The sequence below is a fragment of the Acipenser ruthenus genome, chromosome 6, assembly GCF_902713425.1.
Source record: "Acipenser ruthenus chromosome 6, fAciRut3.2 maternal haplotype, whole genome shotgun sequence".
NCBI lineage: Eukaryota > Metazoa > Chordata > Actinopteri > Acipenseriformes > Acipenseridae > Acipenser > Acipenser ruthenus.
The window spans coordinates 14363333-14507511 of NC_081194.1; the positions used below are offsets into that span (position 1 = coordinate 14363333).

Here is a 144179-nt window from a genome sequence, read left to right on the forward strand (position 1 = left end):
GAAAGTGTTAACTGGGGAATAAGGTAAGTGTAAATTAAACTGCAATTAAGTACGGTAAAGGGGTTGGATAAAAAATGGAAACAGCTGCAAGATGTACAGTTGTATAAATCACACTTTTGACTAATTACTGATGGTATACAATTGATTATTCTTTTAGCCTTTTTTTCTGAACAGTTCACCAAAGATTTGTACCCCAAGCTTGAATCGGTGCCGTCCTCGCTGCCTAAAATGTTGACATTGGAATGACTGATCTACTTTTTTGTCCAACCCCTGTATATTAATATATAGTGACAAAAAACACTGGGTTTCAAATACTGTGGATAGGACTGATCCCGTTAATGTGGTGTTATTATTTTAAAAAGTGCACAGACAACACAAAAGTGACTTCTAATCTTTATTAACACAAAGCAAAAGAAACGCAATACAGCAACTCTGCAACATCAGTGTATTAGTCAGGTGACTTTTCTTTAGACAACAGTGTGCTGTTGTGGATAATAACTGTTCAGTATTCAGTATCTATTAATCCACAAATACATTTCAGACTTTTTACTAATGAAGTTGCAGCTTTCAAACTTAAATATTAAAGCAAGAGTCATTTTTCACCAAAGCCACAATAGGTAGGATCATTGAAGCGCCTCAGCTTCTAAACGTCAGTGATGCTTATTTTCATCACTGCACTTTTTATCATAACAGGTAACACTAGTAGGTAACACTACTGAAGCATTACAAATCCCTTGCCTTTCTAAATGACGAGTCCAAACAATCAGGGTACAGTAATATACCTCTTTAGTGGAAAATGACAAGTTAAATAGCTTCAATTGTTTCTAAACTCATGCTATAAACTCATTTTACTGCCACTCTCTTTTGTAGTGTACATAGTTTTTCTTATTTACTTCCTAGTTTGCCTTCCCGTTTTGGGGGGCTGAGGTTGCTTTGCTGCTGGCTTTTGTACTGGAGGTGGAGCAGGTTTAGGCATTTGGCCAAGTTTGGGTGCTGGCAGATCATCTCCATATTTGTACACACTTACAGTGACATTAACAGTCTCCCCACCATACTTGTTCCTGACGTTGATGCCATATTTTCCTGAATCCTCTGTCGAGACACCATTGATGGTGAGGCTGGCGTATTTCCCCTGTTCCAGGGTCACTTTGAAGTGATCACCCAGTTCAATTTCCTTTTCATTCGCGTACCAGACCACCTCAGGAGTCGGATCGCCAAACACAGTACAAGTCAGGCTAAGAGTCTAAATAGGATAAGAGGGAAAATTCATAACATCTGCTTTTTTTTGTCTTTGACAGCCTTACGTTTGTGTTCAAGACACAACAGCAAGGTAATTACAATATTCTGAAAAATGTGACCATATGGCCTTCTCTGTTCTGTCAGACCACATTAGTTCAACTAGTTAGAAAATAGTTAATAAGTATTCAGATTTATTTTAATAATATAGCAGCATGGAATTTGTTGGTTCTGCACAGGACTTGTTCTTTTCAAAACTCAAAGAATAAATGTAGTTTATTCCTAGAGCTATACACTTGATATATATATATATAAAAAAAAAGAAAAAAACAACAACAAATCATTCGTCACTTCAGCTCACTAGAAAATATTTAGGATTCTCAATTTAGTGAGACATATATGGTTGGTTAACATGCCTCACGTTCTTTTAATGAAATAGAATATGTCAGAACTGTATGTGCTACAGATTTTACATTGACAAGTGGCCATTTTGCATATTTTATAATATATTCATTTGCTGGAAAAACTGTATACCCTGAATAGTAAAATAACAACAAAATGGGACAGTCACACTATGATCTCTTTTTATGTTGAATTATTACGTATTAACATGGTTCAGAGTGAATGTACCAGTATTTCCTCCTCTATGGGGAAAATCCTTGTTACTGGATATGTGTTGAAGATAGCATTCTTATGTCTGACAGAGGGAAATTAAACTACATTAGTAAATTACTAAATTACTTTGTGTGTGTTCGTGTGTGTTTGGGGGAAGTGTTTGTGTGTGTGTGTTCATGTGTGTGAACACTATAGGCACTTAGACTAAATGTAGTGTCCTGACCACCAGAGGCCCATTAAGTGAGAGGCCACGATTCCTTCACTAAATTACTTCCTACCTCTGAGTGATCTGCTCTGTCAGAAAAATAACACTCCACACTAAAAGGAGTACAATCTGTCCAAATAATTTATTAGAGGGGGGCATTGTTTCATGTATAAAAAAATAAGATGGCAGCTGCTTTTTCATTGTTACTCTTCATTGTCACAGTTTTACTTTAGACTAACATAAGATTCAATTAGATTAGAAGTGGCTGATAAAAACAATATGTTAAAAAACTACATTAAGCAAAGAAAATATATGATAATCTCTTGTGACTGGTTTGAATCCTTTGAGATCTCAATTTTTAATAATGCATAGTTAAATAAGAATAATTCATATCAAGCCACATGATGCAAACTATATAATATAAAAAAGCCCTGTATCAGGGTCCAGTATAATAGAGAAACACATTTATAATACACAGTATAAATATTTACCTTGTTTTCCATGATAGTTACCACATCAGGCAGACCACCAATAACTTTGCCACGATCTACAGATTAAAGTATTAAGTTATTAAATATTCTGCTTTTAGTAACATGAGCAGTTTGTTTTTAAAGGAAAACATTTTAAATACATTACTGCAAGCGTGTTATTTATGTACTACTTACTCTTTTCAGCAAAGGCAGCTTGCCTAAAAGAGAAAAACAATATGACAATTTTATTTAAAAACATAGGAGATATTCTTTATATACCGCAGTCAGTGAGAAATTGTGTTGCAATACTGGTACAGAATTTGTTTTAATTTAATTTCTATATGCATTGGTAATGAGAAGTTTAAATATGTATTCAATATTCATTAAATATATTAATAGCAGTGGAATCAGTGTGTTGAATTGTTGTTTTCTTTAAGAGAACTATGCTGAGCCATAACTACTGTGCATGCTGCAAAACAAAAGCACTTTACAACGATTCATATTCGGTTTTCTTACTTGAGTCTCTGGAACTCTGCATATGCGTCGGTATAAGCTGAAATATAAATATAAAATTATTTCTGGTTAGACATGGTTTAACTAATAATAGAGTAATTAATTGTATTTTTTATTTGACATTTGCTAAACAGTATGCATATTCATTATTCAGTAGGTGAATACTGTAGTTGATAAAAAAAAAAAAAAGGAAAACCAAGGTAAATGATCTGAATTATTAAAGCCCTTTATTAGAATGTTGAATGGTTACCTCGTACACTACTTTTAAAAACAAACTACCACCTGATTGCAGATGGGTAAGTGATGTAAAGGTTTGTGTTACAAACAGGATGTCCTGCATGGCTGATAGTTTACCTTGACCAGAGAGATCAATGGTACGATGGTATGACTGCTTGGCATCCAGAATCTCGATAGTGTATTTGCCTTTGTCCTTATCAGTTGGTTCACAGATCTGCAGCCAGATCTGTTCAGAAGTACCACCAATTCTCATCTTCTCAGATGAGGAAATCTTTGTATCTCTGAAACACACAATTTAATCATATTAGCCAAATAACGTGAGCAAAATACATATCCCCTGCCAAGGATAATAAAACACCACATTACAGGTGTCAGTATCAATGATTTAATGTACATTCAGAGCTTTTACATAACAGAATGTCAGAACAAATTCATGAAAAACAGCTCAGCTTATCTGTAACACAGAAATGTATATACAGGCCCCTCCACGATATCCCTGATGCCTGGGATATGCTTATAATAACTGGTATCACCATGGTTTTAAAAGGCTTATTCAGTACCATATTTATTTATTTATTCGTCCTAGATTTTTAACAAATATTTCCTTATCCAAATATGTGTATTGGGAAAACATACAGATGTTGTCACCTACAGTCCAGATTAGGGAAACAATTACATCAATAATTTAGATCCCAATTCATAAAACACTATAGCGAATTGTGTGTGAATCATACAGTACATGATAGCCTTGAGAGCATCACTGCTACAATTACTTAGATGATGATGTATTATATTCAATCAGTCTCTTGGGTAATGGTTTAATTTATATTTATTTTTATTCATTGCTGTTTTTATTATAACTTTAAACAGTAAAAGAGTGTCAATGATTGCAAGAGATATATCATTTACACTTCTCTGGATCACTTCCAGTTATCTGAACCTGAACGAGCAACAAAATATCAGCCTCCAACGTGAGTTTTGCACATTTATAAATGCATTACAGTCATCTTCATGAAGTTAAATCAGATTCCTAATTTAGAGACAGATGAATGGATGTTATTGGAATAAGACAGAATGTGACGGAATATGAGAAGAGCAAAAAATAAAGATGAGTGCAAGATGTGTACAGCTATAGGCTGGACTAGAAGAGGCTGAGTTCAGCTGTACAATTCAGTGTGATGATTCGCGGGGGAAAAAAAAGTACCCAAGTTATATACTTAAAGGATTTGCCTTTTTCATTTATTTTAAGCGAAAATTGTAAATGTAAAAACAAATTAAATGTAAAAGTAGTGTTGGTGTTAGTGTGAAAGTATTTAGTTTAGCCTCAAGGTTTCAGATTATTGTGATTCATGTTGAGTTTGGAATAGTACTTCTGTCTTAATGATTTAAGGGCAGACGTCACACGCCGTGGTCTATAGACCGGCGTGTGTTTGTGCGTATTTACTGATGCTAGAATTAAAAACAATGCTTGCATACAGAGCATGGGTACTGCAATAATAATATCAATGAAATTATTGTTTTGGAAAAGCTGCATACTTGTGAGACCAGACTGTTCTCATTTCTTCTGTGTAGTACTTCATGTGGCACTGAAGCCTAATTCCTTCTGGGGTGCACTGAATCTTCAGTTCAGAGGCAGAGGATCCTAAAACAAAACAGTTACCTTTTATTCAGTTTCTGAATCTGTGCATGTTTTTTTTTTCATGGTTTATCTGGAGTTCCATACTTAGGCCAAATAGGCAATTGCAGGTTTATTCCTATGATGCTAAATAAAACGATACATCATGGACCACCTTTAAGGAATGTGTCATTATGTCATTTTTAGAGTTTGCATATATAGCTATGGCCAAAAGTTTTGCATCACCTAGAATTCTAGGATTTAAACATAATTAAGAAAATAAAAAAGCTGTATGAACATAACCTATATTTTTTATTTAATTGAAGATTAATTGAAGAAACTACAAAATGATATAGCAAAAGTCTACCGGAAGCCATAATAGTAGTACAGTATTTCGAAATGCCACATTTTTCAATTTTTGTCAGTTTTTTGTTAAGTATATGGAAAACTACAAAGCGGAATATAATTCCATATGTTAACGTAACATTATTCAGCAGGTTTCATTTGACTTGAAGCAAAATTAGTTAATTGTATCGCGTGGTGCAAAACTTTTGGTCATAGTTTTAGTACTCACCTGGGTCACTACACAACAGAAAATTGTTGGTAAATTGCCCACTCTATTGTTTATGTATTACATGGACAATTTTTCCACAGTGGAAAATCTGCCCCAGTGTGGAGTAAAATCAATAATTAAACAAATAAAAGTTAAGAAAACTACTTTTGAGACCTGTACACCTGTCTAGTGTAATATATTAAAGAAATGTCAGGAATGAAAAACACTTACCAGCTATTCTGCTAATGCCGTTTATGATATCATCAAACACTAAAACAAAACAGAAATAATGTTATAGGCAATAATAAATGTATTTCATTAGTTTTGAGGGTGCTTAAAAAGTCATTGGAAGGAAAGCATAAGAGGCAAGCTCATTTGGAAATTGCCTGTTCTAGACTCGACATGTTTCCAATTGTTAATAATTAAAAAAAAAACGAATTCATACAACATTTTTAAATATTGAGAAGCCCGGTAAAAAGTAACCAGACTAATGAGAGATGTCAGCAGTCTGGTTATACCTTTTCCATTATAATTGGCCCACACAGAAAGTAGTAAGGTCACTTTTCCAGACTGAAAAGTACTGCATGCGCCTTAGCTTTGCAAGTTTTATTAGGATCAACCTGGTTAATAGACTTCTGAATACTCAACTGTGTACTGTAATGTATTTCTGTGAATGCAGGGTATGTTATTACATGTGCTGTATCATTACCTTTGCCAGCTACTTCAAATAAGGACACATCCTGCCCTCTGTCATCGGTTAGGGTTGCTTTAAAAACACCCTGGTCTTTCTTGGAGAACTGAAAGTACAGAAATGATTGTGCACTGTTAACTGCGGTTCAGTGTGGCTTCTGTTTTGTTTTCTGATTTCTTTTATTTGAAATATCCTTTGGGCGTAGTGTTTTCAGGGACACATTACCTGAGGAATTGGCAACTTGCATATTCCAGACATTACATTATCTGGTTCTTCAGGTATAATCTCGACTTCATCCTTGTACCAGTGGAACACAGTCTCTTTCTTGACGTTGGCCACCTGTTCCAATAAATAAGACATGTCAACTCATGGCAGATACACATCAAATTATGGTTGCATTATGAATAAAAAGCCATGTTTATTATGATTTTATGATGACACTTTTATTATGTCAGGCGCCTCGGTTTATATTATGTATGTTTCCTAGAATCATTATTAATAAATACAATTTTATAGATATAATTACCTTGCAGATCAACATAACAGTGCAATCCTCTTCTACATGCCAATAAAGATATTCCAGGAAATGGGGACCTAGTATTAGAAAAATATTATATAATTCATGTAATATAGTAGACACGAAGAAAGAAAACTGAACATGCCATCTACCCAGCTGTGGTGTGTTCCTTTGAAGATGCAGAATTATTTTGATCAGTTGTTTGTAGTTGAAATGTCGCCTCACCTCTGAAATGAATTTATTGATCTTTTCATACCTGTGGATGTTCTCTAGCAGCTGAACCCTTGAGGCGAGGGCAGCACATTTAAATGGCCTTATGACTTTTTCATTGCGAGTTTGTGGACATGAAGATGCTTAACATGGTAGCAGAATATATTTGGACTCAGTTACAGTCCGTGTCCAATTGTCTTTTTACAATACTCATTTCTTATAGTACATGTACAACAACAACATTTTGTGCATATGACATGACATTTACTGTATATGACATGACATTTATGTTCTGCATCTATCAATTCAACAATGTGGTTTGCTGATGCCTGGCCACCAGTGTTAACAAAATAATTAATTGACTGTAAATTGGATTCCCTGTTTAGATTATTTATATTAATGTGCATTAAAAAAATGACAAAGTACAGTATTAGTCAAACTATTGTTTTAATAAATAACTCCCTAAATGTTGATTGACTAATACCGATATGAACTGGTTTCCTGAATTGTATCTGGCTAAATAGTGGGAGTAAGGTGCTCTATTTTTTGTAGCTTTTGTATTGATTGACTGCATGGCTGTAGCTGTAGATTAGATTGATTTGCAATCTCTTCCCACTTCTTAGATCAATGAAATACCTTGCTTCCTGAGATACTCTTTCCTCTGGAACTCAGCCTCTTCTAGGGCAGCCTTGAAAACTAAACATAACAGAGTGACAATATTATAAAAACCATGAATACACCTATGTAGCTAATTATTACAGCTGCTCTACATGCTACTTAGACAACATATGCAGCTAGCCTTACCATCTCCAATAAGAACCAGTGAGGACTGGTTTTTGGCCTTTCCGTCTTGCATTTGAACTGTGTAGGTACCTTCACTGTGTGCTGTGAACTTATCCATTACCATCTCAATAATGCCAGTGGAGGAGTCACATTTAATCTTATGTGTCTGAGGATATAGAACACATGAAGTTATTTTACTACAGTAAAATTTAGACTGTAGTCTTACTATTTGTATGATGCTGGCTATTTATGGATATGCTTCCTTTCCTCCATCTATCTGTTTTTCCAAAAATGTTGGGAAAAGTCTCCTTCTTATGTCTCTTCAGTGGTCATACCCAGGCAGTATCATACCACCACAGTCGAGGGTAATTTCTTAAGGCTATTGTAGCAATGAGAGGAATCAGAGGAACACTTACTAAATTATTCCTTTCTGTGATTGGGTTGTTTCAGTGTCCTTCACGAATGGAGCACATGTGGGATGGTTTCAGCGATATAGGCCGCAGAACATATGACAGTCAAGGGGACTGAGTTAGTGCTGACTGAGTGACTGGCAATGCAACCTGCTGGGGAAGACTAGGGAACCAGGTGTATTTTGCTGTGTTCTGTTATAAAGGTACCCAGTGTAAGAAGCTCCAGGACTGAGACGGGACATCCTAGGCTGGACATTAGGGTCAGTAACAATCTTGATTTATATTTTCCTATATCTAGTGTTGGGGGGTGCAGTTGATCTACATTCAGAAATAAAAAAAGAAAAATACCTCACTATTTGTGACTTCTTGGTCATTAACAATAAATCTGTAATTGACCGCAGAGGACAGCTTCTCGGCTTGCAGCCAGAAACGAACTTGTCCTCTCTCAAAGATCTCATAAGACAGTTCAGTCTTCAGAGGGATCACTGAAAAGGCAAGGAAAGAAGAATGCTTCAGGGGGAATGTTGTTTTACACACCACTCTTTGAATTATTACAACGATTAATATATAATACTTATTACTACTGTATATTTAGAAAACTACGTTTTCAACAGTTTTCTGTACTGACATGGAGATTGAAGTATTGCTGCCTCTTGGTTATTCACAATTAGATGAGTTAGATTAGAGGAGTTTGGATAATACAATTGTTACTATCAAGTCAGGTTCACAAGGGAAAACATGGCTTTATATATTGTTTTGTACTTACTTGGGTTCCTTATTTCATGACTGAGAGCCATCAGTTTTTCCAGTTCTAATGCATAATTAAAAAAAAATAAAAAAATAAAATGAATATACAAAATTGTAAATTAAATATATATTAAATTTTAAAAAATCACATTAACGGTTGTTCAGCACATGGTCCTGCGTGAATAATGCTTCATTGATTCAGGCCAATCAAATGTAGTTTAAAGCTTACTGTACTATTAGCCTTAAGTAACTGTGACAAGACGTTAACACAAAATACCTGAGCAGGTCATTCTGACCTCGACCGGCCCCTGTTATGTGTATTTTCAACCACAGGGGCTGCTTCCGAAAAGACTTTGGACTAATTGCTTTTATTTTAGAGACTATGTATGTAAGGGACCATAACTTAAATAATTAGTATAGTGTGCAAATGTTTCAAATGAGTCACAGGCAGCCTACCTTTGTCTTCTAGCACATAGCTTGCAGAGACACCTTCGGTGTCTGTGACAGACACAGAGTATGTTCCCAGATCTTCTTTATCAGGGTTTTTGAAGACAATTTTAGAGCTGAAAGACATTTTTTTTTTAATTCTCAAAATAATCAAAGGGGCATAGCAATTGAAATCACCATTGCTTTTTTATTTTGGTTATAGTTCAAGAGCAGAACATATTTATTGGTAGGTGTCATAGGTGTCTAAGGCAGAACCTGCTATGACACTTATAAAAACAACACAAAGAAGATCCTGTATGCGTGCAATCATCTCAGTTGCAAGTTCTTTCTTTATATCATTCTTATGCTTTCAAGGTATATCTTTAAATAATAGATATTTTAAACCATAGATCTCTTTTAATTGTGGGTATTTCAAGCCATGCTTAATGTGCTACTCACTGATCTCCTTCTGTTTCAATGCTGACCCTGTCGAACTCAGTGATTTCTTCATAGGATTTGCACCAAACAAACTGAGAAATGTCTGTCATTTCATTGCATTTGTAGCTCATATAAATGTTGCCTTCTTCATCCACACCAGAAGCAATTTCCAATGTTTCTATAATAGAATTTGTTAATGATTTTTATGTACTCAACAGACAGCTTAATACCTTGGTATCTCACTTATACTGCCCAATGCTTTCAATTGGATTAAAAAGGTTCAAACTGGAATAAGATACTATAGTTTGATTTGTATCCATTACGTTTGCATTTAAAGGTGGCCAACAGGCATTGCAACCGTGCAGGCAGGCTGTGCAAATATTACCATTATTTCTATAGGAACAAAGGTAAAATTTATATTTCAGATAAATGAAACATGCACAGGGTCATTTGTCATAATTTTGCTCATGGCGAAAACATATTCTAAATGACACAATGTAAATGTAGAAGTTGAGACCAAAATCAGCAACAATCGCTCCCGGTATGTATAGAAAGCAGACTTGGCCTCAGGTTTTTATTTAAGTAAAGCTATTATAAAACTACAGTGACGTGAGACTTCTACACTTTAATGTCCATACCATATTACTAAATAGAAATATTAGACTGAAAAAGTCTTTGATGATTTATTTTGTGTTAACATTGACAAAGGTATGGACGAACTGCCTACAGTGTCACAAGTTCTACTCGTATGCATTTCATTATCAGGTCACTATGCATTTCATTATCAGGTCTTTGGTACAGTTGAAATCAAGAGACAGAAAAAGTGAAAAACTAAACTAAACTGTACATATCAGTTTGCAAACTGATTAAACCTACTTCCCGCTGGTTTATTTGGTACTATTTCACTTCATAGTTCAACTGACATTGGCCACAAAAACATGTCTTTAAAATTAAATGAAGGTGTCTTAACTAAGCACTTTTGAACCCCAAAAGCAGATAGGAACAAATGGCCTGTGCCTAGAATTCTGCTTAATCAAGAAATTATTTTGGGATAAAAACTACTGCAATTTACCAGGTAAGTTAGTGAAGTGTTTAATTTGAAAGTAACTCAGTGTACCTTTCCCGTCATTAATTGTTTAGCCACAAGCCAAAAATGTGCAGTTTAATTTAGTCTATTTTGTCAGAGATCACTGGAATGCTTCAAACAGAATAACTGCAATATTGTCACTGCCTTTTCAATTAGTGTCATGATTTAAATTGAGGATGAGCCTCAAGTACCTTTGGGGACACCAGCCTGGGTTTCACAAAATGTACTAAATGAAAGCGAATTTATACAAATCTAATGAGAATACTCCATTTCTTACTTTACCCCACTGTCTCTCTCTTTCTCTTAATGTGCCATTCATGGTAAGGGAGAACTGCAGTACTGCATTCTGTCTCAGTGGGGTGCTGGTGGTGCCAATCTACTTTCAAACACGTGCTGTGGCACCAAGCAGTATATATGATACACTGTAGCAGGTATTCCCAGACATACACATGGATCTTATTCACATGGCCGTCAGGGATCAAACTTACCATGAAACCCCATAGGATCCCAATCTAAAGACATGCTATCAATAAACTGCTTAAGTTTTTGCTGCATTCTGTTTTATGTGGGAATTGCAATGTCCTTTAAAGTACTTTAAGGTTGCATCTTCTTTATAAAGGACTAAAACTTGTTCCATGTTATTGTACTGTACCTGGTCTAGCCTGGACAAACACAGGTTCAGAAACATCCGATGGCTTTCCCACACCAGCTGCATTGACTGCACGAACTCTGAAAACATATGACTTGGCTTCCTCCAGATCTGAAACCTGAAAGTTTGTAGAATAATATTTTTTACACAGAAGCAATATTTTAATAAACACATGAAGCAATTGTTTAAGTGCATGGCCAATGGCACAATAAATGGGTGTGTGCACAAAATCCCATATAACGCAATACACTTGCTTGCACAAATTTATTTAAAAGGCAAACCACACGTGTCATTCTAAACAAATATTTCTTGCACACATTTTTACAACCAAATATGCAAACAAGTTTTGTGAACTTTTTTTTCTAAGTTTTGTGAATCGGTATTCTAAGAAAGCAAATAAAAAATATCTATCTATATATTGTGGTGTCTTATTTTTTATTGTGGTGTACCTTCAGGTAACGATGATTTATTGTCTTCTCATTCACAGTTTTCCACTCCTCTGAACCCATTTCACAAATATCCACATGGTATCCTGTCACTGCGCTTGACCCAGTGTATATAGGAGCCCTCCACTGAATCACCAGAGAAGTATTTCTAACCTCACAGAATGTCAGATCATAGGATGGTCCTAAATATTTTAAGAGAGACATTACAACAGTACAAACACATCTTTCTTACAAGTTATATCAACCTTAAAAGGGTGTTCCCCCCAAAAAAAGATCCTCACACTCATTGTTCAGTTTGTAAGTGTCACTTAAATGTGTGTTTGGGAAACACAAATCATCACGTCAGCGCGATGCACGCGTGTCCGCATATGCGCTACAAACTGTAAAATTAGAAAGAATGTTGCATTTTGTTTTTAACCACGCCTTCAAAATTGTCTACTTGGAAATAAATGCTGAAATAACACACTGTACCTGGTTCTGGCATCGCCCAGGTTTCACACTTGAAGTGGTCACTTGCATCAGAAGAAAGCCCCACACCAGCCAGGTTGGCAGCTTGAATTCTGAACTCATAAAATGAGCCCTCTTTCAGGTTTTCGACCTGAATTAAGGGAAAAAAAAAAAAGTGGTCAGTTGAAAATTTTAGAGGCCTGTATACAATTCTTTGAAAACCAGGCCTTATGTCAATTACTGTTGATAATGAATACTCAAAAAAATACTTTTCCTGTTCAAATTAGCTCAATATGTCTGTATACTGTAAATACGGCATGACTACAGGGCACATTGACTGTACGAGGAGATAACAGTCGAGGATTTTAAAACTGGAAGGGAGACGGTTGTCTACAACTACACCAGCTGTATCTTCTAGATGGAGCTATAAGATGACTTTGGTCTTTCCTTTTTTAAGGTACTGAATTTGAATTAGACACGGTCTGTTGAGTACTGTTTCCACTCAAAGTCAGAATTCAACTGAATCAGTGACAGGCTGTTATATGTCGCTAAGAAGCCGTTGTGATGTCCCTCTGTATATAAAGTGAACAGTATCATGAAATCAGGACCAAATAGATTAAAAAAAAAACAAAAAAAAAAGATCATATACACATTACATTACAAAAAAACACAAATAAGAGATAAAAAAAAAAAAACCTTTACGGATTCTTGGTAACCACCTTGTAAATTCTTTCTTTGATGGGGGGCACGTTAGTCTCCTTCCAGTGCAGGTCAGCCACATCACGCTGATCTATGTAGTAAGCAGTGATTTTAGAACCACCAGAATATCGTGGGTGCTTCCAGCCCAGGGTCATGGAGTGGCCATCACAGGCAAGGAGAGTGATGCCATAAGGAGGAGAAGGGCTTGCTGCAATGTAATACAAAACAGTTACTACAGGAAAAATGCGTAGAGACGCGTTCTGCATTCATGGTATTATTGAATGCTCACATGAGTACCTTTCCTGGAATAATCAGTTAAATGTGTCCATACAGGGCTCATTGAGGGTACAAAGAGAAAGACTTCTGAGTGGACATTATACAAGACAAAGATGTTACACTGGTAAGGAAGACTGCTGTCTTCTCATTCAGTCAGTGAGGAGACTAATTAAACCAGGAAAGGTCTTTCTTTCTTTCTTTCTTTCTTTCTTTCTTTCTTTCTTTGTCAAGTCAATTCATCATATTATCAAATGCATACAGGAGTACTTTTACTTATCTAGTTAGTTCACTGTGTCCAAATAATTATGCAATAACTACATGGCTCACTAAGGATACAAAGAGCTAAACGTATTCAGAGTCATTAAAATATCTGCATAGAGCAATACAATATATTCAACAGAAGAAAAGGGAGGCCAGTGATTATATTGGTAGCACACATAAGGAAATAAGATTTGTTTACTGTTAGACTTTTCTATGCAGTCTCCTGTCCACTAGGGGGCACACCATAACAGTGAACATGCTGTGAAAGTTACAAACATATTACTGTGGTAGTTCAATGTTTATACCACTAGATGGCACTGTGTCTGTTATAACAGTGAAACACATTCAAAACACTTTATGTGATTATGTATTCATGTCAAAGTGTCCAAAAATAGAAAAAGTGTTTTGGTAAGAAAAGATATACAACAGTTATACAAACACGAGTTCTATAAAGTACATACCATGTGGCACTCCTCCTCCTAGACAGTGCAATCAAATAACAATATATATATCTTTACATTTATCAAGATGCAATCTATACAAACGTATATAGGTTTTATAACATATATATATATATATATATATATATATATATATGTGTGTGTGTGTGTGTGTGACATAAAAATGTATTTTTGTAACACAGCACAAGACTGGAGGGGAGTTATCAATGGCATTTCAAATTGCAAAAGTTCCATTAAAATATTTCTAGATATTGACTAATTGAATAATAAAATGTAAACATAAGCTCACATAACATATCCAAGCCAATAGCATAATGTATGTGCATTAACTTATGTTTTTAATTTATTGTATGAATGGTAATATAGGAGGCTGTGTGGTCCAGTGGTTAGAGAAACAGGCTTGTAACTAGGAGGTTCCCGGTTCAAATCCTGGCTTAATCACTTAACCTCCTTGTGCTCCGTCTTTTGGGCGAGACGTTGTTGTAAGTGACTCTGCAGCTGATGCTTAATTCACACACCCTAGTCTCTGTAAGTTGCTTTGGATAAAAGTGTCTGCTAAATAAACAAATAATAAATTGCTTGGAAGTTTGTGTGTCTGGTGTATGTGAGCAGCCTTAATAAAGTTCTCAAGCACCTAAAAAACGAATGACTCCCATTCTTGACTGTTACTGCACACCCAACATTTTACAGTATGAAAGACAGTCAACAAATGATCTTGTTAATCGATTGAAGGCAGATTTACTACACTTTTTTTCAATAAGAAATAAACAAATGAATCAGTGTTATAGATTGTTCTCCAAAGCCTCTTGTCACTGTCACTGTGAATTAAACAAGCATGCTCTACCTGCATCAGCATGAGCTTTGAATATCAACTACAAGCTTGACTGCTGCTTGGGGAAGCAGAACAAATGTGCAGAAAATAATTTCCCAGTACTTACTAAGAGCAGCGTGCACATTGATGGGAGATGATTCCTGCGATTCCTCACTGAAGCCCACATCATTTACAGCCTTCACACGGAAGATATACTTCTCTCCAGTGGTCAGGCCATGAACCACAAACCTACAAATATTATTATTATTATTATTATTATTATTATTATTATTATTATTATTATTATTATTAATAAACATGTATAGGACTGTTTATCTTTATCCATACATTTAAAGCAGTTGCTGTAGATTCATTAACCACACTGCAGCTTCATTGTTCCTACATACAACAACATTTTACGAATAAGGAAACTATGTAATATACGTTCTCAATGTATGGAGTTCATCCTCACAATTACATAACCGGGTGCTAAGTAGAAAAGTACAGTAAATGCAGTTTGAAGAGTTTCTGGTTATTCAGCTTGCCTGGTGTGTTTCACTGGTTTGTTGTTGCATGTTTTCCACTGTTTTGATCCCACTATGCTGGAGTCAATGTAATAGCCAATAAGTCCGCCAGCTTGTTTTGGGGGATCCCACTGCACAACAACTGAGGTTTTTGTATTTCTTGTAGCCAGAATGCGACCAGGAGCAGAAGGAATACCTGTGTGTAATACATTTCATTAGTAAATGTGCACATATATTGTATATATTAAATACAAAAGACACACACACACACACACACATATATATAGCAACACTACATATTTCATATATGCAAAAGGATGTAAAATTATACATTTACTGAAACCCAATAGACTAATTAAATGGTTTTCCAGAATTACAGTCGCAAAGATTTATTTTTCATTTGCAAAGCCGTGGTCGTAAAACAGGACATTAATAATGAAAATAGAAACGGTTGATAAAGAGTTTATGCAGGACTTCTCACATCAGTTTTGTCTTTCACTTCCATAAGTGCATATTGATAAGCATGTATTTATTTATTTATTTATTTATTTATACTCATAGAATAATTTAATTAAATTAAACTGTAATATCTTGTCAAATGTACACAAGCACTTGTTTAGAGAAATAGTTATTTAACAGTGCATTTAACTGTGAAAATGTAGGAGCATTTTGTATTTGTGTAAAGTCAACACTTTCATGCTTTCACAGTTAAGAGTGGCAACACTATGTAGTCAACAGTGTGATGTAATTTTCTACTGAATTAACAGGTAGTGTAAGTGTTCATACAATAATGTGAATTAGAACTGGAAAACATTTCATAATATTCATATCAGTTTAGTACGTGTGCAAAATAATTAAAAGTGTTCTGGCAAGGAAGATCATCTTTAAAGTTAAATTGTTATGAAAGGATTCTTTAAAATGACATACCATACGGCACTCCTACTCCTAGGCAGAACAACCAAATAACAACAATTATTTAGACTCATAGAGCTTTAAGCTCTTCACATTATATATTGTTTTGTACCACATGAAATGTAAATTTCAGTTTAAATAATACAACCACATAGTATATACATATTTCAGTGACAAATGAAACAAACAAATAACATGGCTATTCAAAATAAAATGCAACACATTGAGCAGAAAACAATATCAACATGAATATTACCATAGAGTTCATGAACTTGAATAGGTACAGTAGGCTCAGAAGCATCACTGGTACCAAACTTATTAACAGCAAGCACACGGAAAAGGTATTGCTTTCCCTCTGCCAAGTCAAATACAGCATATCGAGGAGATCTCACTGGAATCTGAGTGTTAACTCTTTGCCAGGTTCCACTGCCAACCATAGACTGAAAGAAACGATTACAGGGTGATTCAGAGTTGCAATAACACCTCCCTCCTCTCCTAGATGTAGAATAAGGAAATAGTATGTTGTATACATACAATTCAGTTCAAATTCAAAGGGATGAACACTTGAGGTAACATCATTAGCAGTTAATAGGGTTTAAGCAGGTTTTCTATGATGCCTTTATAATATTACAATAATTTCCCAGCGCTAATTAATGCGTGGGATTTTTTTTTATTACTACATTACTAGTGAAAATATTCATTTTAAACTTGTGTGTTATTCAGGGGGGCTCCTCCCCATACTTCCTTCTTACCAGTAACAACTGCTAAACTCCTATTTAAACCCCAGGCCTTGTATTTGCTCTCTGTCTTGAGTTTTAGTTTTCCACCATCCTCCCCTCCTCCCCCACTATGCTTTCTTCTTCTATTCAGCTACTCCACCTCTGTAAAGGTCTCCCTCTTGGGGTATAACTGAAGCTCACTTCCCAACCTTAGAAGCCCAGCCGCTGCGAGTCAAGGGGGACCCCCAGCCAAATTTAACTATCACTGTCATCTTCCCATTTCTCTTCTCCAGATCTGCCTTGGGGGAAGTATCGATTTGCTTCCCCAGCCTTGGAGACCGAACGGTTCAGTCTCACCTCTGCAAGGGCGGCTTTCCACGAGTCAAGAGGAATCACCTTACTCTTCTCTAAGTTATAAGCACATGTCTTCTATTATAAAATAGTTATGAAATAGTGATGATGAGTTTTATAATTAGTTGCACTTGTTATGTATTTCTGTATTATCATTATTGTTATTTTTTTTTTACATCTTTTTTAAATAAAACATTTATAAATGCATGATTTTTAACAAATCAAACAATTCATTTGCCATTATTAAACACACTGTCAGATGTATATGCATGTAGAATATCATTTCACATTTCAGATGCACCAGTTAATTAAATAAAATATTAATAAAAGCACAATATTACTCCATTGTTTTTGTATTGAGTGTATTTCATTTTTATAATGATTTATTACTTATTATTCATGTGTGTACGTTTTTTTTTTTTTCTTCACATTAACCCAGTTTGATATTGACAAATCTGTTTCTGCAGCGTTGAACAGTAGAAGCATTTTTAAAAATGAAATTCCAATCTACTTTTCAGCTGCTGTGCTGAAGTGGTTCATTATGAAACTTAGAGGAAAGGGTTCAATACCTTCTCAATGTAGTACATCAATGATTCCCTGCCGCGGGGAGCAGGTGGTTCCCAGCTGAGCACAACATATATTTTGCTTGTCTCTGAAGCATGTACATTGGTGGGGGGTCCGGGGATCTTAACATCACCTACAGGATTAATATATCACTGTATTAATAAGAGGTTTGGTCTGGATCAGTAATTCCTTGGCAGATTCATACTCTGATCTGTGTGTTTCAATACCACATAAACGTTTTCTTGGATACACTTCAAAGTGTATAAGGATATTAACTACATGTATTTGCAGTTCATTAATATTTAAAACATGCATTTGTCACCCAATTAGAGTATATGATTGTATGTACTGTATTGTACATATATTTCATAGTGTTGCATGCATTTACTTCTTAGTACATAACTTAAATGTATTCGGTAAATGTATACATAGTGTTGTTGATTCTATTAAAATGCATATTAAGGTAAACAATATGAAACACAAATTACCTTCCAGTTCATCTTGACAGATCACAATTTGTTTTCCTCTTTCCAGATGAATGACTGTTCAAGTAAAAGCAAAGTACATTTATAGTATAAGTGCTGGAAGCTGCAAAATTGCTGTGCAAATTTAATGTTATTAGGTAGCTGGATAGCAACTTGGTTACAATTCGGTACCCATACCAAAATACAGGGACAATAACCCCTGTCGTAATGCTGACTGATGTTGAAAACATTATTTATAAAGTTTATTAAACAAACCCAGAGTCTCCAAATAGCAGGTGAGCTCTGCACTTGCTACTTGACATTGATATATACCTTACAAACACTATTGTTTAGAAATGCTAAAAGAAACGTAGTATATTCAATGACAGATTTTTTAACTACAAGTCTTATTGGGTGTTTTATATACAGTAGGGATGGAATATTCTCCCTGTATGTTCTTACCTTGCAGTCTAGCCAAGTCAGCAGGATCAAGGGCTGCTACAGCTTCAGAGACTCTGGAAGGCCTGCTGATGCCTTTATTGTTCACTGCCCTCACCCGGTACATATACGAGCGCCCTTCAAACAAACCATGAACTGGGTATTTACAGATTTTAATGGGAGAGTCATTGCACTGAATCCAATTTTCAGTTCCAACTTCACACCTGCAAAACATAATTGAAAAAATACAAATAACTAGAAGCAAAACTGTATTTAGTTAGTGTGTAGCTGTTGTCTATCAGTTCAGCAGTGACTCAATGTATCTTATCTTGAATTAATATAGCTGGTCTGAAAATGTTTCATGTTTTGAAAATTGATTTAAAAAATATGCTGATACTTTCTATTGTGATCATACTTTGAAGCTTTGAAATGCAATAGATATTTCATATTTAAAATTGTATTCTGTAATTACCTATCAACAAAGTATCCAATGACTGGGCTGTCACTAGTGATGTTTGGTGGTTTCCAGGATACAATGACATAATCTTTGTTAGCATCATGAATTTTAATATCCATGGGGGCTCCGGGGGCTCCAACTACTGTTGATTCAGCATCTGTAATATAAAAAAAAAACATGACTTGCAGTATACATGTTAAACTACTGGGGTATTCCCAACAGAACAGCCAACAGACCTGTCTGGATGACGAAAGGGATAGTGAGCTTGTATCAATGTGATTCAAAAACTTCCTATATTCTCTGGATTTCAGTTAAAAGAATATTTATTTCTGTCTTCATATTCATATGTATTTAGTTCTTGCATATTTTAGTAATGTCAAATAGCTATAATAACAACAGCAACACTACTAGTACTAGTGCTACTACTACAACTACTACTATGACTATTACTACTACTAATAATAATTATTATTATTATTATTATTATTATTATTATTATTATTATTATTATTATTATTATTATTATTATTATTTAATTTAATAAAACATTATACAATAGAAGTAGATGTAACAATATAACAGAAACTTTTTCATACCTCTTACAAATATATAGGCGCAGTGCTGAGAACTTCCACCCTTGGTAACCATGCGTAATGTGTACAGGCCCTCATCATCCTTATTAAGATGAGTCAGAGTTAATCTAGCAACACCAGCTCCGAACTTCATTTCAGCCCATTTTGATTCCTTAATACGAACATCTGAAAAAAAAAAAAACACTGTTGCTGTAGCTTTACTGCACACCCAAACAAACAAAAGACACGGTAAATACTAATGTTCTACATAACACAGTCCTTGCTATGATAGAACTGTGTCATGCACAGTACAAGGTAGACTGTTACAAACAGATGTTGGGGATATGAAACAATAAAACCTGTTAACATTAGTTAGTCCAAGATTAGTGCTAGTCGAAGTCTGTGAAATCTGATTGACGCATAATTTATTTACACAAATTTGTGTTGCTTTATACCCCTATATTTTAATGTTTTACAATCACTCCTGACTGACAGAATCTACTGTATCCAAACAGGCATTTGGCAGAACCGGTCTCTATTACAATTGGCACGGTTTGCAGGTTTGGAAATTGTGTTAATTGATGTTTTATGCAATTCATGGCTCTTGACAAGACAGCACGTGTAAGGAAGGGATCACCGGCGTAAATTTAGCTAGGGACGGTAGGGACATGTCCCTACCAATGTCAAGGGACCGTTGAATTGACAAAGGGTTAACTCTCTCAAGATCCCCTCGTTGCTCCTCCCGCCTCCAAAAGAAAAGACGAATTTGATTGGCTTAGGCCCTAGGTTTTCAACTGGGGGGGCACGTGAAACCTTCCAGGGGGGCCGGTGAACGTTTGAATAATAACGTACTAGTAATAATAACAGTGACGTGCCAAACGATACTCCCGATTTCGCCCTTTGAGTGCAGCGAGTTATTAGAAAGAAAAAGAGATACCGGTAGCTTTAAAAAGAATGGCACCCTGGGATTTGTTGGCGTTTGGTGGGGTTTTGGGGTGCAATCAGCAGACAAGAAAACTACAAATTCCATAATGCATCACTGTAACACGGACTCAGTGCGCGGCTTACATCAGGGACCAAGCAGAGTCTGTAGTGTTTTCATTGAGGCGCGAAAGTGCACTAGAACTCGGGCGTGAAAGGTAATTCTCCGGGTTTAAAATAAAAAAAATTCTAGTAATTCTTAAACGGTGTATATTGTGTTACAATTTTCACATTTACTTAAAAAATAAGAATAAATATAATTCAGTTTAATTCGATTTTTATTTTGTGTTTGTTGGTTAATGCGTTGTCACATTATTTCTATTCTCCTTCCTCCCTTTGTAACTAACTTACTCCTTGCTTGATATTTTTGTATCGTGTGTGTAAAAAGAGAATACGAACATATGCATTTGATTGAATGGACAGTGTGACTATCCAGTAGGCTAAATAAACACACTATATAGGCAGTAATAAAAAAGATATAGTAAAAAGTTAATTTAAAAAGGGGGGGGGGGGGGGAGGGGGGGCAGATATAAAAATCAATTTCAGTGGCGCGTGAGTATAAAAAAAGGTAGGTTGAGAACCGCTGGCTTAGGCTGGACTCTGGAAAGACGCTCATCTGAAGTTGCCGCTTGCCGGTCAGGCTGATATATGAGTGTGAGCCACTGACTGAATGAAAGCCAGGTAGGTAGGTAGGTTTATTACGTTAGCGAACCATTGCTAGCAGTGCAACCTGGTAAAAGTAGTACAGAGGCAGGTGGAGCAACAGGGTCGCAGGTGAGGTCTGTAATGGCTTAGTGATTGTAACAGTGAAAGTGTTAGACTCAGTTTTCAGATATATTATTGTTTGAGGCACATTGTGATATGGTAGTAGGCTAATGCTATATAGTATACTTAGCCAATAAAGTTAGCATAGCCATATATTTTCTCTTTATATGGCATGCATCAGTTTATTATTTTATCAGGTGAATGAAGCAATGCACCCAGGTACGAGCAGCAGCACAGACACAGGAGAGGCAGGCAGAGCACGTGAGCGTGCATGTGCTCATGCTTGTGGCAGCAAGTGTATTGGTAATTACAGTAAGGCTGGGATAGGTTATAATTGAGGTTATTAGTAATTCTATAGCAGGGATGTCAAACCAGGAGGGCCACTTTATCATAGTGTTTTGAGTGTATACCAGCCAACTTCATGTCAATCAAATTGTCCTCGATTCATGTCCAGCATTCATTTCAAGCTACCAGAAGTGACCATTTAACAGCTGTCTCCTAAAAATGTTCTTCCTGGGGGGGCATGCCCCCGGACCCCCCTAGCGACCGCGACTCCGCCCTAAAAAATTGTGTCCCCACCAATGTTCAAACCAAACCTACGCCCTTGGAAGGGATTAATATGGACTGAAGTTAACAGAGGGTCTACAAGAGAGTTGCTTTGCTGGATTTAATGAATTAAAGACCCAGGAGTATTATTGGACATGGAGTAAGAACATTAAATAAGCTCTAGAGCTATTATAGTCAAAGGACTTGTGAGGCCTGTTTTTTGTATTCTTTATTTAAGAAAATGTTTTATCTGGCTTAAATGCTGACAGTGTGTGTTTAATTGATAAAGAGGTCATTGGGTTACTTGACTAATTAGCAGGTATTTGTACTCTTAACTACAGTTCTTTTTCTGGCTTAAAATACCAATTATCTGTAGGCAATCCTAAAGCAATTAAAGACTTGCTTAAATGAGCTTTTGTCTTCTTCAGCAGGGAAAGAACCAGTAGGGCAATAACAGCACTAAATTAGTGCCTGGCTGCATGAAAGATGGTGAGAGGGAATTATCCCCAGGGGAAGGACTGTTGTTAGATGAAAAGGGGGGTTTGACAGGTGAATGAATATGCATAAGAAGCATATTTTGTCTCTAGAAAACTTTAAATTCTTATTTCCACAACAGTTCAGTCATTAAAAACCAAATGACATCCTAAAGTAAAGGTGTACTTTGTAGTTATGTCCCCTTTTTTTTCTTCAGAACTTTCAATGATATTGATTTGTCAATGCTTCCTTACCATCTCTGTACCACTGAGCTTCAGGCTGGAGATTGGCCATATCAGGTACAATCATCATTTTGCAGACCAGGGTAAGAGTTTCTCCTTCAGTGCCGAAGGTCACCTCAAACTTCTCCAGAAACATGATATCAATTTTAGTGTAAGTTATTTCGGGCAGCATAGGAACTAAAGGGGAAAGAATGATAATGTGCTCATTTACATGTCAACAGCTTGCTTACAATTACTTAAAAAGTAAGTACCAACTGTTAGCTGGGTAATCAAAAAGATTATTGTATTAAAACTAGTTTGAACTAATTTTGTAATTTTGTACCAAGAATGAAGTACCTGTATAACATTGGATGGTGCCCTCTCATATAATAAAATGGGGGGCGGTCCAACCAATAACTATATATACACAGATTCAGTTCAATATGTCTTTGTTAAACTATGTGATCTTGATTTTATAGCAATCAGACTGACTGTAAGTCTTTACTTACTCTGCATAGGCAGCAACACTGAGTGGTAAGGCTCTTCTTCACCTCTGTACCCTATAAAGCAGTAAGAGCTTTCTCATTAACAAGGAAGGTAGATATACATAGATATGGAACAAATATCTCAATTAATCATGTTTAATTTACAAAGAGCAAGAAAGACCTACTTTTGACAATCACTGAAGCATTAGTAGATGTCTGTCCATGGACATTAGTTGCAACTGCAGTGTACTGAGCCGTATCACGGACTTCACATCTGAGATTAAACAAATAACACATATAGTTTATTGTTACATTATAGTGTAACATAGTACAGTTTATTAGTACAGGATGCCCGACAATATTTCCTAGTTTGCAATCAGTTTTCAGTAAGGAAAAATACTAGAAGGGAAATAAGTTTGAATCTAGTAACTCTTAAGTTTTACTGGTAACTGTCGACATTTACCAAATAAGGTGGTAAATGTCCTGATTTATGAAGAAATAGATTGCTTTTCAGACATTTACCGGTTAATCTTATGATTTACCAAAGCTTATTGGTAAATGTCCGAAATTATGAAGAAATATGTTGCTTTTTGGAAATTTACCGAAGCTTATTGGGAAAGGCACTTGGTTATTCTTGAGATTTACCGGTACATGTCCGAAGTAAAGTGTTATCATGTTTATTTCGGACATTTACCACTTTACTTTGTAAATGTTGACATAAGGAGCCTAAAGGTGATTGCTAAAGTGATATGGATTTAATACAACTATACATTTATCATAAAAAAATGTAAAGGTCACCCTGGGTGCAAAATAGCAACACAAAGCCTTGACATCTTATACAGTGCTATCAGTTTTCCTCAGTATTTTTGGTAGAACTTCCCAGATCAAAGGACACTTTAATTTACATGTCACTCAAACCTGAGTCTGCTGAAACTATACCAAATATAGACACGTTTTAACAGTGATATATTAAAACGTTTGTCATTATTTTAATTTTAGAATGTCGTTGTTAACTTTAAAGTATCTAAACACCTAAAGAAAAAAAAAGGTCTTGAAATAGTTTTCAATTCATTTCCCTTTTAAGAAGTTGCTTTGTGCTTCAAGTGGAACATGGTATTTTTAAACGCGTGTCTCGTACCATATCAAGGCCGAAGGGATAAGATTAAGAGTGGAAACGTTGCAGCTGATTTTAGTTCTGGTTTCACAGCTGACCTACTGACTAGTTGACAGCCAAGACATTCCAAGCTGTGTTTGGAAAGCATGGATCAGATGACACGTAGCTCAGCATTTTGGTATGAGCAGCTGGAGACTCTTGAAGAGGCAAGTTCCTTTGCACCATTAGAAACATCTTATAATTCTTGTTTTATTATACTGAATGAACGGTGTCTTTAAAGTCACAGTCATATTGTCATTTTATGACCAATATAAACACTATACAAGTCCTGGTGTTTAAAAATGTCAGCAAACTTTATGAAAACACAATTTTTATGGGCTGTCTATGCAAAGTTGTCTTTTGGGCACATACAGTATTCCGCACTGCAGTTGAAAGATTGTGGGTACCAGTTCTGGGTTACATTTGAGTAAATTATTATTATTTATTTCTTAGCAGACACCCTTATCCAGGGCAACTTACAATTGTTAGAAGATATCACATTATTTTCACATACAATTACATTATTTTATACACATTATTTTTACATACAATTACCCATTTATACAGTTGGGTTTTTATTGGAGCAATCTAGAGAAAGTACCTTGCTCAAGGGTACAGCAGCAGTGCCCCCCACCTGGGATTGAACCCACGACCCTCCGGTCAAGAGTCCAGAGCCCTAACCACTACTGCACACTGCTGCCCTGTGCAGGTTGCTTGTCGTCTGGGTTTTTGGGAGTAGTGGAAATAAGTAGTGTGATAAAGCAGGGAGGACACATCCCCAGGGAAGAGGGAGTCAAGCTAAACTAGATATACAGCTACCTAATTACAATTGTCACCTGGGTTAAAACAGCACTACATCAGTGTCTTTTTGCACTTGCTGCAATCATTTTTAATTTACCTAGCCCAACTGAATGAGTTTGGGAATGAGTTTTTGCCACTGATCAACACAAATAGTCCATAATGTCAAAATGAAAAATAAAATCTACAAATTGTTCTAAATTAATTACAAATATAAAACAGAAAATAATTGATTGCATAAGTATTCACCCCCTTTGCTATGATACACTTAAATAAGCTCTGGTGCAACCAATTGTCTTTAGAAGTCACATAATTAGTTGAACGGAGTCCACCTGTGTGCAATTAAGGTGTTTCACATGATTTCAGGTTAAATACACCTGTCTCTGGGAGGTCCCACAGTTCGTTAGTACATTTCCTAACAAAAACTACATCTTGAAGACGAAGGAACATTCAAAGCAAATCCAGGATAAGGTTCTTCAAAAGCACCAATCAGGGGTAGGGTATAAGAACATTTCCAAGGCATTGAATATCCCCCAGAGCACAGTAAAGTCCATTATTAAGAAATGGAGAGAACATGGCACAACTATGAATCTGTCTAGAACAGGCCGTCCTCAAAAACTGAGTATCCGGGCGAGAAGGGCACTAGTCAGGGAGGCCACCAAGAGGCCTATGGCAACTCTAAAGGAGTTACAGTCTTCCACGGCTGAGCTGGGAGACTGTGCATACGGCAACAATAGCCCGGGTGCTTCACAAAACTGGTCTTTATGGGAGAGTGGCAAAAAGAAAGCCATTGTTGAAAAAAACTCACATCAAATCTTGGCTAGAGTTTGCAGAAGGCATGTGGAAGACTCTGAGACCAAGTGGAAGAAGATTCTATGGTCTGATGAGACCAAAATAGAGCTTTTTGGCCTCAACGCTAAGCGCTATGTTTGGTGCAAGCCTAACACCGCACATCATCCTGAGAACACCATCCCTAACGTGAAGCATGGTGGTGGCAGCATCATGATATGGGGATGCTTCTCTGCATCAGGGCCTGGAAAGCTTGTAAAGATAGAGGGCAAAATGTATGCAGCAAAGTACAGAGAAATCCTGGAGGAAAACCTGCTGAAGTCTGCAAGAGACCTGGGACTTGGGAGAAGATTCATCTTCCAGCAGGACAATGACCCCAAACATACAGCCAAAGCCACACTGGAGTGGCTTAAAAACAAAAAGGTCAATGTCCTGGAGTGGCCCAGTCAAAGCCCAGACCTCAATCCAATTGAGAATATGTGGAAAGAGTTGAAAATTGGTGTTCACCAAAGGTCCCCATCCAACTTGACGGAGCTTGAGCAATTTTGCAAAGAAGAATGGGCAAAAATTGCAGTGTCCAGATGTGCAAAGCTGGTAGAGACTTATCTAAATATACTCATGGCTGTAATTGCTGCCAAAGGTGCCTCTACCAAATATTGACTCAAGGGGGTGAATACTTACGCAATGAATTATTTTCTGTTTTGTATTTGTAATTAATTTAGAACAATTTGTAGATTTTATTTTTCACTTTGACATTATGGACTTTTTTTGTGTTGATCAGTGGCAAAAACTCATAATTAAATCAATATATATATATATATATATATATATATATATATATATATATATATATATATATATAAAACAATGCAATGTTGCAGAGCCAAATAAAATCACTCACCTGTGAATTTCCAGACTGTGCACTCCATATTTACTATCAATTCTGTACCTTCCTGGTTCACTTGCTGTATCAATTATAACATTGTCTTTAAACCTGCAAAATATTTGTAAAAGTAAAATAATATTGTGGAGACCATTGACAGCAAAGGTAAAACACATTAAAACATTAGAAGTGGATTTCAATACTCAACTAGGATTTCAATACTCAACTAGGACAGGGCAATTGAATAACATCCAAGCATTGACCATTGTGTATAAATATGGCTAATTCAGAATCAGATTTCATAAGCAAACACATACTTATACTCTATATCAACACTCTCTTTTAGCTAGAATTATATAAATAGAATCTGCTTACCATTTAACAATAGGGTTAGGGTATCCTTCAACAGTGCAGAAGAGTTTCACTGGTGACTTTTCCCAAACAGTGTGGGTCCTCAGTCTTACAAGGAATTCAGGGGCACGGATCATGCATTCCTCACGAACATGCCTCTCAAAAGCCATCTTTTCTTCAACCTGATTGGTAATGGGAAAATAAAAAACAGATTCTACAAAGTGAACACCCCTGGGTATAGAGTTGTTAGTTAAGTAAGGCTGGAGTAATGGGGGTTTGTGAAAATAAATTAATCTGTGGCATTCTGTGGTATTCTGAATGTATGCATGTATGACACTGCATGTGCAGGTTGTGTACACTGCTGTAGCTTATTTAAACTATTTTCTTTTCAAACGGTGTACTGTGTGTCTTACATTTTAGGGTTTCCGATAAATAAAATGCTAAATTTGGCAAATGATTCCTAGTTCACCAAGTCACCCCTCTAGTAAAAAGATCAGCGAATAACACCATTTGGCTGAAAAATAATAATAACTAAATACATAAAATGCAAATGACATAAAACGACCTGTTTGTTAACTGATATTAACACCTATCTAAACGTGATAGTTACCACTCTTTGAATAGCAAGTTTGTCCACTTGGCGTCTCGTGGCCTCCCTGGCACTATGGACTTCACTCTCCAAACTTGACAACTCATTGCCAAAATGCACCACCCTCCGTTTATATTCATCTTGTTCTGCTACACTTCTGCATGCATAAACAAAGAGCAAAGAGTATAATCAGAGAAACAGAGCAGTCTTCTTACAACAGTCACTCATGATACAAAACAGCCCCTCACATTTTTAATTGTGTATTTTTTATGGGTTTATGGTTTTATCTAACACTGCTAATATGAGCTAACTATTAAAAATCAACAATATCTATATGTATCTTCCTTGTGTAAACATTTAAAAGAACTATCAAATGCCAGTGTTAATTTGCTTATCCAGTCTATTTATAGGATATCTCCTCTCAACAGTACTGTACTACATTTTGACTGCCTTTTTCAGTTCCAGAGCTTTGTTATCAGAGATACTATACAGTACGTTAACAAACTATACAAACCAGATCCAAAGGACCTGATCCATAACAATTAGCGACTGCAGGTGATCCATAAAACAACACCTTGCTTTTTATACAAGTGGGAATAAAGATATTTGGCAAGAACTGTAAAATGTGAAGAATTTACAAAAGTAATGCCCGGTTAAAAACTTATTAACGTGAAGGTGGTGTAACAGTCAGTGTGGCTACATGCACAAAATAATTCTTTTTTTTTTTTTTTTTTTTTTTTTTTTTAGGTAGTAAAATGTTATGAGTAGAACAAAAAAAAACATATAAATATAGAAAAAAAGGATAATTAATTATGTTTAATCATTTACAGTAAAGCATTTTATTTGTGCCATTGGAATTATAAGCCCAGAACATATGTGATTGGCAAAGGTGATATGGACATATTTGAAAAGCAACCTGACATTTCAGAGAGGTCATTCTAGAGGTGTATCTCGAGTTACCAAATTCTGACCAGGTCAGACATGGTTTTACTTTCAAAAGTTATGGATCATTCTGTCAACAGGTTGTAGGTAAGGCAACCTTCACATGATTGGCATTTCAGGGGGCTGTATCACGTCGACATCAGTCTACTAAATATTATACATTAATAGGGAAACAATATAACATGATAGGGCTGTACACCCACTAAGTATAAATTTTGTAGACCAAACCTGGTACGAAAAAGGGGCACAGCATATTCCACTATTTCTTCATCAGCAGTAGAACGAAGCCTCTTGGAATGGGGTCCAACCTTTATAGATTCGGATCCCAAGGCTTGAGCTGAAACATTTGATTGCGATGTTCTGGATTTTGAAGAAGAAGCTCTAAATTTGAAATAAGGGGCATTAAACCAATAACTACCAGAAAGTAGACTTACAGTTTAAAACGTTAAAAGAATGCTGTTATTTATTATTTTTAGATATAAAACAAATATAGAACAAATCCCTTTGAATGGAATCCCTTTGAATGGAATCTGTAAAAAATATATCACTGTAGTGTACTTTTAAATGAATGTTGTAAATGTTTTAATGAAAATGTGCTGTTTAATAATGACCTTGGATGAATTTTCATGTGTGTTCAAAAAGCTTTGTCACATATAGGGAGACTTTTGATATACAGATGAAGTATTACATTCAAGGCTCTTAGTGGATTTGAAAAGACTACAAATCCTTGGTAGAAGCAAGTGCTGTATAGTCAAACTCCAAATAAATTGATGCTAAAAGAAGAAGTTGAAGAATGTTTACTGTGTGTGTAATAATGTGTGTGTCATGAAACATGCCTCAGTTGCTTCAGCCTTACCTTGATGATGATGCAGAGTACTCATGGATCAGATATTTTGTCTGAGTGCTACGGTAATCTTGATCATAGTGCTTATGCCTCCGCTGATAAAATGGCACTGCCTTACTCGCCATAGCTGTCACACTTCAGCAAACCTGCAAATAAGACAGATTAAACTGTTTAATCTCACGGCATCTCTACAGTTTATAGTCAATTAATTTTTAATCTATTTGTTATTAAATGGGTAACACTTATGGGTAATATTAATTGTACGGAATACTTATTTCCAAAATGTATTAGGTATTAGGTCCTATATAAAATATCTGTAAACATATACACATTTTGAAAACAGTGAATTAGTGAAGAGTCCTTATACAGTAAAATATACAGAAAGACTTGTACAATTTACTGTCAACATGAACTAACAGTGAATTAACCAAATATTCAGGGAACAGTGGAATATAATACCAAAAACATGTATCATCATACTCATAATGACAGTTTCTGGCATACATACTGCTCTTTCTTGTTTAATAAGGCTGCATTGTCTAATACTCATTGTGTAATAATCAGTGCAAACTGAAATAACTGTGGTACTGTAGGTGCACCAGTTTCTAAAAATATCTAGTTGTATTACATATTGCAATAGGTATTACACCTTGTAATTCTTATTATAGAGTACATTTCCTTAAATGGTCTACCTGCTTTAAATAAATAAATACAATTTAAGTTTGGGTTTCCGTAATAAAGTTCAATTTGTAATTTACAAAATATCTATATTTGTATTTGCTACCAATGCTTCAGGAAAATCACTTTTTATTCAAAGCATTTGTAAGCTTATATTTCCTTGATGACCACCATTCCAAGCTTACTTGAGATTCATCCTCGTGAATAATCATTTAGAGCGGCTGGCTAGCAAGGAAGGGGTATTGCTACTGAGCAGTGGTATGAAAAGGTTTAATGCATAACCGGGCTTCAGAATATGAATTATTGGCCAGATAAATATTAGGTTACAGTAACAAAATGCCACTTCATACAGTACAATAGGCTAAACCTGTAAATGCACATCCTTAATTTTACCATAGGGCTATCCCCTTATACAATTATTGTTTATTTAACAAGTATGTCCTTGTCTATAATATAACCAATGTGTTACATGTATTTTAATGCTATAATATAATCCAGTATGCTGGCACCATATTCTTTGTTTGTCCAAAGAAACATAAGGGATCTAAACTGAGGCCAGGGAAGACTGGAAGATCAATCCCTGCCCCAAGTCAAGAGGGTAAATCAAGCTGTGAATATCACTTTCACTGAGAATGTGACCCCTGTTGCCAAGGACAGACACTTTCAGCAAGGAGACCAACAAGGAGACATTGAAGCCTGGTTCTCACACTTAAAGTATGCAGCTTTCTGAGGCTGGGGTGATATGAAGCGAATGAATTTATTCCAACATGAAATCTGCTTGCAAAACTAAACTGCACCAAGGTGGAAGGCTGATGTTGGTATTCACAAAACTTTAATCCCTACCACACGTCCCTGGTACAAAACAATACGAAATTATGTACACGTAGGAAACTGTTCTTCAGCTGTGTCGATCCTCAGTTTACCAGCCACAAGACTTGTCTTGAGCAACATAAATGACAGCCAATTAACATTTCCGTCACCATACCGCTGCATTGCAGACCTCTCAAGTCCCGCCAGGCTGCCTCATGTAGGCACAGACACAGGAACAGGATCCTAACATTTCTATTTACAGTATGAATAATAATACATGCAGACTTTACTCCACTGTGTTTGTTTTAACTGTTTAATTATGTTCACTTGTTCTGTACCCTCTCCACTTGCAATCATTGTCGATCTCTAACGCTCATCAAATTTGCATAGGATACCTGGACATTCATGTTAATTATGTTCTGCCTAATTTACAAAGTGTAGAAATCGTGAAATTACTGTAGTCCAGCACACGAGTGGTGTATGTGGAGAGTGGGGGTTACAGGAGGGAGATTATAAAGCAGTTTTATATATATATATATATATATATATATATATATATATATATATATATAGATAGATAGATAGATAGATAGATAGATAGATAGATAGATAGATAGATAGTTTAACAAACACAAGAACAATACAATTGAAAGACACAAATGATGCCGTAAAACCTACAACTCCATCTTAACAATATACTTAAAATATTGAAAAATCTAACTTTTGTATTTCATATAGATAGATAGATAGATAGATAGATAGATAGATAGATAGATAGATAGATAGATAGATTAGGTTGTTAAACTGTATCAGCTATTTTAAATATAATATTTACTAATGACCCGGTGCATATTTTGAATAAGTATGAAAAAATATATCGCGTTCATTTTATAATCTATAAATACTAGATACACGAAGTCATCAAACCGACTCTTGCTACATTGTGACTTTGCCAATTCAACAAATAATGTCAATTTCTATTTTAAAAAAATGTGTAATATTGAACAATGGAACCGTCACCTGGAGGATATATTTAAGTGAAAGTGAGTATATTTAAGAAAGTGAAAACAGACTTACCTAGTACGAATTGAAGATCGCAAAGCAGAGAACAAGCTCAGCCTTACCCCGTTAGGAACCACTTGCTGATGAAAACAAAAATATTACCCCTCAGTGGAGGAATGCTGCTCCCCATCCATCCCATTTATGGATAGGCACGGAACTATATATAGCATTTACATCAATGTTCTCCCTGTTTTGGGATTTTAAAGTCAATTGTGTCAAGAGAAGCTATATATTAATAAAATGCTTTCATTCAAGATTTTTTTCCCAATGTACATTATTTAGATAATTAGCTTTACATGCGATTCATAGCAGGTACTGAATACACGGAAAATTAGAAAGTGAGTAATTTTTTTATAAGAATATGAATAGTAATTCTTCGGAAACGTACACAATTTTGCACTGTAAAATTACCACATTGCACTGTAAAATTATCTTTCTTTGGATGTCATTTATGTGAGATATAACAAGTATTTTTCTTATAGATTTTGCTGATAAAATGTAGCCTATAAACAAATCTATTGAGGATTAATAAATATATGTTTACATAAAGTTGAATTAGTGCACACTTAAGTTCCCTTTTATTATGTCCCTATATGTTTTTAAAGCGATTCCTTGGCTGAAACCTTTTTAGGCTTCTTAAGACAGCAGGGCAACCAGTCAGAGTTAACGCCAAATTCTATTTTTAACGTAGAGATTAGGATTTCAGATTCCGTCACTGGCTTAGTGCATTATTTGCTTGCAAATATGAATGTGGCAAGGGGGTGTTTCTTGATGTCACTGATGCTAGAACCTTTAGTTCCATCGAAAGTTTCATATATAGATCCCTTGATTTTTAAATTCGTTTCATAATTCTGGCTTTAGGTGTGTTGCTGGTCAGTTTACTATAAATCTGAGGAGACTACATTACATACAGCAACGTTTACATGTATATATATATCATGTTACATGGGCTTAATGTCAAGATAGTTTGCCAAGTAACCCCAGAAAACCTGAAAAAAGAAAAATTGGCTACTGCTATTTGTAATTAAGTCACTTTCAGATAACTAATTAAATAAACTATGTGATATGTATCAGACAAGAAATAATGTGTGAAGAATATAAAAACAAATACTGTATACATTTTAAATATCACCCATGTATTTGATTTACACATGCACTACAGGTCAAAAGAGCTCCTAAACATTTTGGCAAGAGGAACTGCATTTATATTTTTGGTAACCGATCATGCTAGGCTACATGTATATGATATCTTTGTAAGATAGTTGATCCTCTTAAGTAGAGTACATTACTTAAACAGCTAATGGTGCAATCCTCTTTCTAAATGTTTTAATTCAGGGTTGGCCAAAGCTGGCCCTTCCACGCCTGCTCTAAATTGTTTAATTGAACCAATTAAACCTCAGACACCACACTCCTCTGCATCCACCACCTTACAATTTCAGTCCCCAGTAGTTCTGACTTCACATATAGACCACATGTTGTTTTCTAGTCCTTGGGTGTGAAAGACAAGGTGACAGAGAGTGGTCCTTCATTTTTTGGACGCCTGCTATCATGCCCCTTGTAATCTTTTGTGGTCAACTAATAAAACGCATAATAATGGAATGTGATTAAAGATTGATTTGCTTTACTTCACTTACTTCATGTGTACCTCTATTCAGTTCTTTGTTTTTTATTGCTTTCTTTAATGTAGTTGGATAAAAAAAAAAAGATAAGCACTTTTAAGAGAAGAATATTTACCCTTATCTCATATGGCCCATGACTTGCCCTAACAACAGTGTTTAAGACAGATAAGTCCATAGAATTCACATAATGAAATCCAAATCCTTTGTCAAATACCTTAGGTCCACATCATGGCTCTTAAATAACATTCCATGTCATTTAGAACCAGTAGTGAGTGTAATGGCTAGAATACCTCCTTAGTTTGCGGATGTATTTTATATTAACCCTTTGCTGCCTATGCGGAATTACCACATTTGGTCATGAATATGAGCACTTTGTGTTTAAGTGCTTCTAGTTTTGGAACCTTAAATCAGAAATTAAACCCCAATACATCTACAGAAAGGCATTAAGATCTTACCAGTGATATCATTTATTTTTGTTGTGGGATCTATTATATTTTTTCCATATGAGCTACACCTCCCAAAACATTATCGAAAAATGTAAAATAATAAAAAATATTTTTAAAAACTGCAGATTTCAACCTCTTTCCAAGTTTTCTATATAAAAAAAAAAACCTTAGCGCATATAGTAGCTGCACAATCTTCCAATGATTTCAAATCTGAAATCAAAATATCTTGGGGAGTTGCAGAGCTGCATAAGGTTTTACAATGCATAGCATTTTAGAAAAATCAACCTCCGAAATGGCAAATGCAGACCAGGCCTAAGACTTTCCAAAAACTGAGATTGGAGACATTACTATGTTTAAGATAGTAATGATAAAGAAATAATAAAGAAACAACACACAAGATATTAATATATATATATATATATATATATATATATATATATATATATATATATATATATATATATATATATATATATATATTTAAAAAATAAGCAAATTACAAATATTGATATGAAACAAAGACAAAACTTTGAGATGAATATTTTGGTTTTCAAAACTAGAAAAATAATAATAATCTTTATTTTTATATAGCGCCTTTCATAGTGGACCACCATCACAAAGCGCTTTACAAGATACAAGACTAGGGTGTGTGAACTATGCATCAGTTGCAGAGTCACTTACAACAATGTCTCACCCGAAAGACAGAGCACAAGGAGGTTAAGTGACATGCTCAGGGTCACACAATGAGTCAGAGGCTGAGCTGGGATTTGAACCGGGGACCTCCTGGTTACAAGCATGTTTCTTTAACCACTAAAATATAAAAGAATAAATACAATCAGACTGAAAACCTTTTCTTGCAAAACATTTATATTTTATAACACAACAAATAGTGTTTTATACATTTTATAACATTTTATACAAGATAATGATCAGTAAACTATTTACAGTAAATTGTCTTTACAGCAAGATGAAACAGAGAAAACATGCAATAAGAAAACAGTGAGACATTAGGTACATGCAGTAACAGAGGAAACAAAAGGTATAGAAGGTACAGAGAGAGGCATGCAGTGACGATGTTTCTTCATGAAAGGATACGCAGGTGCAGGAACTGTAAAAGAGAAGATAACCACCAAAAAATAAGTCATTAGTAAGAAGTGTGTCCAGAGGTCAGGTACGTGCAATAAGTAGGAGGGAACAGGAACAGCTGTAAAGGGATATTGGGGGAAAGAAAAACACATGAAGAACAGGATACCGATGTGTACTGTCGTGTCATATACTTACCCTGCAGTTGAAGTGCTGGGCTGGGGCTACTCCTCCTCCTCCTCCTCCTCCTGCAGCAGCAACAGCTGTTCATCAGGGAGGTCCTCCTCCATGATGTCCATGCCTTCGTGGTTCTCCACAAGGAGGATCCCGGTCTCCTCAGTCAGGGCCCTCCTCCTCTTCAGTGACTGAATCAGATGTTGGAACTGATTCTTGTCTCCATCCATATCCTGGCGTACACACAAAAAACTTTAAAATAATTACCAATTATTATTATTAATAATAATAATAATAATAATAATAATAATAATAATAATAATAATAATTGTCTATCCATTTTCACACAGACACAAAGAAAAAGTAAATTAAAAATAATAATACAAAAAAACTAAAAGTTTAACTAACGATAAAATACATAGCTGAATAATAATATTGGCTAAAGCTAAATAATGATCTGACAGTGTTGTGGCTTGGCTTGTAAGGACTGCACGAACGTCACTGAGACTAGATCTGAGACTCTCTTAAGAAATGACTGTGGGTCTGATGATGAGTCTGATGATAATTTCCTTCCAGGTTCAATGTAAATATGTATATGTTCATTTTGTTTATTGTTCTATTTTGTTTTTTTATGTTTTGTTGCATTGCACTAATTGTTAAAAATTAAAATATTTAATTTTTGTGCACCAACATGAGCCTCCAGGCCATCCATAAGCACCACTAATTGCACCATTCCACATCAGTTATTTAAATTTATTCATATTATGTACTCTGACACTCCTAATTATTGGCTGAAGCGCCATCCCTGAAAGATAATAAAATTTGCCCTGACTGGCTCCTGGGGCAATTTCAGTGGCGCCCTCTTCAGTCTGCAGGAAAGTGATAGGTACAGTAATTGCATCCACATAGAGTATCTGTGATATAGTTTCCATGTACCAAATACTTTAAATACTAGCTGAGTTATGTAACTATAAAATATGACAAAATTAATCATTTTTAGCAAAAAATGTATTTTTCACGTTTCTATATAATTGTGTCTAGTGGGTCTACTGACTTGATAATTACAGGATGTGTAGTTTACCAAATTCCAGCCCTGGGAACCAAAAACCTTGTGAGATAGTGGAGACCAAACCAGGAAGCACCAAAAAGGCACTTTTTCACCCTGCCATGAATACTTTGACCTTGTCGTGACAAAAAACTGGTACGAATCTGAAGTAGAACTTTTGACACAAGCTCAGGCATAATATTGACTATCCAAAAAAGTATAGAAAACTTAGACCTCAGACCGTTGCAACGAAACTAATTTTCTAAGCATATTTTCTGGCCTCAGATCATGGCCTATACACAAAGAACATATATAAATAAAACTAACTATAAGAAAAAAAATGATGCTGTTACAGTAGTTACTCATCTCTACAGTTAGCCCTGTTTAGCAAGCACACACAACACAGCGAGAAAAAAACACTGCACATTAAAAAAATAAAAAAGAATATAAAGTACATACTGTTTATATGATGTGTTGATTAGCACTCTTGCAATTGTAGAACCAGAGATACAGATCTTCCAATCCGGTGTGCACTCATGTCATACTAAAATACTCTCAGATCATCCCAGGGGGCGCTAGCCCCACCTCTTCAGCTGTAAGCCACACACCTTAGTCCCACCCCCTCATCATAAATCATTTTGAGGGCGTGTTCTCACCTGAAATTAAAAAAGAATGAGCTTGGATACAGATAACTTTCTTTGTCAATGCCTTAAGTACATTTTTCCATTTAGTATTTAATAAGCAGTTTAATCTAATTTAATTTAATCTAAGGCAACGTATTTTCATCTTTATCTTTGAAAAAATAAACTAAACCAGTCTGGTTTAATTTATAATACAATAGAGCTCCTTTAAAAATCCATCTTACTGTTTTCCATCATAAATAAAATGTTTATACATTTATGAAAAACAAATAAAGGAAAAAATTATATTTCTATCGCCAAAACTCAGTCTGAGGTTGTATACTATAGATTGCAAGGCTCTGAAAACTTTATTTTACATGTCAATGTTTACATTTACAATAGTCAGTAATGGTCTTTATAAAAAGTGTAGGGCCCCGGGGGCTGTATTACCACGACGGGGCCTCGGGGGCTCTATTACCACGACGGGGCCCATGGCCTCTATTACCACTATGGGGCCTGGGGGCTCTATTATCACTACAGGGCTGCCAACCTTGCAAGGACGCATTACTCGCATTTGCGGGTTCAATGCAAAAGAGACTGAAGTCTCCATGCAGTGACTATTTATTACCTCGGGAGGGGGACCAAGGAGGGGCCTATCGGCAGCTTTGATATAAAATGCTCAGTAAATACCTGACAAGTAGGCATATCCTAAAAGTATTGTTGGCGGCCATCTTCTCTTTCAGGGAATCGTTTTTACTAGAAGACTGCATATTTCTGAAAGACAAGTTACAACAGTGTTTTCTTTGTGAGTTTCTTGCAGTAGTTGTAGTTTTTAATGCTAACCATGGAAAATAAACATATTATTTAAAAAATAACTGCATAAAGCAGTGTATTTTTATGGACAGAAACAACATTAATGTTTGTTTGTTTTTCACTTATAAAAATCAATTATCTGTAAAGCTTACAATTATGCCCACCACTAAATCAAGCTAAATGCCTCAAATTCACTTTCAATAAACAGGGATTTATAGAACTAACTTTATAGAACGTCACATAATGAGAAACCAATTACCCTAAATGTAGGGTACTGTAGGTTTTTATTTGTTGGTTGTTTTTATATTACTGTTTGTTGAAATCAGTACAAGTCGGTGATGTTTTAAGATTTAAGTGTGTAATATTTACATCTTCTTCTTTATTATACTAGAGGGTTTAAGGGTTAACAGCTCTGCCGTAGCATCATAAAATGCAGTTCTTCCCTAAAATCCAGATTTTCCTTTAAACAGATTGATTTTCCTTTGCACGCCACGCAGAACAACAAACATTTCGTACTAGCTAAGAAAAGCTGGTAAAAAAAAAAATAACGAATTAAATAAGAAAAATGTCTTTCTTGTTTCTTTGTTTTCCTTTAAAAAAATACTAGCAGTTAAAACGTAGAAACCCTCAATATATATGTTCTTCTTTTGAATGTGCATGCATGGCATATTTTGACATTTGAGGAATAACATGTTCCCTTTTTTGGACTGATGTAGTGTTGATTATCAAAATGATTTCCATACTAGTTAAATGGCGACATTGCACATTTTTATGCAATATATTGAGGTCAGCAATTTCAGTTCACTAAATAACTAAATAACTGCTGGAATGAAAACAATGCATGTAAGAATCATTCAACTGAACTTGAACCACGCGAGTAAGTCATCTTTCACATTTTCTAAGGAAGTACTGTGGTTTGTTCACAGCAAAGTTCAGCAGGTTTCTGAACACACACCCAGACAATAGATAATTCAACTATGTTATTGCAAACACTTCGTGACTGCTTATTTTATTACAGTGCAACGGGCATTGTTGTGTGATACACTGCCGTTACAGATCCTGCCCTGTGTCAGTGAGATCGGGTGTGGTGACATGAGATGACGTTAAAAGCTCTAAAATCTGTATGCTTAAAAAAACAATTCAAAATAATAATACAAAATGTCAGATGAAGGACTGGGACTACTATCAGCATCAACATTATTACCAAATGACTCCGTAGTATAAATCTGTTTTCCAGAGCTAGGAAGCCGTGCGAGCCTTGGTTGGGCTGGCGTGATTACAATCCGCCCCCATACAGGTTACCATTCACCTAGTGCAAATAGATGCGCACTAGGGTCGACAAATTCGCAGGACTGCGCATGTGTTCTAACAAAAATGAGACACTTTTCTTCCGGTGACACTATTTGGCACAACACCTGGAACTGATCGTTTGCTTCAATCGCTCCCATGTACGTGGGTGAAAAGTGAAGCAGCGCACAGCGTTTGCTCGCACGCCTAAACAACTTCTAAAAACTTCCGCTTAGAAAGCAGGAAATTGCCCATTCAAAGCTGGCATATAATGCTGTTTTCGGTCTTTTTCATCTTTTTAAAATTGAATTTAGCATATTTTTCCACCATTTAGAAAACAGTATGCGAATATTTATCATATGCAACACGTTATGGATCTTGTACTTTTTTTTTTTTTTTTTAACTTCGGCACGTCTCATTTTGTCTTGTTCGTGTGATTTTCTTTTTCTTTTTACGGAAATGGGTGTCTGTTTCCAGTTTAAGTTTATAATTAATGGTTTGCAAACAAATAATGTATAATTACTGGTAAATGTACCTCTGTTTGACAATAGGAAAACACATCACATCGCAATTGATTGCTCCTGTACCAGAATATCACCGCGTACTACTTTCAAAACTGTCCAGTTTTGGTACGCGTACCACTATGGCTGGGACCAAATCAAAACTTTGACAACCCGCTAATCGCACTTAACAAAACTGTATTGAATAGCGTTTCCTTTTTCTACCAGTAGAATAAATAAGATACAAAAAAATATAACGCTTTAAATAGTTTTGTTAAATGCGATTAGAGGGTTGTGAAAGATTTGATTTGGTCCCAGCCTACGTGCCACTTCCTTACACGGGCAAGTTTTAAACAGCAATGTTTTACCGCACTGTCCCTTTAACTCAAGGGGCAGCGGGGAGGTTTATCATGTGATCATGCAATTTGTTTCCCTCACGTGACTCAGTTAGGCACAGGCTCCTTGTTATGGTAGGATGCTGAAAACAATGTTGTGTTAAATGCAATTCGCAAGAACAGTCAAGGGATTTACAGAAAATGAGTGAGAAAGGGGACACTTTCAAGTGTGCACATAACTAGCAGCACCTTAACTCAGCAAGTGCAAGCGAGTGAGCTTTTCGTTTTAATAACTGATCAAATGTATTGTAATGGTGTACAAATTCCACCAATAGGCTAATCGCAGTCACTCTCTTTTTTTTCTATCAAAACAAATTAAGAACGAGTACATGCCGGTACATGCACATCCACCACAAGCAGCTCGGGTGACAGCAAACTCAACACATGAACAACTGGTTGAAATTTGGATCTGGTAAAGTTGAAAATACTCAGGTGTAGTATCTTTAACTTTTGTTATTATTTTTAATTTGAACGGTTTTATACACGTGAATATAAAACATTGTGTTTTTATAAGGTGAGCCATGTGTCCCATTTTTTTGTTTGTTTTGTTTTACTTTTTATTTTTAAATCACTAAAAGAACAGTCCATTGAAAAACACCTTATCGTACCTAGGCTACTAGGACTACTTAGTAGGGTTTACATGGTTTTGTCCGTTTTGTACTTGTTATGCATTAGTCGTTTCAGCAAACTAGTCGAGTCGAGTGATTGAGAAAGTGGTAGTTCTCAATGGATATGAAAACACGGAGGACAGGACCTGTACCAACATTTTCTTCCAAGTGCCCTAACTGCTTAATTTGTACAGAATGGTGCCGGGGCGCAAGCAATGACAATGCCGTTCTAAGAACCGCACATTCACAATCATACGTTTATTTAAAATGGTATTGTACATACTAGTGTCATTTGTTTACAGTCACTTATTCTACATCATGTACAAAGTTAAAAAAATAATTAAAAGCAACCGCAAAAAAAAAAAAAAAAAAAAAGCTTGATTACGGGAGGGGAACCAGACCATTATTTTTGTTTTCCAATAGGGGAAGTTAACTGGGTAGTGTGCCTGCGGGGGGTGGGGAGGGCATTAACGCGTTTAAATTCAACACCAACACTAAACGGTTGTTACTGAAGCAGTAGTAATAATCTGAAGCAGTTGCATTTCAAAATAACAGAAGCCTTTTTACTTTAGTGAAGTAGGCTACACTGTCTTTTCATTAAAAACCGTCGTTTTTATTGAAATTAATGTTCAGCTTTCATATAACATACATTGTTGTGTACAACTTATTCAATCAAACCAAGTAGTGTAAGAATTTGCTTGTATCGTTCAAGATGATTTTTCAAAACAAGTAAGCTTGTTTGTGTATACACGTAGCTGAAATGATAAAATAATTAGGAAAGTCCCTGGCAGGGACTGTCTCTCTTTAGCGCACGCAAGAACGTGCAGAATCGATAAAACTAAAACACATTTGAAAGCAAAAACAACAAAAAAAAAGGTATTAGATTTTTTTACTTTCACAACTGCACACAGACTCGTCAAAACAATTACGCACTGTAAATAACCTCCATCATAGAGCTTGGTAGGCTTTTGGTTCGTGTCGAATTAACTGCAAATTAAAGTAAGGTGATGTTTGGTATTGAAAAATAAAATACTGTACTGTTCCCTTCAAATCGGTTACTTTTAAATTGTTTGTAATATTGGATATTATTCAAACAATGTATTAAACTTTTATAATTTAAAAAAAAACCTCACATGCTCTGTATATAACATTGTTCGATGTAACGATATTTGCGTCTCTGTGTGTCGTTTTCACAATCACGTTTGCATTGTATTCAATAGATGCCCAAGGTTATATTTGCATAGAAAGGCCTTAATTCTGCAGGAACATCAGTCAGACGCAATTGTAACACATTAAAGTGCAGTTTACCTCACAAGATACAGCACAGTGATAAGTCTTTGCAAAAACAGAACAGCAGTATGTGGTTTCTGAGTTAATTGAGTACACTGGCAAATACTGTGAAAAACAGTGCATCACGTGATATGTAATGTTAAATAACTTCCCTAAATATGTGTGCTATGTATGCCTGTCTATCAGAAAATAACATTATTGTCCATTTTATTATCACTTCATAAAAAATGAAGTTGTTTAAAGTGTTTCATATTTTTTTGTGAATTTTGTAGTGTTTCGATGATAGAGGATAGTAAATAAAAATCAATTGTATTTCAAAGGTTACTGACTAAGTAAGCAAATAACCTGTAATTTAACTTTTTTGTATTAATTCTTTTTTTCTTATTTATTTGTTTTAAATGTACAGGGAATCTCTATTTGGACTAAAATGGCATCCTTAAACGTGGTGACATTATTACTGTGTCTTGGCCTTGTTGTCTTGGTTAATTCTTACCCATTGTTATACAAGTAAGTTCCTTTCTTTAATGTTTCATAAACAGCCGCTCCTGAGATGTAACTAGAAAGGATGAGTCATGGTTAGCAGCTTGCTATTTAGCCTGAACTGTAAAAACAGCCATCATATATTCTCCAATATTATTGTGCACTACAAAATGTATATACTGTGAACTCTCTTGCATTTCTTCTACTGTAAAAATGGCTTTCTAAGAATAGTACTTTTTTTTTTTTTTTGTAGACATGAAAATCAGTGGACAAAGCTGATTTTGACTCACCTCTGGCCTAAGACTTTGTGTACAGTAAGTGTGTTTTGTAACTAATTGCTGGAGCAGCAAAAACTAGTGCTCTTTTTCGGGTTCTATTGCTTAATTGTTCTCTATATAGGAAGTGAAACCGTAAACCATACCACAGCAAAAAAAATGACTATGTTGTTTGAGGATCCCCCTGGCTATTAAATGGTGAGTCCTGTCAGTAGAATTTGTGAGCCCAGCTAACAAATTATAAAAATTAAAAACCATACACAATAATCTGAATGGGGTATGGTTTAGCTAGGATGACTTTCCATTTTGGTTGGGTGACTTGTGTCAGTAATTTTGTTCCTTGTGGTGGTCTAATAAATTATGTTATTTTTTCCAAGATGGAAGAAGTTAGTTGCCAAACTGCAGATAAGTTTAACTACTGGACTTTACATGGGCTCTGGTAAGAGTTTTCTTAACACACAGTACAGTATTTATGTTACAGAACACTTTGAGCCATGTTTTGATCACACAAACGGTAATACCAGCAATTCAATAGGACCCAGAATAATAGTCACATCACAGTAAGCAGGAAAACTACTGTTTGTGTTGAGGTGTATTAAAGGCAGAGACCTTCATGGTCCCTGCACCCGCATCATCATTTAACGTAGTTTATATTTCATTACACTTTTTTATTACTACTGTTAATACCTATATTTAAAATGTATTTCCACAAGTCTTGGATTTTGTTGAAAACCTGTAGAATAATCTCCAGTTCAAGCAGTAATATATGAGTGCTAGTCTCATTTAATTACTGAGTTTTACTTTAAATCACCCCCTTACTTTCTCCATGTAGTGTTTTTCTAAAAAAATAAATACATTTTTTTTTTTTTATTATTATTATTTTTTTATTATTATTATTTTTTTTTCTCGAATGATTTAAGAACAGGTATGAATTTGCATTGCACTATACATGCTTTAAATATATTGTGTAATATTAATGAAGAATTATTTAGGGTTTGGCTGAATCAAATTACACCACTGAGACACAACAATAAGTACCCAATTTATAGTGTTATTCATATGATATAACATTATCAGAATACTGCAGGTGCACAGAACTCTGTGTTCATTATAGGAGTAAATGTTGTGTAAAAAAAACTTATGCAATACATTGCAAGCCTTTATACATTGTATGTATATGTATTGCAAACTCAGCTGTTTCCAAACTTGGTTAAATGTACTGTATTTACTTTGCAGTATAATTTTAAAGCAGTATAATAAAAAAAAAAGTTTATTAAAAGCTTTCCTGTATTTTGACAGGCCTGATAAAGGACAAAGCTGCAATAGGTCCTGGCACTTCAATGTGAATGACATTAAGGTATCAGTCTGCTTTCATATCAATTTTAATTGCCACTTCTATTTGCATCAAACACAGTGTGATTAATACCACGTCATAAAAAATAGAGAACTTAATTAATATTGCTGGATTATCAAATGCTGAATTTTGCTGGATAGAGTTTCACTGAACTACCGGTAATTGTTAGGTAACCTAGTGGATGATTTTAAAAAAGGGCCATAGTTACCATGCCAAGTCTATACCTTTGTGTAAGGCACATAAATATGTATACAGCAGACACCAATGTTTACTTGGGAACCTTTTGTTAACTGAAATTTGTTATACCGTGTACTTGTATTACTGAGTTGAGCAATATAACTTGTAATTGTTTTAAATGCAAGTTGTTGTTTCTAATGGTTGTCTCTTTCCTAATTTTTTTTCTCAAATTATGTACACATGTTTTCTCACAGGATCTACTTCCTGAAATGGAAAACTGGTGGCCTGATCTGTTGCATCCAGGAAGTAATCAGTTCTGGTACATCATCTCAAATTATACCTTATTTGGTTAGGCTTCAATTGTTACAATTGTTAAAGTGACATGCACGTGTCCTGTGGCACCTGTCATGTTTTACACATTTATACTGTATTTTGTATACATTTGTTTTAATGTACCTGTATTTCTGAAATGTAAATATTCTTACTACGTAAATAGATTATGCTTTCAAAAGTATACATGTAGAAACAGATAACAGTATTACCACTTACCTCATTTAAAAAAAAAAAAAAAAAGTTTTGTACATTGTCACATTTTTTTCTTTCAGGAAACATGAATGGGAAAAGCATGGGACCTGTGCAGCTGTCGCAGAATCATTAAACTCTGAGAATAAATACTTTGCTAAAGCACTGGACCTTTACAAAAACGTAGGCCTTGATAGGTAAGGAAATGTTGTTGTTACAGTTACTAACTGATCAGAGAAAAACATGGAATGGCCAAAGATGCTACTGAATGCTTATCTGCAACAGTCCTGAAAGGAGATATGCTGCTTGTACACAAAGTGACTTAAAACAAGTCACTATAATAATAAAATACATGTGTTAACATGTGGTATGTTAGTTATAAGCAGTGTGGAGTAGTGGTTAGGGCTCTGGACTCTTGACCGGAGGGTTGTGGGTTCAATCCCCAGTGGGGGACACTGCTGTTGTACCCTTGAGCAAGGTACCTTACCTAGATTGCTCCAGTAAAAACCCAACTGTATAAATGGATAATTGTATGTGAAATAATGTATAATGTGATATCTTGTAACAATTGTAAGTCGCCCTGGATAAGGGCGTCTGCTAAGAAATAAATATTATTATTATTATTATAAATATTATTATTATTATAAACAGCTAGATAACTAAAACAGGTTACTGGAAACAAAAGTTTTTCTAAAACTTTAGAAAATTGTTTGAATTTTCTTTTATCCATTATTCTTTTTCAGTATTCTTAAGAAGTTTAACATTGTGCCATCTTCAAAATACTACAGAGTGAGTAATCTTTTAAATTCTGTTATGTTTCATTTATTTGTACTGCATACTGTACTGTGTTTGTTTCAGAAGCTGACTTTTGTATTTTATATTTCAGCTGGATGATATCAGGAATTCTATTGGCAGTTTTTACAAAGTAAAACCAAAGATCCAGTGTGTTTCTCCTTCACAGGTATTTTTTTTTATAGCATATCTTGTATTACAAATGTCTTTGGTTTGCCCTTTGTAAAGTAATTTAGGGAAGTTCTTCCATTTATAGAGAAGTGTACAAGCACAATGATTCAAAACCAACACATCAAAGCAGCTCTGTAAGGGACCAGTACTTCACTTTTGTTTTTACTTCAGTTCTTCTGTTGGTACAAAGTCTTTTGACTATTGATTTGACTGAACCATGACGTGTGAAACATACTTGGGAATCATTTTAAATTGCAGAAAAGATAATGCGGATAGTTAGTAGGAAGAAAGGAAAACAAACAAACACCCCCGTTTAAATAATATTTGTTCAGCAGTAATGTAATGTAATTCCACGTTCAACTACAAGAACCTAGCCTCATTAATCTTCTGTGGTTTGAAGGTTGTGTACTTATATTAACTGACAACTTACTCACAATTTAGGACTTACAATTGTGTGAATAGGGCCCCTTGTACATGACATTGTTGCTCTGAATTTTTTTAAAGGATGGAAAAATAGCCAGGCACATTGGGTATCCTAAATATCTCATTTTATCTCCAGGGAGAGGAAGTACAAACACTGGGTCAAATTGAAATCTGCTTTGACAAAGAATATCAACTGATCGACTGTGTGGAATACGAAGAAGAGCTGTTTAACAGTACTGATGACTTTGCCTTTGAATCTGCTGTGCCCTCAGACTTTTCCGTCTGTGATGAGTCAATGCCGGTATATTATCCTCCAGTACATGATGAATACTAGCAGTTGTTGTAGACACTGGGGTAGAGTTATTAAGCTTTTGCTTAAATATTCCCTTTTTGCTGAAACAAATATAAAATAATTAACAAACCCGCACATAATGATAATGTCTGTTGCACTTGGATTTTACTAGTTTGGTAACACTAACTAAACTTTTTTTTTTTTTAAACAATATAGGATGAACTAGCAACATCTAAGAAAATGTGTGTTCTTAATTGAGTACCCTGTATACTGGGCGAATTTTAACAAAGGGTTAAATATATTGGTCTGCAATTTATCTTTGTCGGATGTCTTGCTGCCACAAAGCTTTTGAAATCTGACGACCAGGCTCCAGTGTGTTGTTGTAATAATCTAGTACATGACTTGCAAGTCTGGGTGTACATTTAGTGAGTCAAGACAATAAGTGCTGCAGAATATCTTTTATTTAATCTATTTTGAGGTTGTGACGTTGGGGCAAGAGAATAGCATGCAGTGTTTAATACCAGCAGTAACAGTGGTAGTACATTGTGGGACAACAAATCTGCTGTATTATCCTCCAAAATAATTCCCTAAACCATGCTAGCCAAAACCACCACAGTCATTCTTTTGTCATAACTCTTAATTGCTACACCCTGACTTGCCTGAGATATGGATTATTTCAAATTGCAGTTGTTCAGAGCACTGTCAATTGAATAAGTGATACTTATAAGACATAGTACTGTACCAAAATAGAGCATTAACAGTTTCAGAACTTAAGGCATTTTCTTGTAAGTAATGAGATTACACTAACCTGATTACGTACATGTTTAGGCAACGAATACTAACACTGATCACGTTGTCTTTAACACTGAACTGTATATTTGTAGAGTTGGGGGACATTGCTAAATAATTATATTTAATTTATTTGGTTTTGATTAAAAAAAAAAAAAAAAAAAATGTAAGCAATCGGTGATTAGAATTTTAATGGGGGTGGGGTCTTGTCTTATTTTTCCTCTGTGGTTCAAAATCCTGTCATTGTTCAAAATTGTTTGTAAAACATGATCCTGTTAAAGCATTTTATATTTGTTGTGTGGAAGTTCATATCCATGGTACTTTATACTGGTGCTTTATTTTCTATTTTTTATACATTTCAACACATTAAATGTTTTTGTTTACTATTAAAACATTTCAAAGTGTCTGTGTTTGTTTATTGTTATACCTTTACAACTGTACTACTGTACACATTGCTTTTTATGGGGTATTTGATACTGTAAAACTACTGGTGGGTGACTGTTGACTCATATTCATTCGCTGTCTGTCACAAGCTCCCTCCTGACCTGTGAGGGCACAGTATAACAGGAACAGTGTGCCCCGGACTGGATGGTTTGACAATTCATTCCAGGGTCAGTCGGAAGTCGGCCATCCAAAAAGGGGGCAAAGCCACAATACTAGAAGTCAGCGCCTTACTGCGGTAGGTGATGTGTCAGTCATGGATTGGAGGAGACGTAATTGCACTCTCTACCAAAGGGGGTGTGGCTAAAGGTATATCTGTGTGTGGCCAAGTGATCTGTTCCTTTGTTATGCTTGAGAAAAGACCTGTAAAGGAAGGACTAAAGAAAAGTAACCGTAAGTGTTTTTGTGCTTGTTTGTTTATTGTACTAATAGTGTCTGTTTTATAATTATTAGACGGCTAACACCGGGAGCATTAAAACCCGTAGTACAAAACACCACACCAGTCACTGTGGCGTGGAGCCGTGCCTGCATTTTTTATTGTTTCGGGACTAACTCATATTATTGAGCTGTGCAAATACACATTGTTGTGTAGTTGCCAGCAGTATTATTTAACGGTGTCAAACAGTGCCCACAAGAATTAAAGAGCTTGCTTGGACCGTGAACTGTGTTTGTCCTATTATTATAATCATTGCACCACCACTACACCTGCTCGTTGCAAGCCACTTTGCCACAGTGACCAAGCATACTTACAAAACGTTATGCAGGAGACTCCCTTAGAAGTAAGTCTGAGATAGCTCTGTATAGTGTAGTCATAAACACATGAAATGTTTGTTTCAAATACCTATATACCAATAAAAATGTCAATAATCTGTAGCTGGGATATGTAGATAATTTGTATGGGGACGGTATCATGCTATAATATTCCTGCAGTTGAGGTTGAAAGGTAGTGCTGTTAGGTCATATTTATACAGTATTGTAGAAATACATGCATATAAAGATTTTAAAGTGTCAATACCTTTTGTGAATATTCATATAAAGTATATTTAAGAAGAGGTATGACACATATAACCTGATATTTTAATGTCTTTCTTTACAGATGACGCCACCAGGTGTCAGCAAAACTAAACAGATGAAAAGTGACAACAATTTAAGGTAACAAATATGTTCAACTGTATTTAAAACTAGACATAAAAACAACCTCACAATTCATGTAAACATCTTCAGATGCTTTTGCTACATCAAAACTGAAAGGGTGCAAAGCCTTAAGCAACCGCATTTTGAAACTTAACATGACCTATCAATAATATAACTCTTTAAATATGATTCATATACCAGTATTTTAAAGTTGGAACATTGTTTCGAAGATGCAGTGATTTTTATCCTGCTTGTATTTTACACCTATAAATCCATGTACTTGTAAGGTAAACATCTTGTTAAATATTAAAAGAGTAGAACTATGCCAAGCAGTCACCAAACACTAGAAATACTGATTTCATGTTTTATTTCCAAAAAGAAGGACAATTCCAGATCAAAGCAAACACATTGTGGCCATAGGCCTTCTTCAGTGTGTCACAGACCAAGCCATAGCTGGATCATTAAATATAATTAACACAGATTATTCAATTATTATTAATGTTAATTGATCTGTTAGTAGCAGTAATAAAATCATATTAAGTAAAGTAATTAGTTGCAGCTACTTGGATAATCACTACAAATAAAATGATGTATTCATAACATTGTATCCACAAGCTCAACGCACGTACACCTGAGAGTACAACATTGTGTTGTTGTTCATTAAAGCGTTTTGCTTCTGGTGATTTTTATGTCCTTTTTTCTTGTGTTCCCCTGTGCGAATTTTAAGTTTCTTGATTGTCTTACCAACATAGCAAAGACTACAAGGACATTTCAATAATACACTGCAAACTTTGACACATATGTAATCACCTCTCTCTCTGTTTAATTGTCTTATTAGTTTTAGGATGTGTAATTGTATCACTTTTATTCATAGCATTACAACACGCACAGCTGTAACAAGGAAAGTTACATTTTATTTTAACATTAAGGTTAAATTATATATATATATATATATATATATATATATATATATATATATATATATATATATATATATATATATATATATATATATCAAAGGCTTAGATAATGGTAGATTTCCAAAAAGATAGTTGAGAAAGATAGCTGCTCACATTAGTTTTCAAGTTCAGACTGGCACAACCAACTGTTACAAATTGAGAAGAACAAAATAAACATTACAAACAAGTGTCCCGAGTTGGTTCCCAATGATTCCGCAGAAAGTCATACCTTGAGTGTTGGTCTTCGCCTTAATGTTGGAACCAGAATTTAAGTATCACAGTATTTTTATATGCAGTCTCACCTGTACATTACATCCAACCTCATCATGAACTCCCTTGTAATCTATACTTTTGACTATATACTGTATGATCAGTTAGTTCTAAACAAACAAGAAGGTTCCAAATGAATTGGAATTCGATCTGTTGCAACAATTTATTTAAATGGACAACCGTATTAAGCTACCCAGAAATGACCGATTTTATTATTTATTATTGTACTGCAAAGCTGGTGTGTCCCACAGTAGTGCACAATTGTATGCTAAAATATGATTCCTCAAGTCACAGCCGACCGTAACCGGGGGTTCCTAGGGGGCGGTGCACAATTGGCCGAGCGCACCCGGGTTGGGAGGGTTTAGGTCGTCAGGGGAATCCACGGTTCACCGTGCATCAGCGAGGATACAGGTAATAATTGGGTAGAAAAACCGTGGTAAAAACTTGAAGACGACTAAATTAAAAAAAAAAAAAAAATCTGTAATGACGAAATTATTCCGTTGCTTTCTCATTTGTGCATCTAAAATAAATATTGTATTATCTTTGAGAACACAGGCATAATTTATGTCCACATTAACTATTCAGTGATGAAGTTCCTAATTTGAAATAAACAGGCACTCTATTTTCTAGTAACTGGCTTTTATTTCTTTAAATTCCTTTTGTCAGTAGTAAAACAGTTAAAAAGATTTAAAATAAGCATGCAGCGATTGTTTTCATAGAGCTAGCTGTGGTGGTACCATGTTTAAAATTATAAAGGTACATATTTGCTGGCTGAGAAATACACACCTATCAAAACTAGCTGTGAATTTTATCCTGGTGCACTGACGTAGACTTAATCTGAAGCTCTCCGTACTGTGTTACAAGTGGCATATTAAATACAATCTGCCACTTTCTTAATCCACAAGGAACAATGAGGACATGATTTGTCTGGTGACGTGCTGCAATAAACTCGTTGCCCAGAGTACTGGAGAATATGAAACGTGTTAGTCCTTTTTTAATAAATTTGGCCAAAGTGATGAAACTGCATCACAGGAAACTGAAAAGAATATTATCGAAGGTAGGATTTTATTTGTATTACTCAAACTACACACAGACTATATTATAACCTTATTAGAAAGTAAAAAAAAAAAAAAAAAAAAAAAAAATTAAACAATGTTTGTTTGTAACATTGTATTTAGCACCCAAGTCTGGACAGATTCACAATGTTATACTTTTATACTGTACTGTAGTTCGAATCCATTTTTTAACATCAGACGATTATTAGGAGGAAAAGTTATGAAAAGCATAATGACAACATGTAGCCAGTACTACTGGTTGTATTGTAACAAGAGCTTTTGTTATATATATATATATATATATATATATATATATATATATATATATATATATATATATATATATATATATGTTTCAAACATGTGCAAGTGTTTTTGGGTTTTTTTTTTTTTTATGTATTCCACAACAAATATCTACAGGGCATGATTAGAGTGAATCAAATGTCTCTCTACCTGACAAAAAGCTTCCACATTTCATGCTTTTTTAAAAAATGTTATAAACTATAATAAACTAATAACTTGGTACCTATACATAAACTAATAACCTAATAATCATTGAGGCTATTTTCTTGGGGTGCTTGTATCTAGGGTCCCATTGTTTATTAAGCATCTGTTTGTTTATAGGAATCTTTTTGTAGGACATACTGTGGTAATACTGTGGATAATAAAACAATTATTAGCTGCCACTACAGTAGTTTGAAATATTAGCAAAGGATAGATGGGTAAAACATGCACAACAGTAAGAATAATATAAGGAAGGCTAGAATGTTAACAGTAAAGACCTTCCTAAGAATTTTCGTTTAACATGAGTTGCCTTCAGAGCAGTCACATGACCCCACCTTCCACATAGAAACATGCTGACACCTACATATTGTGTGTGTGTGCATCTGTGTCAAGGGGTTGTATTGCATCTCCCAGCAACCAGATTAACCCTTACAGAGCACAAATGTAAGTATTGAGTTGGGCCCCATATAGTAAGACATTCGTTTGTCCTCTATCAAAGATGTGGTATTTTGAGGGTAGGGGTCCACTATATGGTATTTTCATCTTTTTCTATGCTCCGTGATCTCCCTGCTGGATGCAATGAATGTAGTTAGAGGCAATGCACTGTTTTAATCACAAAGATGGGGGGTGGGTACGCCCATGCATCTGAGAGAAATGTGTACTTTTTTCTCCTTAGGGAGATCTGTACTAAATCTAATGAGATTTGTACAGCTAATCAGAGTGCTGTGAATTCAGGCTGATTTGTGTGCGACATGAAAATTCCTTGGCTTGCAGCCATTGAAAGTCCACAAAGCCTGTGCTGTTTTTTTCTGGGTCCAAGGATATTTGGGTCTCTTGAAAGCTTCTTTTTCCTTTAATGCCAGTAATACACCTCATGACCTCTTGAAGATATATGTTTCCTAGTTAACAGCAGTCAAGGCCTTCTAATGTTTCTGGAAGGGACTTTCCATTTGTGGAAGTTAACATGTCTGCCTTTAAGCCTGTGGATTGATGGAATCGTGTCCCAGAGATAATGGTTATTGCTGAAAGCTATTCGGCCTACTCTACTCAACCGTTTCATGGTTTTATGAATTAAGCAGCTGCTTAATTCATTTTTCATTGTCAAAATTCGTGGGGAAAGTTAAATATGAGTCATATATATTCACTGAATGACACAAAAAAAGAATGAGCAGATAAGCTGGGAGATGCTGTGTCTGGGTATGGAAGCATTCTGTAGACAATGCATTTGCCTCCCTACTAGACAACAAGGGACTTGAATCACCCCGTGAGCTTCCTAACTCAACACTGGTCAGTACGCTGTTTTTTTTTGTTTTTTTTCTTTTAAATCCTTGATATACCTGGGAGTCCTGTCTGTTTAGCAGCAGGTATTTACTGTTTACTGGAGGTTAAGTACAAAGCCATCCTTTCTGTAGTGCTGATAAACAACAACTCAGGCAGTGCATCTGATTATGATGGTTTGCTTTTTATTTCAAATAATGACCCCTGGTGAAATGTTGCAATGTATGAAGGTTAACAGCAGAATGTCAGTGCCTGAGATCATTATCCTGCAATGGCAGAACACAGTGACACATTCTCTTTGTTCTGGTGGGCAGTCTACTTTCGTTGTGACGTCACTTTCTTGCTTGTGTCATTCAATCGTTCAAATTATTAATTCGCATTTATCAGAAAGTACAACTGTCTGAAATGGATGGCATTGAAAAGGAGGGCAGACAGACAAGGGAGAAGACTATCCTGAAGGACACAGTCCTGATGAATTTCACTAGGAATGATTTACAGCAGCCCTGCATCAACCAAGATAACTGAGGAGCTTGCACAGCACTCCTAATAAGTAGCTAACGCATGTGGTGGGTGGACAACAGGATGAAATAAATTATTGGTTTACCACCTATTTCACTCTATTCAGTATGTTTTTCTCTTTTTCTCTTTACCACTGCACATCATCATGGTTTGGTGAAGTATGCAAAAGAAAAGGCATTAGGAAAATAACTTTCATTTAAATTAAACACTTACAGACCAATACAGACCAGAATTACATTTAGAGCAAAAAGTATTTTCGTCACACTTTAACAGCTACTTGATGCAACAAACTATTAGGCTTTTCTGCAATGCAATTATTGCCAATTTGTAACCATGGAATATGAGAAAAACACTTCAGTGCCGTGATTCATACACTCATGTAAATCATTGTAATTTCAATCAAATTGCGCTCTCCATTGATGATCAGTTTAAAAAAAAAAGCAATTATGCTTTTAAGCACAATCTATTTTTAGGGCCATTGTGGTGGGAGTTTTTCAACAGTTGGTGATTGATTTTAAAAGGAAACGTTATATCATCTACATTTTCCTAATGCTTAATTTCTTACCTTTTAATATTCTCTTCTGCTTAGATCAATGCTTGCCACTAACCATCCCATATTGTGACATCTTCTAAGGACACTGAACAGCCTCCCTCATTCCATTCAAATCAAGTGACAATGTGACATTTCAACTTCACTGCCAGCCCCAGCAACTATACATGTTTATATTATACAAAAATACAACTAAAAATGTATATATTAAGTGGGGCTGGCAAGTTGAGAACCAATTTCATAGCAAGGTAAAGGCAGATCTAGAGGAAAATGACAAATACGCAAAACTGGAGGAACCCCAACCCTATCCCAAAATGACTCAGGATGACTTAAAACATAAAATCGTAATGAAAATCGTAATGAAAATGTTTACAAAAAAAAAAAAAAAGCAATACAAATGTTATGCTACTTACTGTAAAATACTGTACATATTATTTCATGATATGTAAATGGTGCAAACTGTTTAGAAAATGAGTACCCTAATAACATATATTTTGTAAATTATTCTCAGAAGACAATATTAATTTGAATGGAATCTACTTCAATGTAGTTAGAACTAGTAGCCAGAATCCTTATCACTCCCTTCAGTATGTTTGCTGGTCTAATCACTTCCTCTGCATAAAGAACAAACTCTAATTTTGTAGTATAATGTCTGAGGCACAGCATTGTAAAGTATGTTGTACTGCATGCTATCGCTAATACCATATTCAGCCTAAATAATGCATGATGATCAACCTAATTGTTGAAAGTGTGATTGTGAATGGCAGTCGTGCGGTTTCAATGACAGTTGTGCCTATTTGCTTGCTGCTGGCCAAGGTTTCCCCAATTGTTTCTTCTAACTTAGCTTGTGTTTTTTATACAAGTTAGAAGAAACAATTGGGGAAACCTTGGCCCCCATCGGTTTTACAGTTGTGCCTATTTGCTTTGTGCTGGGCAAGGTTGTCCCAATGGTTTCTTGAAACATGGCTTGTGTTTTTGATATCTCTACTTTAAATGGCTGGGCACATTTGATAACTTGGCGTTTTTTCATATTTCAATATGTTTTTGTTTCAGGTATCACTTCTTTTTTCACTTTATAACACACACACACACACACACACACACACACACACACACACACATTACGGGAATAGCAACCATATTGAGGCAATGTATTGCTGTTTGAATAGGGTAAATGTAAACACAGTGCTCCCTCGGTTATAACATGCCTTGAATATAACGCTCCTACAGCATGTCCCTCAATTTCCTATACTAGTGATTCATGCAATATTTCTACAGTAAATGCAGTACCGGTGTTGTTCAAACCCAGTCTAACTTCCGTTTCTGTCTCTTCCATTTGATACAGTATCTGTCACTTCGAACTGAACTCCCGACCACTGGTATTCTTTTGCTGGTGTTACTGTGCAGTCTCTCACAGGCGGCAGCGCAGCGTGCTCTCACTGGCAGTGTGGGTCACTTTCTCTTGGGCGGCGCGGGACACTTTCTCCCAGGTGGCGGTGGTCACTCTCTCTCAGAAGGCAGTTGTGGAGCGGAGCTCTCTGGCAGGAGCTGCGGTGCGTGGTTGTCTTTCTCAGGCGGTAGCACTGGGCACTCTGGCGATGCTGGTCTCTCTCTCTCTGGGTCTGGCGCTGGCAGCATAGGGCGCTCCGTCTTTAGCGGCACGGGGTACTCTCCCACCTGCAACGCGGGACTCTCTGGCAGTGGCTGTGGTCTCTCTGGCAACGACTCGACAACGACCTGGATGACCTCATCCCACTCCCTCTCTGAGCGCCGCAGCTTCTCCTGGCTCCACACCCCCAGCTGTGCTCTCTCCCACTCATCCGGTGCGGAGCTCTCTGATTCGGCGGGTGGTAGGAAGACAAATGAAAGAAAGAGCCGCCAAATTTAAAGGCATATCTCCCTGTCTGTGCTTTTGGTCTCCATTTTGTCATGTATGTGTTTTTAAACTTTTATTTATGTATTTTTTTGTGAGCCCCGTCTCTATGCAGGTATTGAGCCGCACTGCCCTTTAGTTTTAAATTGTAATTGTGTGTTTAGTTATTATTTTAATTAATGGGCAGTGCAAACCAATTGCCGTGACTGTGTATTCTGACATGCTCTGAAAGTCGGTAAGGAAGCCAAACAAGTTATGCACAGTAACATACGCTTTTGATCAGTGCAAGCAATCTGTTGAAAGAGTATCCAGAATCTTTAGGAACATATGGACACAAAATCTGTCTCTGCCCTGTAGTAAAACTTTAGTTCCACTGGGGCAATCATGATCCTGCAGAGCACTGGGTGGTCATCGTCTCGATATTTCTTCAGCACTGCAGTTTCCATTGCACGGTTTTCAAAATCATCAAAATGATCACGAATATCATCCAGAAATGTGTTCAGAGATTCAAATAATTCAACTACCACTGACAGTTCGATGTTGTGTGCCTGAATGGATTTACTCGTTTTGTCGAATCTCTTCAGAATGTTATTCAACAAGTCTGTGGGTTAAAGCGAAAGGCAGATTGAAGTTACTTTGATCCTTAATTGGCGATGTGGGCAGACTGGGTCCGACTCCTTGTTCTGTAGGCCTAACACAAAAAGTGAAGGGTGTTGTTTAGAAAATAAAAGCTGTACCGATATACATAGAAACCACACGGAATATCTGAAATTAAACTATGTTATATGTAATTAAATATTAACTTACCTGATTGTCAGACAAACTGAACAGACAGCAATCCTGCAACAAAGCAATTGTTCGGGTCGTTACAATATATTTTTAAATATATGAAAGCATGACGACCTTTATGTACAAAAATCTTCACTAATATACAATTGAAAAACAAATGTTAAATATTTATTTTCATTTCATACAGTATTAAATGGCAGTGTTTATATGATAGTGAAAATAAACAAATACTAGCCTAAACAAATCAGCCGATATGCATGCCAGTGTTGACACACTGTCGCTGGAGGTGAAAAGCTCTCAGTGCCTCAGAGTGCTGGTGTATAACACCTGTAACATGTTAAACCAGCGCTCAGCCAGCAGCCAATTGCAAGCTAGCAAGCCAATATAGAAAGTGTCACATGACAATTGTTCGTGTGGTGTTTTAGCTTGCTGAACTCATCTTCTTTAGAAACTTTATTTTTATTTTTGATGGCGCACATTGTAAGTGATATTCTTTTCTTTTATTTATTCAGTTCATTTCATATGTTGATGCACGTGCCTCATGACAAGTATAGGTGCGGTGCTGCATGCCTAAACAACTTCCGCTAAGAAAGCAGGGAAACGATCATTTCAATCTGGTATGTTATGTTGTTTTCGGTCTTTGACATCTTTTTTAATGGAATTTATATTTTCCAGTCTTTTACATCGTTTTTTAATGTAAGTTATTATATTTTTCCACCATTAAGAAAATAGTATGCAAATATTTATCATATGCAATATGTCTGGTCTTGTAATTTGTTTACTTGTGCAACTTTGCAGTGACTTCTCATTTTGTCTTGTTCGTCGTGAATTGTTTTTTTCCTTTAAGAGAAATTGGTTGTCTGTTTCCAGTTTAATAAAAAAAAAAAAAACAATGTATAATTAATGGTAAATATACCTCCTTTTGACAATAGCAAAACACCCATCAGGTCGCAATTGATTGCATCTGTACCAAAATCTGACAGCGTACCACTTTCAGTTTGACAGCATACCACTTTTTTGTATGTGTACCACATTCTGACGAAGTACCACTTTCTAACACTACACTGGTAATACATATTTATTGATTCATATTGTGTCTGGTGGCTAAGTCTGTCTTAGTGAACACTTTGTCTCTAAGAACACTTTGCTTGCTTCCCGAGGGGTGTTCTGTTAGTGGAGACTACTGTATACAAACCACACATTTTTAATGGCCACTACTTCAATACCACTTTGTCCCTTGAACAGTCATTATACAATGACTTTTATACCTTGTGACCTGTAAAAACAACATTGAATTCCTAACGTAATTCCTGTACTCACTATATCATTATATAAAGACTAGATTCACAAAAAAATTCCAGAGGCTTCACAAAACATTCTAGAGGCCTTTTTTTTATATAATTATCATCATTACATAAGCAGTGTTTTCAACAAAAAGTATTTTCCCCCTACTGTGGGGGATTGTACAAACATTTTTGTATCAAAATAATTAGGCCACTAATTTAATTAACTGTGGAGATCCTAAAAAATGGAATTTGTTTTGATAATAGATTGCTTATAATTAGGGCCAATGTTTTTCGGGTTTTATTAATTGTATTTTTCGGTGCTCATTTTGAGCTATTTTCGAGTTCTATGTAAATCATTTTTATTTCGGGGCTTTCGTTTTTGATATACTGTATAAAATTAGTGTTTTTGGTTACTTTCCAAAATGCTTGAGCGGTTTTTTTTTTTCTGTCAAAATAGTAGTAACTCGACTTGCACACTTAAATTGTACCTTCTTTCCTTTGATGTCTTCCACAATGAAATCCCTATGGTCACGGGCACATTCTTCTGGGGGTTTTGTGTGTAGGCATTTTTGTACATTTCGCCACAATTCTGTTTTAAATCCTCTGTGTGTTAACTGTAACTATAATGGTTTATTTAGATTTCCAGAAAGCTTTTGACAAAGTCCTGCATAAAAGATTAATTCTCAAACTGAACGCAGTAGGGATTCAAGGAAATGCATGCCCATGGATTAGGGAGTGGTTAACATGTAGAAAACAGAAAGTACTGATTAGAGGAGAAACCTCAAAATGGAGCGAGGTAACCATTGGAGTACCACAGGGATCAGTATTAGGTCCTCTGCTATTCCTAATCTACATTAATGAGTTAGATTCTGGTATAGTAAGCAAACTTGTTAAATTTGCAGACGACACAAAAATAGGAGGATTCAGAACTGGGCAGACACTTGGTAAATGACACTTAATAGAGAAAAGTGTAAAAGTACTGCACGCAGGCAATAAAAATGTGCATTATAAATATCATATGGGAGATACTGAAATTGAAGAAGGAATCTATGAAAAAGACCTAGGAGTTTATGTTGACTCAGAAATGTCTTCATCTAGACAATGTGGGGAAGCTATAAAAAAGGCCAACAAGATGCTCAGATATATTGTGAGAAGTGTTGAATTTAAATCAAAGGAAGTAATGTTCAAACTTTACAATGCATTAGTAAGACCTCACCTAGAATATTGTGTTCAGTTCTGGTCACCTCGTTACAAAAAGGATATTGCTGCTCTAAAAAGAGTGCAAAGAAGAGCAACCAGAATTATCCCGGGTTTAAAAGGCATGTCGTATACAGACAGGCTAAAAGAATTGAATCTATTCAGTCTTGAATAAAGAAGACTAAGCAGGGATCTGATTCAAGCATTCAAAATCCTAAAAGGTATAGACAATTTCGACCCTGGGCACTTTTTTGACCTGAAAAAAGAAACAAGGACCAGGGGTCACAAATGGAGATTAGATAAAGGGCATTCAGAACAGAAAATAAGAGGCACTTTTTTACACAGAGAATTGTGAGGGTCTGGAACCAACTCCCCAGTAATGTTGTTGAAGCTGACACCCTGGGATCCTTCAAGAAGCTGCTTGATGAGATTCTGGGATCAATAAGCTACTAACAACCAAACAAGCAAGATGGGCTGAATGGCCTCCTGTCATTTATAAACTTTCTTATGTTCTTAATACAGCTTGAAATCCTCCTAATAAGCCTCCATCCTGATTGTAATCTTGTTTTAAATCTCACAAGCGGAGTCTCCAATAGAAATGTAGGAATGTGCTGTCTTTCAGTAGTTGGGGCGGGTTTAAAGTATTGAGAACGAATCAATGATAGATGCAAGTCAGGAAGGCGGGACATTGCCCAGCAGCACTTGGAAATGTATTTATTATTATTTTTGTAGTAGGTTTTATTTTTTAATGGGAATATGGTAAAGTCAACATGAATTGATTAACCATTTCCACAGTTTTTCCGGTGTTTATTGGCTATCCAACGGTTTCATTTTTCTGTTGTATCGGGGGTGTTTTATCAGGTTTTATCTGTTAAAACCAAAAATCAGAACCCCTACTTATAATCTTGTGTCAGTGTTTGACACAGTCACAGAAAATGTGTTAACGGAGTCCCTTACCTACTAGTTGATGCTGGATCAATCTAAATGAATTATTCTAGTGTTTCCACTTTTTTAACGAGGTAAACTGTAAGCACGGTTATATTTTCTATACTAGCACAGCGCCGGTTTGAAAGTGAACTGAGCTGTAATGCACAGCATACTCCTATTGCAAAACAAGTGTTTGAAAAAGCTAAGATAGCTGGGAACTTAGCTACACTTACTGTACAGGTATATGTTTATTATTTTAAAGTAGTACAGCAATCATGTCAATCACTAAGCGAGTGCTATTCTGCAACAAACCTTGGTGAATTACACTGACTAGCCCAAAGAATCTTCTCGTCTGCAAAGGTATTTTAAAGTTTTACTGCTCTTGGTCGTAATCGCTCTCAAACATAATTATTTACTGTATTTTTTATTTTCTCTCATTTGAATTTGGTCTTACTTATGACTAATTTTATTGTATTTTATAACTGCTCTTGTCTGTAATGTGATATTGTGTATTGTGATATTTTGTAATGTGATACTTAGAAATAAATAATAATAATTATAATAAAACTTATGTGGGCACAAGACATGTCACTAGACCTATTTAAACTGTAGGAACTCCAGTATACACAGGGTTGGCTGGTGAACTCCTTCTGTGGCCACTGACAAGATTATGGAACATTAATAGCCTAATAAGGGTGAGTTTGGGCCATGCTGGCAGAGGGAGTGTATCCAATTAACATACCTTGCCCTGTATGAGCTCCAGCTCTTTATTGTATATGAATTGTATTCATTATCTTGATAATCAGGGCAATTTAGAAAACAATCAATTTAGACCATGCTTATTTTGAAAAACATCTGTACTTAAAGTGTAGTAGGTGTAAAAAATACTATTTATTTCCTTGCCTTGCAGTTTCCTACTGTAAATACTTATTTTCCTATTCATTGTTAAAGAATAATAGTTAATATCATCTGCATCAGAAGACCGTAATTGTATACATTACCTTAATCAGTTATGCTGGAATCTGAGCTTACAGAAGATCTCTGCATTCTAATTATAAATCATAGGGTCCAGCTGCCCTTGGACTGAAAAAAGGGCTTAGCGTTTGTCTCTCATATAGGATGAAGCCAGAATAAGCTTTGCATCACAGAGCCATGCGTTCACTGTCGACATTGAAGTGGGAATTAATGGGCAAATTGCAGCTGGAAAGAGTGGTTGAAAGAGATAACAAATTAGTTGTTGAATTCCAGGTATCAGGTGTATGCATTTATCTATATTACCCATGAAAAAAAGGCTTGTTTTGGTCTAAACTGCAATTCAAGCAAGCTGTAGCAGTACTGCTGCATTTTGTATACTCTATGTTGAACTGCAGAAAAAGGTAAGATTGAAAGCTGATTTTATTATTTTTTCACTTCATCTGCAAGGGTCCAGTTTCTAGCGTTTCCATTCCCTGTACAAAATACTTCCCAAATCTTAAAGAAATGAATGCATTGCTTGTAAATTGCATTCCGAGTCGAATGAGCTCCTGTGCTGGGGACTCTCTTGACCCCTCCTCTTTCCCTTAGTCTCATTAGTTTTGAAATATTTAAAAATCAGTTTGAACCCAGCAGCAGCAGATGCTCACATTCATATGTCTCCCAAGAACCCCTGTGTCTTAAGAGGCTTTTTTTTAACTCTCCGTATTGACAACTCAGCCTAATTAAAGCTCCCTGCTGCTGAGATACAGTAGCAATGTGCATGGGGAGACCTTTGTGTCCCACAAGTCCCCTGATGCAAAACCCTGGGAAGGTGCAAGAAGAAGAGAGACATCTATAATACATGTAGGCTTGTCAAAAGTGCTGCTGGCTGGGAGGTGGGAGCTTTCATCTTCTTAGGTCTGATTGGGTGGAGCAGAACCTCAGGCAAAGGGAGGGAGCGGGGAAGCAGTTTAGATTGCAGCACTGCATCGTATCAACTGAAAGCAGAGAGAGAGAGAGAGTGGTAGGTGCTGAGGACAGCAACAACACTCCAGTTAGCTTTGATGGCATTTCCAGTTAGCAGCAGCTCTGTTTCATTTTGCCAGTATTAATGACTTGCTCAGTCGATTTAATTTCTCCTTATTCTACGTTATGGATTACCTGTTGGTGACAGGGATGCAGTAAATCCCTTTGCTTCAGCTGCACAGATTTTTATTTAATTTTTGAATGAACAAAGACAAGTTGTGACCATAAGAAAAAGACAATGGACATGAACATGAGGAAATTTACAGTGAGGAGGTTCTTCTCAGTCTATCTCCGGAAGAAATCCCGCTCCAAGAGCTCCAGTCTAAGTAAATTAGAGGTCTGTAATTTTTTTTCCCCAGATGTATAATTGCTTCTTGCTATTTTTACTGATTGCCTTGATGAAGTAATTTAAAGCCAAGTAGTTTAGTCACTTTCTATTAATTGCGTCTTGTTTACCAGGAAGTTCTTTTCCTTGCCTATGCTATCAGCAGGGATTCAGCCAATCATACGGTGCTGTTGGAACTGATGTTTGCCAAAGGTCATTTATTTTTTACCCAAAGCACTTTGCTACACTTTTTTAATCACTGAATTTAGCATCCTGTCTTATCACAGAGGAACACAGTGCAGCATATTTTGTTGATGCTATTTTAGTTGGGTTTCCCATATATTAAAACGGAAAGTTTTTGTGTTGTTACAGTTTTATTCACAAAAAGGTAAGTAGTTACATATTCATGTGCTTTGACAGCTAGCAACACAGTATATTGTGCGGTAGGTTAAGATAATTAAACAAATCTGCTGTTTTTTATATATGTATATAAAATATTAACTTACACACTATGCTTACTGATTAAATATTCATACAATATCCACTGCATTGTCACTGGAACTTCAAGGAATTTAATAGTAATTACAGAAGGAGTATGCGACTACGAAAAAGTGACCTTTCAGTTGAACGGATCATAAGGCTGATTTTGGTACATTGCTATTTGAGTTGCATAAATGTTAGGCATGTTTGATTTGTGTCTTCTGAGGTTTGAAACCACCAGGCTTATTCTTTTTTTAAACCTTTTAAATTAATTATACAAACACATTCCAACTAAAGAGAAATGTTGCGAATAGGGTAGTGTGTATTTATTATTTATTTAATTCATTCAATGTATTTAAATGCCTCTACTGTTAGCTTCTCCCTCTGTAGTTTTTCACACAAATAGGTAACAAGATTCTGAACCCACTTGGAAACTGTCTACATACATAAAAAAGTTGATGATAATACATTAAAGGTGCTAATGATATACACAGCAATACAAGTTAAATTAGCACAGTAATGGAACATTGTTGGTGCCAGTTACAGTATACAGGTCCCTCTGTCATTCATTTTGTATTGAATAAAAAAAGCTGTTCTTGCAATTACTGGCCGATAAGAGCAGGTGACTGCTTGGTTCAAGTGGTTGTTAGGGCAGGTTATAAGAAAAAAATAATCTCAACAGTGTTATTTGTCTTTTCCAGAATACCAGTACTTTGTCACACTACAGGTGGACTGTTTCTCAGCAGGGCTTAACTGAGTGTGTGTTATTTCTATGCTGTCTATAGATAGTTATTTCTAACTATATATAGACAGCAGGTAAACTTTATTCATACTGTAAGCGCTAAACATGTACTGACTTTTTGCATCAATTAGGTTAGACAGCATATCGGACAGACCACATTACTAGCTAGGTACTAAGTGAAGATGTCAATAATGACAGTAATTGCCAGTTATTTTTAAATTACAGTTATCTCTGTGTACTGAATTATGTGGCTACAAGTGAATGTATTCTAAACCTGGAAAGAGACATCCATTTCAAATCATGCTATTTGTTTAGCAGTCATTAAAAGCAAATATATGTCATCAAGATTAGACTTTTCAAACAGGTGTGGTTTCCTACCACTGCACATATTTAATCTTCTTGCACCTGAAGGTTTTTACTGTACATTAGTAAATACCGTACTGGGTACACATTTCAAGAGCTAAATAAATGGTATTGGTTGAGTCAATATCAGATATTACATAAAATAGTTAATGTGGTATTTTGGTGGTACATTAATTCATTATTTGTAATAAAATACAAAATTCTGTTACGCATTGTATAACGCTGAATTAATTTGTCATGTGTCAATCTGACCTAGTTTGATCGTGGAAAGAGATGAGAAATTGGCATACATGGAAACAATAAAACTTTTAATTGTCTGAAAATAAATACTTGTCTAATTTTAAAATTATGCCATTTATGAAATACATCAATCCATCTATTTATTTTTAAAATATCAGTGCAGTACTGTATAAGCATTTATAAAAACTGTTGGCTCACAGATTTCACATATCACCTTTATGGCTGCTTCAAAGAAGTACTGTACTTCTTTTCAAACTGTCTCTTTTCATTGGTCTAGTTTTAATCCTTTTTTTGCCCAAGTTTGACAGTGTTAACTTTTACTTTCACTATAATGTTTTTTTTATTGTTTTTACAACCATTTCTTAAAAAAATAGCTTATTAAATGTGTATGAAAGATCAAAAGCAATCATGACAAATAAATTATTGCAAATGTCACAATGGAAAATGTTACATTTGAAGGTGGATCTACACGATAGCCTGGGGAAATAGCATTAATTATTTAAATATTAAGATAATACCTAAATATGTCCTTTGACAGCATTGGCAGTGGTGCCTTAAACAGGCCTATCACAATAGGTACTCAACAACATACAGGATTCTTTGTCTCACTGTGATCACACTAAACCAATCCATATTAATGTCGCTCCGTTTTTCTATGACACATTGAGCTTTTAATCATTGATCTCTATTATACTAGTTATTGACTTTCCAGATGCTTTCGTCTTAGAGGAGATAAGGTTACAGGATCAGTGAGTGACAGATGCTCATTGGAAATTAATGGATTTAAATGGAGTATGTAGAGAGTGAAGCGTGTGTTGCTTTTTGGAATTTAAAAGTTTTCAATCTAGGATCATGTGGCTAACTTTCTGCTGCAGCTTGTTTTCCATCTGCAAACAGGAAATTAATGGTATATGAAATTACTTGGTCTCTAGGCATGAACCCCAATGTATACTTCTGCTAAATTGTATTTATCAAGCGCCTAAATATCTACAACCTGACCTTTCATTAACATTCAGTGGTAACATTGATCTATGGTACATTAAAATGCATAGGTGTAAAGGATTAACATCTGCAGAACTGTGTGTTGGGTGACTGGTGTTAATCTCCCTCTGTATGCTCTCATGAAAACGACAGAAGGACTAACATACTGTGTTAAAATGTTGTGCACCTTGTTGTTCTCATCTTTTTATTAATGAAGCAATTGTGATACATTATGTACATTATCTGTTTTGTTATACAGCACACCCCTTTCAATATAGGAACTTCATAGGAACAGCTTGTATTAGATGGCATTCTACAGTATATGAAATGCTGATTCATTCTCACAAAGTTGGCAGCGGAGTTTGTTTTCTGCTAGCTGCTGATTTAAATTAATGTCATGTGAAGTAATTTTCCAGCAGTTCAGTAGTTCATCAGTGTACTGAAGTTTGTCTGAAAAATATACTGTATCACAGAGTTAGAATAAATATTTTAAATCAAAGATGCAGTCCTAAGAAAGCAGTGTTTTTTTTTTGTTTACTAGGTTATGACCTAATATGTCGCACTCCGATTGTTTGAAGCAGTTTTCAGTGTTCCATGAGAAGGCAGAGTGCAAAATAGGTGCAGTTTAACCTTTCTAGAATGACCTGTCTTCATATAGTACATCATAAATTCTGAAAAGGTAAACTAAGTTGATTTATCTGTGTTACAAAGTGAAATATAATATAAACAATACATTTGTGTGGAAAGACATACTGTAACCAATACCTATGTGGTTTTGTTCTTTGTTACTCATTGATCATTTTTGCATTACCCACTTAAAACCATTACACAGCCTCTACAGAAATTAAACTTTTATGTTAATAAGAGACTGTAAACATTTCTTTGCTCATCAATTAGACATAGTTAAGTGTCCCCTTCAAGTGGTAATGATATTTACTGTTTAAGTAATCCCTGTGTGACACTAAAATGTTTTTTTACCTCAGTATTTTACCTGTATCAGGTATGACTCATACTTGGATGCTGCAAATGTATACACTGAAGACAGTTATTGCATTTTCCAGTTTCCTTCACTCTAATTAAACTCTCTAAAGAAATTCTGCAGCTGGTGTGATTTGCAATTCATACAGTACAGTGACACCATCTGCCCAAGAACATGAAGATATTTATTTATCAGAACACATGTTTTTTTGTTCAATCCAAGTAAAACAAATGGACCATACTCAAGTAAAATAGTAAAAATCTCAGTCCCTATAACTGCCTGGGGCCAGACTGTGTGATCAATTGATGTTATTTTAATGCTACACAATTATTATGCTCCTCGTGTCACTATGTTTTGTTTTGAATTCTTAACTTTCAACAATGGTATAGAACACACAAGAATGCACTTGTCAGTACAGAGCTGTTTTGCTCTGTACTGACAAGATTTTAATCTTATCATTTATCTCAGTGATAAGATTAAAATCCAATTCCATTGGCATCAATTAAAATGTGTCTGTTCATAATTCATAATTATATGGCAACATAAACTCTAGCATGACACATGTTTTTAATTGGAAGGTTATATCATTTTCAGACATAACATTAAATTAATATGAAATTCATGAAGTTCAATAATTCAGGTCAGCGGGCTGAGTTAACACTGTTGTTGAACCAATGTGGGCAGATCGCATTGCTCACTCTTTATGAGAGAATGTGGTGATTCAGTAGGTGAAGGCCGATACCATGGTTACTACACATTACGGCTTCAAATGTTATTCTTGACTGGAACCAAATAACAAGTTGAAAGTTTCTGTTGAATTTTGCCAGAAACAACTGAGTGAAAGAACTGATTGAAGAACCAATTGAAAATGTGATTATCTTGTGCAGGGTCACAGTCCAGTATCAAGGGCAGCCTTCCATCCTTGAATACAATGAAAAAATGTAAGAAAAAAAGCAGGGGTTCCATAAATATATAGCATTACACATCCCCACATATTGCTACAACTGTTTAAATAATATACCTGTAATTTTTCATTGTTAACATCCTGACAACGTTTTACACTTTATACCTTTAAAGTCTGTTTCAAAGCTCTTTTCAAAAGTGCACTGATAGTGTAAGGATTATTGCCCACATTGTCAAACAGTTAACACAGCAATAACGATCCATGATGTGGTATGGAAAAGAAAAGCCAGAGCATTTATGATTTAGAGGACAGATCTCAAACCCCAGTGCACTAGAGCGCCCATTTTGGAAGAGTAGAGAAAACCATAGGAAAAACTTTTTTTTTTTTTTACTATTCCTTTATTCCATTTTCCATTTCAAAACCAAATATATAGATAATTTTTCAAGAGCAGTTAAGCATTAGGTTTGCCATCACATTTTAAACACTCATGAGCAGATCAAAGCTCTGCAACTGCTGCAAACAGCTCTGATCCTAAAACTAAAATCAATGATGCTTTCAGAAAAATCCCCAAACTGCTATGTCAAGAACACTTGAAACATCAATTATGCAGATACCTACAGTACAAGTTATATGTCAATTATAGTTATCCGTTCTCTACAATTAAAATCAGCTCATTGTAATGTGTGTGGGATCAGCAAGTTGGTGAATAAAGAGAAACAGTTGAATGGTGGTCAGCTCATTTCAAAAATAGAATAAAAAAAGACACCACCCTTCCTAAGCACCTAATGTCATGTTATCAATATGCTAGACATCATGTCATTATTATTATTACACCGTGTAACAAATTTTTTATTTTTTTTTGGTTCCTGGGTAGTAAGTGTTATTTCCTAATTGCTTATGCCTCAAAAGTATAGAAAATGGCTATTATTCCCCACAAACTTTGCTTTTGTGACCAGGACAGTGATATTTTGAAATTTACCTATTTTCCAGAACATTCCAGATAGATTCAGTGCTGAGTAAACTTGGAGTAACTTCTAGAACTTTCTAGAACTTTCCAGTAATATAAATAGTATTATTATTATTATTATTATTATTATTATTATTATTTATTTCTTAGCAGACGCCCTTATCCAGGGCGACTTACAATTGTTACAAGATATCACATTATTTTTTACATACAATTACCCATTTATACAGTTGGGTTTTTACTGGAGCAATCTAGGTAAAGTACCTTGCTCAAGGGTACAGCAGCAGTGTCCCCTACCAGGAATTGAACCCACAACCCTCCGGTCAAGAGTCCAGAGCCCTAACCACTACTCCACACTGTAGTATAAATACAGGGGCCTTAAGCCCACCAGTTCAGTTTAGTTTCAGCTGCCTAAGTGGATACATATCTGCATTTTTCTGAGATGGCATCAAGAGGCTGCAAGCATCCGGCAGACGCATTTTGCTATGTCTGCGGCCAATTTATCAAGACAAGAGCGAAAAAGTACTCAGTGGAAGCAAGATGTGTGAGGCCTACAAGGCATATTTCGGCATGCCTGTTGGGGATCAAGACAAACCCTGGGCACCTCATTTCACCTGCGAGCACTGCAAAAAAATCTCTGGAAGGTAAGATGGACAAATGTTGCTCAGAATTTTATGTTCTAAAATTTGTTAAAATTTTTAAAATTGTAAAAGTTTTTAATTTTAAAATGTTTTACAATTTTCAATGTTATTGAAAAAATATATCATATATGAAAAATGTTGCGAGAATCTTTTACACATTAGTCATGGGTGAAATAAATGTATTTTTGTAGGATGGTACAGAGGGGAAAAGAGAGCCATGAAGTTCGCTATCCCAAGAATTTGGCGGGAACCCACTGACCACTCAAGCAACTGCTACTTCTGCATGGTGGACCCTTCCAAACGTCGGACTGGCAAGAATGCACCTGCTATCACGTATCTGGACCTTCCTTCATCCATCGATCCGGTGCCACACTGCCATGAGCTCCCCGTACCCACTCCTCCGGAGAGAGAGCAGCCGTCTTTAGAAGAGAGCAGCAAGTCAGAGAGTGAGGAAGACGTTGTAGATCCAGATGACAATTTCAGAGGTGGAGCTGAGGAGAGAAACCCATACTACCCCAACCAAAAAGACCTCAACGACTTGATTAGAGATCTTGGTCTCACCAAGTCCAATGCCGAGCTTTTGACATCTAGGCTCAAGCAGTGGAACTTGTTGGATGAAAGTGTGCAAGTCGCAGATCAGAGGAAGCGCCACCAACCTTTTTCCAGCTTCTTCACCCGTCAAAATGGGCTCTGCTTCTGCCACAATGTCACCAGTCTGTTCGAGGCAATCGGAATCGCCTGTAACCAGAATGAGTGGCGCCTCTTCATTGACAGCTCATCCAGGAGCCTCAAAGCCGTGCTGCTCCATAATGGTAACAAGTACCCGTCTCTTCCCCTGGCTCACTCGGTGCACCTCAAAGAGGATTACAACAGCATCAAGACCTTGCTGAGACTTCAAAATGGTGGCATTCCTGATGGGTCTCCAAGGCGGTTTTACCAAGTTTCCCTGCTATCTTTGCCTTTGGGACAGCAGGGACACCAAGGCGCACTACCACGGGCGGGACTGGCCACAGCGGACCGAGTTCTCTGTGGGGAGGAACAACGTCAAGTGGGAGCCACTGGTGGACCCCCGGAAGGTGCTGATGCCACCACTGCACATCAAATTGGGCCTTATGAAACAATTTGTCAGAGCTCTAGATAAGGAGTCGACAACCTTCAAGTACATTCAAGACTTCTTCCCTAAAGGTCAAAGCCGGTGTCTTCATTGGACCACAGATAAAGAAGATCCTGGAGTGCAATGAATTCCCCAAGAAGCTCACTAGTAAGGAGAAAGCGGCTTGGAACAGCTTTGTCGCAGTGGTTCGGGGCTTCCTGGGCAATCACAAGGCCGAAAACTATGTGGAGCTGGTTGAGACTCTGGTGAAGAACTACGGCACAATGGGCTGTAGGATGTCCCTCAAAGTCCATATCCTTGATGCTCATCTTGATAAATTCAAGGAGAACATGGAGCGTACTCGGAGGAGCAAGGCGAGCGCTTCCACCAGGATATACTGGACTTTGAACGCCGCTACCAAGGACAGTATAACGAGAACATGATGGGAGACTACATTTGGGGGCTGATTCGTGAAAGTGATTTACAGTATAATCGTAAATCCCGAAAAACTACTCACTTCTAAATCTTTTGTAGTCATTTTTGTATTACTTTAGTATAAATACATGTTAATTTGGATTCATATGTTGTTTTTTTCGGACTTTATGTGAACGAAAAGACACAAATTCGCCCGTTTTCTCATTGGAAATAGGTAAATTTCAAAATATCACTGTCCTGGTCACAAAAGCAAAGTTTGTGGGGAATAATAGCCATTTTCTGTACTTTTGAGGCATAAGCAATTAGGAAATAACACTTACTACCCAGGAACAAAAACTGTGTTACATAGTGTTATTTGTTTATTTAGCAGACGCCTTTATCCAAGGCGACTTACAGAGACTAGGGTGTGTGAACTATGCGTCAGCTGCAGAGTCACTTACAACTACATCTCACCTGAAAGATGGAGCACAAGGAGGTTAAATGACTTGCTCAGGGTCACCCAATGAGTCAGTGGCTGAGGTGGGATTTGAACCGGGGACCGCCTGGTTACAAACCCTTTTCTTTTCTTTAACCACTGGACCACACAGCCTCCTTTAATGAAGTTTAATTGTTTGTTTAATTATAGACGTGTTTTTATGTTTACTATAAACTAGAAAATCCTTAAACCGGAAATTAATAATAGAGCTTTCTATAACATCTTAAGAGCATGGACTGCTGTTGTGCTTCACAATGTTAAGTTTTTATAAAAATGTATTTTTAATTCTTCTTCTGTTTGTGCTTGATGAGTATGATTTATACACAGAACATGATATTGCAGTACATCAGCTGCCAGTGAAATTCATAGGGGTTAGACCAGACAAACTAATGTGACGTAAGAGCACAACTGTAACAATTCTGATTAGGGACACACGAAAGTAGTAGATAGGGTTGATATAACCAAAAAAAAATGCATATATATATATATATATATATATATATATATATATATATATATATATATATATATTCTGAGGTTTGTGTTCTTATTGTCTTTAGAGCAGGTTAATTAATACATTAAATCTGCATGTTTAATACATATACTTCATTTGAATTCCAGATACATAGACTGTAATTCATAGAATAGAAAAAAGTTCAACTTTAGCAATAACCTGGAATGCAATCACCAAGCATACTTATATACACACTGCGTGTGTATATATATATATATATATATATATATATATATATATATATATATATATATATATATATGACACCAATTCAAAGTGAATTCCCATGGAAAACCTGAAATTCATATGGCTTTGAAGGCAAATGCATCCAATTTAGGGTATATGAGTCTATGCACAAGGCAAAGTCTATAGAGAAATCAGGGGTTATGATCAGCCTGCAGCTGAGCAAACATAGTCACAGTAATTACAAGAGTATTGTGTGTTGTGAAAGAGTGATACCGGTATTTCCATGGATATATAATTAAACAATATGAGGGTGTCAACTGGTTTTGTATGGTAATGACTGGTGTGGCCTTATTGCTTTTATACTTCAGTTGTATATCATATTTCAGTCACTTTCTTCTTTTACATTGTCTTTTTTTTCTCCGTATGTCTGTGATCTAGTGCCCCTCGTGATCAATGTGGTAGAACCATAGTGTATATCACTGTTGGAGTCTCTTTAATGCCAGGATCAGGTGCAGCAAATCAACCATGAGAAGTCAACCCTACGAAACACAAGTTAGGTTGCCAGCACTATGAGTCAAATTATCACAAAAAACTGCATTGTATTACAGACAAATATTGGACCAGCACACTTATTTGGCAAAAAAAAAAACAATGAGCCTCTGACCTTTTAAGAATACAAACATTAGTTATTCAAAAACAAACAAAAAGTCGAACTCCTCTTGGAACTCTAAACTTGAGATTACTTTTGTCTCTACACCATCTATTATTAATGTAGGGAAGGCTAGTCTGAATTCACAGCCATGGGGGGAGGATGAGTGACATAGACACACTTGTTAATATCTACAACACAATACTAAATCTAAAATGACTCATTGTGAGTGTGAGCATTCAATCACTAACCCTATAAGCAGGTATTAATCAGTGGGTATTTGAGATTGATTCTCTTATCAGTGTGTATACTTGGGAGGTATATACTTTATCTTAAACAACAGCTGGTGACCTAGATAAAAAAAAATACATGGACAATGGAACATGGTTTGATTCACTGGTTCTCTTAAGAACTTCATAGGCATTGCATTTATTTGAAAATAAATACATAAAAATACTTCAACTGATTGAGTTTTATTTAGATTCACTGATTTAAACATTAGATAGATTACAGTTAACAAGTAATTTAGTCATTCAGTTTTTTTTAGCCAGTGCAGTTTATAAAGATCCATGACTTGTGGGTTTCCATGTTCCCATCACAGCAGTGTGATGTGTGCAATTTTCAATTCAATAACATCTAGGCATTGTACAAATTCAACTTATTTCTGTTGATTAGGTGTTTAGCTTGGTATTGACAGTATATTAATAAAAGGTACACCATATTCTTTTGACAAGTACAGAAAATAGTGCACTCAAACACTGGCTCTGAGTGACTGCAGGCACTTTACATCCTGATACAGGCTCTTAGGAATTGTTGCATAATACTAATGCACATGTCGGAACACAGATAGAATTGAGATAGAGGGGGATAAATACTATAGGAAAGACTTTTATATGTGAGACAGAATTCCAAGAGCTTCTGGGCTACATACTAGTATATGCTTTGAAAAATGTGTTATTCTAAATAATTAATCATTATATTATTATTTATTTATTAGCAGACGTCCTTATCCAGGGCAACTTACAATTGTTACAAAATATCACAGTACAAAGTATCACATTACAAAATATCACATTGTAAAGTATCACATTACAAAATATCACATTGTAAAGTATCACATTTCAGAATATCACATTACAGATAAGAACAGTTGTAAAGTATAATAAAATCAGTAGCAAAAGATTGAATTCAAATAAGAGCAAAAAAGAGAATGCAGTAAATAATTGCATGTAAGAGCAGGTTTGACTAAGAGCAGTTAACTTATATTAAAAATATTTGTTTATCCGAATAAAGTCCAGTATGAGCACGTAGTAAGTACAATGAATGGATGAGAATGATTTCAAATAAGAGCAATTACAAAAAAAAAAAGAATATGGGTACCAATAAGAGTAAAGTCAAATACAAGATACAATAAGTAGTTATAGTTAAGAGCAGTAGTAGAATACAGCAAGGTATGGAGCAGTTCAGTGCAAGTACAAGCTGATGCAAGTACTGGTACAATTGGGTGCCATATAGTCAAGTATAGTCAAGAGTTGTGAGGTTTACAGATGCTGTCTGAACAGGTGTGTCTTGAGGAGGCACCGGAAAGTGGTCAGGGACTGAGCAGTCCTGATATCCATGGGTAGGTCGTTTCACCACTGAGAAGCAAGTGTGGAGAAGGAGCGGGATCTGGAAGCGGGGGAGTGGAGAGGGATATTAATTTTACAATATGGTTATATGGGTAGCGCTTTTGATTACAGGGCATACATAACTATGTAATAACATAGTAATAACTATTATAACCATGTGTTCTTAAATAACTACTGGTTGATAATACATGCTGTGACCATGTAAATATATTAGGCAACAAAATGTTGTTCATAAGGCAAAATAATTACCAAGTAAGACCATAAGTCATTGGTAATTACCCAGTTATCACAATGTAATTACATGGCTATTCATTCAAGCACTACCGTTATATTTTATTTTGCAGAAATATTGTAATAAGTCTCCATATGTAAAATGCAGTCAAACCTTCAGTGAAATATACTTCACTTACAGAAAGCCTGTGTTTTTGCAATTCTTCTGTTCTTGCATTTATTAGTCATCTTGTACTGACAAAAAATATATAGTTTTTCCCCTATGGTCTAGGGAACTCAAATGTTTGAAAAGCCATCTTCATAGCAAAATTAAGCAATTAAATATTCACTTGCTATTTCTAGAATAGTTTGATAATGTACCAATAGCAGTAAATGTTTGCATAACATTGCATGTAGACAGATAAACCAGTTCATTGATGCTAAGTGTAAAAAAAAAGTTGCTGTAGAAATACATTTCATAAGTTCAGCTGCAGGATGTAAAAATATTGGAGTTGTATGTCCTGTGGGTTCAAAAAGCACCCTTAGATTAATCAATTTTCATTCTGTTTCCATACTTATTTGGTCCATCACATGCTACAGCAATCAGCTAATGTGAGGCAACTTTTAATGTGACCTTGGTATCTTCACACATGTATCTTATTTTAGATATGCCAATTATTATAGTCCGTAAAGATTCACCAAAAAAAATCAAGTCCAATATTTGTCTGTAATACAATGCAGTTTTGTGTGATATTTTGACCCACAGTACTGGCAATCATACTGTATTTAGGATTCTTCACACGCTAACTTGACTTCTTATGGTTGACTTGCTGCACCTGATCCACATATTGGCAGTAATATTAGATATGCTTCGTGTCATGGGAACTGAAGTCAGGACCTGGATTATAAGCACTTAGATACACCCATTGCGGAACCTAGGGTTGCATTTATGTAACTCGAGCATTACGATTCATATTTTCACTGATCGAAGAGTTGATGATCTTTATGTGTATGTTTGAGTGTTAATGATGTACATTCGATGGTGATTATGTGAAATCAGCAGAAATTTCAATGTCAGCTTGTTGTCAGGGATTAATACCACATCACAAGAATAAAAATGTGAGTGTAAATTATAGCAGTTAAATATAAATTATATGCAGTTTTATCTTCTTAACTTCTTACTTTAGTAGACATACGTTTCAACAAAAGCAATTTAAGACACTGGAAAACCTTTAGCTTATACATTTTGAATACTAGACCAAGAAGCTTATTTACTTTAGCAATTTTGCATTAGAACCTAATTTTGTTTGGCATAATGCACCAAAAAAATTGTTTTCGGTTATTTTAGTTGGCTGGCACCTGCATTTCTGTCTAATCACTTTTGATTGATTTTTGTATTTCCTGTTTTGGGCAATTATTAATTTGCATGCTTCAGTTGCATTTTCATATTTGTGGTCATAGAAATGTCACATAGGTTTTCTACCTCAGGTAATACTGTAATGAAATCCAATGGTGTTAATTAAATAAAGCCGGTGTTTCCCAGCATAACTAATTAAAACCATCTGTCATGTTTTATTAGCTTTTGTCTGTAGTTACTTGAGAACAGGTTGCCAAAGACAGGATATTCAGGGATGAAAATCAGTCACTTTTACAAGTACAAACTATAACACCTTGTAACAGGGTGAGGTGCCCTGTACATTGTTTGTTTACTTTTAGATCGGGGTCCCCCTCTGCCCCTGTGTTATTTTGTATTATTATTATTATGATTTATTATTGTATTTGTCGGCGAGCGCCGTGTTTTTGTTTTGTTTTTAAAACGTGTCCTGGCAGAGGCGAGATCGGTGCTCGTCCTCTGCCAGGAGTAATAATTAATAAACCCGTGCAGATTGTGGCCGAGGGGTAATAGGATGATTTGCTAATTAGTTAAACCCCTCGGCCATGATATAAAAAGCCTGCAGCTCTCGCTAACGGGGGGTGGGTGTTTGGAGTAGAGACGGAGAGCGAGAGGATTAAAACGAAACTAACAGTAAACAGGAACAGTGACGGCGATCTGCCCAGCCTGACCTGTGTTTTTGTGTTAGTGATTTCTTTTTGTTTAATTATTTATTTTGCTCTGTGAGCGAGTGTTTTCTGTTTGAATATTTTATTTATTTTTTGGATTCATTAAATAAAACGGCGCCCGCGCCACTGCACAATACCTTTTTTGTTTTTGTTGTCCCTTCTTCTGCCGTGACGTCAGACCACTCAGCCGTTCCTGCCACACACCTACTTTTGCAGATTTTTACGTTATCCGACTGTTTTGAATTTAAAGGTGTGCTTGTGACTTGTGCACAACATGCGATTCCAGATACTGAGCCTTGCTATTCAGAAAAGACAAACACATTATTAGAACTTACACCTCATAGAGCTATACTGTAGAAACTTTTCAAAAGGACGCTGGCAAAACTCTATTGAATCGGCATGAAGATGTGTACTTGGACCTGTTAGACAGAACATACTGGGTGCATTTGATTCAGAAAAGACAAGCTTACTGTTTCATGAACTGCAGTGGAACCGCTGTGAACATGAAAATTAAATGTACCCTTTAAAGGACTTCGAAGCGTCTCGGCAAACAGAGACATTTAGTTGTTTGATTCAGTTGTCAATTGTCTCTTACAGTATTGCTTACTTTAATAAACATATTGTTCAACAGCTGTGATGTGACATGCAGCTTCCACTTGTGATCTTCTTCATCTTGCTGTAATGATGGGGCATTTGGAACAAACCAAGTGCATTTCTTTCATATTCACAACTCAGGTTATATCAAATTTGCTCTGTAAAAAGTACAGTTCTCTGAGCAACCCCCCTTCCGGCAAGAACATGGGATGGGGGGAGAGATTGGAGGGAAGTTAATTGTTTTACTGTCAAAAATATCGGACCACTTAATGAAGAGACACAAGCAGAAAAGAAATCTGTGGCATTCTTGTTATAGGACATAATACTGTTCACAACGTTTTGTGAATATAGAATGTCAGCTTCATTTAGTGTTTTACCAGGGACACCTTGTCAATCAAATATTAAACAATCACAAGAGAGTGACTCACCTTTAAGCATGAGTGGGAGAGCTGAGACACCAACCAGTTTCCCCTGGCTCCCAGTGTGTAGGTCTAACCCCTGTGTTCCACCTCACGTAGTTACACCTGAGTATATGTCATTTAAATGGGGCATTTGAAGTGGTACATGTAGAAAGCAGCATAATGCTGCTTCTAGTTTTAGTTAAGAGTTGCACTCCAGTATTAATTGAAGTTGATATACTGTGTGTGCCGCAATCCTCTGTCTAGAGTTTAAGCCTGACCTTAAACATATTTTATTTCCCTTTCTCTGGCATGAAAAACAAACTACCCATATGAGCAGTATGACAGAAGAGCATTGTAAAAATTCAACAATTTGTTTTCCATTATGTAACACATAAAAACATATAAAGATTTCTCATCAACACATTTGTCTGAATGAATACAGTACATTACCAAGTTTCTTTTTATTACTATAAACTAATTTAAAGGTGATTCAATTCAAAGAAAATGTTTTTTTTGCTATATTTTTGTAATCATTTTCATTGCATTTTTTTTAAAATATATTTTTGTATGACCCAAGCCCTTCCCTGTGAGGAATAATGAATGCTACCATGTATAGAGTTGTCTTTAGGACTAATGAAGGAAAGGTGGGAGGGATTTAGGCCAGTGAGAATCACAGCTTTGAATACACATCTCACATTTACCTGAGGGCCCCATTAAAGGATTAGGACAAAACAATAACTATAAACTTTTCTGACAACATACCAAACAAAATATTTAAGCAATCATTTAACAGTGCTTGTTTATGTGTTTGTTACAGGATGGAGGTATTGTGAAAGAAATAGATATTAGCCACCATGTCAAAGAAGGCTTTGAAAAAGCAGACCCTTCACAATTTGAGCTTCTCAAAGTATTAGGTCAAGGTTCTTATGGAAAGGTAAGCCACAATCTTGTTATTTATTGTTACATAACCCTAATGCTGGTACTATTTATTATACAACCACAGTATACATGTAAGAATGAAACACTAGTTTTAAAAACTGACTCCACTGCACAGACAGAAATAGCTGAAAGAGGATTCAGAAACAAACACTCGAATTCCAAACTGTCTCGTATTCAACGCTTTTTAAAATGTATTATTTATTTTACCAGATCTAATTTTGGGATCTCAAAATAACCGGGCGGATCACACTGTTTCAAATTACGCCGTGCTGCTAAGCAAATGTAGAGCTTGATCTAAGGAAAGTAATTCTCAGAATTTAGCTGTTTCATTTAGGTTTAAACTTACTTTTCTTTTCCATACATTGTACTTGTTTTATTAACAGAATACTCCATGAATGTTCATAGAGTGCTGTGGTTATTTCACTCATGACAATGGCCAGTAAATAGTCATGTATCCTCTATGTATTATATTATATGAATCAGTATTTACTGTACATAAAAGTACAATTGTGATTTCTTTTGAATACTGCATGTTTACATGAAAGAGCAACCGCAGATGCAAACTAGTGAAAGTACACAGAGCTAATCAACATAATAATATGTATTCCCATCGTTTCATAGGTCTCACATTTTCCAATATAAAAAACAAACCTCTTGTAAAACTTCCAGAAGCAATTTGGCTTCTCAGTAGCCTATCACTATTTTTCCCTTTGACTTGCATGTTTTCAATATCTCCACGCTCCTCATTTAACTTCCTGACGTAGAATGCAGGGACGCGGCAGGAGATATCCTAAGTCTGGAGTCATATCATGTGCGATTTAAAGTAATTATTTTGTTACCTCTATGTACTTTAATTTACCATTGTTATGTTTACATACCTGTACAGTTCCGATTATTACCCAATCATTTGAAATGGTACACAAATAACACAAATAACATTATTTATATGCAGTATAAATCAAGGAAGTTATAAATCTATTAGTAATTATGAGTTTGTCAAGTTGTAACCCAATTTCCCCTTGAAGCAAGAGATGGACCATCACACTGGAGATAGCAGGCAGGGTATAGAATTCGAGTTAGTTGAAAAATAACTTAGTCAGCTTACATAAATAGGCTGGATCCTGCTGCCATAGAATCATAAAAAGGTGAACAAGTAATATGCTGTTTATTTTTCTCTTTTGTAGGTGTTTTTGGTGAGAAAAATTAAAGGGACTGATAGTGGGCAACTCTATGCTATGAAAGCACTGAAGAAAGCAACACTAAAAGGTAAATTCAGTTTAAGGTCAAACTTCCGTTTTAAATTGATGATTTCAGCATTATAAACAGTTAACTTATTAAGTTGTTTGGATGCTTGTCTTTTTAGAATCAGGCATTTTTCGCGCTTCAGTCACCTTTACAAAGAAACCTTTTCACTCTCTCATTAAAGTCAAATGAGTCAACCCCTTTGACGTGCAGTTAGCTAAGACCTGTCATTAGCCTGGAACATTTCATGCTTGTTTTCTCGCCAAGGCTGACTCAGCCTCTGTGCTGTAATTTCTGCTGCCTCAACAGAGATTCGACATGGACAGTTATATGGTGACCAGAGGTACAGTATCCTTGCTGGTCCAATAGCTAAAAGGTATATGTGATTGCAGGGATGGAAATAAGACTCCCATTGCATAGCAGTTTGATTCAATCCTGGTTTTACTGAGTTTAATAAGACCCACCTGAGCTTGTTACCTATACACTGTGGCTAAATCAAGCTTGCATTAAAACCTGGAATGGGTGAAATTGTTATGCAATATAAGTCTTATTTCCAGCCCTGTGATTGGCTTTAAGCTGAAGCTGTTGCTTATGTTCTTTATTTTTGCTGCTGTGCTGTGCATAAGAACATTAAGGAATTGCTGTCTATTACAGTACATGACAAAAAACATGCAGCTTTGCTTTGTGGTACACATAAGGTATAAATCCTGAATGGACGTTTTAGATAGTATTTAAGTTTATGTTTTGTAGTCTTTCTTTTTATCTTGCTAATATTGTACAAAGCGATTACAAAAATTCAATATAATATGTATTACATAATGCACAATGCTTTTAAAACATTTTTTCTGCAGGTTAAACTCAACTTCACCTTCTTTTTTTTGTTTCCTACCCTAACCAATCATGTTTTTATCTTTCATGTCTTTCTACCCATCTTCCTGACAGATTATGAGTACACAAGTATCAGTATTCATATGCATGCAATGATTTATATTAAAAAAGGTTTTATTGTAGTTCTCTTTAGCTTTTGTTATGTTAGAATGTTCAAATGTGCATTATTTAAGTGCAAATGATCAATTGGTAGATATTGGATTCAATTTACAAATCTATTTTTGATCAGAGCTACTAATTTGGATTTAATGTAGATTAAAAACTTTGCACAACTCAAGCAATACTACAGTTTAATATTTAACCCAATACAGTGTGTGTGTGACAGACTGCATTACTTGACAAAGACTTGTTTACCTGATATCCACATTGCAGCAAAGTGTGTAGCATTGCATCGCCAAAGCTATTGTTGTTGACATTTTGTTCATTTGGATACATTTTGTTGAAATTTGGCTACTCAGGTCAAGTCCTTGTTTTCAGTCAAACAAGTTGAAGAATCCATTTTAAAATGCAAAATTTTAAATGTCAGTCCAGTTTGACAGGAAACTACTGCAGGTTTCTATAAACAATTGGTTTCATTTTTAGCTTTCTTCTCTCTCATTTTTACGCATCCTGGTCTCAAATGAGTAGGTTGTTTTAGCAAACATGTGCTGTCACTTTAAAACATTGACATCTTGAACTACACAAATACAATTCTGATAGAGGGGTTGTTTTCTGATAGTCTTGCACTCACCCCTTCAAGGCCGCCTTTCCTGTTAGTAACAAATCAACTGCTTCCCCAAGTGACTGACATCCTTTACAGCCTGTAAGATGCTTGACCCTGATGACCCAGGAAAAAAAGTGTAACAGATTTCCTGAAAGGGAAGGCAAGCAAATTGAGAACTTTCTTTTACCTAGTTTACAAGGTGAAGATTCCCAGACACCCTGAAATTGTTGTGGATCATGGGGAGGTTGGCTCACCCAACAAATTAAAGCCTGTCCAAAATGTAAAATCAAGAAGGATTAAGACTATAATACAGGCCCCAACAGCAGCATTGTAACTTAGATTCCCACACTGCAGGTGTAACCATGGTTACAACTATACGTCATAGTAAGAGAAGGCATTTCAGCAAGAATGTGCTTTCTGCAAATCAATAACCTTTGTGACAATACTGTTGCTACTATTGACTATGGATGTGCTATATTTAGATATATAAATGAGTGCCAGGGGCACAAACTTTTGCTCTGTTACAATGTGCCCATGGTGCGTACATAAGCATAACTCTACATTACAGTGCAGCTGTTTTCTGGAGAACAAAGTGTTGAAAAAAATGTGTTTAATGCTTGTATAACTGTGCCTGTGCCTCAAAATGCAGGTTGGTATAAATAAAAAGCAGCTGCAAATTTCATTTTCTTAGGTTTGTTTTTCACTGCCATCTTACCTTTATTTATGATGTTTGAAATTTGGTTTGTATTGCAATTACTCAAATACTGCAAAAAAAACCACTCACAGTAATTGCAAAAAAATAAATAAATAATGAAACAGTAAAAAATTGAAGAACATATCATTTGCATTGAAAAAATGCATAGTGTTTATATGACGTATTTTTTAACAAATGTAAGTGTCAGCCTGTTTGCAAGTGTGACAGGGTGGGCCGATGTGGAGACGTCAGACCAGAATGCAGGAAGGAAAACAAAAGAAAAATAAAGTGGTGAAAGAGGCGCCGTTTATTTTTAAAACAAAAATAAATAAAATATTTTAACAAAAAAACACTTGCTCACAGAGCAAAATAAAGACAAAACAAAACAAATCTCTTAAACAAAACAAATCTAGAACACAACACAAAATACCAAACACGCAGGTCAGGCTGGGCAGATCGCTTTCACTGAACCTATGTTGATTTTTTTTTTCTTTTCTTTTTTCTCCTCGCTCTCTCTCGTTCACTCCTCCGAACACCCACACCAGACTGCAGAGCGCTGCAAGCTTTTATGCAGGTGACCATCTCCCGATTAGCAACAAATGAATCACTTAATTCGATAGATGGCCACCTTCTACACAAGGTTTTTAAATACTACTGGCAGAGGACGAGCTGCCGACCTCACCTCTGCCAGAACACATTTAAATTAAAATAACAAAACAAACGCACGGCTACGCCATCATTTAAAAATACAGAAATTATAATAAAACAAAACAGATACAAAATAACACACAAACACAGGGGTGGAGGGGTACCCTGTTCTAAAATAAATAAACAATACATTTTTTAATAATAATACAAAATAAATACATTTTACAGCAGGGCTTTGCTCCTCGCCCTGTCACAGCAAGACACATAGACATTCTTAAGGATTAGAATGAAGATACGCAATCATATTTTTAATAACTGCTGTACAAAGTGGTATAACCCACTTCTTTTGCTATGGGAGGACGCTGTAGATGAGGCGTATGAGAGGAAGAAACTGCGGTATGCTCAACTAGCCACTGAAGCGGAACAGCGAGGATGGAGAGTTCGGGTTTACCCAGTGGAAGTGGGTTGTCGAGGATTTGTGGCACACTCTACAACCCGGTTTCTCAGAGACGTCGGATTCAGTGGCCAAGAGTTGCGTCGCACAGTGAAGAACTTATCTGAAGCAGCAGAGAGGAGCAGCAACTGGCTGTGGTTGAGACGGAAAGATTCTGGCTGGGGACAGGTAAGTAAGCTGGGCTGAGTTGAGTGGGGGACGGAGGGGGGTGATGCTGGGACGCCAGAATCACCGTCGAGCCCTCTTGAGGTGTCGTGGGCTAGTCGACGAAACACTGAGGATGGAAGGTGCCCACTTGAAAACCCCAGAGATGTACCCTACTTAGCTCAATCCAGACGGTTGTCATGCTGATGCGCTGGGGAGGCCGCACTTTGGTTGATCCCCGGAGCCAGCATCGCAGCCGTTGTGTGTGCTGATGCGCCAGGGAGGCAAAATAAGCTGATCCCTGGAGCCAGCATTACACTTCAGCCATTAACACCAGACAGAAGGATATCTACATCATCATATGGAAGGAAACGTAAATGGATGGAGACGCATATGGATCACATTAGTTTACTGTAAAGCTACGTCTTAGTTGGTGCTTATCTTGGCGAGAGCCGAGTTCAAATCAGCATGAAGTTTTAACATCTACTCTCGTGTAATGGAAATCTACCACACTAATTTATACTTTCTGTGTCTTTCAGTTCGGGACCGAGTGAGGTCTAAAATGGAGCGGGATATTTTGGCTGAAGTGAATCATCCATTCATAGTAAAACTTCACTATGGTAATACATGTATAGTCTACTTCTGAAATACACTAGGAATGTTTGTGGGTGCCAACTCAGGGTATTGTAGTCATTTACAAATCAATGATTTACATTAACACTACTGTACCTTAAAGCACAAACACAGTACCACAGTATAATAAAATGTAGTAAAGCATAGTACTAGCATGGGAAAGCACATATACTGCAAAAAAAAAAGGTGTAAGATGAGTAACAGCAACTCGCAATTTCGCTTGTGAATTAAAGCCTTTAGAGTATAAGACAAATACATGGACTATTCTACATTGGGGAACTGAATAAATTAAATGAAGTTTCCCAGTGCAGTGTATTGACTTATACAGACTAAGCAATTGTATTAGGCAAGGTATGAACTGTAAATAGGTAACTGAGTCACTAACCTTTCTATCATTAACATTTAGCTGCTAGCAGGATTAGATTACAGGTCCTACATTTGATATTTACAAAGAATAACACCATTTTTTTGTTTTACTGGCAAATGTTTTCAGGTTATTGTGGTTTCATTATTTGATACATTTGCATTTCTCTTTGGCATAAAGGTAGACTGGTTTTCTAGATGTGTATAAAACTGGTATTTAAACTAATTCTGTACTATACTAAAAGACGATTTTGGAATTAAAAACAATGACTCCGACTAAGGCTTGAATAACCTCTACTATGTAAACTAGTTCTGCAGCAGAAGTCATCAGCCATTATTCCTTAATGAACAAACATTTATTCAAAGTACTCAGTCCGCGATGCAATAGATTTATTATATAGAAGCATCCTGGCAGCAGTAGCCACCCAGCTTGACATAATAATGATGCTATATTTATAATTAATAAAAATACAAACTCCAATGCAAAATAAGTTATCCTGCCTGTGTCTTTGCATTAGTGTCCTAGTAGTGTCCAATACAGTTTTAAATAGTTCTACATTGTTTAGAAGGGTGTTACTTTACATTCTGAAAGTATCTGCTTGGCAGGTATTTGCTCAGTACAAAACTCTGTTGGGGGAAAAAAAGTAAAATCCCTTTTTTCAGACATGTCTGCTTAGTTCACAGATCAGGGCTGTAAGTCTTCATAGAGGGAGGAAGTCAGTGTTCATGCTGCTTACACTACCAGCAGGAAAAAAAAAAAAAAAGGAAAGCCAACTAGATATGGTTTCCGATGAAGTAGAGTCCACTGAAGATTAAGGGGATACTTTACACCATTGTCCCATTTTATTTCTTACCTGTTTAGTTTGTAATAATGACACATAATTATCTGAGTAGAAATGACACTAGAGAATCATACAGAGCCCACATAACCGGATATTCAGTAAGGCAATAAAGATTATATAAAATATCCATTTAAATTGGCAAACTTAAAACACAAAAAATAGGTTTACAGTAATAGTTTTAGCTTAAACAAAAAATCAGTTTTATCATCTGCCACTTCATCAAACTCAATTGCTGAATGAGAATACTGGATGTGAGCTATCAAAGGTAAATGGATGGATCATCAACCACTTCATTGGTGAGAGTAAGCGAGGTGAATACGGTTGAGGAGTAATTCATTCTTCTACTTAGGTAGGAAATAGACCTGATACACCTATTTACTGTCAAAACAACCAAAGTATTCGTCAAAACATGTGAAGAAAAGGTTACATTAGCTTACACTTTCAGCAATGTGCAAGGAAGCTTACTTTTTATTCTGTTTATTTGTTAATTTTTAGATTCACAATAGTAAGAGTTTCTTACATATTTGGACTCTGAAGCGCTTATTGTGTGAATTCTGTATAGTCTTGGATCTGTTATTAGGTAACTTAATGTTTCCACTTCAGCAAACTTGAAAACAAACTAAACACCATGCAATGTGAGTAACAATGATAACATGTTAACCTCTTGGCTATAATTTAAATCTTTGGCATGAACAAAATGTGTATTTTGGAAGGGGGGGTTTATCAAAGGCCCCTGAAACATGCTTGTGTTCTGCACTTTCCATGATTCTATTTTCATTTTCATGCCAGAGATCACATAATTAACATTATACTTTCTTTGTTTACTGCAGCATTTCAGACTGAAGGAAAACTGTATCTCATTTTAGATTTCCTCAGAGGTGGAGATCTGTTTACACGGCTCTCCAAAGAGGTTGGGTATTGAAATACATTTTGATGCACTTTTTTTTTTATTATTAGAATAGGGAATACATGTTTAAAACAAATTAATAAATATGGTTCAATTCACAGTATGTCTGTAAAATAATTGAATATTCTTGTTAGCTTTAGGGCAGAGGTTCTCAAAACTTTTTTGAATCATGCCCCACCTTAGTCATTTTTCTTTACTTGCAAGCAGTAGGAAGTAGAACACATGCTGTTCAATAAACATCCCGGGGACTAAATAACCAAAACTGGAATTACATTTAAGTGACCTCACTTAGCTGAACCTACATAAGCAGTGATAATCAATAAATACAGATTTTTTTTAACCTTTCACAGTACAGTAGGTTTAAAAAGGCACTAGAGACATTATCTATATATAGCTTTCAGGATCATTGCATCCTGAGTGTGCTAAAGCATTATATGCAGCACAAGGTAAAATTCCAGGTTTGAAAACGCTCAAGTTGCTCATAAACCTAAAGTGTTTACTCCCAAAAGAGATTCTGCCGATGGGGATGATTACATAAATGTATTTTCGCAGGCTGAATAGTCTTTTTATTGACTGTATAACATATGTATTTTACTTTAAGAAAAGGGGCATGTTAAATGTTAAATTTAGAGGAGAACGTTATATCACTGCTTTTTCAAACAGTGTATTGAACCTTCAGCATTTGGATTTTTAGTGGGGTGTTTCTTTAAATTCCAGCAAATCCATTCGTGTTCTGGAATCCTCATGACATCAGTCTCATCTATGAGCGGTATCTAGTACTGTCAGGGCTGCTGAATCCATCTCAGTCACCTGGGTTGCAAAGCACTGTGCTTAATCAGAGAATCAGAGAATTAAACTGAAAATTTGACATTGAAACGGGGTAAATAAAATAAACTGTTCGCAATCGCAAGGGATTGATCTTATCAACCTATAGCCAATCAGGATAAGTCACAGAAGGATTTTTAGAGCATTTTACAGCACTGAGGAAATGCATTAACTTGCATTGCCAACCTATTCTCGATTAAAAGTAAGTGGTTGATGCAGTGCTAGTGGCAGGGTGTGATTTATCAAATTTCCAGTGGGGGAAACATCTGTAGTGCACAATTTAAACAGTTAAGAGAATCACTAAGCTACTTATTTAATATACTGAATCAACCGCTAAAAAATCTTTAGGAATCACACATTTGCCAAATCTGCCATCATTCAGGATAAATGCAGTTATTTTTATGGATACGGTCATACTTGCCAACATTTGGAAACTGTTCAGGGGGACGCTGATCATATATATTATCATATAATAGACGTATCCCCCCAACTCAACACCACACGACCATCATGACAGTGAAAATAGACATGATGAAGCATTCTTACCTTTGTATAAGTTAGTGATCAGCAGATGTGTCAGCCGCACGAAGAGCACAGCGTGTGGTTTTCACTAACTCTACTGTACAGAATAATTTTTTTTTTTCTATGGGTAAATATCAGGACTCTCTTACTATGCATCGGGATGAGGGACATTTGCTAGGAAATCAGGACTGTCCCAACCATATAGGGATTGTTGGCATGTATGTACGGTATCAAAAGGCAATACCAAAAACTACCTACGTTGCAGCAACTCCAATAATGTTAAAACGCATTCATGACAAGTACTTGCATTGTTGCACATAACCTCATTGATAACTGCACAGAGTGTAACAACAATAAAGGGAACATAATACAACATCCTTATTTTTTGGCTCTAGGGCTGTTTAAAAAAAGCTACTATGGATTTTTTAGTGTCCTGTCTTCATTTCTTTTTTCTTTATTATAGTATGCACTTCCGTGACCGGGAGTTCCTAGGGGGTGGCGCACAATTGGCTGAGCGCTGCCCGGGTAGGGAGGGCTTAGGTCGGCAGGGGAATCCATGGCTCACCGTGCATCAGCGACCCCTGTGGCCGATAGGGCGCCTGTGGTTCTGCAGTGGAGCCGCCAGATCTGTGTTGTCCTCCGGCACTATAGGTCTGGTGGCATTGCTGTAGATCTGCAGTGCGAAAAATGACGGCTTGGCAGGAGCACGTTTCGGAGGACGCGTGTTCCAGCCTCCGTTTCCAGAGTTGGCGGGGGGTTGCGAGCGGTGAGCCGAGGATACAGATAATAATTGGGCACGACTAAATTAAAAAAAAAAATAAAAAAAATAACAGTCTGAAATACAGCAATTGAATGACGTTGACGTAGTTGATTTTCATTGGTTAATTTGCCTTGCTACGGTGCACACACCACTACTGTTGGATGACAATGACGGGTGAGTAGAATCCGGGCCTGATCCACTTTATACAGCCAAACTTTATGATCCGGCTCCAGTGAAACTAAACTCCATTCCTTTTCTTTCTTTTTTTTTTAAAATCATGTTAATACAATTTGCTACTGATCTTATGGTGTGAAGTCCGAGATATTTTTTTTAAGTCAATTTGTGTAAAAATGATGCAGCATACATTTATTATTTTAAATATGTTTAAAATTTCTTGAAGAAATCATTGTTAATTTAAAATCTTTTATCGGGGGAGATACATTTATACCCCCCTGGGATGACAACTGAAAGTGCAGAGCCAGGGGAAAAAAAAGCAGAGCCAGGGAAAAGCCCTCCCCCCCTCCTCCCCCTCCTCCCCCCTCACCCCCTCCTCCCCCCTCCCCCCCCCCCCTCCCCCATCAAATCGCACCCTGGCTAGTGGATTCCTTTGTTTAGTAAAATACTCTAAATAAATCCAGTTGTGACTTATCCCGACAGTCTATGTTGATGAAATCACTATGTTGATGAAATGCACGTAATAAAACTAAGTGAGTATCACGTAATACTACTGAACAAACCTACCCAACCGACCTTTAAATACCTTTATTGATCAAACAGGTTTTTTTTCAACTGTTTGACACAACGTTACAAGGTTCATCACAGTTATAATTAAACATAATTACAATGTACATTTTTCTGTAGATTCTTTCTGGCTTTAACAAAGTTGGGAGGTTATGTTGTAACAATGAATCTTGATAAATCTTGTATCATTGTGTCAAACAGTTTAACTGAGTTCATTCTAGTACCTATTTATACAGTTGGGTTTTTACTGGAGCCAAAACATATTTCGGACCTGTTGCCATCCCACAATTTGTATGCTAATTATAATTTTTACCACCTGTATTTTTTGCTTCTAATTAATTAGTAAATAGGACGTGACTCTTTGGGAAATACCAAGCACAGTCATCTTAATTTTCCTCCCACAATTCTGGCCAAATTACCACTGCTTAGTAAATGAGGCTCTCTGTCTCCAATAGCAACCAGAGAATAATGCTAGAATTGAACTGGCCTGTTAAATGTAGATTTAAAAGCATTTTCAGACTGTGTTAAGTGAGAATTATAATTCAGCTTGAAAAAAAAACACATTTGCTAATTCTCTAGTGCATCCCTGAGTGTCATCCTCTGCTTTTTCACAGAATTAGGATTCAGGTAATGACCTGCTGATTAAAAGGGTCAACGCTCCCACACGTGTGATGAGTCACTCTGTCAGCGTTGTATCAATTGTGAAAAGAAAAATCTATGAAAAACGTAAAAACCCTCTGTCTACTTAACTCTTGGTTAAAGCCTGTGTGATACAGTCTGTATATTCATAAGAAATGTTATAAACAATTTGGCTTGGAAAACATGATTACTTAAAGATAAATATGATACAAGTTTTTCACATTGAGACTAATTATTTATTATCGTATGTTATGAATTCCAACCCATGTTTTCATGAAGCTTTCATTTTTGTTACAAAAACTGAAGTGTTGAGTCATTAAAAATGGTGAGAATTCCTCGCAAGATATATAAAGCCAATCTTATGAGGTTCTGGTTTAATGTTTGATTTTGACTTAAATTTAATACAGATGGAAAAGCACTTACGTGACTTATCTACTTCTGCATAGGTCATGTTCACAGAAGAAGATGTCAAGTTCTATTTAGCTGAGCTGGCCTTGGCTTTAGACCACCTCCACAGTCTTGGAATTATATACAGGGATCTGAAGCCTGAAAAGTAAGGACTTGTGAAGAATGTCTGTGTTTAAAATCAATTACTGTCCTTGGTGTAAACATCTGAATTGTTGTTTATGCTTTCAATAGAGGTTGAGCCATAGTAAGGTTTCAATCAGATATCTGTGCACCGTAGAATCTAAAATCTGCAAAACAGTCAAAAATGTGTGGATGCTGGTATTTGCTTTAGCTTAAAGATGAAACCTAAACAAATAAAATATGCCAATTTCTAATCACTATATGTATATGTGACAAGATAAAAAGAGGATACAACACAGAGTACTGTAGTTATTCTAGCCAAATAACCAACAAACTTGAGTAGGTTATTTCAGGCCATCCTCAATGAGTTGTACAATGCTAGATCTCTCAACACTTGTATTATTATTATTATTATTATTATTATTATTATTATTATTATTATTATTATTATTATTATTATTATTATTTATTTATTTATTTATTTATTTATTTATTTATTTATTTATTTATTTAACTGGCCCTCACTTTACATTTTGTTGTATATAGTATATTGTATTTAAGTATTCTATATTTCCTGAAACATTAACCCATTCTAATTAAGGAAGGAAACGCAAATGTACAGAGACACAGATGGATCACATTAGTTTACGGTAAAGCTACATCTTAGCTGGTGCTTATCTTGGCAAGAGCCAAGTTCAAATCAGCATGAAGTTTTAACATCTACTCTCGTGTAATGGAAATCAGGGTAAAGGCCTTAAATGTAATGTTTGGAAGTATATCAATTTTAAGAAATGACAAATGGATCTCTGAAAATGAGATCCTTTTATTTACTATTCCAGATTCTTAAAATAGAACAGTTACTTGGTTTACACTTAAATACACATGCATGAGAAGCTGAAATATCAGTCTGGCATTTTTGCTTTTGTCCTCTTGGTTTTGCAGAAGAAGAAAATAAAATGTGATATTCCACTTTATAAAAAAAAAAAAAACACTTTTTATATAAAAATAAATAACAAACCAACTGTAACCCTTACTGTTAATCCCAAAAGGAAACCCAAAATGTTCAGCAAAAGAGTAGTCTAATACACCACAGTGTCACAGCAGAAAAGATAAATAAGACACATAGTTTAAATACCAGCTCCAAATGACAGGAGTTTATAAGGTCAGGTCCTATCATCCAGTGTATAGTGCATAGTTTACAGGTTATATAGGGTTGTTAAAGTATGTCGCTTTAACTGCAGATGTGGAATAACAATGATGTCTAAATTAAAGAATGCCTTTCACCAAGAGGTGTATGTTCTTGGAAAAATGCTGCATTCTGCAGTTTATTTTAATGTTGTCCTCTAGAAAAATGTACAGCATTAAGCAGTTAGTAGGCATCAGTTACATGGCCTGTGGTGGTAGTCTTAGCACTGTGTTGTCCATCACGATTTGGTTCCCCCACCTGGTTTCATTGCTCTATAGTGAACAATTAACAGATGTATTGTGTCCTACTGATGTTTTAACCACCCTGTATTCGTCAGCGATACAGTTTAATTTCTTAAAAAGTTGTAATAGGAAATCAATACCTGTCTAGGAAGTAAAATTTCACCAGTTCTAGTTTCCATTCAGGGAACTTAAAACTGTGCATAACTAGAAAGGGGTTTACCAATGTGTGCTCAGAAACAATTATGCTTATAGATGTATTAATAGGCAGTGGGTAGGTGTTTTTGGTCTTTTGGGGCACCGCTTTGTTATAACAGTCTACAATTGTGTGTGTGTATTATTGCCCCACAATTATGAAGATGATTACACATTTTTAAATCAATATAAGAAGTCCTGAGAAACAAATATCCAACAAAAGTATACTTTCATGTAGAATAACAATGCACTGCACATTCTAATACAGCATTGTTTATCATTGCAGCATCCTTTTAGATGAAGAGGGCCACATCAAGATAACAGGTAAGTTATTGATTGTTTAAAGAGTGCTGTGCATGGGGCTGTAGAATCCAATGTTCTAGCTTCATCCATCATGTTTGACGTTTGATGAGATTTCTGCTGTAATGTGTTGCCTTTCCCATCATTCAGACTTCGGTCTCAGCAAGGAGGCAATAGACCATGACAAGAGAGCCTACTCTTTCTGTGGGACGATAGAATACATGGCCCCAGAGGTTGTCAACAGAAGAGGACACACGCAAAGTGCAGACTGGTGGTCATTTGGTGTTCTAATGGTACATCGTAATATTATATATTTTTAATTATAATCCTGAAAATGTAGATCAAATATAACTATAAAGTATATAAGATGCATGGTATACAACAACAAAAACAAGATTTTATTGAAATACTGTAGTTAATTCATTTGTTACATACTCTCTGTGTAAAAAACAAAGAAACAAAACAAATACAGTATATACACAAAAAGAAGCCGTGTTTGTCATTGTATTTGACTCATCAACATTTTGGATTTTGTTCAAGTTTATAACCTGTCATAGATTCATTTATGATTTTAAAAAGTGAAGGTGGAGAAATTGTATTCCTGTCACGGAAGAAGAATGAACAACCCAGGGATCCTGGAGTCTGAATGCAAATGATGTATCCGTGATACTCTCTGGCAGGCAAACTAATAACAGCTGTGCATTTGCGAAGAAAATGCATTTACTAATTTAAATTAATCATACATTAAAAACAATCCCTGTTTGGACCAAACGTTACGTGATGCCTGTGTTATGGCATTAAAGCCAAACATGAACGGAAAATTAGAAATGAAAGATAAGCTGGATATTTGATATAGATCAAAACCAGATAACAGGGTAATATATTAACACGAATATATCTTATGCTTAAGTAACAATGTCTGCAATTACTGGAATGTAGTAATTATACTGACATGTTTAGAAAACACCAGTGTCAAATGTCAAAGCAATGTTTGGAATTGGGTTGTCACAGGACTTGTCATCCCTGCACAGCGTATTCTCTCTTGCTTTCAACATAAACACATACCCATTACCATTGAAATGTGGAAGAATTTAGAAGAAAGAAAATGCATGAATAAATGTTACAATTACAAACAGCAATTTTTGAAAAGGCTTTTTTGTATTTACATATGTACGTATGTATGTATTGTTTTAATTTAGATGCCAGTTCCATGAGGATATTATGCATATTGTGTGGTTATAAAACTCATGAAACACTACGCAATTTTCAAGAAACTGGTTCTAAGAGACCATTTTCAGTAAATGAATACAATAAGCAACACATGGAAAACATGTTGATTGAAATGCCACAGACAGCTAAATTAACAGTTGCAACTTGAAAGTTGGGCCTTTTGTAGTCAGTATGTAACATTGAACTGTGTGGAAGAAAAAAACTACTTTATTTAAATAATACCCTGCTACCAATTCTGTTGTTCATTGTATGCTGTATTAATGATGAAACCTTTCATCAAGACACATGTATTAAGGTTAACACATAGAAGGCATTATTATATATCAGGACTTTATATTGTCACTTTAGTCTAGAAATGTCACCAAAGGCATGTGAGAAACATGGTGAAGGGCATGATAATGCAACAGTATTACCATCTTCTCTTCTTCTCTAGTTTGAAATGCTAACAGGGTCACTGCCTTTCCAAGGCAAAGACAGAAAGGAAACAATGGCACTAATACTGAAGTAAGTATGATAAAAAGAAAAAAAAAGTTATAGCATACTGTATATAGATGCATGGGTAGAGAAGTACAGGAGTTTTAACAAATATAATAATATTTGGCCATAATACAGAAATATAATTGAGGAAATCATATATATATATATATATATATATATATATATATATATATATATATATATATATATATATATATTTAGCTCAAAGAGACAGCTGCCCAACGTTTCAATATGTTGTACATATCTTGTGTGTGTGTGAAATAAATTATTGTTTATTCATTTCAACCTTTTGTGTAAACAAAACCTTTTCATGTTTTTCATTTTTGTACACTGCAGTTATACCTTTCAAACCTATATATACAGCTATGGCCAAAAGTTTTTGATCACCCTATAGAATTAACTAATTTTAACGTGGAATGAAGCCTGCTGAATAATGTTACATAAACATATTGAATTACATACCACTTTGTTGTTTTCCATATACTTAATGAAAAAATGGCAAATTGAAAGATGTGACATTTCAAACCTAACATGAAATGCTGTACTACTATTATGGCAATATAATATAGTAGTTGCTTTGATCACATGATGTTAAATCAAATATAAAAATTATGTTTATATATATATATATATATATATATATATATATATATATATATATATATATATATATATAAATGATGTCTTAATCCTAAAATTCTAGGTGGTGCAAAACTTTTGACATATGTGTTTGGAAGGTATAACTGCAGTGTACAAAAATGAACATGTTTTTATGATTTACACAAAAGGTTTAAATGATTTTTATTTCAGGACGTTTCAGATAAAAGCCCTTCTTCAGTTGTATAGGGTTAACATACCAAAACGTTGGGAAGTTGGGAGCAGTACAGGATTTATTTATGTTGGGATCCAGTTACAGTATATGCCTTCTTTACAAATCGTAAATCACTAACAGGCCAGTAAATTCATTGCCGTTCAATTCAGTTACTTGCACACTAATGCTTTATGAAACTGACCATTTAAATCATACAGTACTATTTCTTTTCAGAGCAAAACTTGGCATGCCGCAGTTTTTAAGCCGAGATGTTCAAGGTTTGCTGCGTGCACTTTTTAAGAGAAATCCTACCAACAGATTAGGTATGTACCTATGTTTGTGTGGAATGTACTGTAAAATATGTTTTTGTTACAAGCTGTAAACAACATTTTTCAGGACCTCCTGCTATATATATATATATATATATATATATATATATATATATATATATATATATACACACATACTGTATATAACACATATAGCACATATAGAAGCCTAGCCAAGAAAACATCTACCATATTAAGAGGACACTGCAAATGTCCCTGTGAGACTAGCTGTCTCCTTACCTTGAACAGCATCCTATTTAAGCTAATTCCATTATACAAGAGGAAGGGGAACTGTTCCCAGTATTGCACATGATCAAGTGGTCCACCAACCACAGTTATAGTTTTAGTGTTATGATGAAGGTTGTCAGTGGGATCCTAAATGTGATTCTAAGGTTTCTAAATTACAGCAGATGTTAAATTATGACACAGGGACATGTTTTCTAATATTCTTTTACAAGTAGAAAATGCATAATTAATGCTACAATATGGGGGAAAAAAAACAACAACTTGTGCTTTAAGTGCCTTGAATTATATTACTTTTTTTGGTTCATTTTTTAAAATTAACAGGAAAACACTTATGTTCAATGTATCTTATCGTGATAATTTTTTTGTTTAGTCTTAAGGTCACCACACATCGGAAGCGATGTGATTTGTCCTGCGATAAAATGATACTTTCACTGCGACACTACCTTTCACACCAGTGGCGACAGGCGCGTGCGATGTGATAGACATAATAGCTTTTCAGAATACTTATTTCAGTAAAGGTAAACGAATCATACACACCAGCTATATCCAGCTCCCTGGAAATGGACTGCCAGATGCTCATTGCCATGTCTTTGATATTGCAAGACTTATCCTTTCTTCTGCCGTTGTTTACTGAAGGCGTACAAGAGAAGCTGTTCCTCATTGGTCAGTTCCTTAGTTGCCACGAAACAAAATATAAAAAATATACACCGATCCTTCTTTATTCACATCACTTCAGTGTCGCCTGTCACATCGCAGGCAGTCTGAACGGCTCGTTTTAAAAATACACTTTTTATGTTTTTTGTCGTGGTGCAGTGTGTCGTATGACACATTCGCTTGTCGCATAGCGTCCTGTGTGTATAAACATGTAAGCAGAATGTGGAGCCTGTTCTCAGTGTGCAAGGAATACATTCGCTTTAAGGATAAAGAGCTCCAGTAGCAGCATTAAATAATAATAGACATAAGCTTCCTCTTGAGAGGCCCGTTCCACTTCTCAGTTGCCGCTAAAGAGCTACAGGCACTAATTATACCATAGCTGAGGCACAGATGAGGCTGAACAAGAATTACAGATGTAATCTCCTGCAGCTAAAGTGTAAATCAAAATCTGTATGTAATAAGTATATAGGTGAGTCATGCTTCCAAAAATAGAATTCAGCGCCCCCATTTGCCCCAAGGAAGGGGAGCAGCTTCCCTACTGTAGCTAAAACTGTGTAAACAAACTGGACTATATAAAGTAGAGTGCAAAACAAACTTTTAAGTTAACTTAAGTGACACTGCAGCATTTATGGAGGGATACATTCTTAATTACATCTTTATTTAAATGATTCCTCACATTATACACAACTCGATGAGTACATTTCTTTTTTTTTTTCTTTTTTTTTATATTTTAGGTGCTGGGCCTGATGGAGTAGAAGAGATTAAGAGGCACCCTTTCTTTGCACCAATAGACTGGAATGTGAGTATTGGACTGGACTGTAATTCTTACTGATTACCACTTTAAAAAAATAAAAAATAAATACTCCACAAAAGTATTACGTTTTTTGTTGTTGTTTTAAAACATAAAAGATATGCATTTATAACAGACATATTATTTTAGGGAGTCCTTGCACACGTCATACCTGTGGCATTTCAGTGTTTGCCAGTCAGGGGTCTATTAACACCATTTAATCCTGATTGGTATATTCACATATAATTAGGCTAGACACATGCCACAGATATACACACATTGAGAACCTGGAAATACTCTCCTGATACACACACACACACACACACACACACACACACACACAAAAATCACCCCGTCAGACCTTGTTAAAATGTTATTGTAACAGTAAGAAGTGAGCAGTTTACTGTTGAGATCTGAATCGAGTTCAATCTTTTAAGCATAGAATGTGGGCTCGATTTCTTTGTTGCTCCTTGTTAGCTGTGTTCTCTGTGACTTCTTTATACCCTGATCCTACAGTCTTACCCTCACTCACACTGTTGTACACTAAGCATAGTTTTAATTTACCAGTAACACTTAATAATGGTCGGAAATTCCTCACATGGTGTAAAAACGATGTGAGATGTACAGCCTTTCTAAATCAATACATTTTTATTAACCACTTTACGTGACAGATTTCCCAAAGACTTTATTTTGGAGCCATTTTTAGAAAAAGGAAATTGATTTCAACTCAAGTGTAATGCAGCTGTCCAGTTGATTGGATGCATTTGAAAAATGATTTGAATCAGCCTTACTTCATCTCTGATGAAAAACAATTTAAATAACATGTCACTTTATTCAGACTGTTGCTTGACTTTGTGTGACTGTAGATCAGTAAATATTTTCTAAAGGACACGTGGATTAAGTACACCGTAGGAATCTTATCAAATTGAGTGGGATGAAGACACAACTACACCATTCCTATTACAGATATAGTTGTGGAGTAAATATGTTTAATGACATATTTGCATAACAATGCTACTGTGAATCCTTACACAGACCACTCTTGTGGTTTATAGTGTCTCATTGAGGGGTTTTGCATTTAGCCAAAACAAATATTTATTATTTTATTTTGACCTTTTAAATCAATGTTAAATCTTGATTTAAAAAATGAATCTGGACCTTTTAAATAAATTAACAGTAAGAACATCAATTTCTTACACCAGCATTTGGGAGCAGGGCAGGGGTGATAAAGAACTGCACAGAGGTGGACACGTTAAACAAGGTTAGGGTTAGGGTTAGTGTTAACAAAAACTAAAGTGAACATAAGTATTATTATTATTATTATTATTATTATTATTATTATTATTATTAGTAGTAGTAGTAGTAGTAGTATTATTATTATTTATGATAGAAATTTGAATTAAAAGTAAATTATCAAAATGTTTTTTCCCTCCTTTTTTACCCTCCCCCCCCCCCCCCAAAGAAATTATATAGGATAGAAATCAAGCCCCCATTTAAACCAGCTGTTGGCAGACCTGAAGACACCTTTCACTTTGATCCAGAATTCACATCACGAACACCAACTGGTGAGTTTTGTGCTTGAAGATCAGTTTCTATTGATGCAGCTTTGATACAACCCCTTTTTTCCTTTTGACTCAATGATTTGACAATGATTTAGATGTACAGTTATAGTCTTGAAGAGGTAAACACATACAACTCTGTAAAACCTCTGTGTGCAACTCTCAGGGTTCATTTCAGAAGCTTTAGGCTATGATTATTACTAAATCCATGTGATCAAATGGAATCCAGTGACAAACTGGCAATCACAAGGCATGACTTGGCTTTGTACTTCTGTGTGGGTCAGCAATTCAACTACAGATTGCAAAACAGAGCACTTGAGTAAGCAGAAAATTGGTTTCTTTCAGTTTAAGGTTACATACATTTGTACAGGACAAAAGAGCAACAGAAGCCATAATTTAATCAGCAAAAAAAAAAAAAGTCAAAATAGCTTACATAGAAAATAAGTTTGAGAATGCAAAAAGGCCTTTTGTCCCATCAAGACTCATCCCTTGTTAGAACACCATTTTCCCCACTGTGGGGATCTCATTTAAATGCACAGAATCTAGCTTATTAATCTAAATTATTTTTTTAAATGTTCCCAGTGTTTAAGATCCTGCCACGTCACCTGGTGTGCAATGCTATGCATGTATACCTACCTGTGTGTTATGCAACACATTCTGCTTCTTCAGGAGTTCTATAATATCTGCTACTACTTGTAAATAGACGCATCAGGCAAGTAAGGGCTTTCTGCATCGAAAAATAAAACAAAACAAGTATGGGTACGTATGGCATCATATGGCACAAGAATTAGGTCTTTCTTTTTGGTACAAAAGGGTACTAGAGGTACTAGAACATAATTCTATTTAGTGTGTCAATCATAACCTGCTTTTTTTATTACCCTTGTATCAATGAACGTACCTCTCTGCCCATAGTTTTCATTTCCGAGGCTTTCAACCTAGATTACTGCTGATTCCATGTAATGAAAAAGGGATCAGAGATAGTATGGATTAGAAAGAGCCTTTCAAGGACAATGGCAGAAATTAGGTATCAAGTTTTGAATTTTCTAAAGGCACAACAATAAAAGCATCTTTCAAGAATAAATCTGTATTGGATTAAAGACAGAATTGCACTGTATATTGCTGCATGCGATTCTGCAGTGCTGTTTGCAAGTCAAATACGATACCACTTCACATTACATATCTCTAATTATTGTGTATTACATGTAGCTACTTAGTAAATATATGTGTACTAACACATAATTACAATGTTATTATACATAGTTACAATGTACTTAATGCTTTTGCACAATATATGTAAGTACACAATTGTATCAAAAAGGGGTTAGGCTAGAGTTAGGCTTAGAGTTAGGGTTAAGCTTAGAGTTAGGTTTAGAGTTAAGGTTATATCATGCAAAAAAAATACACATTAAGTACATAACAAAGTCACAGACTCCGGTTCCCCCAACTCGCACACAAGAAATGCATTAAATATTTTTAGTGCATTGGAGCCAGGTTTTGTTACATTAGGACAAAATAAAAGCCATAACTCCAAAACAGTAAACAGTGTGCCCTGTCAGGCCATGTTAATAGTAAATTGTATACTTCTACTTGTCCCTTGAAATGTGTATTAACGAGAATTGACTGTCCACCTGGAAGTATCACTTGCTAGTGCAGCACCATATTTTACATATATTTTAATAAATAAATAATTTTTTATTCACATAGTACACCAATGTGTACAATGCAGCAGTGTGATTTATTTTGTGTTACTGGTAGCCTACAGGCTAAAGTAAAAAAGTAAAAGTATTCATTTGATTTTACTATTGTACTGTATAGGCCTACTGTACAGATTTATATTTTTGTTTATAATGTAATGTGTAGCCTACACAAAACACATTAGTGTTATTTCAGTGCAGTGATTTATACATTTTTAATGTATGTGTGTGTGATTTTATTGTACACCTCCTTATGTCATGCAAACATGTCCGGTATGAAAAGCTTTTTGAAAGAAACACATTTTTTTATTTGGGGGTGAAGGTGGGGGCCCACTATAGAATCTGATGGGATTAAACTGACTTTCATTATTTATTCGAAAAAATATTGCACAACTCTCTCAATGTTAGAGATCTCGCTAAGAGGACGCAACAAATATTAAAATTATTATATTGTGCTTCTTTTCGTAAACATAGTTTCTCTTAGCACATATTGGCGCAACAAAAATGCAAATTGTGGTATGTTTACGCTGCGACTGGCCCATTTTACGTGTTTCAGGTCAGAATAGGTTTTGCCAAACCTGCTCACTGTTAGAACAACAATAAGCAATTGTATTGGTATATTACCCCAAGGAAAATGTTATGTCAGTTATTAATGCATGCATATTCAATTCTTAATTTGTATTTGTCTGGAGGGGTCTCTCTCGAGGTTAAAGACTTGCACATCGCCCCCCCCCCATGGCACAGAGCAGAACTGCTCTGTCATTTTAATATTAAAACAAAAGTGTGAATCAACCTTTTAGACTGGTATATACTCTTTATGAGAAGAAATGTAATTGGATCATTTAAATTATAGATATTCAAAGATGGAACAGATTCAGCAGTGTGCTAAAGTGTGGGACACTTGAAAAAGCACAACATTAAACATTACCTGATACAGCACAGAAAATAAAGACTGATGTTCTTCTCTGAGTGCAGGGCTTGACTGTGATAAATGGGTAACACTTTATTTCATTTGGACACTAGGTAGTATTCATAACACATTCATCAAGTTACATTACACTGTATTATGAATGTATATGTATAATACTTCAGTGTCACTTTGAAAACCTATGTAACAAACATGTAAGTATTCATAGTACTTGTTATAAAACAAATGTACATTTCTGTGAATCACTTTTACTGTAAATATTGAGATTCATTACAGTACATCGTTGAATTTGCAACATTATAATAACAAATACTTAGATGCAAGTCATGTCAGTTTACAAAGGGAGAAGTAATCGAAGTTTTTTAATATATTTGTATAGTGCTGTTCTTACATATTTCTTTTACTGTACCATTGTAAAAAACTAAACAAAAGAAAAAAAATGCCATTGAATCACTCTTCAAAAAACCTGAAATGGTTTTAAAGGTTATTAGAGGTAACAAATTACTGACCTTCTCTAAGTCATTTTACATTTTTGCATATATATATATATATACTGCTGCCAATTTTTATTAAATCATTTTCTCCATAGACTCCCCTGGCCCCCCACCAGGTGTCAATGATCACCAGCTTTTCAGAGGATTCAGTTTTGTTGCTACAAACCTTGGACAAGAGCAAACGCTGAGGGATAGCCACCAGAGTGTAGTCCCCCCCATTGTACAGGTACATTAGGGCTGCAGCTACTTGTTGACAACTACCGTGGGTGGTTGGTGGGACAGTTAAAAATAGTTTTGTACATTTTGATCTCCCACTTTTTTTAACCTATCCTTTTTCTACAGTTTTCTGTTTTTTGTTTTTTTTTTAAATGCATATCCTTCACCTTTAGATATTTAAATAGATTGGTAGATTGCGATCACTCAGTTGGTTAGCATTCACTTATCTTGATGCAGTCTGAAGGAGTAATCATCCATATAATGTAAACACATTGTAACATGTATGTCAAGGTACATTTTTGGTTTTCACTGTGTTCAGGTAATAAAAATGTACAGAGGAACCCCTACTAGTTTGTATTGTTGTAAAATATTAGACTGCAAACTGGAACAGTGGAAGAAATTATTGCAGTTATCTTCTACTTTTTTTGGCAGTCTTTCAGCTGAGTTGGTGTTTTGTTTCAGTTAAGAAATGTCAGTTCTGCATCTTTTATCTGTAGTTATATTAACCCTAAATGAACCAGTTTAATTAAAAGCATGATAAGTTGTTGTTGTGATATATTTTGATAGGAACAGTTGGAATATGTATGTACTGCAGAGACTACTATGTTGATGTCATAATTTAATCGTTTTTTGTTTCTTGGTTTGGCTTAGTAATTGATTTGGTCACTGGTTTTCTAACGGGGGGGGGGGGGGGAGGGGGGGGCATGAACGTGATTGTTACAAGTCACCTATACCTCTCTTCAGTCAAAACATTTCATTTTCCCATTTACTGTAGGGACTGCACGGGAACAATATTCATTTTAGAGATGGCTATGAAATCAAGGAAGATGTTGGCATTGGAGCCTATTCAGTGTGTAAACGATGTGTTCACAGATCTACTGGAGTGGAGTATGCTGTCAAGGTCAGTGCAGTTTTCACTTGATCTCATATCATTATTAATGGTTTTACAAAATCAAATCCTGCCCTTCACTTCCAGAGATGTGTACATGTAGGTGTCACCAGTGCAGTTCCGAAAGAACCACATGTTATATCAACCTGTCACATGTTCAAGGTCTTTTATTGACTGATTGGTTTTTACATAACATTTCTGGGAATTTATCAGAACTTTACCGAATTATCAAATTAAAACATAAAACATATCTAATGTATGAAAAGTGGTCTTTCACTGCTGGGATTTGTGATTTTACAATTGTATTATTTGAATGAGATTTTGAGAACCTCTGCTTTATGTCAGTAAGTATATAGCCCTTTGTCATGCCTTATCTTAACTATAGCATACTACTTGTACCACTACTAAATAAAGAAACAATATATACAAATCGATATAGTACTACAGATTACTTCTTTTTTTGCAAATCTTTAGTTGACATGGGTGGATGCTCAAGGTGCTACCAAAGCTGGTGTTGGTCATTGCCAGATTCCATAAATGGAAGTATGGATGGGTACATTAATGGAGATGTATAGAAAAGAATGCCAGTGGTTGTTAACTTCTTTGCTAGGTTGGAAGGTTAACAGGTGTTTCCTTAATTTTATTTATTTTTTATCCCCCAGTGTACTGCATACCAGATTTGTGAACTGACAGTTTAAAAACAAAACCCTTAATGATGATGACTTTGTTTCAGATAATCGATAGGAGTAAGAGAGACCCATCAGAAGAGATCGAGATCCTCTTACGATATGGACAGCACCCAAACATCATTACTTTGAAGGATGTATGTAATTAACTGTCATCTCTTACTTGTAACACCATTTAGTTTTTAGCTGAGAAACCTGATGCTAGATGCAAATAGCAGAAGTCAGAGGGACCATATAGTAGGGCCTACCAGGGTCAAGGCAGTCAAGCATAACAAACAACTGAACTGTCCCTACAATACCCTTACAATCCATATCAAAGAACAGCTGCCCTACTTGCATCCTAAACGTTTACATGGTATTTCTCTTTAAGATGCTAGGATTTGTTTTCCAGCAAGGGAATTCAGTGACATGAAGATTAGATTATAGACATTTCATACATTAAATAAGCAGTTTGGAATGCATCCTTCTAAAAAGCAAGTACTCAGTAAGGATGCCACAAAGGGATACCCTACACTACCTTTTTAGATTATCCCTACCCTGTTGTAACCACCCACCAGTCTTTGTTCATATATTATATACCCCAGAACATCTCTAATAAGTAGCCAAATCCAGATCCAGCTGCCTTATGAACTATGTAACTATGTCAAGGTCAGTTTAATTATTAGTTGCATTGTTAGTGAAGCTTGGAGTTATAAAATGATTATCACAAACAGTGTTTCTGTAAGTTTTATAGACAAGAAGAGGTGATAACTTTTATTGGAATAACTAAACAATAATTAATCACAATGCTGTCAAGACCTCAGAGGTCTCTTCAGGTGAAGTAGAAGGCATTTCTCTTTATATCTATAATAACATAGTACCATATATATATACCATGTTCCTGACTGTTTGCATGGTTCTCTAGGTTTATGATGATGGGAAGTATGTGTACTTGGTAATGGAGCTAATGAGAGGAGGAGAACTGTTGGACAGGATCCTAAGACTTAAATGTTTCTCTGAAAGAGAAGCCAGTGCATTGCTCTGCACCATCACAAAAACTGTGGAATATCTTCACTCACAAGGGGTACATGTACAGCTTTAATAAAAGTAATCTAATTGTACATACAGGTACTTTTAAAACTATCACAAATATACTGCTGTTTTGGTTGAATTTAATGGTGTTACATGGTTGAAACTACTTATATTATCCATACTATAGGTACTGTATTATGAATCTATTGCAATCTCCATTCAAATTGTTGTTTTTGTGACATCGTACAAGGGAGTTTTTGTAGGCATTCAATTATTTATTTTTACATAACTAAGCAAAAAAAAAAAAAAAAAACTTGCACGATCAATAGTTTTGTTTTTTTTTTCCTATAATTAGTATACAGTCATTGCAGTGGTAAGATTGAGTAATTAAAATGAAGGCCACAAACTATAATGGTAAATCAGTATCATAAAAATGTAGCTCTATAAAAATTAAAGGTAGAAAAAATACTATTTTGATTATTTATTTAATTGTAATTTATTATTAAGGTTGTTCATCGAGACTTGAAGCCCAGCAACATACTGTACGTGGACGAGACTGGAGATCCAGAATCTATAAGAATATGTGACTTTGGATTTGCCAAACAGTTACGAGCTGAAAATGGGCTACTAATGACGCCTTGTTATACAGCAAACTTTGTGGCCCCAGAGGTGAGAAATCATTATATAAACCAAACAACCATGACTATCATACTAGATTTGTGTCTGACATAGCAATTCACTAGTTTTATGAAAAACTAGTCTGTATTATATTGACAAATGAGACCCTTATTGTGTAAAGAAAGATAGTGTTTAATAGAGGACACAAGTGCCCTCTTGTGTCAAAAGAAGATAACAGCAGGGTTACTATTTTCCAATACATTGCAAAGCGCCATCCAGTTATTCAAGCCAAACAGGAATAATTATATTGCAGTACAAAGGCCATCTATATATATATTTCCTGTTACTGGATTACTGCAGCTAAAGTCACATGTTTCATATATAGAACTCAGATACAGCACATCTTAAAGGGAATATGTATAGGTCTGATAGTTTAACATCATTGCATGCAGGTGTCCCCATACTCCAATGCATTGCACTGCTTTGTGGATGCAGTCTTAACATTAAAACGATAATACATTCCCCTGCTCTTGTAAAGTAAAAACATTTTCAGTCTCAGAACTGGACTGGGCAGGGCCAGCACCAATTACCCCCGACACCCAAAAAAAAAAAGTTTTAAGGTCATTTCAATGTTACCTGTAGCAATTGTTTCTAAGGGGTTTTAAACAACCAGAAATCATTGCAAAAAAAAAGAAGCATGGGGATACTGGTGTCAAGAAACAAAAATGGTTTAACTATTTTCAAAATGGCCGCTCTAGTACACTGGAGTTTGAGCTCAAGGGTTTGTCCTCTAAATCATGGCAGGAAGAGCAATTACAAGAAAAACCCCTGTTCTGTACCACATCATGTATCATTACTGCTGTGTTACCTGTTTGACACACCTCTCTCAAACCCCAGTGTACTAGAGCAGCCATTTTGAAAATAACTTTGAAACAGACTTTAAAGTTATAAGTGTACAAAGTTGTCAGGATGTTAACAATGAAAAGAAAAATGACAGGTACATTATTTAAACAGTTATAGCAACACGTGGGGACGTGTAACACTATATTTTTCAGAACCTCGCTACTTACTCTTTAATACCATCGCCCCAAAAATTGATAAACCTGTTATTCTCGCTGAACTCATTTATTGTTTGTTATTGTGTAACCTGGGGACAAAAACCTAGCTGGATTAATAGAGCTAATTTAGATCTGCCACTGTTGTTTATCATTAAACTAGACCCCTTTTTATTTGTACCTACTAGAGTACAGATTGTATTTAAAACACTTTATATTTAGCATTACTCACACAGGGAAATTGGGAGAATTGTAAATGTAGGCCAAAATCTGAATCAGACATTCAATAAACTGTAAGCATACCTTGTTTGAATGAGACTCAATGAAGTTAAAGTAAAATAGAACTAAAAAGGGCAGCAGTGTGAAGTAGTGGTTAGGGCTCTGGACTCTTGACCAGAAGGTCGTGGGTTCAATCCCAGGTGGGGACACTGCTGCTGTACCCTTGGGCAAGGTACCTAGATTGTTCCAGTAAAAAAAAAAAAAACAACAACTGTATAAATGGGTAATTGTATGTAAAAATAATGTGTAAAAATAATGTGTAAAAAATAATGCAATTGGTCACTTTTGATCTGTTTTAGGTCCTGAAGAGACAAGGATATGATGCAGCCTGTGACATTTGGAGTCTTGGTATTTTGCTGTACACCATGCTGGCAGGGTAAGCATGTTCTAATATATATATAATACAATTTGATATAGGATGCTTCCTATTAAAACACTGGGATTTAGTTAACCAGATTGGCTGATATCTGTGAGGTTTAAAATACAAATTAAAGTAACTGTAGCTAACAACAGACTTGGATCATTTCACCTCCGGATCGAAGCATGTTAGTAAATAGGAGAAGCAGCTGATTGGTTATTGACAGTACAAACTGCTTTCAGTCAGTGAAAGTGATCATAGTTTGAATCCAAGGCAGCAGATTCAAACTTTGACTGGGTTAAAACACAGTACACCATCATAGGCCAAGAATACTAGTGATGATTAGTCATGGCCTGATGATGTTAAAAACTTTGCCTCCAAAGAAAACATATTGTTAAAATGTCAGGACTAAACCTTCAACAGTTACATATATAATACTGCAAAACAAGTAATTCAATTTGTTACTTCACTTTATCTTAAGTCTGTTTTGGCCACCAGGTTCACACCATTTGCCAATGGACCTGAAGACACTCCTGAAGAAATTTTGTCACGTATCGGAAGTGGAATATTTGCTCTTTCTGGAGGAAACTGGGACACTATCTCTGATGCAGCAAAGGTTGTTCTTAATTCTTTTTTAAAAACAAATGATGATTACATGCCAATGGGGATTTAATCATAGTCACCTGACTGGTGACCAGCTTTCCCATATATTTAGTGTAAATCTTGTTGCCGTGATTGCTCCAGAACACCATATTATTAATAAATGATTATGTTAACCAATTCGTGTCATCATATCATTTTTTTGCATTACCATTACTTTCAGCATCGAAAACAACTGTATTCCATCCCCACATCAAAGACAGCTACTTTCCATTTGTACAGCTAGCCATCTTAAACAGAAGAAAATCAGTCTGAGTCCCAGTTACTTTTATATATATTTAGTTTACATAATGTTTGATTTACCAATTTGATGCACAGCCTTAACATGCAAACCCTGTGTGGTTAAGAAAGAGTTGGATAGCTGATATTCTAAAGTGCTGATGTGGTATTGTATTTTTATATCGCAATTACCAGCTTCATGTCTTGTGCAATCCCAGGTAGCTACTGTCCTCATTTAACCTGCCCGCACGACTGCCTGAGTGAATGTTGCTGAATTATTATGGAGGAATATGGAATATGGAGGAACCCAATAATTACTGGCTCTAATTCTTCCAGGATGTTGGGGTGGGGAAATTTGCAATGATTCATTTTTTTTTCTAGAATGGGTCTTCACTTTCGAGACCTGGATAGGGAAGCCAAGCAAATGTCTACTATAAGCTCTCTGTAAAAGTCAGTTAAATATTTGCATATCATGACTGAAACTGCCTTGCAGGCATTTATAGCTTATATACATATAATAATGCTGTAAAAATAACACAATGGCGTTTGTTTTATTGCAGGATATCGTGTCCAAAATGCTACATGTAGATCCCCATCAGCGGCTAAGTGCACCACAAGTACTTCGTCACCCTTGGATAGTGAGCAGAGAGTATCTACCACAGAGTCAGCTCATCAGACAAGATGTGCAGTTAGTCAAGGTACAGTAAGTTGTTAACTAATGGTGTTTCAGTTCTACTGGTGTATTTATGTCTGCCCTGCACATAATATTTAATTGTGTATGACCTATACTTAGTTGCAGTATTGCATTTATTGATTTTTTTTTTTTTTTTCCCAATTAACGGTTCCTCCTAAATTCAGTTTAGAATTATCAGTAAGCTACATGGCCCCTGTACTGTAATATCGGGTTGGACCACCATTTGGTTCCGCTATGCATTAGTTCAGCCTTCTACAGTAATCAAGGGAACCAAGGGAATACCAGGAGAACTTTACCCACCCCAGGGCAATGCCAAATCCAGTCAGGTAGACAGATCCTAAAAACCGTGCCAGACAGTGTACAATTGGAATAGTGTCACGCTTCATGGTTATTCATGGCATTAATTACTGACCTCAGCTACTGCTCAATTGTTTATTAAGCTGTCTGAGGCACTGTAATACTGTAATGTTTTTTTTTTTTTTATTTCTCTTCTAAACCTCAGGGAGCAATGGCAGCCACATACTTTGCTTTGAGCCGTTCACCCCAGGCCCCCAAATTGGAACCAGTTCTCTCTTCCAGTCTGGCTCAACGGAGAGGAATGAAGAGACTCACATCCACCCGATTATAGCAGATCCTTGTGACAGACATAGAAGTGCACTAACTCTGAATCTTATTCTTAAAAATATCTCTAGTACCCAACATCATAGAAGCCAGATCTGGGTGTCCCTTGTTTCACTTGTGGATGCCTGGCTAGTAATGTATGCATCGTGCCAACTTTCAAAATTGTTTTACGAGGAAACAAGAAGAAAATGACTTATCAAAAAAAGGACTAATGGCAATCACTGAAAGTACAACTTGACAAAACTGGATGCATTAATCTCAGTGTAACTTTGTCAAAGCAGCAGTGTCGTCAGCTTGTTCAGTAATATACTGTAGCTGGTTATAATACAACTAGAGATCAAAATAAGCTCTGCTAGAAGAAGGGCAAATGCCTCATGCACACTCACCTAGCTTAACACTCCTCATAAGCTATAAAGCCCATTGTCAACTGAGAGCAAGACGTTTCAAAAAAAGGTCCTGTTTTGTTTATACATGAATCAAATCCCTTGAACAAAGTGGCCTAAACTTAGAACAAATAACTTTAAAATTAATAAAAAACCCTATAATGATATGAATAGGAGCTCCCATCAAATCTTAATGGAAAGTCTGCAGTACATTCCTGAGCTGTGTTGTTTATTGTTAGTTTTATACTATTACATTTTTTTTCATTTCTCTTTCCAAATAGGGCCCAGAATACACATTTTTAAGGTTCCCCCAAACCAATCAACTGTTGCAGTGCTATTGCATGTCACATAAATTAATTAATAATGTATCTTTACACACTTAGGTAAACATTATGTTTCTACCAATTAAGGATTAAGTACAAATAATACTTACAAATAATCTGTTATCTTTACTGAACATCAATATGGGAGTCAAGAGTAAAATGGTGCAGTACAAGAGGTGTGAAATGAATATTTCGGGATAACAATCCTTGGGCATCTGCATTAATTGCTTTTTCCTTATGTTTACATAATTAGTAACTGTAACTAAAAACACTGAAGCACCATAATGGATGGTAACAAATATGTTTACTTATCTGGATTAAAGTCTTCAAAGGCTGGAACTCATTGTGTTGTTTTCAGATCTCTACAACATACAGTATGTACTGTAGGATTTTGTGTCAAATCAAAACAGTTTCTTTCCAAATGTGTTGGTTATTTTAACTCATCACTTTTTTTATTGGATGAAAGACTACATCACTAATAGCCAATCAATTTTGAATGTTTTCTTTTGTACAGTGCACACTGTTTCATTACAGCCCACATCTACCGCCATCTTACCTATAAAATCAATAGTCAGTCGGAGCCTAAGAAAACACTTATATTGTAAAGTCAATCAGTGCATTCTTAAACACACACACACACACACACACATCATACCAGACACAATAGCTTACTTTAGCAGAGAAAGCTGTATGTCCAGCCTATTTGTCTGTCAAAAACATTTCTGAATTCTCAGCACTTGTCTGCTCTTTAACTAAACGTATCATTAAATGATCCTCATTCCCCACCTCAGTGCAGTGACACACGTCTCACTGTCAATGGGTCCGCTGCTGTTTACAGAAAGCAAATACAATGGAACAGAATGATTTCCATCTGTAGTATCTGTATCATGTTTCATTATGAATAATTGTGAGCAGAAATTGCATGAAATATGATTGTGTGAAACAACAACAACAAAAAAAAAACATTACCGGCAGGGCTTTGTAGTGTGGCTTTGAGGTATCTAGTAAAAGTACTGTTTCATGAATAATTGAATACTTCCTCCTGTGATAATGGAGTTCACAAGGGATTATTTAGTTGCACAATAACACATTTCATTGTTACTTAGAGTTCTAACCTAGTATAAAAAAAATATTAGGATATTTTACTGATAAGAAAAACACTATGTCAGTGATGCCTCTGCAGTCATTTTTGTGTGCTTTATTTATGTTATACAGATGCCCTTGTTGATGTATGTGTTTTTTTTTTCCCGATTTGTCAACACCTTTAAGATATTATTACTATTATATTACACTGTGTTTAATCAGTTTTGAAATGGACTTTGTACAATGCGAGGGTTAAAAGAAAACTCATGTATGTAATTAATTGGACAAACATTGATTTTTGTAAAATACATTGTTTTTATGAAGTGCAATATTTTTGTAGCACTGTGATACCTTGGTACTTTGTATATTTCAAAGCACTGGTCAGCAAAATAATCTTTGTTGCATTTTCCATAGACTTCAGCTAGAAAGCTTGGTGTGGCTTGGCTTTAAAAGTACCAAAAACTTTCAGCTTGCAAAATGTTTACCTGCATGCTGAGGTTCTGGCAATGTACGTTTTTTATTTAACAAACAAAAACAGTGTAGATACTCATATTTGCTTTGCATAGACTTGGCATGCCAAATCTTTATAAATAAATAAAAAACAGTTTATTTGTTCTCGTGTTTTTATCATTTATCAAATATACAGTACATAGTTGGGTCACTAGAAGTTCCCACTATAAAGCTTTCAGTTTCTAACTATAAAACACCAATATAACTATACAAATTAATAAAATATAACATCAATATAACTATAAGCATCAATCTCTCTTTTCTACTGTCACCTGAAGAGACATTTGAGGTCTTCAAAGCTTGTGATTAATTATTGTTTAGTTAGTCCAATAAAATGCATCACATCTTCTCTAGACTGATCCAGCTACCATTTCAGAGCAATGTCTGGGCCACCAATGGGAAGCAAAGCAGGAGACCAGACGACCAACTGTGCTTGGTGATGCAGGAACCCAGGAGCTAGGCCCAGTGACCACAGGTCCAGGACACAAATGCTGGGTGTCTGGGAGCTGGGATCGAGGGCTCTGACCCATCAGCACTGGGTCAGGACATAGGGGTGGTGGTCAGCGGGCTGCAGTGATGGTGGTCATCTTGCCTCCTCTTTCGGCAGTGGCAAATGCTAGCAGTGGTGCGGGGCACTCTGGCAGCAGCAATGCTGGTAGCGGCACAGGGCATTCCAGCAGGGGTAATGCTTGCAGAGGCGTGGGGCAGCTCAGCAAGTAATAGTTTGACTTACCTTGACCAAGTAAGGAAACTGCAAAAGTTGTCGGCGGCCAATATTTTGCTTGTAGAGCTCCAATTTGTCAATAAATCTCAGAATTACACTCCATGTTTAGATGAGTGTGATGCCACTGTGTTGAGCTTCTCAAAAATATCAGCAAGATAGAAAAGGTCTGTGACTCACGACTGCACATCCGTTTTCAAAGATGGATTAACTTTGTCGTGAAACTCTACAACAGTGTCATACAGTTCACAAAAACATGCAAGACAATACCCCTTCGATAGTCAGCGTACTTCTGCATGAAGCAGCAAATGCTCAAATTCTTCATTGTTCTCATGGCAAAGTTGTCGGAACAGCCGATCATTCAAAGCGTGTGCTTTTATTTCATTAATGGCCTTTACTGCCAAGTGTAAGGACTGGTGAAGTTGAGGACTCAGATACAGTGAACAGTAAGTACCTGTGGTGCTGCTGCCTTCAAGAATGCAGTGAATCAATGATATCAACCAACCATCGAAGGGGCACCATCTGTGGCGCAGAGGAATATTTGCGAGAGGAATATTTTTCTCTGAAAAGTATTCTTTCAGCGTTTTGAAAATGGACTCCCCCTTGGTGTGTTTCCAAAAATGTCCACCTGGTTGAAACGGACACAGGCCAATAGAAGGGCATTGCTGTCACTTACAGTGCTCTCATCTAGTTGTAATGGAAATTCAGTTTTAAGTAAAAAGGAGCACAACTGTTTCTCAACAAGCTAGCATTTCTGCAAGCTCAGGAGCCTTTTGTTTACAAATGTGACAAAAACACATGCTCAAGACCTTTCCGCAGCGATTATGTAATTCAAAGATTTTTGTTTTTGCATAAATCAATATAAATTAGCCTTTTTTGAGGATATGCCATCGTTATAGGGATAATTATTTTCCCCCCCGATTTCTCCAATATTATTATTTTTTTTCATGTAATATTAGGTTGTCTACAGTAGATTTGGTCAGAAACATATTGTAATGAACCTCTGTGTTGGAAGTGAAGCAAGACTCAAAAGGCCAGATAGGATTCCTGATTTACTGCTTTTAATTAGTGCACTCAATAAAAATAAAAAAAATGGCAAAATGGCAAAGTTTTATATATATATATAGGTTTGAAAGGAGGTATAACTGCAGTGTACAAAAAAGGGGATGTACACAAAAATAATTAATTTCAGGACCTTTTGGACAAAAGACCTTCTTCAGCTGTGTAGAAGGAAAAGTAAACACAGTGCAGTAAACTTGATATTTTTCAAGAATCTTGAAAGATACCTGCAATTCCATCCTTTTCTTGTATTCAAACCTAAACTGAAGTAAAGGATAACAAAAAAAGTGTTCTTCAATGTTTGCATACTAAAAATCAATCTTTATTTAAGCAATAACTACATTCGGAAGTAGACTGGCTGAAACAGTAGTAGAACGTGTTCATCACTCCACTCTTTGAGAGATGCTCTTGTGAACTGAGTCATTCGCCTGGGCCACAGGCTGCTGTCCCTACCTGGCTGACCCAGGACGTGGACGTGGAGGGTGGGTGGTTGTGTTTTAGGGGAGGAGGTGGCCGTCTCATGGCCGGTGTCTTGGAAAGACAAGGGGGGGGATATGTAAGATAGCGGGTTGTGAGAGTCGGCAGGGAGGGGGTTAAAACCTCCCTGCAAAGAAAAAACTTGTGAGAATGCACCGTTTTGATTTGTTTAATTGTTTGATTATTAATTGTCTTCCGCACCTGGGCGTTATTAGAAATTAAGCCCAGGTGCGGGAGTTTAAAAGGAGAACAAGCAGTCTGCTCGGGGCTGCTGAGTGGAAGGAGGCAGTAGGTGCGCTGTCTCCGAGTAGCCAAGAGAAGAGAAAGTAAGTGCTGTTTAAACCAGTGTGTTTGTGAAGACGGGTAACAGCTTAGCTGTCCCGCGTTAGTCAGGGTGTTTCCTGTAAGTCGAGTTAGTGCTCAAGAAGAGCTAGGTGTTATGTTGATTTGGTGTATTTTGTTTGTTCCTGGTTTATTAAAAAATTGCGCAAACGTGCTGAGAAAAATCCATTTCTGTGTGTCGGGTCGATTCTTAAAGGGGCAACGAACTCGAGTGAGGTTGAACCTTTTACACTATATAATGTAAAATCTGCTTAATTTCCATTCCAAGCCTTCTCTTTTTAAAATGATTGCATTTTTAAACATGATTCACCAAGATTTATTTAGAGACACTCCTCCTTAAAACATACGTGTTATTATTTCTAATATCAATGTTTTCACCTGGCCTGACAACAGCTCTTTATCGCCTAAGTGCTGTCAGAAATTGCCTCTGTCATGATGCATATTCATGAGCAGTCAAGACTTTTTTTTTTTTATAGACAGATAGTATCAGTCAGAAGAAATACATAATAAAGTGACAACAGTAAAACCAGGCGGAATTAACCCACTTATAAAGTGTTCAAAATGTAATTCCAATTATTATTCCTTTTCTTAAAGGGGCCAAGAAGGCCCAACATAATACTAACCAATACAACTGAGATATGTAAAAATCAAATAATTAAAAGTAAATATAAATATAAAAAAATGTATTTAAAATTAAAACTCAGTGCTACACAAGGCTTAACCACAAAGTGCCGGTTCTGCACCTCTTTTTTGAGACACCCAGCCTTACTTCCGTCTCAGAAGGGAGTCTTTCAATGCCTTGTTTGGCATTCTCAGTGGGGAGAGGCGTCACGGCTGGGGCTATCAGCGGGAGGTCTTGATTTTTGTGTTCTGTTTGGCCTATGGAACATCCTACAGGGTCGTGGCAGTAGCCTTTTCTGTTCCTCGGACCACAGTGCACAGGGCTGTGCACAACATCGCGGAGGAGCTGATGGAAATCCTTTCTCAAATTATCAAGCTTCCAAAACAAGAGGAGCTCAGCGCTGTGGGAGAGGGATTTGGACGGCTCGCCAATTACCAGGCATTCCAGAAGGCTGTGGGTGTCACGTCCGTATTAAAGCTGTAGGCCAGGCCACTGCGCAGTGCTTTTTCAACTGGATGCTATATTAGTATATTCAGCTCCAAGGCATATGCAACCACACTGGACGGTTCCTGGACGTGTTTGTGAGTTACCCTTCATAGGCGGCATGTGAGTCTTTCGTTTGGGGAGGCTATTCCACACTTTTCCCCCTGCATTTATTGAACCCAAAGATGTATAGTAAGATACACACACACACACACACACACACACACATAGCACAAAACAGACCTCGAAACCATGCAGTGATGCAACATATATATTTGACATTATTTTTTTTCCAACATAAGGTGGCTAAATAAATTAAGTTTAACATAGCACTAGCTTGTACTTTAACACATGTATTGAAGCATTAACGCTGTTAAACCTGTAAAGGCACTGGACATGCCCAGACTGCCTGTCAGCTGTGATTTGCAATAGTCTGTAACTACTCAATCCCTGTTTAAGCATTTAATAAACCAAATGAGTACTGATACTACTCTGATTCGTTAAAACTTCAAATCAAATTAGTCTGTGTGATTTGAAACCTTGGAACTGAAACTTCCCTTCATCTTCCCTTGTCATGACAAATTTTGCATTATTTTGAGATATGCAAATGCGTCAGCGTTTCATTTAATCTATACTGGGTTGCGACCCCCCCACCACAAAAGACAAAAAAGACGATGATTTGCAAACAACACAAGGAATATGACAGAAAAGAGGCCGCACACTTTTCAATTAACCTGGCTTTCACAATTTGACTGGCTGTAGTAAGTCTACGCCTTCAGAAAATAAGATGTGCTGCAAGGTTTGTGTCCAGTATGACCAAAGCCAGAGCGGCACATTTGTGACTGGGTCGTCCTCCTTTAAGATAGTCTCGATTTTAAAGCGCATAAAAAATCAAGTAATCAATATATAGTAAGCAAATTTGTTACATTTTCAGATGATACAAAAATAATAGGAGGGCAAACACCATTGCAGCAGCAAAGGTCTTTCAAAATGATCTAGACAGCATTCAGAACTGGGCAGACACATGGCAAATGATGTTTAATATAGAAAAGGTACTGCATGCAGGCAATAAACATGTGCATTGTAAATACCATATGGGAGATACTGAAATTGAAGAAGGAATCTATGAAGATGATCTAGGAGTTTATGTTGACTCAGAAATGTCTTCATCTGGAATGTGGCATGTAATGTAATAGAGTTTGATAACTGAACCACATAGTGTCTATGTGCATTATGTAGTGCAACTGAAGTTAAATATTCAACTCACAGTTATTGCATTTCCCTGGTTGAGTACAGTGGCATGTTTTGGTTTTGTGGTGCTGACTTGTATTTATTTAATGTAACCTGGTTCCATTTTTTAGGTACATGTGTACATGTCAGAGCAGCACATTCATAATCCATGAAAATGTGGTGACATCATTATGAGTTGTCAAACATCAAAACTTGCTCTTCAGTCATGATTAGACTAAACGCATGTAACACTTTTGACTGAACTGAAAAAAAGAAAAAGCCTTTTTCTGCACTTTATTACAAGGGTGCTTGGCTGGTCATTTAGGCCTGCCTTTATCTGTGTGTGCAGGGGTTTGCATTTTCATTGTAATAACCTAAAAATGTTTTTCTTTCTTTTCCTTTCTAAATTGGTAACCTGGAAATAATGAACTCTGCCAATCTTCAACAACAGCACAGTAAGGAAATTGTTTATATTTACCTAGTTATTACAGACCTTCCACATCAAGTGCAAAACACATTATCATTGTGCACTTAAGGTATTATAGTGACACACTTAGAAAGTTTATATAACCTTTTACTAAAAATTAAGTTTAGCTGTGCAAACCTTTAGTCCTTCCATGTGATGTGGAAACTAAAAAAAAAGATCGATTATGAAAGAATGGTATAAAATCTTAACATCGCAGTGGTGTAGTATATTGATGTATCTTAATTTGTTATTAATATTTAAACATTGAGTTCAAGCAATCTTGGACTGTAGTTAATATTTTATAATAATATGAAAAGAATGTACTTGTTGTTTTTCAAATCAAAGCCTGTTAGGTAAAAATGTGAAGGTAAGGGATGAGGGGAAATTTATAATAATATTTGTTTGTTTGTTTGAATTCAATTCCAGCATTTCTGGGGTCCTGTTGCTAACTGGGGGCTTTCCATTGCTGCCAGAAATTATATGAAGAAAAGCCCAGAGATCATTGTTCTCCTTTTGTGTTGAATAGATAGATAGATAGATAGATAGATAGATAGATAGATAGATAGATAGATAGATAGATAGATAGATAGATAGATAGATAGATAGATAGATTATCTATCAAAATTATCGTGTTCTTTCTGGAATCTTATCACTTTCTGTGCTGTATGTCAGTTTTTCACATGACTTGGCATAGTTCCATTCCTTTAACGTAAAATATTTGGGAATATAAACTATATTCCCAAAGAGCAGAGAACCATAATTCCATGACAATGAAGGGGTGGGTGGTGATAAGGTTTCTTATTCTGGAAGTAATATGGTATGGTGTTGGTTTATTTTAATAAATACTTTTTGTTTTGATTTTACAGCTTTGTGTTCTTACTCACTTCTATTTATGAGGTTTGCCTATAAAGTACAGTCAAGGAATTGGCTTCTTTTTGCCTGCCATATAACTCATGAAGCTTCGCAGCTCATCCAGGGTGGAAGGCTTGTTAAATACAGGTTAGTTGTTTGATTATGTTGTTGTTTGTTTGTGAAGTACTGACTGTCTTGAGAGTATCAGAATACAGGCTGTGGTTTTCCCAACACATTTCTACATTTCTTCTGCATGCATAGTGTAAAGCTATACCTGGCAAGTAAAAGGTATCTAACCCGGAAGCTTCTGAAACTGGTGATAACAGCCCTGAAATGACCTCACCATTTACAAGCTGAAATTGTTGTGTGAGACATACAGAGTGGTATAATTTATGTTTGAGCAGTATAAAGTTCAGATATAGTCAGGGCTTTTACCACCACTTTTAGACATAGCTTCATAACATTAAAAAATGAATTAATCATACTCATAAACTCAAATTTGGGGGATTGCTCATAGTTTTCAGTACTAAACAAGTTGAGGAAAGCAGGATATGTGTGAGGTTGAAATTACTCAAAAGGGGACCTGGGTATTTTTCAGGTTTTTGTCTGTGCTTACCACTGAAACCAGGTTTATTACTTCTAAATGGCTTAAACACACTTTTCTTTTATCTTTAACAGAATGGAAAAAGGAGGCCTCTCAATAATAGGGAACCAGAAGACTTCTTGAGAAGCAGTCAGACAGAATTTCTGTCGACCAAAGCAAAAATATAATCAAGCTATCTGATTTCATCTCACACAGAGTGGCCAACATAAATGAAAACGCAGCCTTTCACTCACATGTTTTTATTCGTTTATAGAAAAGTCGCATTGAAGTTTTAATAGACTGATGGAATAAAAACATTTTGTGGTGCCGACTTGCATTTATTTTATGTGTACCTGATTCCATTATGTAGGTTAATCGTAGAAGCTGACCATAACACATTTTTAAGGTATGCTAATATAACTGGCCCATTCTGTTAACTGGTGAACAGAATTGTTATTGTGAAGTGGCTAACTGCTTCATCAATAGGGTTTATTTAAATATTTTATAAATGTAATGGTTAGGTTTGAGTCTGAAATAAAAAGAAAGAAAGGGTATTCTTGTGAGGATGTTTTGACATTTATTATAACAATTTGCATGTTTTAATATAGCAATAGCATTGTTGTTTAAGGGCATTGAAGTTACTAGCAGCACTGAGGTGTCATTCTTGGCAAACAATGATGCCATTATTAACATCAACTTATTCAGGCCACATTTGTGATTATTAATAATGTGCCTGCATAACTCTGAATTACCATCAGTGCTTGGCTATCAGTTTATACACCATTAAAATGTCATTTTAATATTTTCGTAAAATGCCTACTGCAATGGTAATTGTATACAGTAAATTAAATACAACATTATAATAACTCTGACAAGAGTATGTGTAGACTAGACAATATATTTTATATTTTATTTTGCCTATATTTATACTTTTGTTCTCAAATTTGCAAATGTTTGTAACAAAAATAATTCCAATAGTTACTTGTCATTTTAGAAAAAAAGCTAACCTGAGTGTCATTCTTCTCAACTGACAAGATGGCAGTATGAGAATGATAGGTTACTTCAGTGAGCAGGTAAATCTTGATTGCTGCAGTTCTGTGATGGCCTCTCTGAAATGAGAACATGAACGGGAAAACGCAACACGAAAGCTTTTTAAGGTAAGGTAAAATTGTTTATAATTGAAAAGTAACGCAAGCAGTAGAATTCTGGATCTTTAACTGTGGGCTGCAGTCAGGGTGGTATTCATCAACTAGCTTTCAACACCATGTGGTTACCCATCTGAATATTGACTCATTTGACCACAATAGTACACTTGTTAATCATCTGGTGCTGATGAAGTTCTTCTCCTGGTCACCCTGCCTATCAGCTTGTCATTGTGCTGCATGTTGCACAGGGTTTATACCCTCACTTTTCATCAGTCGCACCCTGTACAAGGAATCATGTTTTCTAAATACCATAATTATCAACTGCAATTGGAGTTGATAATAGTTTCACTAATTGTGCACGAACCTGCATAGACAACATTGTGACACCAACTGAACATTTTACATCAAATCACTGCCATCAATGTCAACCGCTGTCACCTGGTGATTGTTTCCAGTCATCAGTTTTTGTGCAGCAGTTACTGAGATATATCGCCCCAAACAGTGAATTAAAACCACCAGGTAGTTTTTTGTACATGTTTGGAGAGACAAAGATTACCACCTTTCAAACATGAACCTGATGGTAACCATGGCAGTCTTAAAATAAAAAAAAAAGTCAGAAATCATTTCAGCATTTGAAGCATCAGAATCCTGTTCAGCTGTATCAAAGTCAGAAAGACCTGACAATCGAATTCTAGACAAAACATATGACTAACAATTTTACTAGTTCCTTTCTAATAGTTTTTTGAAGTCTGGTCTGTTTTTAAAAATAAAATAAAGATTGATATTTATTAAATCGCTCTTTTATTGTTATTAATGAAGCTATCAATAGTTCAGAACGGTTTCAGACATATCAAACTTAAAATAAATAACCCATGAGTTAAAGCTTGATGAATAGTGTCCAATATGCTTCAGTCATTATCATGTATCGTCAGTCTAGTAACGGTTGCCATGCAACAGGTGGTTTCAACATTCAACAGGTACTTACAGCAATATAACCCCTTATTACCCAAGATTATCGATCACTTTCCACCAGTTTGATAAATAAACACAGTTACACCTTGACCAAACTCCAAGATCATAAAATAAGATGAATTATTTAAAATACTGTTTGTGAAATAGCTGCTAAAACTTCTAAATCTTTGTTACATAAGAAATCTCTCAACTACTAAAGTTAATATCTGCTCTTAAGATGCTAAAATCAGACAATGACTTATTGCTACATGCATTAAACAGCATTGTTTTATAATGCACATAACACAATATGGAGTGGGTCTCCCCCAATGCAAAACAGAATACAAAGAAACAACGTTGGCAGGAATAAAACGAGCCTATATTGCAGTTTGTTTGCAACATGGAAAAAGTTTCTAATTACTCTCCTCCCCTTTTATGACAGAGACCAATTATTACATTCAATTTTTCTAATGATATTGGTATAATATCAGACATGCTCAGTCTAGTGGACTGCAACATTTACTAAAAGCTAAAAACTGCAAGAAGTTCATTGGGTGAGTATTCAGCTCAAAGTGGCAACAATTTGAAAGTTTGAATTGTCATGGGTTTAAGTGGAAAAGCAATCAATGGACCAATGCCATGTCAAACCATGTCATTAATGCTGGTATACTGGTAATTAGCTTTGGAAATGTTTTATTTTACTTTACAGTATTTATATAAATTGATCTTGAATTAAATATATTGTTCTACATTAAATCGTATCAGTAGTTCTGATAAAACAATAACTGAAAGAAAACTACCACCTATATATTAATACAAAATAAGAAAACAACCAATGGTGAACCCTCCTCTAGTAAAAGCCCTACTGCATAACAGGGGACCTACAGGGAGTGGTGTATTGGCCTTTGCACCACACAGCTTCAGTCATTGGGGCAGTATGTGGATACCTGAGTGAGGCATCTCAAATTGGGTCTTCAAGGCCTTATCAAAATGAATCATGTTAGGAATGTTTGTACCAGTCACAAAAGCAATAAATTATGCATGTGGCTATTGCATATAGGGCCCAACAGCGCTTAAAGTAATGATATTACCCTGGATACCTAAAATAGGTTTCAATATAGATATCACAAATAAGTCATTCAAATAATTAAATTATGCCAGATTTATTATCTATACAAAGTTTTCAAACATAGTCCTAGTTTACAATGAGGTACAATGTGCAGTAAAATAATGAAACTAATTAAAAATAAAACTGCTTCAATGCACATACATAATATCTAAGCTAACAAATATCAAGTAAGTTAAAGTAAGCCAGGCATTTAAAAAAAATATATATATAAAATACCAATACACATTTTTTTTTCTAATGTGCTGGGGCTATAAATTATACGTATTTTGAAGTTTATTTACCAAACTGTTGATTCAGGTTCAACTTTCGCAATTCCTACTTTTAGCCACAAAATCATTTCACATGCAGGTGGTTTCTGTTTCTAATTTGCACTTTCTCACCCAGATAAAAATCTGAACATCCCATCCATCAAAAATTTGAGAATACCCTACTACTACATCATTGTGTGTGTGTGTGTGTGTGTGTGTGTGTGTGTGTGTGTGTGTGTGTGTGTGTGTTGAGCATGGAATTATATTGGCATTTTATAATAATAATTACTATTTTACTTTATTCACAGTTCCAAAGCTGTTGAGCAATATAACCCCTTATCACAGAAGATTGTTGATCCCTTTCCACCAATTTGATAAATAAATACATTAAACCCTGACCAAACTCCAAGATCATAAAATAAGATAAAATAAATAGAACTTGTAAATCGTCTTTGTTACATAGGAAATCTCTAAACTACTAGTTAGTATCTGCTCATAAGGTGCTAAAATCGGACAATGACATTGATACATGCATAAAACATCATTAAATGTACAAACATTTTAAAGCCTGTTTCCTCTAAATCATTATTACATTTTGAGTAAGTCTTTGAAATTCTAGAGAATTCAAGTAAAGTGCAATGTTTGCCCTAGAAAGTTCAATGAAGCAAGCAAACAAATACAAATAAATAAACTACTGGTCCCAACAGCTAATACATCAGCACGGAAAACATCTGTAACAATAATTCCTACTCTGTATTTTCACATTGGGATGTCATCCTCGATAGAAAACATAGATGGAAGGTTATTAACAATTGTCAGTCCATCTTCATCTTCGTCATCCTGTTAAAAAAAAAGGGAACATAATGTTTAGGAGAAAAAAAACAGCAAAAAAAAGTTTAACTTAGATGCAAATTGTTTACCATTAGTAAAATTAAATTGTATGATTTCCTTTTTGAGGGGGCATTATTTTATGATAATACAGATTCCTCATTAAAATGGTTATTGAATAGCACCGATTAGTAAACGTGAATTCAAAGACATTCAGGGTCTTTTTTAATGTCAACATTTTAATGACCTACTAATAATATGGGAATCCAACTGTATACACTTATATTATTCCAAATAAAAACAATTCCAATCTTGTAGCTATTTCTAGGGTAGCTAAGTTTGCACCGTGTACCAAATTCTACAGTATACCACTAGTGGTACAGCAAAAGCGATTTAGTTTTTTCATGTATTATTTAATGAATGTTTACAGAAAACAAAGATGGCTATGGAAGTCTGATGCCACTCACAGAATCCTTGGTCTTGTATTCTTTTTCGGTACTTCTGTAGGATACCATGTGGATAAGGGTATATACCCTGCAAAGAGAAAGAGAAATATTAGATGATAACTTTAATAGGATCAGCTGAAATATACAACATATTACAAATATCCAGACATTACAAAAATAAAATAATAAAATAATTGTTAAGTTACAATATTATATAAAGTATAAGTTGAAACTATATAGTAGAGTACAACCTGTCTAGACCACACACTACATTACTGTATATGCCCCTTCATTTGGTAAAAGTGGGTTTGAAAAATGTAATGTTGACATTTCAGCTTGTTTATTCAAACAGATACTTTGACCCTTGCATTAATGGAAACAGCAAACTGCTTTAGAACTAGACCTGGTCAATAATGGCTGCATATATTTTACTGATAGTGTAAAGGGACCTTTTAAGGGAAAAGCCTGTTTATTTTTTACTGTACCTGTGATACAGCATTGCAAAAAACTGTACAATAAGCAGCACTGCAAAAGTCAGCAGAAACATCAGTCCGATGGGCTCCACATTGAGATATTCATCTGCGACAGTGCCATTGGGATAGACTTTGGGAATCTTGATACTGATGGCTTCCCCAATGGCTTGAAGGAAAAATGTAGCAACCACCCAGAGGATATTGACAATGAAGTAAAGGAATGTTGCCTGGGACAGAAAATATGATGAATATGCATTCAGTCAATTAAAAAAAAAAAAAAAAGGTTTGTTAAAATAAAATACCATAAAGTTCCTAATAAACACCCCAACCCCAATAAACACAAAGTTTGGGCTTGAAAACCTTATGTAAATATACGTACTGAACTGAGCCCACATACGATGACACTTCTCAGTACTAACATTTTTAAAAGACTTTTTTACCACTTTTGTAAAACTGTATTCCTGTGACAATGGGGACCATTACTAAATTCAGCAGTGAATGTTAACAAATCAATTTGGATGATGTCACTGTTCTGCCAATTTAAGGAACAGACTGTTGACTTTCAAAATAGAGGTTACTATGACCGTTGCCATCCACCAGCTTTTCACACCACTGATTAGCGACGAGTTACAATAGCAGTTTAGGAATTTGGTGTTGATCTGTTAAAATCCAGTGGATTAAGGAATCCTGTGGTGTGACACTACATCTGTCATAACGGGGGATAATATATTTGTTTTCTGTAAGTACCACAAAAAGACAGCTGAACATAGAAGGGACTTGCTCGCTATATGACATGTTACCAGGGCATCTCTGTGGATTTCACAGGTGCTCTCAAAATGTACGTTTGAAGAATTCCTGAAACCAAGTTAGTAAAATGTCTGAATTTAAACATCTGATGATTTGGCTAAAACAAATTAGCTACTCATGCAGTTCATTTTACCTTGTTTCTAAGTGATTTCAGCTCCCTTTTAACCTCTTCTTTATGGGCTTTGTCCTCTGACAAAGGTTCCAGGTATCTTTCAATTAACTTTACCCAAAAGTCATGTTCTTCCTGAGAAATACAACAAACAATCTTACTGTCTCTCCATAGCAGAAGCTTCCAAAATCTCATGACCTAAATATGGCAGCCATTTTAAGTCACGGGTCAAGGTAAAGGTTAGATTTTGCCAGAGGACTTACAGGATATTAGCACCTGAATTAAACTGTTATCTAACTGAGTCAGATTTACAAAACAAACAGTATAAGTTCCCCTCACAGAATGTTTAAATCATTAGTGAAGTAATGATCATCCTATTTGTGCAAAATTGTGCGCTGGTGTTTCTAACCTAAATATCAAAGCAAGAAAGAACAACTTACATCGGGTAGTTTTTCCACCTGAGGAGCCATCAGTGTTTTTTCTATAGCTCTTCTTACTCTCTTTTGCAGAGTTTCCACTTGATTCATTACCAGAATTCTTCTTGCACAATCATTTAGGGACTCCTTAAGTTCTTCAACCAAACTGTCAGGTAATATGTCTTCTGGACCTACTGTGTCACATAGTTCCTGATTCAAAGTGTCTGTTAGCATGAGAACCAATTCCTCACACACATCTTCATGCTTTTTGTCTCTCAGTGCATACTTTATTTGCTCTGCCAGGTTCCTTTTCAAGTTAGCGTAAGTAAGTTTCTTTAGGAATTCATCTTTAATTGGTTTAATCCAAACTTAAACAAAAAGTGAAAAAAAAGTGTTTCAATTTATTTTCTCATTTTTAAATGTGGTTTCACATTAATTGTCTGTTTATAAATAGTTTTAACAATGCAGCTCAATGAAACCAAACATTTTGTATGATGCTGCTGATAAAATGTTTTTTTTTTTTTGGTTTTCCATTTCTTAAAACGTATTTGGATTGAGAAAACCGAATGCGATTTGCCGTATGTGAGGCAAAGAATTTCATACACTGTATATACTTACCATTTTCAGATAGATCTTCAGTTTGATCCTCATTCTGATCCCAATTCTGATTCTGATCCTCATCCTCATCCTTATCCTCATCCTTATCCTCATCCAGATCCTTAAAGCGAATGTGTTTTTCGTTTTCACATTGGTCATCAGATTTATCGCTGTAACCAAATTGTAGAAAATGGTAACATGTTACATTGTGTCTAATTACTATGTATTTACATAGTAGTTACACAGTATATACATGTGTGCTTTACTTACACATAGTTACAATGTACTTAACGTGTACATCTTTGTGCACGATATTTGAAAGCTGTAATATGTAATATGACTCATTTAAAGTACAAAAATAATGGCCACCTTCTCAGCTAACTTTGGGTAGTGTAGTGATGTAATGATGCTATAGATATGGATTGTGACCTCTGACCTGAAAAAAGCTATAACTGCTCGTGCAAACAAGTCTGGGCAATGTGTAGTCGCTGGTTCCTGCCTTATGCTATGCCAAAATACAGTCAAATCCACCTAATATCAGTCCTGTAATGTCAGAGAATATAATGGGTTCACGCTCACTTCAGTTATTATAAAACTCATTAATATCACTTACATGTAATAATCTACTGATTTCCTCCCCACTTCATGTAACTTTGGGAAATTATTATTATTATTATTATTATTATTATTATTTATTTCTTAGCAGACGCCCTTATCCAGGGCGACTTACAATCGTAAGCAAAAACATTTCAAGCGTTACAATACAAGTAATACAATAAGAGCAAGAGTAATACAATAAGAGGAAATAAAAAGACCTGAAGCCTATTTTGACAGGTTATTAGTGAGAAAGTCAACACCACTTATTGTCACCATTTATACTCAGTCCATTTGAAATTATTTTAAAAGTGTTTGACTGTGTATCTCTTGTGCAAAGTTTACAATACTCTCTAAAATGAAAAAAAAAAATGCCCTTTGGAACTAAATGACATATTCCATCAAGAAATACAGTAACTGTCAGCCATTTAAAACATGGTGCCATAAAACAAATAAATACATTGGGTTATAATGCAGTGCAGTAGGAGAAATGACACAACAGTCATACTGTATGCTTTTTATACAAGCATATATATTTTTTATGACTGTGATGGAGCAGATTCCATTGTCATTTTAAAGGATTTGCTGCTGATTGCACATGTTTGTACACATGTTAAAAGAAACATGAATAATAATAATACCTGTTGTTTACTTACCTGGGTGGGGGAGAGGCACTGTGTTGTCCGGAGAGTCGGGATGCTGATGGCCTGTAAAAAGAAATACAAGCAATATTAGTAACACAGATGGCATGGCGTGCTGGAAACTATTTTGCATAACAGGTGCACATATTGTTTAAAATAATGCCAAGTACTGCCTGCATTGAAATGTTGTTGTTTTAACATAATTCATTTCATTTAAAAATACTTCATATTTAAAAATACTTCATTCGGTTCGAATCCAGAGTGGAGGTGCGTGTGGGCATGTTGATGGTAGGAGTGGCCATTAAGGGGAAGCGCCCAATGTTAGTGAATGGGCGGAGCTGAATATAGCTCTAAACGAATAACTAATTGTGTAGAGTTACGATGTTGCTACAAGGTTGTGTGTTAGCGGCTATTCAATGACAGCATGAAGCAGATGAAGCTAATGATCTAATATAATCGCCGGTCTCCAATACGCGCCGGGTCTGCTGGAAAATATTGTAAATAAATGAAGTTTTATGGTAAGTTTTTTCAGTACTATTATGTGGTCATATAAGGTACTTATAATATCTCAAAACAAATCCAAAGTGGCACATGCGTATCTGAAAGTATTAAGAAAAAAAATCACGAGAAACGGAATGGATACAGTATGCAATTTGCTGCACTAAGATATCTCAGAGTGAGATCGCCAACGCTCCCTAAAACAGTGATACATTTCTACAACATATGAAAAAGTTATATATTACATATTTACCTTTTGAAAGGTGCTGCCTCATTTTCATCTTGTGGGAGGGTCTGTAGTTGGATTTCTTGCAGGTTATTTAGATTTTGTTGTTTGTTTTTATTTTTTGGTTGAATTGTTTGTTGGATTTGTTGTAAGACCACATTCTTAGTCTCCTGATTGACCTCTATTTTTATATCCCAGCAACACATTGTGCAATTCTTGTTACACACAACACCCATAGTTTTCTCTTTAGCCACCTCACTGCTGGACTCTCTGGTGCCCCATGACACAATATGGAGATTGACCAGTGAATATATAGATAACAGCAGGTACCCACTTGGTATGCAAATTACATACATCAGGCCATAAATAAGTAGACCAAACTCCTGGGGGTGGAGGATTGCTGTTGTTACATATAAAATGCTGGCTGACACAAGGAACAGGCCTGACGGTGTGATAAAGGTGTTCTCTTCTACCATTTGACCTGATGAGATAGAATAAATGATATAGTGAGGATACTATATAATGAACATACCATATGATTACATTTTAATTCTAAGATTTTATTTTAATACAGCCCTGAAGCTATAAAAGAAAATCAGATTTTTGCATTTTTACTTAAATGATGACATTTAAATTAAGTGGAATGCAAAATTAAATCAGATTTATACAGTAAATGTGAGTACATTTAAAAAATAGGCCTAAAGCATTTCCTGACATTTCATCGACAACAAACATTTACTCAGTTACTAAGTTTCCTTTTTATTATTACTGAACTATGAGGTTGATGTTATGAAGATGGAGTTGTGTAGAAACCTACCTATAATAGATAAGAAGGTTGCAGTCATCAGAAAGGCATACAGTACACTCAAAATGGCAGCCACAGCAAGCTGGAAAGCAGGTTTGGTTGTGTAGCAAATTATGATGTAGACAGCAGGAGGAAGAATACTTAATAAAATAGCAAAGTTTGCATCCCAATTGAACACAAAAGAAAAGGCACCTAAAAAAGGAAAACAAAAAAGTATGACAAATTAGTTTAACTCTAGATGTCAATTGTCAATAGGACACTAGGCCATTGTTTGCGAGGGCAATGTAGATTGCAATGGGATTGCACTTGTAATGTGTAAAAAAAAAGTTGGTTACCTGCTATCATCAAACAAACAGAGGCAGGACCCAGAATGGATGAACCAACTGTGAATATCTGATAAAATATGTACAAGCTGGAAATTGAACTGTTTTTTTTGGCTGTTTCTGCGCCACTGTGCAGGAGGTCCAGGGTATTGGCCAGTGTTGAGGGTCCCCAGCGCCGTCTTTGGTTGTAAAACTCATTAAACTCCTGAGGGGCATTGGTGTAGGCATCAGAAGCTGCATTGTACTCCACTCGCCAGCCTTGTTGAAGAAGCAGGGTGCACAGCCAGCGGTCCTCACCTTTTAGAAAGGTTTAGGAACAGTATTAGAGAATAACACACAACATAAAGAACATATCTGAGGCAACTGTGTAGAACTATAGTACATCATTAAAGACTAAATAAGTGCTGAATTGCAAAGCCATTAAAGAGAAAGTAGCGGGGTTCCGAAAAACATAGTGTTACACGTCCCCACGTGTTGCTACAACTGTTTAACTAATGTACCTGTAATTTTTCTTTTCATTGTTAATTTCCTGACAACTTTTTACACTTATAACTTTAAAGTCTGTTTCAAAGCTCTTTTCAAAATGTCCGCACTGGTGCACTGGGGTTTGAGATCTGTTTTCAAAATCACTGCAGGAAGAGCGATTAAAAAAAAAAAAACATAACAAGTGCTATAGCTATTCTGTTCCGTACCACATCATGGATCGTTATTTCTGTGTTACCTGTCTGACAACGTGGTCAATAATCCTTACACTATCAGTGCACTAGAGTGGCCATTTTGAAAAGAGCTTTGAAACAGACTTTAAGTTATAAGTGTAAAAAGTTGTCAACAATGAAAAGAAAAGGCACAGGTATGCTATTTAAACAGTTGTAACAACACATGGGGACGTGTAACCAGTGGCGTGCCGTGACAAAATGGACTTGGGTAGCAGAGTTGTCGCAACCCCCCCCCCCCCCCCCCCCTTTCATAATTTGAATTCTGAAAGTGTCGAGTATATCCTTTCCCTTCCTGTGTCAGCTCGGGGATCTCTGGTGTATATCTCCCTTTTTCAACAATCTCCAATTTTTCAGAGAAAAATGAAAAAGGATTCATAACCAAATCGACTATGATGTCTCCATTTTCTCACATTTTTATTTTAGTGTAAAATAAAATTTGAAATAATTAGATGTTGTAAAGGTATTTGTATTTATCAATGTATATTTATAAGCAATGTTGTGCGAAATCCAGCTATCCTCCTAACTGCACTGCTAACCAAGGAATATTCATGTTTTGGGGTTGCTCACTAATGACTGGTCAGCTGTCAGAGCTTTGACTTTCCCATTGGTTGCTAAAGCAGGGCCTTCAAGTGAGGCAGAGAATACCCTGGGAGATTTATGGCCTGCCTCTGCTCACTCCTGATTGGTCGCCTGTCTAAAAAAAAGGACATTCTTCGACTTGCCTATTGGGTAAACTCACTCAAGACCGTCAACTGAAACAGAGAATACCCTCAACTGTTTTTTTTCTAGCGTCTGGTCGTTGTTTTAGATTTATGCAGGGGAAATGGAGATCTCTTACTGGCTGATCACATCCCCTTCAGGAAATCCCTAGACTCTGAAAAAAACCTCTAGTAAACCTTGTAAGTCATCTTGGATAAAGGTGTCAGACAAATGAACAAACAATAATTAGAGTAGTTTCATAGTTAGTTAGTTTCATAGTATAAGCAAGCACACTGTACGCAAGTGAGTGAGGCAACGTAATGTCATTTGACATTACGGTTTACTTGGCACTGTCTGGTCAGCAGAGAATACCTTGAAGGTCCTGATGGCACGCCACTGCGTGTAACGCTATATTTTTCGGAACCCCGCTACTTACTCTTTAAGATGGTATACATACATTTAAATGAGTAGAGTGGTATGAATATTTTTCAGCTCAGCACAGTACCATTTACTGTATAAACTAAAGTAAAATGTACTGCATTGCCTCAGTGGACAGCAATCTGTATACCCACATACAAAAAGCCATTACATTGAAATCATTGAAATAATAGTGAAAGAAAAGATGAGTCTCTGTTTAATTGGTTCGTAAGAAAGTGAAGATGTACTACTGTTATATCACATAATTGGCCAAGCTCTTAATAACAAGCACCTATGCTCTTATGTTTTTCCTCAGTCAGTTTAAGCTCTGGTTGCTTTCTTTTTTATTTGTTACCCTATACCCTAAAAGGACTTCTACTCTCTTCCACCATTTAAAATAAAGTAAAAAAGTATAGCCAGGGGATTACATTTTTTCCCTCATATTAGTATTATTAACAACGTAGTCAAACACCCTTCCCCTCATCACAATATGTTTTTATGGAATTACTTTCTACCAGCAGATGGAACAATTAAAAAAAAAAATAATAATAATTGAGAAATAAAATGCACATTGCATATATTTATCTTTATCTAGTTGTGCCCTGTTGTCTTGAAGGTCAGTGAGAATGTACAGTGCAGATACAAGGAATATAACAGGATACATTTTAAAAATAATAAGGGAAAGACAAATCACCTTGATCGTACTGGACATATTCCCCGGCTTTAGTTGATGTAGTTGTATATCGTTTAATAACATTGTCATCCATAAGTGCTGATCCCCTAAATAAACTAAAGCACCCAGGACTGCAGAGAACAGAACCAAAAACATGCTCCGCTGTCTTCTGGAGCCAGTGGCCCACAGCATACTCAAATTTCTGATACCACACCATAGGACCTGAAATAAAGAAACTAATGGTTCAGCAATTGCAGGCTTCAAATACATTGTCTAATAATAATAATAATGACATATGCAAATATTACAAAAAGGCAAGGCACTTCAAGACATGGTTCACAGAGATACATTCTTTGTATGGTATAATGATTTTTTTTTCATTAAAAGTATCTTATACGGTAGGCATATATATTTGCAGATATTTATATTAAAAAGCCTATACTATCACCTACACCAAGAGCATTTCCATTTGCTCACTTGCCCTTTTGATTCTAGGTTGTTGTTTTTATAGAACAATCATTAAAAAGATCAAACACAAAAGATTTTAATATTTGATTTTGTGGAAAAACTAAATTTCCCCATGAATAGAAAGTTATAATAAAATAGGTATTTTTTTATTTAAATATAATTTTATGCATCTTCTTCTGCAGCAATGGCAATGTCTACATACCCATTCCAGTTGGATGTATTCTTCCACAGGCTGCTCCTACGTTTTGATACATTCGAAGCCGGTCCACCAGCAAGATCAAAGCTGATGGATGAAAGTCAGTATCCCCGTCCAATGCCATGATATATGTGTTATCATCTGATATATTTTTTCTTTTGTTATCATTTTCATCTTGAGGCAAAATGAAGGCATTTCCATTCATTGATACAAGACTTGCTCGACAGGGGTTAACTACTGTCTGTGAAAGGAAGAAGCAAGACAGGTAATGAAACAACAAAAAAGGCTGCCTGTAACAACACACCTGGCTTTATTGTAATGGTATTTTTCTGTTTACTGTCAAATCTGTATTAAAGGACATGTATATATAAACAGGGCGGAGGCTGGGTGAGAACCAGTGACCCTGTGCACCACAAGCGAGCGTCTAAACCACAATACAAAAGAGCAGGGCTTGTTTGCATCTGTAGTTTTAAAGCTTTTAACATCATCTCATCTCCCCGACAGGGCACTGGACAGAATCCGTAACGGCAGTGTATCACACAACACTGCCCGTTACACTTAGTATGAAAACCTGTCTCTAGTGTCGACTCTGGTAACAACGGCTGCTATGAAAAGATTTTCTGTTTTAAGTTACCTGTATAAAAACAACAGTTTCTAAAGACCATTAGGTTTCTTGAGTGTAGCAGGCTGGACTGTAAATGTCTTATATAATCAGTGGTATAACGTGCCGGAATGTGCATAATAGGCAAGCTAAGTCACATGACTCACATCTCTCACACAGCTGTCTGATTCAGTCAGTAGTCCTCTTGATGCAATGAAAACAGTATTAGGAACGTCTTCCATTACGAACTGCTTTTTAAGAAGGCTAAAATTGCCTTCAGATTTTAGATTTATGACTTCACTACTGCTTATAATTTTGGGGGGATTGTAAAATGTCTAAATGACATGGGCTAGAAGATTCTTAAAGTTCTTAGCTCCATGTCGTCATTTGCACAACCTTTTCAGAAAGGAAAAAAAGCACCAAAAAAAAAAAAAAAGTTGTTTCTTTTTTTATTTGTTATTTTTCCATCCAGAAAAAAATAAATAAATTGCCATTGGTGATTTGGAGTAAATAGCTTTTGAGAGATGGTCCTATGTTAACATGCAAACAACAGAATAATTCTAAGGTTGCTATTGCACAGAATTTGCATTTATATTCTGTGTACTTTTCCTGATCGATTACTAAATATATTAATTGCATATTCAAGTGGTTCATTGTCTGCTCGGGAAGTAGAAAACCAGAGTAATTTCAATAATATTTCAATTAATGTTGATATTTGAAATTGATTTTTTGTAGCCAATTTCTGTAATAACTTCTACACCTCGAACATGCATTCACGTGTATTGGGTATTTACATGAGATGAAGGGTAAATGAAAATAAAATGTATATTACCCGTAATCTTTGAGGATTCTTAGCAATATAGCCTTTCCATCCAAGCAAATAGTACATGTACATAATCTGAAAAAAAATGCAATACAGTAGTTTTTATCTTACAGAAAGTTAGAGTAAAGCATAACAAATTTTATTAAAAGCATTAGTGAACAGTAAGATGTAGAATAAGGATACCTGTGACCATCTTTTCTTGTTACGGATCAACTGTTTATTCTTCAGATGTATATATAACATATTTCCTTCTGGAAGTATACAGGCTAATCGTCCTCCATATGGTGTTTCAACTATTGACACATCATCAGGTTCCTTGTTGGTAAATACCCTATAAAATGAATAGGAGTTTGGGTTTACTGAGAGTTTTGGGAGATTATACAACAAAACCAGTGCCATTAAACCAGGTTGAGAGGAGAAAACTAAATATCAAGGAAACTACGACAATGTATCCATTGTATGACTATTCCAAAAATAAACCACAACTGAGGAAAGACATAAATAACGAAGTATGGCTACAGTTCTAATTTTCCTCACACAAAATTTTTTATTTTGTATTACCAATGCAGCAGTTCCATTACATTTTCTATTTATCCTGCCAAAAAATCAATACCTGTACTTTTGAACAATTTTCAGTATAAACTGCCCCAATAGTTGAAACATAAATAAAACAAAAAAAGAAAATCTCAAAAGATCAACATTTTTTATTACCTGTAAACTTCTATTATAACACTGACAAGATCCTTCACATATTTGTTGACACTGTTATCTTTTTCATATGAATCATCCACAAAGATATGGCATTCAAAATCAACGTTATCTTTATGTTGTTCTTTTGGATCACCCCTGTATCTGTCCAACCTAAAGTGAAAAATGAAATACAAGGGGTTTATCAAAAGTAAAATAACTCACTTTCTGTAATATGAATATATACTAATGGCACGTAACAGTTTTACCTGAACATTGATGTGAGGATCTTTAACATTTCATCAAAGGTTTCATGCCACATTGTTGCACAGAGGTAAATTACGCAACTTTCAACTTTTTCATTACTAAAAAAAAAAAATAATAATAATAAATCAGTGATTAGTCACATTCTCATCATAGTATTAAACATCTTATTTAACAAAAACACATACAGTATATCACTAAAAAAGTGTTTTTTTTAAAAAACATAGGGTGTTACAGTTAATCCTAAAATGTATACATTTACATATTCTCGTCATATTCTGATTTTTTGAATCCAAGGGTCTTTTAAATCACACTAGTTCAGGTTACGACAAATGTTTGTGAAAGTGCAAAAATAAATTGGATGTACTTCTCCTGTTTTTTCACTTTGATGATTTTCATCCTGGTGTTTAAAAGCAAGGATTGATCAATGAAGGCTGCTTCATAGAGTCGGCGAACAAATATCTGAGTTGTTCTTTCTATTCTCTGGAATTTCTGGGTCCAAATGTAATAGGTTGAACACAACAGCCCAACCCACCAACACAGACCTTCCAGACCCATTACTGCAGGGCCCCACGGTTCGTTATACCGTACTGATGTACGGCAAATGCTATTGGAGATTTCATCCAAGACCAGCTTTGAAGTGTTCATAAGTTTGTAATCATAGAAATCGGAGCAAAACCCTCCAATAGTGGCATTGACATTGTTTTGTAGGATATTGTTGAACTGTATCAAGAAGGATACCACAAATGCAATGACTACTGCAGGTGTTGTTAACACAACAGGGAGAGCAAAGCTGCAGCGGACAGCATGTATTTTACAGCCCACCACCCCAAACCAGTGGCACACAGCAGAGGCAAAAGCTTGTAATAGAAAAAGGCCAACGCCTCGTTGGACTGTATCAGCTGAAAACTTACTAAAATCTGACCAGCTAAAACCTTCGACTGTGATAAATACTGCAAACACTATGCCAATAACAGCTGTCCTTAGAATGCTAGAAATCATAAATACAAAATCTCTGAATCCTTCCAACTCTGCCAGGGCATTATGCAGTTTATTACTAGCTTGGAATGAATTTTCCCACCAGTTAAGGGATACCAAGATGGTTGCAAATATACCAAGACCAACATACAAATAGTCATTTGGAGAATTCCCATTAGTGATAATCGATGTTTTTCGTATATAGTAATCTAGTCCTAAAAGAACGTAGCCAGCTAACACAAACACAACAGAACAAATTGGGAAAATTATTTTCCAAGCATTCTTCTGTAAATGGAACGCTGCCTGAAAAACTGATGAGAAAAAACAAACACTGCCTAATATGAACAGGTTGGTCAGAATATCAAAATAGGGCATTGCAACTAGTGCAAGGAGTGAAGTACCGCATGACACAAGGGATTCAATCAGACATATCTAAAAAAAAAAGAGAGAAATTACAAATTAAGTAAGAAAATATACAAAAAAACTGATTTAAAATAAATAAGCAATAGGAAATGCAAATAAACTTTTAAAGATAATAAATAAAATACACCAAAAAACAAAAATATATATTATTAATTGCATTTATCTTTATAAAAGGGGGGGGGGGGGGGTATCAAAAAATACATTTTCCTCATAAAAGCGTAATAGAGTGTAAAGGACAAGCTAGCATGATATAGCATTACATAATCAACCAATCGTCAACATTTCACAAGAGATGTAATTTTGTTGTTTGGGCAGTCAGATTCACTTAGCTTCATATTGCGGTTCTGTCACCCAAACTGCACAAGATGACATCTCTTTTACAACACCCACTCCCCTTGAATTCCACCTTTAACACATTACAAACCGTATTGTCTCATTTTTTTTCTCATGAAGTTTTTTTCCACCCATGTAACTTACCGCAAGCATTGTTTTAATGTTAGGTGGCACAAAGTTCTTGAATGCACATTTCCAAAGTGATTTCAGAAATAGCAGCACATTTGGTATTGCTAAACAGCATGCCACCATAAGGAGGTAGAAAGTCCTGTCCTTTTTAAGCAACGAATTCTCACTTGCCATTGTAGTAAGAACTAGTAGGGTACCCTGTATTGAAAGAAGAAGAAAAAAAGATTGCTGTATGTTTTCTAGATCTACAAACAGTAAAATACCTTGCACTTTGATCGTCAGATCTTACTGTAGCTTTCATTGTTGATTGCAGGAATCATGTGACTGAGAAGACACAGAGATAATACTGTAGATTGAAAGTAATCTAATTATGTCAGATACTACAAGCAGTTTCTGAAATAATACCTTTTGTAAAAGTGAAATGTATAAACAACCCATAATCAATTTGTCAAAGTTTGAGTTTATAATGACCTAAACTGGTGTGGCCCTTACTTTAGGCTGTGCTGTGTCATCCTAAGCCAGTGAACATGGTCACTGTCTTAAATTTGCTATGACAGATTTGAACAATAACTTACCTTACTAAAAAACGCAGAGACCAGGACAAAGACTCCAACAAAGAAAGCAAACAGATGCTGCAAAAAAACAAAGCCTCTTTTTTTTTGTTCTTTTTCGGCACCGATTGGATTTAGCTGAAATGGATCCCATGTGTCTCTGCCAAAACAAAAATCATTTTAACTCCTTTATTTCTATTAGGGTCACGTCTTTTTTACTGTAACTGTTTCGCACATTTACAGTTTTTAGTTTTAACCATTGAGATGTCTCGTCATACAAAACACATAATGCAGTCTACAAACACATACTGTATATGCAAAAAAACAGGTACATCCAGAAGTTGCACACATTAAACTTCTGACATCAAGATTAGCCAGTTGAGGTCCTAGTTGTCTTAGTGTAATAAGACAATTTTCTTATGTTCTTTTTTTCCCTAGTGTACCAGTAAATAATGTTTGCTTATTTATATAACTATAAAAAATGTGGTATAATTATATGACACATAACAATTTACACAGAATATTCATCTAGTTATTATTTTTATTTAGTTGGTTAATTTGTATAAATTATGAAACTTCAGCAATATCTTGTACCCAGCTGAAAAACACACAAGCTAAATTGATCCGGTGATAGTCAGCATTTGCCAAAGTAATAAAAGGGGTACTTTCCAAGAAAATAATGCATTGTAGTATAAACTGAAAGCAATGGTCTACAATAGATATTCAGTTAACCCCTTAAACACCCGTCATTCTAATGGCTGAGTAATAACAGTGTCCATGGCTGGTGGATTAACCCTTTTAAGGTACAAGGGAAATTGTAATGATTCAAATGAAACAGCTTTATTGTTTTTGCAATAAGGTGCACAGAACAGGATTCACTGATAGGTTGGATCTGCTCATCCAAATGGTCAGTTTCCTCCGTGTGATACTTGGGTCACTCTCAAATGTATCTTTAAGAAGAAACCGCGTGAACAGCCACTCAATTCCTTGTGTACCTTAAGGGGTTAATCACACATTTATTGAAACTCATCCATAAAAAAAGATACAAAACAATAAAATATAACAGTAGTTTAAAAAGACACTGACAAACAGAGGCGCTGGAACAATTTTTATAGTGGGGGTGCTGAAAGCCATTGAACAAAACTGTAACCCCTGCCGCACCCTCAGCACCCCTAGTTCCAGTGCCCCTGCTGACAAAAACATCTTTTGAAAATTGTGTCTAAAATGTATAGCCTGAATAGCCTGTAGCATGGCTAAAATTGTAAAACCTCTTCCCCTACAATTGTACAGTTGGGTTAAGCCTTTTCACACCGGGGCAACTTTCCTAAGATGGCACGGGTAAAGCATGAACTGAATCAGGCTGTGTTTATTTCTCATTTATCAGAAAAAAACTTATAAATTAGTGTCTAATACATTATTAATCATGTAGCTACTAGTGAAATTCAAATTGGTGGCCAAGTGTTCCCAAACTGCATCTGTTCAACTATCAACCTTTGACAAAGGGACTCAGAGTTTACATAAGATAGAAAATGATTTATTAGCATACAGTATATGAATATACTGTACATGGGTCAACTGACATAATCTTTAAACTGGAGTTATTACTACTAACTGCAGTTTCCATAAGAAAAAACATCCATCTATATCCATAGAAAAAGTCTATAGTTGCAGATATACTAAGGGGTCGATTTTATTAAGTTACTGTGTAAGCAAGAAGACACGACAGGGTGTTGGTTGTGCTCGAATAACTACACTTCCAGGAGCTGCTTTATGTTTAAATTACACAAAGGAATGTGTAAAAGAAAAAGAAGAATGCCCAGTAAACAACATATTAAAGAACATCTTCCACAATAGTATAAGCTACAGGAAAAGCCTTTTCAAATCATAAACATATCATTTTAACTAATGCAGACACATCTGGCTTTTAAACAGTTCGAAATTGATATAGCTACTGTACGTTTAGAAAAGTCTGGACGGGTACTTTTACAGCGGGTTGATACCTTGGTTTATGTGTACCTTTCTCCAAAGCAAGCAAGATGTGAGACTAATTTGAGCTATACATTTTTTTTCAGTTGTTTGGAATCAAAGGGGTAATTAAAGGTCCCCAACAAACACATTTTATTCAAAGCATAATTAAAAAATAAAAAAAAAGAAATGTATAATGGAATTCTACTTTGTTTTATTAATCCATTTTTAAATTCATAATTATCAATAAATCTGTAGAACTGTGTCAGACAAATGAGTTATGTACTTTTTTATACTTTATTTCAGGGAATGTACTTTATTGCTGGCTATCAGTGTTAAGAAACAACATAATAATCATGAAATGACACAGTAAGAACAAAAGTAGACATTTGTGAGCGTTGCGCTACTGTACAGCAGTATATGTTAAATGGTTTATTTTATTAAATAAATGTCCCAAATTATGTCACAACAATGAAAAGGTAAACCAGCAACTCACCCATGCCTTCCTTGTCTTTGTTGTGCTCTATCTTTTTGCTCCTCCATTTTTGATGGGAATTAGCTGGATTCCATGAAATAAATTTAAAAAACAAATCAATCGGAACTACTAGATGTACAGTAGAAGTCTTGTTCCAATTGAACAACAGCTACTTGACTCTTGTCTTTATCAGTGCATTCCTTTGCATCCACCCCTAACCAAAGTGCATTTTATATTGTTTACGTGCCAATAAAGGGTTGATTGGGGGGGGAGGGAGGGGTGGGGTTATAAAAAGATGAAACAAAATCCCTGCTTGACTTCCTCCTTCCTCAGTCTGTCTGCACTGTAAAAATGAAGGAGCTTTGGTCAAATACAATTTGAGCTGACATTTCCTTATCTACAGTAGGGCTATGATTCCCCAGCCCAGGAAAAGTTGTTTTCCTTTAGTCTGGATAATCTGCATTGCCTATGCTGAGGAAAGGTTTTGCTTTGTGAAAAGCTCCATGATCCATTTAGTGTAGTCCCATTCTTTTATTCCTGCATATCAATTCATATTCTTCTGTTGATTTCTTTTGTTTCGGTCAAATTAAAATACAGTTTGAATGCTGTTATTCTTATTTTTCTGAACAGATCTAGACTGTAACATAACCTGTGAAAACAGCAATGTCATACCTGTGATAGACATTTGAACTGAATTGATAGTTCCTCCATTAAGACCCCATGGAACAAAGTGGTAAACAACTAGTCTATTCTAACCTGAAAGACAAGATGGTTGGCCATCAGTTAAACAATACATTTATAATTTCTCCTTCCATTTCCATCCTTTCTGTTTTCAACTGCCAATTGCACAGCGATGTTCTTTTAGTTTTAGTAAGTGTCTGTTAGTATCACACATACTCTACCATTGAGAGTTGTATCGCCTTTTTACAAACAAGAGAACACATCTCTCCATAGGTCATAAAATGAGATACAATTACATATGATAAATAAGAGTAGGTCAATAACCACCTGAAACCTTTGATACCCACAACTGATTACCAGTCATTGGGTAGAATTGGACCCTCAATAAGGAAGTTGGGGATTTATATTTTAAGAGTTTCTGTCAGTGTCTGGCACGCACTTATGATTAATTACAATGCGTTTTTATACTGCAAATGTAAATCCTACTGCGCTACAATATGTTTTACACAGTAGTACAGTGGTACTCAAATCTGGCCTGGTCTTTATTCCAACGAGATCCTAAATTAGTTAATTGCCTCTTAGCAGCTTCAATTTAACTACATTAGAACCTACTTGAAGTAAAAACCTGGACTGAGCTGAGTACCACTGCACTAGAACAACCAAGGGTCAATGATCGAGTAAATAGTGACTCTCTCTCCAGTCACTATTTATGTGCTGTAGCACGCACATACCATGCACATTTCACGCTCTATAGGAGTGTGCATCTAAAACATTGTATGACTTTATTAAAGGGTGGGTAAACCACTTTCTTGCGCTAAAAAGCCTACAAATTACCAAATACTGCTATGGAAGTCATACATTATGCTTATGAGACTTCAACAGTGCAAATCCCATTTGTGACGTAACCTCGCGCAATTACAGTATGAGGGGTTTATAGACCTCTTCATTCAGTGTTGTATTTTTATTTTTTATGTGACACCATTTATTCAACATTTCAGATTATTGCCATTTGACTCTGCTTTATAGTTTAGTTGTTTTATAAGCAAGGTTATAAAAATATACTGAAGCTACTTCAAATAAAAAAGAAATACCCAAATTGGTCATCGGATAGCTGATTGCTTTAGCCTAGACTGTTCTGTTCCTTACTAGCAATAAGATACAATTCATTGTACACTAGCTTTAAGTAGCATTTATCATGGGTACGAACATATGTATTCAATTAGTATAGCTGTATTATTGCTGACGTTTACAGACAGCACTAGGCTTGAGCAAATTCATTGAGTTGTTTTACAAGTACATCAGCTTGCTGTAAGACTTACTACATAACGAAGTTCCAGAAAGTCCTGGTGTTATGCCAAATAAAGTCTCCTGGCAATATTTGGCACCTTAGGTGCTATACTGTCTCTGCCAAATAGTGGTTCCTAGCCATATTTGTCACTCCAGCACAATCTGATAAAGTAATAATGTGCAATATATTGTATAACCATATTGATTACATATGTAATTTGTTTTACATTCTTTGCTTTGTAAGATCAGAGAAGTGCATTTACTACTGTAGCAGATCAGAATATTGTCTCTATTTACTTTTCAATGGAGACCTGGCAGTGAGCGTATTTTGCATTTTTGGTCTCCAGCACAATTGAGTCCCATTGCAAATTACATTACAACTAATGGAATGGTAACATGGAGATCCTGAGATCATATAGCTTAGGGCGTCGAGAAAACTTTTTTTCTCTGAGACGCTGTGAAAGTGAAATTGCCTGCATATGTCCACAGACTTGTCTGCTGGGTTCAAGTGTTCAATACTTACCTTCCAAAGTGAACTTCTCTGCATATCTCCTTAACAGTAGAACAACCACGTTTATCGGCATACCTAGAACAACCATGACCGGTCAATTTGACCGGCGTATTAAAAACAACATAAATAATATAGTTTTGTTCAGGAACGTCATATAAAGCATCTACACAACTGAAACATTGTAAATAAATGTGTTAATATACAGACATATTACATTAAGCACAACCTCAAAAAACGGTAAAAAAATGAAATAAATATCTGAAAATAAATTTGTGTATATACAGGTATATCATGTACATAGACATCTATATAACTGAAATGATGTAAATAAGTATCCAAACATTTTAAATAAATGGGTTTATATTGCCTACATAACAAAGCGCATATACGCAACCGAAGCTATGTGTTTATACACAGACATACTATAATCGAAATGACATGAATAAATAAACATTTGAACAGAATGGTCTTCATTTACAATCATTTACAAAGTCTAAGTGCTGCCACAAATCACACAGATCCTGCGCTTTTCAAAATATGCAGTGCACTTACCGCAGACTGTCTTTGCACATTTGGCACAGCTATCAACAGTAACCCAGGCTTCTGGCACCAAATACTCCACGGGCATATACTAGTGCAATGAAAGCTTCTAATTCCTCCAAGGACATTGACCAGGAATCATCTTGTAGTTGTTGGTGGGCTTCTGCTTTAGTGTAACATTGTATGTGGTGAAGCATATGCATGTCAATCAATAGGCGAAAAGCACTCAATGCGCTCTCATCAATGTTGCGTTTTGCATACGCCGTGGGCCGTGGAACTTCCCTCAAAATGTTATGTTCACCTCTTCTACCTGCAGCTTCAACACCAGGATTTATAGTGTTCCAAACAGTGCCATCATTACCAGCCTCTTGAGTGCCAGGTGGTGCGGTCACTACCGCTGGAGAAGCGGCTGTCTCAGGTGAAGTAGCGGCTGGATCAGGTGCAGGGGCTGATGCAGGTGAAGTGGCTGGCATCCTTGCAGGGGATGCCACAGGATTGCTTCTTCTCCCACGGGATCTCCTGTGCCCTTGGTGTCACTGTTGCTGGAAGATTCATCTTCGCAATCCCAGTCTGCTTGAGAGCCAGATTCGTCATTGTCTGTCTCTGCTGCATCAGAATCATTGTTTGATAAAATATGCAGTATTTCCAAACACTGCTTTGCTGTCCTGCATTTTCCGGGATCCATTTTCAATGTGTATGGGTGTATGTGGTGGGGTGCCCCACCCCTGTGTGTAGTTTGTGTTATATGTTGTATGTGGCATGTTAATGTTGTCTGTTATATGTATTATTGTAGTGGGGCATAGAGTGTGGGTTATGTCAGGTGATGTAAAATGTATAATTGTATTTAGGCACGGGGATTGCACAATCACTCCACGTGCAGATTAAAGTGGGCATTAGTAAGGGAGCACAATTAGTTCACATGCAGATAGATGTACCGAGATTCCAATTGAATGAGTGATTAGCAATCAAGTCTCTGTAAAACTGCAGAAAAGAGGCAGTGTTTCACTCACTCGGGGTTGGGTGTTCAGAGGAGGAACGTATGAGAGACAGGAGAAAGAAATCAAAAATGAAAGTAAAAGAAACAAATGCTACGGGTGCTGGAAGCACCAGCACCGTACTTGTTTAGTTGGTGTCAGTTTTGTGTTTGTGACTTGTTTTGGGTTCAACCTGTTATTTTGCTCTGTGAACATTGTTTTTTGTCAAACCTTTTTACTTAATGTTGTTTCAGTAAAAAGCGCTGCAGCGCATTCATTACCCAATCTGCTGTGGATTTCCATGACTGACACATCGCATGCCGCTTTAGAGTGATTACTTTGGGCATTGTGACTCCGCCCCCTTCCTGGCTGGCTGGCTTCCGACTGACCCTGGAATGAACTGCCAGACCAACCAGTACGAGGCACTCTGTTCCTGTTAAACAGCGCCCTCACAGATCGGGAGGGAGATTGTTGACTAGGATTCATTCGCTCTCTGTCACTGGAGGTAAAGAGAGAAACTAAACTCAGAGATGACAATTGCTACACGTGCTGGTTTAGACTAGCATGATACTAGTGCATTTGTTCCATGTCTGTTTGTTAGTTTGTTTTGGCCGTTGCGCCTTTTGTTTTCGGTGTTTTGTTTTGTATAAGCATTTCTGTTTCGTACAGCCTTTTTATTCCGGATCTGACGTCACCATCTGTAACAGATACACATGAATTTACTTTAACATATGCATTTAATGGGCACATATTGATATGTTGTAAACAAAAAAAATGACTCCTACGCATTTTAGTGCCTCTGAGTTTTGACAGGTGGTTTACAGTGAGACACAATGTTTTTAGAGGCACTTATTGAACCAAGTCAGTGATTTGCTATTTTAACAAAACAAATGCAGCACACATATTTATTTTTTTATTTGAATTGTGCTGTAATTTTAATATAATCACTTTTATTTTCAAAATAATACTGCCACGATACATGTTTTATACAACCTTTTTACAACTTTAAAATGTCTGAAATAATTTCAGATTTATATTGTTGTTTTGATTTGGACCCCAATTTCCTTGTGAACGGGTTTAACAAGAAATGCCAGTTACCAATCCATACAGCCAGTAACCCCTTCATTAACACTGGTAATGATAGGAAACAACAGAGACCTGTCTAATGAAAATGAACGATTATTGCCAAAATGGAAAATTTACAGTAAAGAAAACAGCCTGTAGCCTCTTCATTAACACAGGTAACCCTAGGAAACAACAGGGGGCCAGCAAATTGACACACTTGTTTGTTTAATGCGAAGAGGCCATAAACAGGGTTTGAAATTAATCTGCGTCGAAGCACAGTCTGTTGACAATGAAAGTAGATCTGCCACAGGGCCAGTTCAAGCAATTTTGGGCCCCCCTGCGAAAAAAAAATAAATTCCTTAATGATTGTTGAATAGTTGATGGATTGGCAGATGTCCCGTTCAATTTTTTTTGTTATTATTATTTATTTTTGATATTTTTGTTTGAAGACACTTTTGAAAGTTTTTCTATTAAGCACTTTGTTATTGTGACCACTTTATTATCTTATCTGCACGTTTTCTATTCTTTTTTATATATAAGTATTAGCCTTATATGGGCATAGCTTCCACTTCTTGTTATAGTTTAATCAAGTGTTAAACGGTTTCACTCACCTCCACCTGCACCTTCTTATTGTACTGTCATGAACTTAGTAGGGAGAAAACTAACAGAAATTAGTACAGCTGCATCTGCTGCAGTTTAACAGGGGGAGATTTAAGAATAAAAGGAGAGATGGATTTTGTAGAGAAGAAAAAGAACGGATCAGAGATCACGGACCAGAAAAAGGCAGAGAGAGAGAGAGAGAGAGAGAGAGAGAGAGTTAAGGAAGGGCAGCAGGATGAGAATACGGAGAAGCACAGTGAGAAAGCCAGCAAACTGAAGCAGCTGGCAGAGGATGAACTGAGGGCAGGTCTGAGTACAGAAAACATATAGAGTTTTAGGAATAAATGCCATGCTGTCTTTGTGTTAACCAGGCAAACTGGAATTTGAAAATTAGGTTAGTGAGGCTGGGGCACTGCTTTCCTGGGGCACTGTTTATTGGGACTTTTAGAAATGTTTTTTATTTTTGCTGGATTACATTTTTGTGCTGTTTATTGTTTCATCACCTATCCACCCCCGAGAGGACATCACCCCCCCCCCCCAAGGTACAGAGAGAGGACACTGTTAGATACGAGAGACCCTGCTCCCTCAGAGTGATGTGGCTTGGAAGCGCTGATTGTCCAGTATTGAGATAAGTACAATCTTTTACTGGGACACCAGGCCACGGACAGTATCCATACCCTTTTACTCACTCCCTCACATCTCCCCCACCTGTCTTCTCCCACTTCCTTTCCCTACTATCTTCACTCCAGGACGGCTTTTTTTAAATCTTGTTTTTGGACTCTAGTATTTTAACATTATTTTTAAATTTTAGATGCTTACCATTGTCCTGCAAATATAGTAGAACCAGTAAAAGCTTCCTCGT

General features: G+C 35.8%; 4 protein-coding genes and 1 long non-coding RNA gene across 12 annotated transcripts; 2 read left to right on the plus strand and 3 right to left on the minus strand.

Moving 5' to 3' along the window:
- Positions 1-381: 381 nt before the first annotated feature.
- LOC117410488 (myomesin-2-like) lies at positions 382-32323 on the minus strand. Its single transcript, XM_034017065.3, has 37 exons — positions 32191-32323; positions 29638-29771; positions 29010-29162; positions 27861-27996; positions 27275-27432; positions 26918-27010; positions 23462-23550; positions 23301-23351; positions 22825-22989; positions 19829-19990; positions 19248-19389; positions 18800-18999; positions 18362-18415; positions 17879-18006; positions 16496-16679; positions 15349-15523; positions 14931-15052; positions 13015-13202; positions 12320-12446; positions 11852-12030; positions 11406-11520; positions 9688-9844; positions 9259-9365; positions 8822-8866; positions 8404-8540; positions 7667-7811; positions 7499-7558; positions 6662-6729; positions 6361-6474; positions 6154-6241; positions 5676-5714; positions 4813-4918; positions 3394-3557; positions 3043-3079; positions 2722-2744; positions 2548-2603; positions 382-1243 (listed from the first exon to the last, which is right to left on the minus strand). Exons 2-37 carry the CDS (start codon positions 29748-29750, stop codon positions 890-892), a joined length of 4434 nt encoding a protein of 1477 aa, XP_033872956.3. The 5' UTR covers positions 29751-29771; positions 32191-32323; the 3' UTR covers positions 382-889.
- Positions 32324-34781: 2458 nt separating this feature from the next.
- Positions 34782-37183, minus strand: LOC117411481 (uncharacterized). 3 transcript variants are annotated; one of them, XR_009328979.1, is made up of 3 exons: positions 37002-37183; positions 35522-35730; positions 34782-35050 (listed from the first exon to the last, which is right to left on the minus strand). It is a non-coding gene; the product is annotated as an uncharacterized LOC117411481 (long non-coding RNA). The 3 variants fall into 3 exon arrangements; XR_004545796.3 differs by lacking the exon at positions 34782-35050 and adding an exon at positions 35069-35348 and having other exon boundaries at positions 35522-35749; XR_004545795.3 differs by lacking the exon at positions 34782-35050 and adding an exon at positions 35070-35348.
- A 2168-nt stretch (positions 37184-39351) lies between these two features.
- On the plus strand, positions 39352-47736 carry LOC117411480 (ribonuclease T2-like). 4 transcript variants are annotated; one of them, XM_059025047.1, is made up of 11 exons: positions 39352-39423; positions 40478-40589; positions 42462-42562; positions 42789-42849; positions 43188-43249; positions 44110-44167; positions 44596-44660; positions 44947-45060; positions 45607-45652; positions 45750-45824; positions 46386-47736. In XM_059025047.1, the coding sequence occupies exons 2-11, from the start codon at positions 40542-40544 to the stop codon at positions 46581-46583; spliced, it is 828 nt and encodes a 275-aa protein (XP_058881030.1). In that variant the 5' UTR covers positions 39352-39423; positions 40478-40541; the 3' UTR covers positions 46584-47736. The 4 variants fall into 4 exon arrangements, with proteins under 4 accessions (XP_058881030.1, XP_058881031.1, XP_033874964.3 ...); XM_059025048.1 differs by lacking the exon at positions 39352-39423 and adding an exon at positions 40171-40232; XM_034019071.3 differs by lacking the exon at positions 39352-39423 and adding an exon at positions 40172-40369.
- Positions 47737-51052: 3316 nt separating this feature from the next.
- Positions 51053-110386, plus strand: LOC117410726 (ribosomal protein S6 kinase alpha-2-like). 3 transcript variants are annotated; one of them, XM_059025049.1, is made up of 21 exons: positions 51053-51191; positions 77778-77894; positions 79084-79165; positions 83212-83292; positions 85341-85420; positions 89351-89457; positions 91339-91376; positions 91503-91645; positions 93016-93086; positions 94126-94214; positions 95855-95919; positions 97373-97475; positions 100681-100811; positions 101577-101702; positions 102424-102513; positions 103281-103439; positions 103895-104056; positions 105639-105715; positions 106196-106313; positions 107137-107274; positions 107773-110386. In XM_059025049.1, the coding sequence occupies exons 1-21, from the start codon at positions 51108-51110 to the stop codon at positions 107896-107898; spliced, it is 2187 nt and encodes a 728-aa protein (XP_058881032.1). In that variant the 5' UTR covers positions 51053-51107; the 3' UTR covers positions 107899-110386. The 3 variants fall into 3 exon arrangements, with proteins under 3 accessions (XP_058881032.1, XP_058881033.1, XP_033873381.3); XM_059025050.1 differs by lacking the exon at positions 51053-51191 and adding an exon at positions 61471-61488; XM_034017490.3 differs by lacking the exon at positions 51053-51191 and adding an exon at positions 61854-62429.
- Positions 110387-120045: 9659 nt separating this feature from the next.
- LOC117411266 (chitin synthase chs-2-like) lies at positions 120046-141363 on the minus strand. The gene is made up of 18 exons (XM_059025931.1): positions 141190-141363; positions 133173-134215; positions 132811-132906; positions 132566-132715; positions 132038-132185; positions 131864-131929; positions 130437-130671; positions 129788-129988; positions 127274-127558; positions 126951-127130; positions 126161-126614; positions 125425-125475; positions 124196-124344; positions 123602-123945; positions 123186-123296; positions 122258-122472; positions 121794-121860; positions 120046-121338 (listed from the first exon to the last, which is right to left on the minus strand). The coding sequence occupies exons 1-18, from the start codon at positions 141361-141363 to the stop codon at positions 121258-121260; spliced, it is 4050 nt and encodes a 1349-aa protein (XP_058881914.1). The 3' UTR covers positions 120046-121257.
- Positions 141364-144179: the final 2816 nt, after the last annotated feature.

Bases quoted from the DNA above. Each gene is read 5' to 3' on its own strand.
- LOC117411266 (XM_059025931.1), bottom strand. From the start codon at position 141,363: ATGGATCCCGGAAAATGCAGGACAGCAAAGCAGTGTTTGGAAATACTG. The intron at 132,186-132,565 runs GTAATAAAAAAT...TTCATTTTATAG, and splicing joins GTTATAATAGAAGTTTACAG to GGTATTTACCAACAAGGAAC. The intron at 124,345-125,424 runs GTAAGTAAACAA...ATTTGGTTACAG, and splicing joins AGTGCCTCTCCCCCACCCAG to CGATAAATCTGATGACCAAT.
- LOC117410488 (XM_034017065.3), bottom strand. From the start codon at position 29,750: ATGGCGAGTAAGGCAGTGCCATTTTATCAGCGGAGGCATAAGCACTAT. The intron at 23,551-26,917 runs GTGAGTGATTTT...GTTTAATCTCAG, and splicing joins CACAGTCTGGAAATTCACAG to ATGTGAAGTCCGTGATACGG. The intron at 12,447-13,014 runs GTGGTTACCAAG...CCCTTAATTCAG, and splicing joins TCAAAGAAAGAATTTACAAG to GTCGAAAACCTGAAAGAGGG.
- LOC117410726 (XM_034017490.3), top strand. From the start codon at position 62,331: ATGGACATGAACATGAGGAAATTTACAGTGAGGAGGTTCTTCTCAGTC. The intron at 85,421-89,350 runs GTTGGGTATTGA...ACTTCTGCATAG, and splicing joins TTACACGGCTCTCCAAAGAG to GTCATGTTCACAGAAGAAGA. The intron at 91,377-91,502 runs GTAAGTTATTGA...CCCATCATTCAG, and splicing joins GGGCCACATCAAGATAACAG to ACTTCGGTCTCAGCAAGGAG.
- LOC117411480 (XM_059025047.1), top strand. From the start codon at position 40,542: ATGAACAACTGGTTGAAATTTGGATCTGGTAAAGTTGAAAATACTCAG. The intron at 44,661-44,946 runs GTACATCATCTC...TTTTTCTTTCAG, and splicing joins CCAGGAAGTAATCAGTTCTG to GAAACATGAATGGGAAAAGC. The intron at 45,653-45,749 runs GTGAGTAATCTT...TTTATATTTCAG, and splicing joins CATCTTCAAAATACTACAGA to CTGGATGATATCAGGAATTC.